Source organism: Poecilia reticulata, chromosome 4 (assembly GCF_904066995.2).
Source record: "Poecilia reticulata chromosome 4, P_reticulata-male-v2, whole genome shotgun sequence".
Lineage (NCBI taxonomy): Eukaryota > Metazoa > Chordata > Actinopteri > Cyprinodontiformes > Poeciliidae > Poecilia > Poecilia reticulata.
The window spans coordinates 30,290,487-30,394,971 of record NC_088833.1 but is presented as its reverse complement, the minus strand read 5'-3'; the positions used below and the strand labels follow the sequence as shown (position 1 = coordinate 30,394,971).

Genomic DNA, 104,485 nt, shown 5'->3' with positions numbered 1-104,485 from the left:
AATCTATCTCGATGTATGAAAATACAAGAAGAGAATGTTTTGAGATAATATAGTTCATGTTTTGTAGGGGTTTTTAAGGTGACTAAACTTGTTGGGTGTAAGAGAAAAAATTATCTTTGGCTTCAGAAAAGCCTTCAAAAACATTCAGAAAAACATAAAAAAGTTCAAGCAGATTAAACTTCAGACAGCTAAGCAGAACCTGATGAAAAAAGAGGCTTTACTCTGCCACAAACAAATCCCAGGAGTTTCAAACACAAGTCAGGAAAAGTTTTTCTGTTCATGCATTAAATTTTTATCTGCAATAAATATCCATGCTAACGTTTCTTTCACCTTTCTTTCATATTTCAAAGTCTGAAAGAGAGCAGAAAGCAATGATGGCATCTTTCAAGCGCTTCTTCGGTTACTTCCTGTTTCAAAAGGTCGCCACTGCAGATGCTTAAATTTTGCGTCAAGTCCTGAGATTTGCATCACTAACACACTTCCATCAATTACTGATTCCCTTTGCAAACATTAATTTGTGGTTCACATGAGCTTGAAACTAGTATCAAGTTCTACTATTTACCATATAAAACCAACAAACCTTTCCTTCTGCTGCTTTTCATCAGAGTAAGTGTAGCACTATTTAAAGTGTAAAAGAACTGGATGGAAGAAATCAGAAGACTAGAATTTGTCTACTGGAGCCGTTGTCAGTAATCAATAAAACGATACAAAAGAACTGCTTTCAATACCATGTATTTTGAAGGAAAAAATTAAAGTGAACAATACAAGACATACTTAGAACCCAAAATAAATACAAAAAAAATATATACAGTACTGCAGCAATCCTTCATTGATTTGTGCACAATTGGTCTCAACTTCCCCGCTGGTCAGTCCAAAGTCTGACCGACACACATTCAGAAGTCCATGGTTGGATTATCCAGATATTTAAGTTGACAATGTCCCAGTGCAAGTTCTTTCGGATAAAGAGAAGAATAATGGAGTGTGTGCCCGAGTTGTGAGATGGAGGGGGAACTGATACAGACCAGGATGAAGTGATTCTTGGGGCACTCCTGGCTACAGCCAGTTTACAGAAGCTCGCCATCTTTTACCCTAAAAAGGGATCACCTGGCCTGTATTAAAATAAACAGGACCAGTAAATTTCCAGCCTGATGGTTAACTAGACTTTTTTTTCAGTTATACATAGAGATAAATGCAATAGATCTAATCTGTCAGACCACATAAAGTAATATTTATCTCATTTTCTTAAACATGTTGAATTTAAGACATTAGATCATACAACAATTAGCATTGGCTACCACCAACATGCTAAAACAACATTGTGTCCACTACTCACCAATTCCATTAACAGTTGAGAGCATGACAGCTTCAGGGCTCCAAACTCACTGGATCTTTTCAGATCTACATGATTTTTATATTGTAAGGTTAAAAAAAAGTGCATAACAAACAAAGAGATAACTGATTGTTTGAAAACACCAACCTGTCGCTCCTTTGTCTCCAGCTCTCCCCTCACACCTGACTGGGGAAAGCTGGAGCCTAAATAATTACATCAGGTGTGTCAATTGGCTGCATGCACTGTGTGACTGACTGTCACTCTAACCAATGGGGCAGCAAGGCGGGACTAAGGGCAGTTTTTTCACCCCGGGTTACATAAGGCAGCACTGTCCTGGCTCATCTTTAGCTGGAAGAAAGAAGACAACTATGTTGTTTTTTTTTTACTTATTGTGTTGTTTTATTTTTTTTTATCCTGAAGGACATCAACTGTCAGGCTGTTGTCTTAAAAGAACAGTCAAAGAAAGGCTTGCTGTTAAAAGCCCTATAATGACCCTAAATGGGTTGACAGAATGTTCCTGCTGTGCTCTTACCAAAGTGAACAAATTCTGTTTAACTGAATTTTAAAAGGACATAATGAGGTTTTTTATGTCTGGCAAAAACCTCACCAGTCACTGGGCCTCCTGTTCACCAGTTAAATGCCTCTAAAGAATAAATATTCCAATGAATAAATGGAATAAGTAATCTGTAGAATATCATTGAGTACTTTTGCGCAACAGTAGTGAGTCATTTTTATCATCTTCGCTCACAGTTTGTGGGATTGTAGAGTGAAAACAATTTCCTGTTGACATAATTATTTAACAGGAAGACGACAGGACTGCAAAAGTGGTCAAATTGTCATAGAAGAAGTCTCAGGAATAGCACCCAGAAATGACTGGAAAGAAGCAATAATGTGCATAAATAGGAAACATCCTGACCAAAGATAAAATGTTTTGCTGACTTTTTAACCTTCCTATGGTGTTAGGGTCCCTACGGACCCGTTTTGAGTTTTAGCATGCATAAAAGTACTTCATACATTTGTTTTTTGCGTTGAAACTTTTTGACTTTGTCAGGGACTTCGATTTAAACAAAGTAAAATAAATTTATTTTTTTTTACTAAATTATAAAGTGCTCTGGTGAAAAAAATGACTTTTGTGGTGTTCGGGTCATTTGTGACCCGGTTAAAATTTTCGATTATAAAACAATAAAAAAATGCCAAAAATTAAATCATAAACACACAATCAACCAACAGCCTCTTCCTCCAACCACTTGAAGTTCATTTAGGGGCTTTTCTCTTTGACTTTTTGTGAGAACAAACAAAGGGAGACATTTCCAGGCTTGTCAAGCCATTTGAGTGTAGACGTGGTGACTTGCAGAGTACACATCTCCAATTCACAGGATGCAACAATGAGGAGAAGATTCACTGTAAATGAAGCTTTGGATCACATCTTTGCTGCAAATGAGGCAGAGGATACACAGGATTTTAGCGATGGAGATAAGTGACAAAAAGCCCATAATCATCCTGGACTACAACAAAAACAAAGGAGGAGTGGACAATCTGGACAAGCTGACTGCCACCTACACTTGCCAGCGAATGACCAGGAGATGGCCAATGGTTGTGTTTTACAACATCCTCAATGTGTCTGCATACAATGCATTTGTGTTGTGGACCCAAATTCACCAAGGGTGGAATTCAACCCAAAACACCAAGCGGAGAATGTTTCTTGAGGAGCTCGGGAATTCCCTTGTCAAGCCGCACATTGAGCAACGGGAACGGGTGCCCCGAGAGCCAGCTGCTGCAGACTTGGTCAGACAGCTGCAGTGGTCACCAAACACGCCATCCACATCCACAGCAACAAGAAGAGCATCAGCATCACCTTCCCCCTCAGCAGCCAGCCCTGCCTCAAGCACTCCATCCACAGCCACAATGCCAGTGAGACCACCTCGCTCAAAAAGAAAGAGGTGTCAGGTCTGCCCTAGCAATATGGACAGAAAAACCTACATAGTGTGCTTCACCTGCAACAAATATATCTGTAAAGAACACACTAAAAGTGTCACTTTTTGCAACACATGCATCTAAACACACACACACACACACACACACACACAGGCATGTTCTTTGCACAGAGTATTTATAGAACAAGTACTTGATTTCTTTTGATGTGATTTTCTCAATTGGTTGTTTATTTGACCTTGCAAATCTTTGTTTTATTGTAATTTGTTATTATTTATGACTGTTCTGTTTTTCATATTGTTAAATATTGTATTAAAGTTCTATTGTGTGGGGAAAAAAAAGACTTGTTTTTGCCCTTTTCTTGAAGTAAATATATATGGGTCCAAAATGACCCGAAACACCATAGATGTTGCTATATTTGATAATATTAAAATTAAAATCTTTTTTTTGTTGAACATTTAAGAAATGTGTTTTAATATCTCTCAGTTACACTCAGGTAACAGAACAACTGATTATTTTGTTGCCTTCTTCTCTTAAGGTTCATTTGACCACTTTTTAGACATTGAAAACGAGGGGTATTTTGTTAAAACAAAGGCCCAGGGGGCCACAAAAAAATATTAAAACCAATCTTTTCATGGATAAGGGAGCCCAACCAGCTAAACAAGAGTTAAGAAAAACATTGGATGATAAAAGATTGTTTTTAGGGCATTTTATGGCTGATTTAATACACGGGTCCAAAATGACCCGCTAACACTACAGATGGCAGGAGAAAGCTAACACCAAAGGAAGGTTAAGACATAAAAATGTAGCTATTGAAAAAGCTGTACAGAACTTCACTTTTCTGCTTTATCTGAATGTTTGTTCTTGCTTTTCTCATGATCATAAAGTTTAGAACAAAATACTTGAGTACTGGAGGCAAAAATGGTTCAACTCCAACTTTTCTGATTTTAAGTTTACGTTTTCATAAGCATCAGAGCAGCACAAATGTAATTCTTCTGTTGTCAAAGCTGACCCATGTGACCCTAAATTAGTTATATGTGTTAATGTGGTTCAAAGGAATCTTGATCTAAATGGTCATGTCTCATTTTATTTGACTTTTATGTAACTGAAGTGTAACAGAACTAAAGTGCTGTGATGCAGGAAGCAGAAGCCTTCAGGATCGCTTGTCAACAATGTGATTACTGTTCTGTTAATAACTTTATATAACGGCCACACTTGCATCCTCCTATGCATTACAAAATGTAAATAATTTTTCATATATATCAATCTATCTTCTTCACACATTAAATGTTTATTTGAAGATGTTGAACTACATTGGCAATATCATCCTTCATCCATTCATTTTCTTACACCCTTATCCCACTGGGGTCCTGAGGGGTGCTGGTGCCTATCTCCAGCTGTCAATGGGCGGGAGGCTGGATGGATCCTGGACGGGTTGCCAGTCCATGGCAACCCGTCATGTTACTGATTACGTATTTTCTTAATTTGGATGGAAATTGTAACATCATTCAATTTTCGTTGTCGATGGAGGAGGCTGACTGTAGAAAGGCGTGCCGCACTCTCCATGACCGTTTCATAAAAGCAACATGGAGGATGCGGGGAGTGTGTGGGAAAGCTGTGCCTGCATGCCACAGTGGCGTAACGTACTGAAGCAGGAGGCTTGTTCCCCAGGTGGTTTAAGCAGGTATGAAAGATGTTTGGAAATACAAACGGTCCGCAATGACATGATCACGCATGGACTGATTGGCTTTGGATGAAATATGGGACAGCCTTAGATGCTTCAATAAGACAGGTGTACCACAGTTTAAGAGATTAAACTGTGGTACACCGTTTACCACAGCAAAAACTGATTTTTGCTTCAAAAGGTCATTTTGAAGCAAAAATCAGTTTTGAATTAAATTGTATCCCCAAAAATTGGAGTTGAATTGTGAGATAGTAAAAGATTCCCATGCCTACTCAGAAGGGTGAAAGGCCTGCAACACATAGCACACAAGAGCAGCAAAGGACTTGGTTCATGAGGCCAAGTCCTCATGAACCAGCAGAAGTCCTGCTAATGCTTCTTGACTGAAAGGCATTTGAGGACATGTGTGGGATATTTCAGGCATTCTCTGCATTCATTTAAGTATACAGAGGACCACAGTTGACATTTTAAAAGTTAATCAGCTGCAAATTCCTGCAAAAGTTGAGGAATTTAGTTTTAATACCTGGAAATGTCAAAGATGGAAGCATTCCCACAGAACCCTGGACAATGATGTGTAGGAGATTACAAAACACAACAGTTTGACGATCATTCTTACATTCTGTTTTATCCCTTTTGCTGTCAGGAACAGTAACACATGCTTTGCTAATACATTTGTTGTTATCAGTGCAATATGAATATGAAGTTTGTGCATTGTGCTGCTCAGTGAAAAGGTTTTTTTTTACTTCTGAAAGTTGTGTGTCCGCACACCAGAGAGCTCAAACATTCTCCAGTCAGCGTACCAGGTTCAAAATTCCCCGTGAGGTTGCTCTGATAACCTCTGTCAAATCGCTCACAGATCTTTAATCCAGCTTCGGACCTGTTTAATACAGTGGCACTCTAACAGGATTGTGGATGTTAACCCATCGGGACAGGGTTTAGCAGCTCCTCCCTCCCCCAGGCGACGGGTGAGCGCACGCAGGGCTGTCAATGGGTGGAGCAGAGTGGGCAGTGATGCCTGGAAAGTGAGAGGATCCTCTGAGCTTAGTGCGGACGGACGCAGCGTGAGGACGACAGGGATGCTGATCCCAAAGGTGCTTTAGAACATCACAGAGGGTTGGATATCTTGCGTTTGCCCCCTGGAGTTTCTCTTTGTTTGTTTTACTTTCACTGTCTTACCTGGAGTTCAAAGTTTTGGAAGAACCACATTTATGGATTACTGAGAGGACAGGGGGCACGCAGCTCACGATGGCCGTGGCTTTAGACGCAGTGTGGGTGAGGGTCAAGAATGTCCTCAAACAGAACGGTCTCCTCATAATGTCCGTGTTGGCTGTGGTCATCGGGTGTCTTCTGGGGTTCTTCCTGAGAACACGCCGTCTCTCAGAGCAGGTCAGTCTGTCTCCTCCCCTTGACCCGCAGTGACGTCATCCAGAAACATCCTGTTCTCCACGCAGCACAGTATTATTCTGTTGACATATGTTTACATGCACTCTACTGTCCTGCTCTGAGCCTCAGCTTCCAGGTTACCCTTCTCTTCTCCTCTAACGGATGCAGCTCTGTTTTGAAGTGATGTTCAGCCCAGAATCATTCATACCTGTTGATAGATTTATATTTCAAATGATTTCTTTCAGCCCAGAAGTTTGTTTGATAGGGAATGAGACACACATCTGCCAATAACTGAAACAACTAAAAGTAACATCCGTTTAAAAATGGATTCATACATTTTATTTTTAAAGATATATACATATACACATCCATTTAATAAACTAGGATATTACTGAAAAGTCCACTTATTTCAGAAACTTTATTATTGAGTGAAAAACATTACATAGATGAATTACACACAGATAGATGTTTGAAAGCTGTTATTTCTGTTAATTATGATTTTCCACTTACAGGTAAGGAAAAAAACTACAATATTACATCAGACCAATAGAAAACCATATTTAAGACCGAAATTTGGCATAATGAAATGTATGTTTAATACTTACCTAAACATTATTTTTAAAAGACAAACAAGTCTAATCTAAACATATATCATACTTTATTAAATATGACTATATATTTCTAAATAATTAGTAGATTTATTTTTTCTTTTTGGCATTTCAGTAAAACCCTCTTACTTAAAATTGCTGATCAGTTTGTTTTTCTTTTGTGTGTTTCCATTGGTAATGAGCTCAAACTCATTAAGCCTGGAAGACCTCCCTACTATAACCCTAATCTTTAAGCTTAAAGTTTCTAAAATAAATGGGCTTTTCAATAACATTAATTTATTGAATGAGAGATGGAAAGTTACACGTAAGCTTTTTTTTATTATTATTTCAAGTGTACCTTGTTTGTTTTTTTGCAGTGTTCATTCAACTTAATACAAACACAGGTATGTGTCAATTCACAGTATATTAATTTGAATCATATTGGGGTTTTTAAAACCTCTGTAAAAAGATTGATTTTTCCAAAAACTAAAAAGAATATATCTCCATTTAACAGCTGGACCAAAAAACCGCACAGGCAGTTTATTCAATAATCTCAATGTCAGATATCATCAAAGATGATGTTAAATGTATTCTCTGCTTTCAACTTTCTTTGCTAAAGAGCAGAACTTTTATTTTAAAACTTCATGTCTAAGCCCGTCTGTAAGGAAGAATGTGAACACAATATGGTTTTAGAGAACCTATACCACCCTTTTTATCTACTCCAAGTCCAGCTTTGTTAGAAGATTAGATAATACCTCTAGTATATGAATGGATGTGGCATATTTAGCCTCCTCACTAACAGGATAATCTTCCAGCTGAAAACTGGGGTGAGTGAGTCCAGTTGTAAGGGGGATTTCTACCATGATAAAACAAATCCTGGCTCAGTCATCACATAGGGGTTCATACAAACAACAGTTTATAAACTGGTGAGCAGCCATCACATTTTCATTAGATGGTGATTTAAATTAAAGTCTTCTCCACTAAAAACCATGTTGGTCTATTGTACATGTTCTCTCATGTACAATAGAAACCACACATGATAGAAAATAAATGCCTTCTGCAAACCTGTAGAAATGTAATGTTTTTGTTGTTGTTAAGCTATAATACTGTGGGACCCATTTTATGCAATGTGGTGAGAACACTGCTGTATCAGGGACTTACACAACTGCATTTTATTTTTAGTATTTTGCTTTATGACAATAAAAACATAAAAAACAAAACAAATAACTTTGAATAGGTGAGATTCCACTGTACACATTTTGTACTTTTTTTGTATGCTTGGTCTGTGTTAACTAATTTCTCTTTTTAATTTTGTTGTTTAATTGTTGCTTCCTGTTTTGATCTATGAAGAACTATGTGTTGCATTCACTAGATAGTGTTAAGAGAATAAAATCATTAACTTCTGGCTCGTTATATTCTCTTGTGCTCCCGGATTCAAAGATTCCATGCGTGGAAACAAAAGCCACACAGAGATGACAGCGTCACAATAATCAGCGTTTATTCAAGACAGATGCATACTACCACCAGAAAAGCACATCACACAACATCAGAAAACTCAGAGCACAGACAACACATGAATTTATCTGAGAAAAGGAAAAAGACAAAAGATGGAAACAACAAACAGACAGCAAAGACGTCTTTGGAGAATTGCAAGCGCAAATCTGATTTTTTTACTCTGTGTGGAAAGTTTTATCTCATTTTCTTTAATTTATTCAAATAAGGCGTATCTTTGCTCATCCAACCAGGACCTGTCTCTGACCTTCTCTCTAAAGCTATTTGCTTCCATTATCTAAGGAGAGCTTCTCCAAACTCCTGCTGGTTTATGGCTTTCACAGATCAGTGTGAAAAGCTGGAACTTCCTATTGATTGTTTCCCAGACAGACAAAGGGCAGATCAGAGATATTGGCAAACAATATGTTTTAACTACAGGTAAAATAAAGGTCAATAGGCCAGAATAAGTTATACATTTTAAAACTATAATTAGGCTATTTCAATCAAAACATGTTAAGTTTTAAAACTAGCTCATTTTAAATTTATTTTTCTTAACGAACGATAGATAGATAGATAGATAGATAGATAGATAGATAGATAGATAGATAGATAGATAGATAGATAGATAGATAGATAGATAGATAGATAGATAGATAGATAGATAGATAGATAGATAGATAATTTCCTGTTAAGTATGAGAAGTAAGTAAAGACAGTCTGACAAAAGTCAATGGTGCAAAGTCCAAAACATCTAGGACTGAAAAACACTCACCATCTACCTGCTTCTTGACAAAAATAGTAAAACAGTCAGTAATATGGCAACAGCTCACTTTTAAGGACATCTAGACGTTGTGAAGACAACTTGTTGAAATTTAATGTAAGAATCAGAAAGAGGAAGCAAGAGGCATTGTAGTGGCTTCAAATGTTGCATGGTCATTGGTTCCAGACAAGCTGGTCTGATTACTTTACAAACGTCTGACATACTGGGACATACTGGGATTTTTCTCTCAGGTTTACAGAGAATGGTTCAAGAAAAGCATTAACATCCAATGAGGAGTGGCTGTGTGGACTAAAATACATTGTTGATGTGAACGGTCAGAGGAGAATGACCTACACTCAGGGGTGAAAGTAAGGGGGTACGGCAGAGTACTGCGACTAAACCTAAAAGATTTAGTGGGGGTACGCAGTACCTGCAAGAGAGGGGAGCGGCTGTCTGCTGTAAAAAATGAATGGGTTCACTGTGCAGCTGTGAGTTCACCCACTAATCAGCCGTGATCGATTAGTTTTTCAAGAACAATCTAAAACACGACTTAATCAATGAATACTGTTTTTCTCATTTTATATTGTTTCTGAACTGTTCGTGCTTTGCCAGAGCAGGGGGGCAATATGTCGATTGCGGAAGGTTTTGAGTCGATCTCAGCATTAGGTGACAAACTGAACGCAGCCAGGAGGCTGAGACCAGCACGTCCTCCTCTGACTCCTTATCAAAACATTCGTAACTTTATTAAAGAACAACAAAAAATCAATAAAACGTGTTCAAATTAATGACCCAACTACAATAATAATCTCAGTGATCATAGTTTCTACAAGGTGTTGCGCAATTCTGTGCGTTTCGATTCCATTACCAAAATAACGAGCAGAGCAGGAGTTTAAAATGAACCAATCAACCACAGCTGATCAGGGAGGCTTATTAATGATCGCAAAATAAATATCAAGCCTGCAAACCTAATACCGTATCGGACTGAATATTATGTTTTTTTAACCTCTTCTTGCGCAACTTCCTGCGCTTGTGGAGCGCAGGAAGTTGCCATGACAACGGCTGTGCTTAAATGACAGAGGAGAGTAAAAATGTGTGAGTGGTTTAGTGTTGATCACCTGTTCAGGTTGTTTTCCTTTGTCTTGGCGCATCACAGCCGCTGTAATTTCTGTACATTCAATAAATGACAAACTTGGACTAATAACCTCGTTCTTTGTGAGTATACGCCATTTACAACAAACATCAAACACGGTAAATGCGTTTTTATTAACCTTCCTATGGTGTTAGGGTCCCTACGGACCCGTTTTGAGTTTTAGCATGCATAAAAGTACTTCATACATTTGTTTTTTGCGTTGAAACTTTTTGACTTTGTCAGGGACTTCCATTTAAACAAAGTAAAATAATAATTATTTTTTTTACTAAATTATAAAGTGCTCTGGTGAAAAAAATGACTTTTGTGGTGTTCGGGTCATTTGTGACCCGGTTAAAATTTTCGATTATAAAACAATAAAAAAATGCCAAAAATTAAATCATAAACACACAATCAACCAACAGCCTCTTCCTCCAACCACTTGAAGTTCATTTAGGGGCTTTTCTCTTTGCCTTTTTGCGAGAACAAACAAAGGGAGACATGTCCAGGCTTGTCAAGCCATTTGAGTGTAGACATGGTGACTTGCAGAGTACACATCTCCAATTCACAGGATGCAACAATGAGGAGAAGATTCACTGTAAATGAAGCTTTGGATCACATATTTGCTGCAAATGAGGCAGAGGACACACAAGGATTTTAGCGATGGAGATAAGCAGGCCTCTGAGAACGAAGATGATGTGGAGTACCAATTGGAAGAAACAGACACAACTGATCAGTCTGAAGAGGAGGTCACTGGTGCTGAAGCTGCTCCTGCTGAATCATTCCAATCCAAACGTGGCAACATCCGTTGGAGCACAGTTCCTCCTGATGTGCATGGAAGGACAGCTGCTGCAAACATCATCAAAATGACCCCTGGGGTCACGAGGTTTGCTGTGACAAGAGTAAGTGACATCAAGACGTGCTTTGATCTTTTTTTGCCATTGTCACTAAAAAAAGTCATAATTGCTATGACAAACCTTGAGGGGAAAAAAGTCCATGGCAACACTTGGAAAGACATTGATGAGACGTACCTGGATGCCTACATTGGTGTTCTCCTCCTTGCTGGAGTTTACAGATCCAGTAATGAGGCAACTGAGAGTCTCTGGGATGCATCAACGGGCAGAAATATTTTCCGGGCAACAATGTCTCTTCGGACCTTTCAGATGATCTCAAGAGCCCTCAGATTTGACAATCGAGACACCAGAGCAAAATCTGACAAGCTTGATAATATTAAAATTAAAATCTTTTTTTTGTTGAACATTTAAGAAATGTGTTTTAATATCTCTCAGTTACACTCAGGTAACAGAACAACTGATTATTTTGTTGCCTTCTTCTCTTAAGGTTCATTTGACCACTTTTTAGACATTGAAAACGAGGGCTATTTTGTTAAAACAAAGGCCCAGGGGGCCACAAAAAAATATTAAAACCAATCTTTTCATGGATAAGGGAGCCCAACCAGCTAAACAAGAGTTAAGAAAACATTGGATTATAAAAAATTGTTTTTAGGGCATTTTATGGCTGATTTAATACACGGGTCCAAAATGACCCGCTAACACTACAGATGGCAGGAGAAAGCTAACACTAGAGGAAGGTTAAGTATTTAACAAACAAATGGCTTCTACCACGATAATTATGTGAAATTAAATTTATTGTCTAATATTAAAAAAATAGTTTGGTGCTGTCGGGCTCAGAGTCTGAGAGGCTTTTCCTTTATCAAACAAATTTTTTTGCCTCTTATTTAGTGGAAATATTGATGTTGATGAGATTTTCTCCAAAATAATAACCTTTTTCAACCTTTATAGCTCCACTGTTGAAAATGAGGCTCTAACATTCACAAATGACATTAAAATAAAATCCAGTCCAACATCTGGTTTGAGGTGATTCCTCTGGAACCTGTTGGAGGAAAAATATCCCAACTTCAGAAGATGAGCTTTAACCTAACAGAGCTCTGTGGTTCCTCCTGTCAGTATGAGAGTCAGGGTGAGGAGGCGCCATGTTAGGAAGAGAAGTGGAAGCTGCAGGATCTTCAGAACAAACAGGTCATGATACTAGGCTACTGATTGTCCCGCTGTCTGGACACAGAATCAATATAACCAGTTTAAAAGCTAAAATAAATGGTTATATGCCAGACATGGAAAACTGGGATGCAGTCCATGCCATGATGTTCAGGATTTAGGTCTCATGGCATCTCAAGGTGTCAACATTGCAGCCAGTGGGCTGAGAGAGGAAATACAGCTTTATTTTGTAGCAATTCAAGAGCTACCCAGCTTTATATATATATATATTTTTTTTTTTTTTTTTTTTTTTTTGTCATAGTACCCCCAAGAATTTAAAACTACTTTCACACCTGCCTATACTAAGATATTAATTAAACATGTGTTATAACTAAGATATGCGGAATACCAGCTCTGAACACATCCTGTCCAACCATGTAACTGATGGGCTACAGCAACAGAAGACTTGTGTATTTAATAAGGATAGTTTCAGGACTTCACAAATTTTGTGGATCAAACATGTTAAACTGCATAAACATAAACCCTATTTTTTGTTTGCAATGTAATGAAAACCGACACATTTTAAAGAAAATTTCTGATGTTTTAAAACGTCCTGATCAGCTGATTCTCTGTCCTGGTCCAGCCCGTCTGCTCCGTGTTTACAGAACGCCTCAGCGGCTAGTGAACGGTATAATCCATTCTGTCCATCCTCACACTTCTCTGTGTGTCTGTGAGGATCGCTTCAGGTTTTTAAATCAGAAAAGATCACAGAAAAACCCAAAGACAAGATTACAGACATACACTCAGGTTCCACCCATTTAGTACCATCGATGCATCACCTGTAACACATCCAGAGAGGAGCTCCATGAAGTAAAAGCATCACCCCTAAAGGCTAAAGCCTCCTGTTGTCAAATACTCCTAAAAATAGGCCATGTCTCCTTTACTCTCACAATAGGGGATTACAGTCCAATCAAACAAATGCTTTCTGTAACTGTACATCAAATAAAAGTGCCTGTCAGTGGGATTCATCCCAGGGGACACCAGAAGTACACACCTGTGTGTTTCCAGACAGCCTGTAGAAGCGCAGACTCTCCTCTATGAGGACATGGATCTACTCATCTGTTCAACTCTACATACTATGTTGTGGGGATAAGGGCTCCGTATGGGCCCCATACTCATGCCGCACAAGAAGTGCTGTCTTAGGTTTAGTGGTTAGGTTTAGGACTATGGGGTGAAGTGAGTTTAGGTCAGGGTTAGGCACGTACTGGTAATGGCTATAAATCAAAAAATGACTGGAAGTCAATGCAAAGTTTTTACTTGGATGCAAGTACAAGGATATGTGTGTGTGTGTGTGTGTGTGTGTGTGTGTGGGTGTGTGCGCGTGTGTGTGTGTGTGTATGAGAGAGAAAGAGACTTCTGTGAGCTGAGATAAGGCTTAAGAAATGTTTGAGGTGAATTAGAATATTGAGGATTAGCCCAAAGGACTGCAGCTAATTACTGTTTTGGTGGTCCACAAACCTATTAATATTTTTCCCACTTAGTCGATTCATTTTAACCATCTCTCTGCTCTCTGATGTCCCATCATCTGTTCTGAGCATATATTATATGTATGTTTTCACTCATGCAAGTGTGTGCAATCCTTTACATAATTTCACACAGTCTCGTGGTACAATGATGTGTGATTTCTTTCTCTGATTAGTTTTAATTGAAAGTTTTAAACACTTATGTCAAACCTAGATTATTTTTTGTATCACATACAATAGATTTCCGTTTTTGGCACACGCACGCACATGATTAACAGCACGCCTGGTCTCATCAGAGTTAAATGATGATGAGGATCCAGCCATGAAAGTCTGATCTATATACATGGAACAAAGAAACTGGTATAGAAACTATTTGTCACAGAATGCATTGCATTAACCCAAGAAGAAGAGGAAGAGTGTTACAGTGTGAATACATGGCATGGCCAACAAAACTGGCCTCCTTCCCTTTTCTGGAGCTGTAACAGACAACATCACATGGGAACCAGCCTCACTGGGAGCAGAGGACTGTTTCTTCCAAGAAGTACATATTCGGTACACTGTGACTGTATTCCGACCAAAGGAACAAGCCTTGACCCTGGCTTATTTATAATTCTGCAGAAGGAATCTATGAATTACAGGTTCCCCAAACAGAATCACTGCCTCTGATCTCGTCACTGAATCAACTGAGCCGACGCTTCGCCTGCTGTGAAAGTCCCCAAACCACCAGACCTGAAAGAAAAGGAACCACTTTTTCCTCAACCACCGACTCCCTTCCTTCACTCATTCACTACGCCTCACTGATCACTGGAGATCCTTCAGTTCAAAAGAACAATTAGAGCATCAGAGCAGAGGCTAATTAGATCCGAATAAAAGAATCAAGGTCATTTTATGAGTTATTTTATGTTTTAGTCTTGCATATTTTGGTGCTGTGAGTAATTGACAAAATATTTCTGAAGCACACTAAATTAGTTTGAAAGACTCATTTTCAACCTTATTCTGAAATAAGGTATTCTCAGGGTACGGTGTCCATGTGTGCTATGACCCAAAGGAGAAATCACTTTACAATATTTAGTTATTTATAACAAAGCGTTTGCTGTTTGCTGCTATCCTTCCTGTCTGACTGTAGCTGTTCAACATGCAAAGCAAAGAGATTAGTTTATGAAGCAGGAAAAAGCTCTTTGCGGAAGTTTTGTCTGCAAATGATTAAGTGGAAAGTTCAGTAACCAGATCTGGACATTTGAAAACAAAGCTTGAATTTTTCAAACATTTGATGTAAATGAGAGCTATTTAAACACATTTAAATGAAAATAATACAATTCCAGCAGCTCTACATGTAAGCAGCTGCTTTCAGAGTGCATTTATTTTAGTTTAATCCAGAAATGGTCATTTGAAGTCAAATTTTTCTAAACACTTTACAAGGACAATCATTTTCCCCTCACTGTCTGAAAGATATTTCAGAGCATCAGTGCCAAAATTGTCTACATCTCTCAGATGTGGAAAGATTTTCATTTTATGCTGTGGTTCACTCAGAGCCTTGCAAATCTTAGTTATTCTTTCATGTTTGTGTGTTTTTGGTTTAGTTTTGTAAGAAGAGGTTTTCCAGGAATTCTTCCAAAGAAGAATGTTCATCACTCAAAAAACAATGAAACAAAGAATAGATGTCTGAAACAAAAAAAAGTCTGATTTGAATCACGTTTTAATAAATTTGGCATGTTTTAGACGGGCAAGAAAGTAGAAGCTTATTTATATAGCAGCACAGATGCAACTCAAGATGCAGTATGGAAAATGACGTTGAAATAGAAAAACTTTAACTTTCATCTAAAGAGCTTATTTTGTTACTTAGAACATTTGCATCTATAGAAGTTCTTACTATTAAAATATAAGCTTTGACATTACAGGACTCCAGATCTTCAAATTACTGTAGATCAATTGACTGCATGTTTCTGCTGGTATTTCATCTGTGCAGATGAGCTCCAGGTCTCTGAGACTGGAAGGACTCTTTGCCATCACCTTAATCTTTACTTCCCTTCTCGAGAGCAAGAGAAAGTTTCCTCTTGCTCTCGATGAAGGCAAACACTTTTTTCCTCTGCTCCCTCCCTGCCCATGCCTGCCCTGCTTCCTCTGTTTTTGTCCTGTCTTTTTCTATATTTTTGCACATCATCCAAATCTACAATTTATGGATCTGGTCAACCGATCTTTCAATGCAATTGATCAAATTTTCGATGAGAAGTCTGGGCACAGGAGAGCCCTCTTGTCCTGTGGGGACACACCCGGTGGGATTCACCCTGGATTTATTCATGATAACAGGATTTCTGCTGTTTGGAACTTGTGGATTCCTGGCTTATCGACAAATTTGTAACGGACTTGACTGAGCTAGCGAACACTTAGACTGTTGGTGTGGACAGAGACGAGGACTCTAAAACTCACTAACAAAATGGAATCGATCTTGGAGAAGTTGCTAGTTTCGGCTTAGTGGAATGATCAAACTAATTTAGATGATTGGGAACTGAGATGTATCGGACAGACTTTAGGGAAGATTGAAATTTATAATCTTCCCGACCAAAGACATTCTGTTTCTGAATTGGCTATCCCCGTGTGGCCTTCGAAGGGCTGCATATCTCTAATCTCCTTGAAGATATGTAAACACAACGCTCTTTCCTCCTCACTCCCTCCTGTATCCATGGAGTTGCGAAGCTGAACGCTCCTAAGGACATTCCTAGATAAACAACATCTTATTGGACTCTGCCAGGGCACTGAGGACCGTTTCTTTGTGGCCCTTTGACGTCACGGCCTTCACTCGTGTCTTTGTTTTGCCCCTTTGTTTTGTCTGAATGTTGCCACCTGCCCTACTGTGTCCTTTCCTCTTTTTTGTTTTAGAAACGGTGGAGTACTCCCTATTTAACCCAGGAAAGGATTATTTTAATTTATTAGTAATATAAGAAATTGTGGAGTACGCACTATTTAGATCATTATACAACCCAGAAATGGAATCAGAATTAGAATAACTACGAACTTGGAATCCAGAAATACTTAACAGGATTCGTCACTGCTTAGTTTATATTACTTTCAATAGCTTATTTTATCAGAAACTGTAGAGTACTCACTATTTAGAAATGGAATTAGATACTTAGCAACCCTGAACAGGAGCACCTTGGTTACATACTTTAGAACAACATTAGATTAGTTTTCTTTCCTATGGTTTGTCATTTTGTTTGCATTTCCTTTTAACTCATGTAAAGCACTTTGAATAGCCTTGTTGCTGAAAATGTGCTATATAAATAAAACTACCTTACCTTCTCTGTGTAGTAAGCTTAGGGTTATTGTATTTGTAGGGAAAATAACTAAAATGTAAAAATCTAGGAGAGCACACAGAAAAAAAATAACTAAAAATGTCTCTAATACACGGAAATTAACGGCAGGTGTGGTTGGCAGAATTTAATTCTGTATTTTTGTGGTAAAATTCTGGCAACCACAGCTGCCGGTACTTTACCGTAAATGAGAGCCTTTTATTTTTTATACTGCACTTGTACATGTGTTCATCAACAGGATCAATCAGTCTAAAAGTGAACTTGGATTTGTTTTAGCTCATTACCTTGTTCACAAAAAGAAGAAGCCACTTTGTCTCTCAGGCTGAAGGTCATCCATTTAGTTGGGCATGCCAATGAAAACCTTTGTTACTGAATAGAAAGCCTCTTCATTGCTCTGAAAGCTGGAAGATGAAATGGTTTGTGTTGCGTTCTGAAACTTCAATACAGCGTTAAGAAAAACCGAGTTCAACTCCGGGGCATCTATGGGAGGGAAATCACCAGCTAGATGTTTTTAATCAGGCGTCCTATTCTGACTGATCAGAGGCCAGCAGTGTGACGATGTTCTGGAAAGATGGAACTTACTGATGTGTGTTCAAGCATGCTGTGAAGCAGGACAGATGTCTGAAATGACGGCACATTAGATCTCAGCATCCAAACAAACTGGTCCAACAGAAACTATGAAAACATGGCCTGTTATGAAGAAAAAAAAAACTCAAACTCTTGTTTAATGTTGACTGAGGTCAGAAAATATTGGAAAATCTGAAGATTGGGTCCCATTAACTTAGCATTATTAAGCCTCCTTGAATAAAACGCAAGAGCTTCTGTCTACGCAAACCTGTAACCTGAAATTGCACCATTGACATGTTAACATGAACAGAGTTTCCTAGATTTAACTTAAAATCAAAATATCACCTTCAAAAATGATTTTTGCAAGTTATTATTTTACGATTATTTTTGAACTTATCTGGTGTCAGTGGAGCTTACTAAATTGCTTAGTGCTGTAAGCTACCCTGTGAGGAGTATGGCTACCACATCTTTGTCAGCAATAAAATATCTTTGCTTCTCCTGTTTGGCCAGGATGTAATTCAGCAGAAGAAATTGAGCTCCATTGGAGAAATCCCAGATGGAGCACTGAAGGGAGATGAGAATTGAGTGGAACGGCATGGGAATGTTTTTTGAGGCGTTTATTGCCTCTTCTTGATAGTTTCTTAGGCTGCATTGTATTTCACTTGTGATACTCTTGTTCTAATATATTCTGTCAACAGTTCTTAAGTTTTTAGACAACTAAAAATGAAACATGTACCCCAAGTTTATCAATGGAGCAGTTGTGTCATCACACCACTGATTGTTTTATACCTGTGAAATAGAATCACTGCAGTCACTCTATTAAGCACAAAGTCTCTCAGCAAAAGAAGAATCGGAAGTTATTTTTTACATTTAAAACCAACAGTACACATTTAAGCTGCACCCCTGTCATTATATTTGCATTGTTTCCAATTTTGGCGTTTCAAAATGCTACCTTGGAACCATAGTTTCCAGCATCTGGTGGTTTTTAATATGGGTTGGATCAATGTTTAGGAAAACATCATAATTTAACACTGTCAAATGTAACATGGCACAGAGGGTGATTGACGGTGCCAAGACAATCCTGAGCTCCGATTGGTTGTTTCTAGTTTCAACTGGGTGTACGCAGAGGAGCTTAATTTTTTTCACAGATCAGTCTCATACCATAATGTCACAACAGTGACAATTTCAACAAATACTGTATGTCAAAAATATTTTTGTAAAAGTTACTCTACTGCAGCTTTAAATGGCAGTGAATGTCTGCATGTTCATTCACACATTTAAAGTGTATCTGTATCTTCTCCACAACGATGAGGTTTCTTTTCCCTGGTGTCACATTCTGAGCCTTCGGTTCGACTCGGCCTGTGAACTGTCTGCACATTTTTTGCAGTATCAATTTGTTAGGAAGAAAGCAGGGATAGAGAAATAGTGGAGCAGCATGCTTCTGTTGCCATGGTTATTACAGACTTTAGATGCAGGCTGATGTAATCGGATACCCGTTTTTTTGGCTGAAATTGGACTGATTTCTGACATTGATATGGGATTAGGAGACCCTTAGTTGTAAAATATATATGTGACCAGCAGGTGGAGATCTTTTTAAAAGTGACAAGATGCACCCGAACACAGATTTAGCAGTGCACAATATTTTATTTAACAATTTCTTTAAAACATTTTTCTTTAAAAACGAGGCTTCAGGCCCACTACCCAGTCCCTGGAACAAAAGGAGAAAAGGACAGACAAATTCAATTTGTCTGTCCATCCATGAAGCAACTTGGGTGTCTTCATGGATGGAGCAATGTCTATGGAGCGGCACATAAATCAGCTTGTTAGGAATTGTTTTTTCCAAATTCGGAACATTTCAAAACTTCGTAAAATGGTGACTTATGGTGAGCTTGAGATGATTATTCATGCATTTGTCTCATCTAGACTGGATTATTGTAACAGTCTGTTTACATGTCTTAATAAGAGGGAGTTAATGCGTCTGCAGGTAGTACAAAACTCTGCTGCACGCCTGCTCACCTGCACCCACAGGAGGGAACATATTACTCCCATCCTCAAAAGCTTGCACTGGCTGCCTGTAACTTACAGGATGCACTATAAAATCCTGGTATTGACTTTTAGAGCTCTTCATGGACAGACGCCAGACTACATTAAGAACCTCATACAGCCTTATGTTTCAACTAGGAGCCTCAGGTCGTCGAATCTGAACTTGTTGACGGTTCCTCGGACCTTTTTTAAGACTCGTGGAGACAGATCTTTTAAAGCTGTGGCGCCTCGCCTATGGAATGAGCTACCTTGCACCATTCGATCTCTACATTGCATAGACACTTTCAGGAAACAACTTAAGACCCACTTTTTTAATCTTGCTTTTTAGTGTACTACTGTGTTTTATTGTTTGTATGTTGTTTTTAATTTGTTTTATTTTTTATACTTTGTGCAGCACTTTGTGATCCTGGTCTGTGAAAAGTGCTATAGAAATAAAGCTCACTTACTTACTTACTAATTATTCCAAACAAAATGAACAAACATGCAAAAGAAATTGGCAAAACAAAAAACACGCAATGCAAAAGAAAATAAATCAAAAAGAAAACAAATTGGCACTTACACAACAAAACGATAAAAGAATATACTTCAAACAATGGAACAAATCGTTGTCATCAAGTTCCAAATGCCCTTCGATGGGGACAGAGGAGCAACGCCCCGCCCACACAGCCTGCCCAATCCGCAACCGGTCTAGTTGATAGCGGCCCAAACAAACAACGGGAAGACAAGACAAAGACAGCAGAGCGTCCAAAGTGCTGCAGCTCCAAACACAATCAGAAAATCAATTAACGGTGGATCCAGATAAAATAAATCAAAAGCTAAATAGCAAGTAGCTTACCCAGGGGTGGAAACACAGCCCAACCCGGGAGGAAGTGGGTCAGCAGGCGAGGACCAGACGGAAGCCGCACGCCACAGCAACCCCCAGCTGCAGCCGGCAACGCCATCAGAGCAACACTGCAGAAACGCACGACAGGTGTAGCACCCCAAAACCAATCATGATCTCAGCCACGGATAGCAAAACTGCCACTCACGATCGCAGACGAGTCGACCAAACCCACAAGCCGACATGTAGCCGCCGACCGTAGCAAGAGTGGGAGAAACAAAGATGCACGCGCCCAACTATAAAGGCATTCGCCCCGCCCACCAATCAACGGTGCCGAGTGCACAGAGTGGGGGAGGGTGGAACACCATCCCACCACATATACATAATGTCGGTAAATATTGGTTAACAGCAATATTAATATCATATATCGATATCTGCCCAAAATTGCTTATGGGTGCATGTATTATTTTTGTGGCTTTACACAAACATAACAGTAATAAACTGTGATCATAGTTGATATTCCAGCTGATTTTCTATGACCAGATGTTTTAATCCACAGCTGGAGCTTCCAGTAGGACATGAACTGTCAGTCTGTATTGCTGTTGCTGCTAACAAAGCTCTCCATTTTGCCACAATAAGATGCAGATATGGTCATAATCACTGTTTTATACTTTATAGTGGTGAAGCATTTTCTTTGTGTCACAAATCAAAGCCATTTCATGTAGCTTGAAGTCTGTGAGCACGCCTGGAGCAGGGAGACTGTGTCCATCATGGCTGATTTGCAGAATAAAGACAACTCACAGTTTTCTGGTTTATTTGGGCAGTAAGTGCCATGATGGGATGTGTACCATTCTCCTGCATCACTCTCAACTTCTTTGTTTCTCCCCCTTCAGTCATGTCAGCCATGTATCTGGTGTATGTATCTTCCTTGTATTTATTGTCTTTTGAAAAAATATTTTTGAGCTGCAAGCCTGACCTCTGACCTCTGTTATCTGTTATCTGGCATGTGGAACCTTTCGTTAACGGGCAGTGGAAATTCATCATGACCTTGTTCGTTTCTTTTTAAGGATTCCCAAAAGATTTCCACATAAGAGGAACGTTTTTTCTTTTTTCATTTCATCTGCTTTGAAATCCATGTTATGCACAAACTGCATCAGAGGGAGTTATTGGTGGCATCTGTTTTCCAGATGGATGAAGTTGTTTATATGTTTTCTGTTTGTTGAGACCTGTCTGTTAATTCTCAATCTCATCAGTTCAGTGTGACATGCAACACTGCGTCCCGCCAAACAGCAACACCGAGCACATGTATACGGTCATAAAGATTTGTGTTTGTGTCCACTGGACGCCTCAAGTAAGAGCAGACCTGTGAGGAGAAGTACTCCTGAGCATGCAGGGACCTTTACTGCCTCACTGTCCACACCTGCATTTTCTCCCATCAGTCTCCATAGCTTTAGTCTCACTTTGGTCGTTTCCACTAGAAGGTCATAACTTTCCTCTTCCTCATTAAAGGCTGAGTCACATTCTGTGTCTGGGTTTGTAGCAGATTCCACCCACACAATCTTTGAAACAGGACATTGTTGTTCTCTAGCAATGTTAAGTGCCACAGCATTTATTATGCCTGATGCGCCTCTTTGTGTTGGGTTTGGTTACTCGCTTGACTTTCTGCAGCTGTTGCATGACGGTAGATTGGATGCTTTTATGTGAAAATGTCAAAGGTGAGGCTCTGACTACAACCTCTTGAACTGTGACTCTTTTTAAATCAGCCATAACATATTCTATATTTAAAAATGTCCTTCTATCCTTCAGCTGCCTCGTTATACACAAAGTCCAGAATTTGTCATTTTGTTACAAAAGGCTTTGTTCTTGAGACACTTAATCATTTTCTGTCCTCTTGTCGCTGGTGATTCAGCAGCACAGAGAGGATGGATGGAGGTAATTAAGTTGGTCACTACTTGAGCTTCAAACAGGAGAAATTCTGCAAATTCACTAATCATTGGAAACTCTTTTTTTCTTGCATCATAGCCTTTGTAACCTGATATTTTTTTTCTGGCAGCTGTCTAGTCTGATAGTTTTTGTGTCCCTTTTGATTTTCTTCACAATCATTTTTTTTTTATTTTGACCTTTGACCTCATACCTGGTCTGGTTTCCTCCAGGTATTCTGATCAGCTGATTCATAATTTTTGAAGAAAGTTCCTTGGAGTAATTTCAGAGCCCTGCCACAGAAATGTTTTTGTACTTTTAATGGATTGTATCCCAGTTGAAATGCTCTCATGAAGGATATTTTCTAATGAGTGCATTGAAGTGGTTCTGACATAGAAAGCCTGTTTATTGTTATATCCTGCAAAGGTTCAGCCAATTCAGAAATATGGACTGGTTTGGATAAAGCTGATTGAAATGACCCACCAGGTTATGCTGTGCATCAGCCGTCTGTGTTTTCTCTCTGTTATAGTCTTAACGTCTGGCACAAGCTTTCCTCACTTTCCTTCCAACATGGAAACACTCTTGCTCAGATCTTTGAACTTTAAGTTGCTTGCCCTGATGCTCTCGTACAGCTTTTATTTTTCCTCATCTTTCTTCCTGTTCTAGTCAATCTTCGGTCTCCTTTGCCGCCACCTCTGCAGTGAAGTTGTCTTATTTTCATATGATGTGAGATGATGAAGAGCAATATGAAATGTGGGATCAGGCAACAGTAGACTCATGAAAAGAGAATGAAAAGGTTTAATCTAGAAACTCCAAGGCAACATTGTGCTTACCTTAATTTAACTTTAGGCCACATTTTGAAAGCGCAAGCAAAGTAAAACTCCATTAGCTAATGGCCTTCATGACTATAAAACTGAATATCAGTTTGTGAAGGAGTAAAGTATAGGTTACTGCCCTCTGCCGTGTGTTCCTGAAATACAAAAGAAATTATAAATGGGACAGATTTTTTAAAAGTTGCTAAAACATTGTTTAAAGATTTACAATTAAAATTTCTGGCAGCAATGTACTAAACTCAAAGGTTATTAGGAAATACAAGATAGGATTGGGATTCAATATTCACACTAAATATCATGTAAGCACAAGGTCAAGGCTTTGTGGACAGGAGGGAGGAGGTCTGCAACTGTTTGGAGCAAAGTCAATATAATCTGAGATAACATTCTGGGCAATATTGATGCCAGTATGACTGTTAAATTCCACCACAATAACGACTTTATCTGTACTTAACACTGAGCCAAATAAGAAATCTGAAAAATTAGAATCTATAAAATCAGAATAGAGGCTTTGTGGACTATATAACAGTTGAGAGTTTAGTCTTTATAACCAGGATAAAAAAAACAACAACAAAAAACTATGGGGTAGATATTTAAAAAAATTTAACAATGTAGTTGCTAGTATTAATGTATTACATCTTTTTAATAGACAGTTACTCTCCTCTTCTTCTTCCTCTTCCTCTTCCGTTATTTAGAAGAATGTGAAAGACATTTACTGATTGATGTTGATTTACACCAAGATAATTCATACGGCTTCTGTCAGTCAGGCTTCTGTGAGGAAAAACATCTGTCTGATTATAAGAAATTCTTTCATTACCAAAATCTTTGAAGAGATTCCATGTTTAGTAAAGCCTCATTTAGTTGTTTTGATCAGTTGAACAAGTGTCAATTTTTCTGATATTTTCACTATCTATACTTTTTACGTTGCTTTTTTAGTCTATTTAGTGGTCAGGACTCAGTGGAGTTGAGTCATAAATACTGTTTGATGATGGATTTCTACTTCACTTTATCCTGCCCAATAATTTTAACGTTTCAAGTCAGTTATTAGGATTCTTTAAAGGCAAATGAGGCAGAAAGAACACTGAGGGTTTACAACTAAAACTTCAAACTCCTTTTTTAAAAAAACAGGGTTTGTTTGGTTACCATTCCTTTGATGTGCTGTATCCTTCTAACCAGTGACTGCAGCAGCAGTTTGTTGAATGATGCTGACTGTTTCATTGCAATTCACACCTCATTGAAGTTGATAAGAAAGATGTCATGGGAATAACCCACTAAAGGACAACTGATATCTCAACCTTCTGCTAAATTAATGGGTTTTGTGGAAGGGAGATGTAACAGCTTACCTGTCTGGGGAGAAAAGACTTCAGGAGGAATGGATTTTCTTCTGCACAAAGAGACAAACTTGTCACCTTGGCCATCAGTTCAAACAGGAAAAAGGTATTTTATGTGTGGATAAAGAGTACCTTAACGCATGAGAAACCCCAACAGAAGCAAAGGGTATAAATTACTGAAATGTTTGGTTCACATCTAACTATGATTGCATTAACCATTAGAGAGAAAACAATCTACTTTCCTTTTTGCTTTCTAAAGCTCCAGTCACCTAGATTTAAAAAAAAAGTGCTAAACACAGAAACTTAATTATGAGGGATCAGCTGTAACCTTTAATCCTCAGCTCTCATGTATGCTGCAAACTGGTGAATATGAAAGATTTTTAACAGCAAGTGAGAAAGTTTCATATTCATATCACTGTAGGCTGAATGCTTTATAATGACTTACTTTGTCACTCCTCAGCGTAGGAATATATTCCTCTATGACTTCTTAAAAACAATAAAAGTTGCAGTCCAGTTGTTTTTCTCCTTAACCAGGTAAGATACCTGTAGCCTGCGACTGGTGTGTGTTTCTAGGACTGGTGTGTGTGTGTGTAGGATTGGTGTGTGTGTGGAGCGGTTCTTGATGTGCTGACTCCAGTCTCCAAAATTCTTGAGTGCATTGTGCTTGACATTCCTCTCACAGCGATTGTCCCTATTGCTGCTTCACATTTTCCTACTAACGTTTTTCTTTCCACTGAACATGTAATGACCCAGTTACATGAATCTATGTGAGCTCAAATTTAACTCTCTTTTTTATTTTTGCAATATTCACATTTTTAGAGCTGTGGGCCTAATTATAAATTCCACTTTCTGTGTTAATATTCTAAGGGTTCTGTTAGGTGTTAGCATTCCCTGGCAGGATGCCCGAAAGGCTAATCTCTTTGATGCTAGTAATTTTAGAAATGGGAAAACCATTCCATGAAATAATTGCATACAGTAAAAGTTATGGGGAAGAGGCTTTGCATATATTGCCAAGTTTAAAAATCCTTGAAATGAACAATGCCATATCTTAAAAAGCATTCCTTTCTCACACCACTATCAGCAGCAGAACTTCTGCAGCCAAACTGTTCTAAAATCAACTTTCCTCTATTTTAAAATGGGGTATTATGCCAAATCAACATTTTTTGTTTTATTTTGTGCTGTAATGTCATTAGTTGTTCCAAAATAGTACAGTTTAAGTACATTGATAAAAGTATATTTAGTATAAAATTTAATAGTATAAAATTTAGTATACTAAAGTATACTTTTTTTCACCTGGGAGGCAGAACCTGGTAAAATAAAAATCCACAAGAAGCACAAGAAAATGGCTTTAAGATACAGTAGCTGTCCACTGCAGTGACCACTGTGCATGAAAGGGATAGTTTTGTTCACTCAGTGTTCTCTTCTTGTTTTGAGATTGTCATTTTAATAAATTCTATGCAGAAACACATTTCTTCTCTCTCCCAAAGCTGATGGTAAATGATGCCATCCTCCTTTGGCCCTGGTTGGAACTTCTTGTTGTTTGTTCTTGATGCATCATTTGGACAGAACTTTTTTCTTGCATGGCGCTCAGCACCCGTTATATAGAAATACGTCATGTGAAGAACCTGTGGGTCTTTCCAAGAGGTCTGCAGCCATGTTATTGTGAAGTATGAAATGTCTTGTCCAGAACAAACTTTATTCAACATGACATCTCTAGTAAAAGAACAAATTTCTATGCTTTCATGGAGGTTATGTGTTGGCCTTTAGCCTTTATCTTTGGTATAGCTTGATTGTTTTGTGTTGCATCACTGTTGAGTATTCGTCACAGCCCATGTTTAACATTCCTCTCATGTCTCCATCTGCCTAACAGCTTCCAGTTCAGTAAATCATCATCACCTACAACATCAGGTTGTCAGGCTTTGGGTCCAACTTCACAACAAATTATGACCGAGTTGACATTTAACCTGTTGGCTGCTTATCACTTCTTTTCTCTCTCCTTGCTCAACCTGTTGGTTTGGATGAATAGTCATAATACAATTGAGTACTTTGTGAGATGTTCAAACCTTAACAGGTTTAGAACCAAATTATGCATTTTTATTTACGTCTTCCTCCCTGCTGTGTCTGCTGTTCTCACGTTTTTATGATGCTGTTTGTTCTCGGATGTTCTGAAGTTAAACGTTTTGATTATTCAAAAATTCAGCCAACAGTGTGATTTTGTGAGTGGCTCGTCTTTGTTAACATGATGTCACATTCATGCAACAAAATGCTTCCTGTTCCTGCTTTAACTGTTAATAGGTTCATAAAGCTGTGATTGGCTGGAGGCCCAACATTCTGCAACACAAGAGATGAAGTGAGTCAGGGGCCCCATCATGAATGTACTCATGGGCAACAAAATATAATGATAAAACTACACAATTATTTGCTAAAATATTATCTCTGCATTCAGTGAGAACTTTTAAAACTTTAACAGTATTGAACATCTTTTCACATGTATGTGATCTGAGAGAATACAGATAAAAACTGCTTTGGTTTAATTGAAACAATATTTAAACTTACTGTACTGTTTTCTTGGCAGCTCTGTTTATGCCTCTCTCGGGTCTACAGGGCCACATAAAAAGTTCTGGCCGTTAATGATCTTGAACAGAAAATGATCCCAACGCACTAATGCTGCATTGATGATTGATCACATCTCCAGAGATCAATAGCGTTTGCAAGTTGTCACATGAAAACCAGGGTTTCTTTGCATGATGTCCAGTCTCTGCAGCATGTTCTGTTTCATTAAACATCTGTTGCTGAGCTACAGCTGTAACATCAGGTTTAAAAAAAAACATACTAAGAAGCTTTTTCAAACCCCTGATCCATGGCCAAGTTTTTGACAGAGTGAAGAAATGAGATTAGTCTGCAGAGAGGCAGCAGCCCAGAGGACGAGACAAAACACATGAGCCCCATGTTTACTGGTTACAGATGAAATTTTCGCTAAGAGTTATGGATTGTGTTTAAGTGGAAATAAATCTACATACTCAAGTATCAGAGGACAAGAGTGGAAAAGCTCGGTCTGTCACGATGGTTGCTCTGGCATCTCCTGTCTGCAAAGCTGGAGCTTCCACATGACTTTAGTTCCATAACTTACATCCTTTTCACTTTCATGCTTCTTTCTGTTCAGGTGATTGATGCCCGATTGTGCAATGCAGGTAAATACTGCAAATCACTAGAGGCTTTTTTGTCATTCTTGTAATATTAAATTAGACAGACCTCATGAAATACAAAAGGTACTTTCAAAATAATTATTTAATTTATGATATTTTAAACAAACCTGGAATTAAGTGAATGCATAATTACTCCACTTGTTAAATCATCAATTCACTATGATGAATTACATTTATTTGCAACATTGGAATAAATTTCCCTTGCTGAACCCTGGGTTGATTACCACCAGAGCTTCAGAATAAACTCTTATGCTAACTAGCTAGGCTAAATGTCTAAAACTAAAGCTGGGCATTTTAGAAAACCATCATACAGTCAAGCAGAGGGTTGGCAGGGTGATGGTTGCTCAGCATGTGGTGCAGCTGAACGATCTCAAACCCTAATAGCAGAGTAGGTATGTTAGTCACTAGCGTCTCCAAAGCTGAGACAAGTGAGTAATCCTCTCATTCGCCAGCGCTGGCAGCTAAGTTACTGATGCCAGCCTCTCATTAATCAGATCAGCAGCCAAGAAGGCAGCTGACCAGCTGGGCTGGAAAACCTGACTCCGTGGATCAGGTCTGTTTGTCCAGAACATCCCACAGTGTCTCATTTGGATTGAGAACTTGAGAATTTGGAGGACAATGTAGCATCCAAATCTTTGTGTTCACTAAATCATCCCTGAACCATTGTTGCTTTGTAACAGGACACATTTATCTGCTTTAATGCTGCGTCTGTCTCCGTCCTGACTGGTCTGTTGCTATGTAGCCACAAACGCACCAAACTGTAATCCTCTTTGTATTCTGACACCTTTCTATCAGGACCAGCAGTTTGAGCTGCACTGGTTCATCTGAACACATGGAACAGCGTTTAGCATCCCATGTGGATCGGTAAGTCCCTCCAGCCCATGAGCCATCTGTGGTTCATCCCTGTTCCTTTCTTGGACCAATTTTGATTCTGGCTTAAGTCCTCCCCCTAATTTTTTTCACCAGCTTCTCACAAATTGACTTTGATGACAAAATTATCACTGCCCCAAATATATCGTATGCCATGATGATGAGATAGTGTGATTTGTCTGATTTGTGTGTATTGACAATGACAAACTAGGCTGAAATGCGCTGGTTTTATAAATATTGGCAATGGACTTCACCCCAGCATGATCGACTAATAACAAGCACAGTAATATACAGCCTGCTGTTCAACAGTTGTAAACATGAGGATCGGCATAGCAACAGTCTCCATGTGGCTGACAGCATGCTTTTGGTCATTAGAAAACTTTTCCTGCTTGAGCTCATTCGGTCATGACATTCTTGCAATGCTCTGCACAGATTAGCTGCTCATTTCTCCTCTCAGTATCTGGAGCATGATGGGGCAGCACCGCAGTTCTTGTCATGATCCATACGTTCCTACCAGCAGTGGGTGTCAGAGCGATGCTCCCATGTCTCCATGGGTAACAGGGAGTCTCACCTTTTAGAGCCCGTGTAAATCACCATGCATGAGAGTCAACTGAAGTGTCACTGCTACCACATTTCGAGAGGTCAAGGGTTAAAAGTGTTTCATCCAGGAGCCTCTCCCTCTGTTTACCCATCTTCTTTAAGTTGGTTTCATATTTAAAATCTGATTTTCCCTGATTTTGTATTTTAGCACATCCAGTGGAAACCTATACTAGTGTTTTGGAGGGTGGACAGATTGGAGCTGGTCTGTTCTGACCCACACAAAGAGTAGATGGGTTGCACTTAGTTAAAAAATATGGCTTACTTTTGGCTGCACTGTGAATGTAGCCTAAGACTCAAAAGTAAGCAAAGAGATCAAAACACACAAATAAACTAAGAAACTAAACGCCAAGGAATAAACTATTGCTTTATTAGTGACTAATAATAATTAATACAGACCAGCAACCTGAATATTACCTATTGAACAAAAATAAACAGCAAGGCAATGATCAATACCAAACAGGAATAAAAGCCCAAACATCTAAAGATCATAAAACAGAAATATTGCAATTCATTTGGAAACAAACAAAAATGTGGCCCCTGATTACTTTTAACTTGGAAGTTTGGGCCCATGAAACAAAGGCATGAAACTTAACATTAGGATTGAGAGCAAAAATAAACCAGTGATTAAAACTGAATTGACTTTATATGTATGGTTGGATTAAATTGACTTTTTTTCTATAGCGTCTTAATACCATATTTACTGTCAGTTGACACCATCTAAATTAGCGGTTCTCAACGTGGGCGGTACCGCCCCCCAGGGGGCGTTCAGAGGACCGGCAGTGGGCGCTGGCGGACATTTTTACAAAAGGGGGGCGCTGGGATGCCTTTGGGGGGCGTTTGGGCGAAGGTAAATTTTACACCTTAAATGCACAACAATACCAGTTTAGACTTTGAGCAACTTGGTAAAACTGTATTGTTGAAACATTAAATCATGCTTGGCTGCAACTGTATCGATGGCCGCTCTTCTATTCAGTATTTGTTAGCTTCTGTTAGCTTCTTGGCGCAGCTCCGTTCTCCTGCTACTGGTAGCTAAAATCACGATACCATCACTGTGTATCCCTCTGAAAAATGAACCCATTTAAATAAAGAAATCCCTCCATGGGAGATACCACGATAGAGAGCGTTCATTTTATAGCGTTAACACCGGTGCTGTAAATGGTCCGGTATGAAACTGGGGTGATAGAACAACACAGCACTTTTAAACTTCAATAATCAGAATGCAGAAATTGTTTCCGTTGTTTTAAAAGGTTTATGTCAGTCTGCCTTTTCCCCATCGATACGCTTCCTGACCGCCCTGCACCTTAGGGCTTAAAAAAAAAAGACGCGCACATTGCGCAAAACTCTGAAACAGGAGAAACGGGACATAAAACGGAGCGACGAACTAGATGTGAATTATGGCATAAAAACAGAGAATCTGACGCTGAACAGTGAAAGATAAACACATGATGTGAAACATATGACAATTAGGCGGCGCAGTAGGTGATGAGATTACTGATGATGAGCGTCAATAAACGATCAAATAAATCTAGCAACAGGAAAGAAACTTAAGTGGACATAGCAATAAACCAAGAGAGGATAATACTAATCAAAGGAAACTAAATGGAAATGAATGAACAAAATGCAAGAATAAACCAAGAAACTAAAGTAAATACAGAGGAATAAACTGGTATGGCAAGACATTTCGAGCAACAATTAATACAAAGGACTGTATGGCAAGAATAAACAGACACTATTTCCAGATAAAACAAGGTAAAATAATATTGTTGAAGTGCCATGGGTTTGTTGAGACCACATCTAATACTGAGAATAAATATAACTTACAGACCATAACAGCAAAGAACTGATCACTTATTTATGTTTTTAATTAGATTTGATATTATTTATTTCTTCAATATTATTTTTCATGTCAGTGTTAATGTCATGAGGCTGATGACTCCATGACACTTTCAATTTGACTCATTAGGATTTGATTAAGAACCAGATTTGTTCTTTGTAATTTCTGTCCAGTAAAACTATTAATCTATAAATCTATAGTCAGGTCTATATAAATATATAATCCATGTTTCTGTCTCATATTTGTATGGCATTAAAAGGAACTTTTGTTTTTCCACTGAAAGCTCTGGTTTGCACAATAAATGCCATGTGGGTAAAATTTTATGGATGATGCTCTGATGTCCCATTCTCCTGAAAGCAGCACAGAGCTGCACCACAGAAACCGACAAACACTGAAGAGAAGAGCTATGATTAATGTAGTTACAGTTCTATCCATGTTTTAATGTTACAGAGCTCAGTCGTTTTGCAAATAGTTCAAAGTTTAAACTGGCATGTTTTACATCTTCTATCAGGTCATTTTGTGGAATATTTAACAACTAGAAAATGGCCCAAAATAAGAATATTTCTTCAACTCTGATTGGCTGCTGTTACCAATTTTAACTTGAATGTTCATTCCATTTTTCGTAGACGCCTGTGAAAATAATTTCTATTCTCATGACTTTTTTGTTCTCTGGGAAATTATTTTTGATGATAAATACAGAAACAAGCATAAAAATCAAAACATCTACAATAGTGATAGTAATAAATGATGGTCAGTGCAAAGTAGCCTGCAGATTCTTTGGTGGGGGGCGGTGAGGGACCTGGATTGGAGTTTTGGATGTATGAACCAATTAAACATCGGGGAGGATTATGTGACAAAAGGTTGAGTATTAAGTCAGGGCTCATTTGGTTCTTAGTAGAGGTGTGCCGATCGATCGGCCAACGATCATAATCGGCCGATTTCCGTGAAAAAGTGTATGATCGGTGATTGCCGATCACGGTCTCTTGTGACCGGTCTCAGGTGTGTGATCACCTGATGCAGGTGATCACACAAACCGATCACCTGCATCTCATTTTGCAGCCTGCCTGTGCAGCTGGTCTCCTCTTTCCTTCACACTGCGCAAGCGCGCAGCAACAAATCCTAAGCGATGTGGAACTATAACGCACTGAGTGACTGGGGAAGTTTGCGTGTTGTGGCAGAAAATTGAAGCACGTGGGGTGAAGCACGTCAAAATGCATCAACACGACGAATCTAATATGGCATAAAACAATGCCATACTTGAGGAGTTTGGCTACATCGAGGCTCACTGCAGTAAAAAAGACATGGATGATCAGATAGCTGGTAAAGCAGCGCACAGCTACAAACACTCACCCGGATTAGCATGACGGTCAGAAAGCTAAACAAATAACCCGCAAAATTATTTGTCTTCGAGCTGCGATGTAAGACGCTGGTTCTGCTCTCGCTGTTGAACCGCTACGCGCTACAGGTAGTAATATTTCACAGACGGAGCGCCGCTTCTGCTCCACCTGGTAGTGACTCTCACACCGAACCTCTGCTTAAAGCTGCAGCATCTAGCTTAAAAAAATAAAACATTTTCCATACGTATTAAAACTTTCGCTCTCCTAACATGAGACAGATAATCTTTGAAAAAATAATCGACCTCCTCTGCCTCCTCCCTTTTCTGCATAATTACTCCGCTCAGTCAGAAACAGCCAATCAGAACTAGCAGTAATCAGTTAGCCGCCATGCTACCAGGAAGTTTTCATTCAGTAACTCAGGATTGTTTATTGTAATGGATCCTGTATTTGCCTTTGAATGTTAAGTTTTATACTTGAATTTTTTTGCCAATGTTGAGATGTTTTATTTTGATATGTTTTCAGTCTGTTAAAGATAGTATTTGCACAATTTGCACAATGCCTGTTTTTTTCTTGGAAAAGATTATTAAAAACATATTTTTGTCTAAATTAAGGTGAGTTCATGGTTCCTTTTTTCATATAATGTAACCGGTAGTGCTTTTGATTTAAAAAATAGTAATTATATGATCAGTATCGGTGATCGGCCCTCATGGGTGAACGGAATCGGTTTCGGCAGGAAAAAACCTGATCGGCACATCTCTAGTTCTATTAAACATGGTTTTTATTCATTAAAGACAAAATAATTTACTGTTGACTTTTTAAACTTTCTGGGATTGGCTGTGTCAGTCCTCAGGCCTTGTAAGATTTAAAAATACATATTTTATTACAAAAATTAACTGTGCTTAGCATCTTTCAATTGAATTGTCTAAACTCGAGGCACTTTAGAAACAAGTCATTTCAGCTCATTGCATGCACATTCTAACTGATCAAACAGTTCAGTTCATTTAGTTCAGCTCATTCTGTTCAGTTCTTTTTTCTACCTAAGGAAACTCAGCAGACTGCATCGAGTCACTGGCCATTCTCTCCTCCTGAGCTAAAAGGGACGACAGAAAATTGCTTGACTTTACATCAATCCCTCATGCTGAACATGCATGTGGCCATAGAGGAAAGTAAAATTCCCCTTGAGCAGGAAGAAACCTCCAGCAGAACCAGAGCCTGGTTCAGTATGACTTGGGGTTTGAGAAGACAAAGCAGAGACACAAAAAGAAACAGAAGAGGTGATAGGGATACTTTCTATGTACCTTATAATTGCAATTTGTTTGCATTGATTAGTTGATTAGTTAACCAATCTGTAACTGTTCTTTTATTCAACCAAAAGGTCATGTTTGACACTGTGGATCATATATTATCATACTGTATTTGAATCATTTCAATGCTCCAACAGAGTAGATTACCAGAATTAAACACATTCTAATTACAGTATTTTCAAAATGAACATTCTGGTTAAATTATAAAGTAAGAATAACAAAAAGACCTTTCTCATGTCTCTGAGTATCAGTTGATTCAGCTGACCTTCCGTATACTCTATAGATATTGGAAAATTTTATCAGACTATTTAGTTGATAGCAAATGATATTCTGGGAATGTTCATGTTCTTCTCTGAACAGAAACTCTTGAAACCTCAAATCACAACAGCAAACAGAAAGCTGTATTTGAGCAGAAAGCAGCCAGAATCTTAATCATTAAAAGACTGGAATGGACAGTGCTGGTTAGGGAGCAGGCAGTAAAACCTGCACAGGCCTTCATTTCAAAACTTTTGATGTAGTTGTTGAGGATGTTGCGTTTTTCCAGTTACTCTCAGAATATGTTTAAATTTTCTCTAATGTTCTGCACGTTTCCAGGCAGAACCTCTTAAAATTACAGAAAAGAGTGAGCAAGTCAGGTTTTTTTGCTGCATTGATTTTTCTAATACTGAACTCTATCTTGGAGTTAAAGCCAGTCAGGTGTTACAGTGATAACTGTCAATGAACAAAAAACAAATAATCATCTTATGTCAAATTCTAACTAATGTTAATGAAAATGAACCACTGTTGCAACATGGTGTTACATCTTAGGATCATTCAAGTTAGAAAGTTTTCATATCAGTAAATAAAGGAATTAATATCAGGGTTTCCCCCAGAAAACTTGCTAAGCCTGGTGGTCGGGGCGTCGAGGCGGTCCACCGTGTTTTTGTATTAAAATATGTTAAGTTGACAGGAAATGTTAAAGTATTACTGTGCAATTATTTGTTACGGGAAAAGATCACCAGTGAAATGCTATTTAAACCCACAACTGGTCTAAAAACAACAAATTTGCACTTCTGTTTAATCCAAATTAAGTCAGCGGCTCCATCAGGCCCAAAGGGTTTCAAGGGCCCCATAAACACTAATATTTTAAAACAGACCACAGATCCATAAATGTAACACTTGTTTATTGAGATTATCAATGCTGTTCAATGTTATTCAGTTCTTTAAGCATACATAAATTAAATGATTTTAAATTGTTTAACATTTAAATACAAGATTTTAAGGAGCTGGCAAGTTTACTTTGTACAACTTCAAATAAGAATATTCATAGTTAGATTGTTTTGTTACCATAGCAACAATCTGATGATGTGAGTTTAATCTTTGAATTTACAAATACAAATTAGTAAACTGCGATTATAACTTATTGCTTTTTAGGCTGACCAATTAAACTATTCCCTTCTCCTATATTTCACTAAATCTAACAGAAGCTGTTAGAAGTGCTGATATTTTTAGCAACAAAAGGGGCCCCTAAATCAAATTCTACTCAAGGCCTCATACAGCCTTGGACCGGCCCTGTAATCTGCTGCACTACGCAGAGATGCGCAACAAACGGAGATTTAATTCAACGCTGCTAATGTGGCTTTAGTACCTGTTCCATTTCGTGTCTGTTGAGTTTTTAAGAAGCGTCACAGAAACGGCTTTGATTGGTCAAGTTTATGGGACGAGTTTCTCAGATCTCCGTGTGGCCGCGCACATTAACTCTAAGTAGACAACGCATTTGATATGGTTTGATGCATCGTGTAACCGGAAAAATAATAATAAAATAATATAAAATCAGCATGATGCATTACAGACCTGAGGGCGCGAAAGCTCCTCACCGGGCTGAACCTGCATGATGAGGTTGGCGCTGCTCCTTATCCACAAACGCTCTGGCCAACCGGGACCATAAACTTTACAGGGAATACAGACACAGAGCCACCAGCTGGGCAGCGTGTTGAGATGTAAACGCCGCATATAATTGTTCGTTCACAAAGATAAATCATTCTGATCACACCACAACACGCACCTCTGAATTCGCTACAAGTTATTCCTGCAGTTCACATGGAGCAACGAGAGCTAACGAGGCGCGTTTTAAACTCTTACCTAGAGTTCTCCAAAGGATCATAATTCCTCACAGTAGGTTTATGCAAATATCCATACAGGTCAGCCTGTGTCCAGTTTGAGTAAAAGGAGGCGCGCGCGATCCCGCTGAGGTAAAGCAGCGGCAGCGCGCGAAGCAGAGCGCAGAGGCGCCAGCTGTGTAGTTGCGTGAAGCTGACACCCCACCCACGTCAAAAAATCCAGCAAATAGTCTGAATGGTTAGTGCTCCGTTTGTGCAGGTTTGTGCCGTTAAAATTTTCGTTTGTGCAGTTTTGGTTTCTGAGATATTAAACATTATTTTTTAGGTCATCTAGAGTTCACCATCCCCCCATATCGCTCCAAAACAAACCAAAATGGGCTAGTTCGTTAGTGCTCCGTTTGTGCAGGTTTGTGCCGTTAAAATTTTCCTTTGTGTAGCTTTTGTCTTTGATTTATTAAAAGTTATAATTTTGGCCGATGACGTCACCATCCCCCCATATGCTCCAAAACAAACCAAAGTGGGCTAGTTCGTTAGTGCTCCGTTTGTGCAGGTTTGTGCCGTTAAAATTTTCCTACAGTGTGGGTGGAGCCAATCCCAGTTGTGTGAGAACTATGTCAAAGTTCGCAAAACATGTGGAGCTTTTCAAAATCCTTGAAGCCCATACACATTTAATGTAAGAAATTGGATGAAATGAAAGTCGTTGCATTGAAAATATATTTACTAAATATTAAGTACATTACTTGGATGAACTTTGAAATAATGACACATTTCCGTTTTACTCTGCAAAAACTTTGCTCAAGCAACTAGCAAATTGGCCGTTATAGGCTCATGTAATTTTTTTACACGTTTGCTGCATAATCAGCAGACAGTACATCAACAATGTGAATATAATTCTTCAGACCACCTCCGAAATCAAAGCACAGTTGAACAGGTTATACACATTACGTTAGGGTCAGGCTGCATGTCCTTTATTAGCAGGATTCAATTATTGTGGAGAGAACGCTACGTTCGTGAAAAAACATTGCTATCTTAAAACATTTCTTGAAATGAGACACATTTTTTCTTGTTCTAAGTCTTTATTGAAGTTCAAAACAAAATGTACACATTGTACAACAGCTGAGAATCTGAAGAATTACAAGAAGTAGCCCATACTTAGGTTTGATTTGGAACATGATAGGGTGACGGTGACGTCATCGGCCAAAATTATAACTTTTAATATCTCAGAAACCAAAACTGCACAAAGGAAAATTTTAACGGCAAAACAAAATGTACACATTGTACAACAGCTGAGAATCTGAAGAATTACAAGAAGTAGCCCACACTTAGGTTTGATTTGGAACATGATAGGGTGACGGTGACGTCATCGGCCAAAATTATAACTTTTAATATCTCAGAAACCAAAACTGCACAAAGGAAAATTTTAACGGCACAAACCTGCACAAACGGAGCACTAACGAACTAGCCCACTTTGGTTTGTTTTGGAGCATATGGGGGGATGGTGAACTCTAGATGACCTAAAAAATAATGTTTAATATCTCAGAAACCAAAACTGCACAAACGAAAATTTTAACGGCACAAACCTGCACAAACGGAGCACTAACCATTCAGACTATTTGCTGGATTTTTTGACGTGGGTGGGGTGTCAGCTTCACACAGCTCTGCTGTGTGATTGGTCCCACGCGTTGTCGGTTTAAATTCATAAACTATAAACCTATCTTTTAGGAATAAATCTGCTCTGCTAGTGAAATGCTAAGAGCAAAAGAAACGCTTGCAGCCCGGCTTTAAAAAAAAAAATATATATTTTTTTGTTTATTTATTTATTTATTTATTTATTCCCCCCCCCCCGAAACGTAAATAAGCAACACTTAGCCTGGCGGCGGAGCTAGTAAAGCATGGCAGGCCGCCAGGCTTATAATACACTGGGGGAAACCCTGAATATGAAAAAAAAATTGAGCATAAAAAAATTAGCTGATTAAAATGCTTGAAATGTTTATACGTAACTAAATGGATGCTATAAAATTGCAATCATGATTTCTTAGATGAAATGCATTTCATCAAAAGAGGAGCACAACAAATCTGTGCTAGTTTAAAGGAGGTGAATGATAAAGATAAAGTTGTACTGGATATTTTTTTGTCAGATATAATATTTTAGCAACTGTAACAACTAACCTGTCAGTTAGTTATAATTTGCCCCACCTCTTAAATCTGCCTCTGTGATGGAAAACATCAGTTTTAATTGGGCTAGAAATCAAAACAGCTTGTAAGTTAACAAGTGATTCTTCTTTGGCAGTTCTTCTCAGACTGTAGAAGTATTTGTCTGCTCTGTTCATATCAGTTAGCTTTCTTCCAAGAAAACAGAGCCTTAAATGGGTCACAGTGGTGGGAGTACATCCTGTAACCAAAGGGTTGCTGGCTCAAATCCCAGCTTTCTCTGTCTCAGTCATTGTGTAAATGTGAAACTTGACCTGTTTTGCTGCTGATTATTTTAATTTTTCAAAAGATATTTTAAAGAAAAAAATTGTTTTTTGGATTTTTTTATTATCTAATCCACTTTCCTATTAACAAAAATGTGTGAAAAAAACCAAAACATTTTCTCCGCATCTCAGACATCTGTGTGAGTCTGTGGGGGTGGGCACCACAGGGCACATGTACGTTGTAAGCCTAAATCTTATTGGTCAGTTTACTTATCTGGCGGCTTGCATGAGCAGAGTTTGAAACCCTTCCAAGAGTTGTTGAGTGCATCCCGCCTGAACTTTTTGTTGTGTGCGATTCTGGCCTGGTTGCCATTTTCCAGCAGCGTTTATGTGGTTTTGCAAACTGAAGAGCTGATGGGTTACCCGGTTAGCCGACTGTTACATCTGCCGCTCTTCCTGAGCATTGCGCTGAAACTGCGGAAGGGTTAAACAGTTACATTTGGCATCTGATTATCATTTGATTTGATAAAGTACTTATCCAATACACACCATTTACCATAAAGAAAATTAAGGACCTTGTTTTTTGGGGGGGCTGTAACTGTCTTCAAAAAAGAGGGGGTCTCTGGGGCAAAAGGGATCAATAACAAAATCAAAAGATTCACTAATGTGTTGCTATGTCTGTAATGTGCACCAGTTTTTTTTAACTAAAAAAGGAAAATCAATGTCATCAGCCTCATTTTTGTTCGTTCCTCTGGTTGCAGAGGACTATTCAGAAGTTATTTTACCATGCTCTATTATTAATCATGACCTTTTCTTAAATGTCATTAGATTGCTTTTCTTATCCTTCCTTCATGGACTTCCTTAATGAACCTCTCCCTGCTGTGTCCTGTGCTCTTCTCCTGGCAGGAGGTGAAGTACTTCCAGTTTCCTGGTGAACTCCTCATGAGGATGCTGAAGATGCTCATTTTGCCGCTCGTCGTGTCCAGGTACCTGCACTCACAGCACCGCCAAACCTGTCCACAACTCTGCAGTGGCCAGAATCAATACGTCTGGGCTGCAACTTTTTCACATTGTGTCAAAAACCCCTTAGGCATTTTCTATGGATTTTATGTGGTAAACCATAACAATTTAACATACAATAACTCAAGTTGGATGGAAAGAGTCTGCAAATTGTTGTTTTCAAGTCTGGCCATATAAATCAATTTGGATAATGGTCTGATTGTGCAGAAAGGTAAAGTAAGGAAATCATCCCCGCAGCATAATGCTACCACCACCAAGCTTCACTATGGTTTCATCGTGGTTCAGATTTTGAGCTTATGTCCCATGTGACATTCTGTGTGAAGGCTAAAAAGTTCAGTTTTGTTCTAATCTGACCTGAGCACCTGTTCCTCTACAACAAACTGCAATAAGAATTTCATCTGACTTTTGTCTGTTTCCTTCCATTTGACATCAAGAATTAAGTAGTAGACCACACTGTAAAACATTTGAGCCGCATTTGTGTCTACTATCTTCTACTCTTTAAGTCAAATAAATTCAGCAAGTTTCAGATTTTGAACCTAAGTGTGTGAGTTTGTGAACTTACAGCAGTAAGTTGTGTTAACTTTTTATTAATTTTGTCAAACCTACAACAGTTGAATAAACCAGAGTTTTTAGGTTAGCTCAAAACAACTGAGAGAAGAAAAAGACAGCAGTGGAACCTATTTCCCAGAATGCTTAGCGGCATGTTTTTGTATCCTGAGATTGATCTGACTCTTGTGTGTTATGAAGGAAAATGTTCATTTTAATGCAACACTTGAGGATAAATGTCTTATTCACACTAAATAATTCATAGCAGAATTCATTGTGGTGTTTAATAAAATTCATTATCAGATCACAAAATTTCTTCATGCAATTTGAAACAAGAACTTTATAAAGTAAACTAAGTAGTTATTTTACTGTATTTTATTATGAGTAAAAATAATAGAGAAATGTGTTCTTTAACCAGGTGAGGACAGTTTTTTTTTCTTGCGTATTGTGAAATAATTATTTGGATTAAATTGCAGCATTAAGATTAGTGAGCTTAAAAAACAATGCTTAGATAATTTGTCTTGTTGTTAGATCAGCTTTATGAACAGTTTTCTTGTTGACTTAAATTGCATTTTCAAGGCAGCAGATGAACTTTCAATTTCAAGTTAAACCACCTTCAAATGTTTTACAGTGCACTATTAGTTATTGTTGATAGATCTCCTGTCCTGAGCTTTGTCTCTGTGTAGCTCCTTCAGTTTTACCTTGTGGTCGCTTCTTTAAGTAATCCTCCTCTTGCCTGGCATGTTAACTAGATGGCCATGGAGTCCAATAACGAGACCAGCTGCGTTAAAGCAGTTTTGTTTTTGTTTTTTTTATCTAAGGCGTCTCCAGTTATTCCTGGTTACAGATGCAGTTGTCTGTTTCTTTTTGATTTATTTAGCAGAATGTTTTATTATAATATGAAATGCTCCTGTTTAGTTGCATAACTTAATAATAATTTAATGTAGCTGCAATATTGTACATGTGGAAGCAAAGAAACTCTTAAATGTGTTCAAATACTTATTAATATATTGAAAAGATGGCATTGGGAATTCAACCCTGGAATGAATTGTTTGCATGAACTCCACTTTACAACAACAAGGCATGTAGGTCTTCATGTATTGCTTATGAATGTACATTTTCTGTTCACAAATAACATAATGCTTTATTATTTACAGAAGAATGTTACAAATGCATGTTATAAAAGTAGCAGCCTGTTGACTGAATACATAAGTTGCTGTTGTTCTGTGGTCTGATCCCAGTACAGGGACTAAAGGATTAAAGGAATAGACAGAGCAGCATTAATAATCAAGTTCCACTGAATCATGACAGGAAAAATAATGTAAACCAAGAACAACACTGGAACACACCTCTTTTGTTTCTTAGTGAAACACAACAATCGTCCTTCTTCTTTATATGATAATCGAAGCTGGAGTCGGAGCTCACAGTTTATAATTCCTTTCTGTTGATAGAAATGTGATTCATGCCTCAGTGCAAAAATACTTAATTACAACCTTGACTCTAAGGAAATCTAACTTTTTCATTCAGTAATAAAAGCTGGCGATGTGTGCCGTTATTATCATTACTATCACCAACGACGCTTCAAATGTTTCCCATTCAAGTTTTTTCAAAGCAACAACAGTAGGTCTGCATTTTACAGCGCCTAACAGTCAGATACTGATTCAGATGTTCATAAAGAGGATCGCTAAACAGAATCCAAGAAAAAGATCCACTGGAAATTCTACAAATTCTAATCACTTTAGTTCAGTCTTGAAAGAAACGTTGAAGTCTCACTCTGAGTCATTTGTTTAAGCAGCTCAGGTTGTGTACCCACACAGCAGGAATGTTGGAGCTAGGGGTGTAGTGATACAATTATTTCATGATACGATATACGATATTCTTGTCACGATACAATATGTATCACAATATTTGTTGAGCGATACGATTCAGTGCATTTTTACGATTTTCTGAAAGATTTTTGATTAGAGTGATTTTAGTGACTTTTTGTGTTCCATAGACTTGAATTTACTTAACTGAAAACTGATTAAAAGCACCAACTACACAATACCTGACTCTGATTGGACAGTCTAACAGTCTGCAGCTGGACAAAATGAATCAAAGATGCAGTGAGAGAATTAGTTTCTATCATTTAATACATGTGGATTTGACATAAAACTCAAAAGTTTAAATGGTAATCCAGAAGCAGAGTGGGGAGATTATCAGCCTCTGTAGACTCTCAATATGCAAATGATTGGACTTATGTTTTTTCTTTTGGACACTGTGGCTGCATTTTGGAGTAAAAATGCAGCCACAAATGCAGTCTTTTGGACTATGGGGAAAAAGGCTTTTCTACCTTGGCTCCCGGCTGTAAGCTGTTTACTACTAACTGCTAAAGTAGTGGCTCCGCCTCACCCCGTAGTGATCGACTCCCTGCAGCTATGCAGCGCCGCTATTCCCCTGCTTGGATCTCTGAGTAGCTGCCTCTCAGACTGCCAGGATCTCATAGTTCTCTCAGTCTCTGATACTCTTTGTCTGTTGCTGATAAGAATGATCGATCAGCCATTGTTATCATGGAAATCCTCACTGCGCCGCGGATTCCGGCTGGGGGGGTTTCCTCTTCGTCTTCCTGCTGAAAACACAGCGCAGCAGCACCCGCTTCGGATGTTACAGCCCATGTTCATTCTTCAGGTAATCCTTTATATACAGAACAGAAACCGCTAAGCTATAAACTAATTACGAAGTGAATGCTACCAGTCGAAATTTGCATTAATTTCGCGATCTCACTGCTATTGCAGCTGCTCCGTCGCGCCGCTACTCCGTTCCGCTTCTCTTTCACTTACTTGCGCAACTTTACTTTGTTTCTCAGCAACAAAATACAGCCCCTCGTTATTAATTTTAACATTTCCAAAAACACAGGAATCTAATGTTTCGTTTTGTACGTTTGGAAGCTCATTCCCTCTCACATAATCGGAAAAGCCGGGAAATGGCGGCGCTTTTGACATTTCTCTGACATTCGGAAAAATATGGTTTACTAATTTTAGCATAACTCCGGTTATACTTGGCCTATTAACACAATTTAAAAACTGGTGTGTAGTTTATAATGTGCACTTTAAGCTCACGTTGAAAGTGAGACTGAAGGAGGCGGAGTCTTGCTGCTATGCCGTAACAAACTAGACGTTAAAAAGAGCTATAAGGCTATGGACCTCTATGGTTTAACGGATCGATACTCTCGGATGAAAAATCGATACTTTCCGAGGGCAGAAAATATCGATATATATCGCCGAAACGATTTGTTTATACAGCCCTAATGTGCACCTGGTTGCACCAGACATAAAAAGTTAAAGAATCCATAACTCTTCTCTAAAATCACTGACTATAATCAAGTTGGCGGGGCTTGTCTCTCCAACCAGTGAATAAGACACAAACGTCTGGTCTGATTGGCTTATAGATGATGAGGGCTGGTTGAATTCTGAATATATCTTATGACAGTAAGCCATGATTTTAATGGCTTATTGTGTGAAGGCACTTATTCATGTGTGATTTTAATTTCATTCCTTATTCGTCTTGAGGAAGAGCCACAATTGCAAAACCGTGTTTTTTTTAACATCAGCAGAATATAGAAAAAGATTTGAGGATATTTTGTAATGGAAACAGCTGCTGTGACTGGAGCCAGATCTGAAAGAGAAATTCGGCAGAGATTTGAGAAAAAAAAAAAAAAGGTGGCGGAGGCTTTACCTGCTCTAGGTTATCCAATCAAAGTTGTAAAGCTAACAGGATAAGGTCGTGTGTCATGCAATGTTTCCAGTTGGATTGTTTGAATTGGAGGCAGAACTATGAGCAACTTCCTTGAGTGATATCATGGAAAAGTCTAGAGAAATCAGACAAGATACAGTGGGGAGAACAAGTATTTGATACACTGTTGATTTTTCAGGTTTTCCCACTTGCAAAGCTTGTAGATGACTGTAATTTTTATCATAGGTACTCTTCAACTGTGAATGATGGAATCTAAAACAAAAATCTAGAAAAATACAATGTATGATTTTTAAAAAATTAATTTCCATTTTATTGTGTGAAATAAGTATTTGATCATCTATCAACCAGCAAGAATTTTGGCTCTCACAGACATGTTAGTTCTTCTTTAAGAAGCCCTCCTTGGCTCCACTCATTACCTGTATTAACTGCACCTGTTTGAACTCGTTACCTGTATAAAAGACACCTGTCCACACAATCAATCAATCAGACTCCAGCATCTCCACAATGCCCAAGACCAGAGAGCCGTGTAAGGACATCAGGGATAAAATTGTAGACCTGCACAAGGCTGGGATGGGCTACAGGACAATAGGCAAGCAGCTTGGTGAGAAGGCAACAATTGGTGCAATTATTAGAAAATGGAAGAAATACAAAATAGCGGAAAATCTCCCTCGGTCTGGGGCGCCATGCAAGATCTCACCTCGTGGAGCATCATTGATCTTGAGGAAGGTGAGGAATGAGCCCAGTACTACACAGCAGGACCTGGTCAATGACCAGAATAGAGCTGGGACCACAGTCTCAAAGAAAACAATCAGTAACTCTCTACGCCGTCAAGGATTAAAATCCTGCAGTGCACGCAAGGTGCCCTTCCTCAAGCCAACGCTTGTCAAAGCCCGTCTGATGTTTGCAAATGACCATCTGAATGATCCAGAGGAGGAATGGGAGAAGGTCATGTGGTTTGATGAGACAAAAATATAACTTTTTGGTTTAAACTCCACTCGTCATGTTTGGAGGAAGAAGAATGATGAGTACAACCCCAAGAACACCATCCCAACCGTGAAGCATGGCGGTGGAAACATCATTCTTTGGGGATGCTTTTCTGCAAAGGGGACAGGACGACTGCACCATATTGTGGGAAGGATGGATGGGGCCATGTATCGTGAGATTTTGGCCAACAACCTCCTTCCCTCAGTAAGAGCACTGAAGATGGGTCATGGCTGGGTCTTCCAGCATGATAACGACCCCAAACACACAGCCAGGGCAACTAAAGAGTGGCTCCGTAGGAAAGATCTTAAGGTCCTGGAGTGGCCTAGCCAGTCTCCAGACCTGAATCCAATAGTAAAGTCCATGTGGCCCAGCGACGGCCCCGAAACCTGAAGGCTCTGGAGGAGATCTGTATGGAGGAGTGGGCCAAAATCCCTGCTGCAGTGTGTGCAAACCTGGTCAAGAACTACAGGGAACGTCTGATCTCTGTAATTGCAACCAAAGGTTTCTGTACCAAATATTAAGTTTCTTTTTTCTGGTGTATCAAATACTTATTTCACACAATAAAATGGAAATTAATTATTTAAAAATCATACATTGTATTTTTCTGGATTTTTGTTTTAGATTCCATCACTCACAGTTGAAGAGTACCTATGATAAAAATTACAGTCATCTACAAGCTTTGCAAGTGGGAAAACCTGAAAAATCAACAGTGTATCAAATACTTGTTCTCCCGACTGTATTTGGTAAAGAATTATGGACCTTCACATAATTAATAAATGTGTGGTTCAGCCTTCAATACCACTGAAGGTTCCACATACAGATGTTCAAACTGAAGCATAAAAAGCATAAACACTATTGGATGATCTGGTCCTCATAGTGTTAAGGATGAAAATGTGTTCTGAGTCACAGAGTGTGAAAATGTGAAATGTGTGAATCATCACCAAAACAAAAGCAATAGAACTTGTGAAGTTCTATTGCACAATGACGCTGATAGAAAACTTTACTTTTCCTAATCAGAGAACTAAACAACCTTAGCTGACCTCTTGTCCTCGCAAATCAGCCGATGTCCTCAGGGTTTCCTACTTCATGTTCAAGTCCAACACTGAACCCCGTTGACCAACATAAAAAAAACCTCATTCCAGCTCCGTCTGTCAGAATCATGACAGGAGAAATCTGAGAGATGGCCACCTCTCTCTGGTGCTGCGTTACATGACGATGTTTTGTCCGAAACATAAAGAACCTGATGCGGAAATCAGAAGACGACTTGCAAACACTTGCAACTCTGCAGATATTTTTAATCAGCCAGAAGTCATTTGTTCCCTATCACAAAAAGAAACAATCATTACAAAAACTTATCAGCATATGATTTTGATTTTTAATGACTTCTTAGTCAACAAGGACAGAATGACCTTACACATTCATCTTGAGGAAGGACTGACTTAATTGAAAATGTCACTTGTATTTTACAAAAATGATCCTGGGATAAGCAGCTGAAAAAGCCTTTACTGCCTGAATCAATCATTTAGAAGATGATTAAGTTCAGCTGTGGAGCAGTTTTTTTTTTATTTTTCAAAATTTTGTGGCTGTAGTTGCTTTTACAGGACAAAGGAAAAGGGTGAAGAGACAAGACGTTCAGCAGACATCAGGAATCAAACCTGAGACGGAGGTCTGATGCAGGGAGCCCACTCTCCACCTCCACACCACCTTCCAAACTCAGTTTGATTTAGTGAAATGTTATAATTTGTCACTGAAAATTATTGACCACGACAAAGTAGTTAATTATAAGCAGTGCCGCTTTCAGTATTAATTTATTTTGACATTTAAAATGCAACTTACATTTGCTCCATTTATGACAAAAAACAAAATCTTTATTAACAAGTCTACAGCAGGTTTCATAAAACACTCCAACACAAAGAACTTTGCACAACTGAAATCCACAAGTAAACAATTCATTTTTAAAATGTATTAGATAAATATAAATACAGCAGTAACATACTGTGACGTACACTGTGTTTGTGTGGGGAAAATAAAAAGACCAAATTGAGGATGAATTTCTGAAAACTAAATAAAAAAATACAAAATTCATAGAGGACTTAAAAGATAAAATGGTTCTGTTATTCAAAATGAAATGAATGATAAACTCTATTTATCAGTGAATACCTAAAGCCCTGTAAACCTTCAGAGTTTACAAAAGCTCAATTTGCTTGAAATCAGCAAGAAAAAATATGTATTTGAACAACAGCAAACAACATTTGATTACAGATTCTGTGTAACATGAACAAATAAAAAAAATCCAACTCTTCTTTCTTGCAGCTTGATGTCTGGACTGGCGGCTCTCGATGCCAAGTGCTCCAGCCGGCTCGGCCTGATCACCGTGTCGTATTATCTCTGGACCACGTTTGTGGCCGTGATCGTGGGGATCATGATGGTGTCCATCATCCACCCGGGCGGAGCGGCCCAGAAGGAGGACTCTGAGGACAGCGGGAAGCACATCATGAGTTCTGCCGACGCTCTGCTAGATCTAATCCGGTAAGACGCCAACAGTCTGAGCTCCAGAATGAGAGCAGAGACGCAGACCTGACAGCATCAGAACTGAAGAGGCGCTTTTTGCTCCGTTATTCCGACGGGGTGACGGGCCCTGATGGTGGTGTGTGATTGATTCACATCAGCAGGAGGAACACAAAGCAGGGAACAAGTAATGCTTGTCAGAGCAGAGGCAAATCAGTGTTCTCAAAGCAAAAATCATTAAGTACAAGCAGCATGCAGGCTGCTGCGGTGAGCTTCAGATTGATACTGACGGGAAAACTGCCTTCACTTCTTATCCGGAGGACGAAACCTACAGAATGAGTGTTTAAGGGGATGAAACGTGGGCACTGACTGAACGGGTCTGAGCACACATTTCTAGAGAGCTGGTGGATTCAGTCCTAAGGCAGCTACTGCAGATATGATGTCTACGGTTATTTATTGGGACAACTGTGGCTCAGTGGAAGAATTCAGAAAGTTGTCAGTTTGATTCATTTTTCCTTCACTGGCACCTATACAGATAACCTCTGAGCAAGGCACTTATCCACCAGTTACCTACCAATCTACACACAGCCACCTGAACAACGAACCAGGAAGAAGAACTGCTCTGCTCTCCTATCATTTGAACCAAAGAAATCTGAGAATTCAGTACATTGTGATAAATTTACAAAGTCTGAAAAACTGCTAGATTTTAATTCTTCCATAGCAGCACAGTAGAATAGAATAGAATAGAATAGAATAGAATAGAATAGAATAGAATAGAATAGAATAGAATAGAATAGAATAGACTTTATTGATCTCCAGGGGGAAATTGCTTATTTGTTGACAAACCACTCCATCTAAGGTATTAAATATCAATCATACAAATATAATAAGAGATATATGCTAAGAGTGATGAGGTGCATGCACATGCAAATATGTGATCTATAGATAGTCAATAAATGAGTGCAGAGAAAATTAAAATGAAGTTACTCAGACTTGTGCACTGTAAACCCCACTGACTACAGACAGAAATGATTGTGTGTCATTGCACTATATCCTTACAGTAATAATATTTTGATTTTATTTTTTTTGTTTGTTTGTTTTTCTAATATATATATTTAAGAAAAGCGACAAGTTAATGATGATTTGGGTAAAATCCCAGCTTGGACTCTTTCTGCATTGGCTTTGCGAGTCTTTTCTCTTTTCTGTGGATGTTCTGGTTCTATCAGATGTGCTTTTGTCCAACTCACTGCATAAAAGTAACTGCACAGCAAATCCAGGAGGCCCAGATTAACACTGTCAGATTTGATTTCAACACTTTTAAAGTGTCTATATGGGTCCACACCAGAAAGTGTTAATTTAACTCTTTTTGGAGTTAGTACCTTAACTCTTATAAAGTGTCAAATATCAAATCTGCTGGAGCTAATAATTTAACACTTACCAACACTAATTCAGTGTTAGATCTTAATATTAACTCTCACAGAGTACTTCTTTAACTTCTTAAGAGTTATTTGTAATTACTATTAAATAGGTACTTTATTGTTTTAAACTTTTAAAAATTCTTTAGAAAATAAATATTTAAGGGCTGCACAGTGGTGCAGCTGTTGCCTTGCAGCAAGAAGGTTCTGGGTTCGATTCCCGGCCCCAGTCTTTCTGCATGGAGTTTGCATGGTCTCCCTGTGCGTGCGTGGGTTTTCTCCGGGTACTCCGGTTTCCTCCCACAGTCCAAAAACATGACTGTCAGGTTAATTGGTCTCTCCAAATTGCCCCTAGGTCTGTGTGTGTGTGTGCATGGTTGTTTATCCTCTGCTGCCCTGCGACAGACTGGCGACCTGTCCAGGGTGACCCTGCCTCTCGTCGGAACTTTAGCTGGAGAGGCAGCAGCAACCCTCCCGACCCCACAAGGGACAAGGGTGTAAAGAAAATGGATGGATGGAAATAAATATTTAATAAAGAGGCAATGATTTTCTCAAATGCATTTATTTCAAAATGTGCATGTTTCACATGTCCCTTTCATTCACATATTGCTTATTAAAAGGTCTGACATATCAGCTGTGCAATACAAACTGCACAATATTAATACATTTCATGTATTAATATATAATACAGTTCATGTAATATAGAGTACATATTCTTTTAACAGGTAGATTGGCAGATATGTACATTACATAACAGACCAACCTGATATTCAGATCCATCATTTCTTATCCAGTTTATGTTTCTGTTGATAACAGACAGTTCCTCTCTGACTCCACCAAAGAGATGTCCACTCACTAACAGATTGTCTTCGGTTTGTTGTTCTGTTCGTGACGTTTGGCCGGAGACACCAACATGCTCCTCTACTGCATCGGATAGTCTTCAGTCTCTGAGTAGGACAGCCAGTGTCGGTCTCTGGATCATAACAAACAAAAAACATAACAATGAGAAATGGAACGAAGGAATACATTTTTACTACAACTCTAACAACAAGCCTCTATTACAGAAATGTAGAATTTCAGGGATATCAACACTTACATAATCATTTTTGGAGCTTGAATCTTCAAAGAATCCATGGAGGGATCGGGAGGGGGAGGTTAGGCTGACGACTGGTGATTCATCCTCAACCAAACTGGTTCTAATATATATAAAAAAGGCAATAAAAGGATTAAAACATGCTGCAAAATGTATAAGAAGACACAACAGTGGGAATAATGCTCTCAACGTGAAAAAGCCTTTTACTTTTTTCAAAGGATCGATCAGAAAGGTTGATAAATCTGACCAATATGCATGTAAACGTTCAACATCATGAAAAAACACACTCCAGATTATTATGGATTTGTTCAAATTAGCCAATAATTTGATTAAATGTTCACCGGCTTAATTTTTTCCAACGCTTATACTCCGCTAACATTCGGCATGCTAAGCTAAAAATGCTAACACCGAGCCATGTGGCCAACGTGACGTCTATCATACAGGTTGAGCTCAACTCAAAATAATAGTTATAAACCATCTCAGAAAAAAATGACTTATCAAGCGCAGTAAACACCTCAGACAGGTGGAAAGTAAATAGTCCTGAAATGACTTGGCTGCTGCCGCTTCTCTTCGGTGGGAATCTGTGATTCTGGGGCGGAGTCAGTGAATCAACTCCTTCAGTGTTAGAGCCGCTGGTGGAGTTCAGAGTTAAGAAGTCAAGAGTTATTGATTCCATTTTAACAGCTCTAGATTAGGAAACACTTTGTTTTAACACTGGATTTTAACTACTAATATACACCCCAGAGTTACATAAACAGAAAGTGACTCTATAAGTGTAAAATTAACTCTGCTTTTGCACAAAGTCTACTAACACCAAAACATTTAACACTTTTGAATTTGCTGTGTTTAATTTAGTGCAGCTCATAAGAAGCATTTCTTCTTTTTTGCCTCTGATGTACAAGTCTGTAGAAGTGTAGTGGCTAACCCAGATCCAAATGTGTTCTTAAACCATCTGTTTCATGGAGAAATCCTAAAATGCACAATAACTGTGGAAGGTGAAATCTATCAGGTCAGATGATCTCCAAACAGGCTATGTCCAATCTCAGGAAACTTCCACAGGGTTAAAAAACAAAAGTCTGGATGTTTATTCACTAATTAATGAATCGGCCTCACTGAGGCTCTGAGCTTTTAATGCATATTTCTCAGGTTTTGGTGGCAAATTTGACTCAACACAACATGGAAGTTTGAAACTAATAATGTTCAAGGTGCATCCGCTGAATGAGCCTCCAATCACAGACCAGTTAGCATTAGCTGCTGTTTAGTCACTGTTTCTCTGGCATGTTCAACACCTCGTCTTCTACATTCGTCATTCTTTGTCAGCCTGACAAGGACGACCAATATGTCAATATGCGCGGCCCAGTTCATGGATATGCTGTCATCTCCTCCGCTCCCTACTCACGATGTAAAACCATAACAAACCATGATAGTGTCCTTCAAACCAAAATCTTGAGTCTGTTAAAAACTTATGGTTCATTATGAAAAACAGGAAGTCCGCTGAGTTTTCAACCCCCTCAGCTGATTTTATCAGCCAAACTATTTCTACCTGTGGGAATTTCACCCAACACGGAGTAGAAACAAGGAAGATCAAGGCCATTGCTTCCTTCCCCCAGGAGAGTTAGCTATATGGATTTGATCATCTTACCAAAGGATCATGGGAGCCTCATTGACCACTCTAAATCCCTGCCAGTACTTGCTTGTGTTACTGCTTCAGTTGCCACATCAGAGATTGTCCCTAAATATCTTTTTTATTGTCTTACATTAATCTGCGTGAGCTCACTATCAATACAGCAGTAAAGATTAAGGACGGCTGTCTGAGGCATGTAAGGAGAAATCCATGAGGGCATTACTGTCCATCTGCAGTGTGCTTAAGAACACATGGATAAACCACAAGGCAGATGGAGCTGCATGTTGATGGAGCATGAGATCATATTTTGGGCTACTGTTGGCAGTAAAAACCAGTTTGTTTCTAATAAGATTCTTTTGAATTAACAGAAGAAATACTGGTCACTCACTATGCACGTAATTATGTTTGATGCACACATGATGACAATTACAAAAAAACTGCACTTTGTAGATAATACTGAAAATAAAACACTTATAACAACCTGTTTAAGAAAATTGATTAAAGACAAGAAATATTCACTACAGCGACAAAATTATTCACTTCTCTGCCTTCAAACTTGCACAACCCTAAGTGACATTCTTAATATTTAGGGTTGAATTTGATGTTGGCCTATCCATCCCTGAGGTTTAGAAGTTTATTCATGAGAATATCTGACAGATCTGTCAGATCAGACACTGATGCTGGACGAGAAGGCCTCCATTTGAAATGATCCAGAAGGTAATTTGTCAGAGTAAGGTCCAAACCCTGAGCAGGCTGTTCAGTCCTTATTGAACTTGGCTTTGCATCCTGGTGTTCAGTCATGATGAGACAGAAAGGGGCCATCCTTAAACTGTTCCCATGACGATGAGAGCAAGATGTCTCAGTATGTTGAAGCATTGAAGGTTCCTTTTCCCTGAAACTTCTAAAAAGCTCATAATCCTCCCTCTGAACCAAACTTTACTCTTGACACGGCACACTCAGTCATACCGTTCTCCTGCTCATCCATCTGCCTGCCAGACAGATGAAATGTCTCCACTGCTTTAAAGTATAGCTGACATAACTAACAGTTGACTGTGAAATATTTATGAAAACAGAAATTTAAATATATATATATATATATATATATATATATATATATATATATATATATATATATATATATATATATATATATATAAATATTGCTCAAAAAAATAAAGGGAACACTTAAACAACACAATATAACTCCAAGTAAATCAAACTTCTGTGAAATCAAACTGTCCACTTAGGAAGCAACACTGATTGACAACGGGGACCCTCATCGGGTCAATCAGTCAATCAGTGTAGCTTCCTAAGTGGACAGTTCAATTTTTTTCTTCAGTTTCCATTTTTTTAAAAAAAACCTTATGGCCCCAATTTAGCCCCGTATATGTCTGACTGTTTATCATTTATTAAACACATCTTATCTCCGCTCACAGAACCACAGTTGATTAGCAGGAGGAGATCATCTTCTAGCAGCTTGTATTTTATGAACATCCATGATTCTTAAATAAGCTTTTCAGAGGAACTAAATTATAAAATGCATAGTCAACGCTGCTGCTGACTCCATTCTGGAACTGGCATTGACTGCCATTTTGTTCAGACCTTGTAAGCTATCGAGACTCTTTTCACTGAACACAAATGAGGTTTTTCATTAAAACTAGATGTTTTCTTCATATTTTAAGCTCAGCTCAGTTTAGTCTGGGCTTAGAATGCCTTTCTCTGATGTTCTAAGCTAAAGTCATAGCTTCTAGTTCTTCAGCTGCAGCATGCAACTAAACACTAAAGGAAATGTTTATTCAAGAGTGATTTGGATTGCCTGACACCAGCTGAACATAATCTCCAAAAGTTTGGTGCACAAAATTGTTTGCCATAAATGTAAACCGTAAAAAAGATTAACGTAATAAAACAGACTTCACTACAGAACGAACCAAGTTGCTTTGTTTGGGTTTGTTTGTTTGTTTTTTACATCTGTCTGTTTTTTACATCTGTCTTTTTTTTTCGTTTGTTACAGAAATATGTTCCCATCAAATCTGGTCCAGGCCACTTTTCAGCAGGTAAGATACGACAGAGAGTTCTTTAAAGGTACAGGACAGGTACAAATGTTCCTCTGTCAATTGTAGTTTTTTTAATTAATTAATTTAATTATTTTTGTTTAAATAAATACATTAACAATAACCAACTAATGGAAAGCAAACTTCCTAAGTATGTGAGAAACTGGTAAAGTCAGTCTGAACATAATAATAAGAGAAGAGGTGAAATATAACAAATCAACCTGGAAAAACCAGCGGTTTGAAGATTTTAGGACTAAAAGGAACTAAAACTAGAATATGAAACGCTAATGGGTGACTTATTACAGGGATTTTAAATACTGATGGGGATAAAATATCAAATTTTTGCCTAAAACAACCAGGTTACATCCAATCATACATGCCTGACTCTAAAGGTCAAAAGGCAAGAGGCACATCATCAGTCCATTACAGTAACATCTTATGAAAACGTGTCCAGGCTGTCCATAGCTTTACCTAGCACCACTTTAGTAGTGAGGTCAAGGGTTGAAAAATATTTTATTCAATATTTATGTTTTTGTTATTTAATGAATGATTTCATCACTAGCTAACATTTTCTTACTTGCTTAATTTGTTTTAGTGTTCTGTTTTAGTAATCCTTTGCTAACTTAAGTATTGCATACATTATAGAAATACATTTATGTTTATTAGTTAGCAAATCTGGCAAAACTGGGTGTAACTTTATGTAACTACATGGCATCAAAGGGCTTCAAAAATAATCTTTAATATGTGCTGAATATAGATTATTGAATTTGCCAGCCTTCATAGGATGCACCTTACATTACTTTACCTTTAGACCTATGGTGGTTTGAAGTAAGTCTACTAAAATTCTAAAGAAGGGGCTAAAACTAAAGCTCTGCTTACAACCTCTGATGAAAAGCAATGTTTTTAATTCAGCTGGAATTCCAGTCGGAATGCTTCAGAGAATTTCCCAGAAATCCATTAGTATGTTCTGGTTCAAAAATTTTTTAACACAATTTATTCAACCTCATGAAAAGTGTCACTGTCTCCCCTGACAACAGTACCAAACACGGAGCCAGCTCATCGTGAAACCGAAGCCAACGGTGAGTCAGGCCCAGTCAGAGTCCACCACGCGGCGGCCGCTCATCTATGGCATCCAGGACGATAACGGCACTGACATCCGGAACTTTGCTCTTGACCTCACCCCTCCTCCGGACGTGCTGGTGCGCACTCGTGAAGGAACGAGTGATGGAATGAACGTCCTCGGGATCGTTATCTTCTCAGCCACCATGGGTACGTGTTCCAACTGTGTTTGAAATTTGGAACCATTTCAGAATGATATGCTTTTGACATCTCGTTGTCTTGACAGGCATCATGTTAGGAAGAATGGGCCCCAATGGAAGCGCCTTGGTCAACTTCTGCCAAAGTCTCAATGAAGCGGTTCTTAGAATTGTGGCCATTGTCATATGGTGAGGACCTTTAATGATACTTAAAGGTACCGTTAAGTACTTAATGGTACATTATACTTATATGTACTTACACATAAAAGCATAAGTTCTGTTGAACCTTGTTACATATTGTTATAACAAGCTACATATTGTTGAAGCTTGTTATATTTGTTGAAACTGTCGCTATGTTATGACATTTTATTACGAGACAGATAATCTGTGAAAAAATTGAGGTCCTCTGCCTTCTCCCAGTGCTCCCAGTTCTAACTAGAAACAGCCAATCAGAGCTAGGAGGCGGGTCTTAGCGCTGCCAGTTATGCATGTCATCAAAGCGTGCCATGAATGCTAAGACTAACTAGCAAGGCCACCAATGACGGCAGATTAACAATTTTCCTGTAATGGTAAGTTGTTTCTCCGCCATTAGCACATTTAGCAGCACATTCACTAGAGTTTTTGACAGCACTAAAACACTCCCCGTGGCTCTGATTGATTGTTTTTTTCATCTGAAACAGTGCATTTTCATAGATTGTCTGTCACAACAAGGTGAGTTTTAAAATGTATGTGAAAAAAAAATGTTTTAATAAAAGTTACATACTGCAGCTTTAAAGCTTCATGTTACATGGAGTACAGAGAAAATTGAACATTGAGATGTGGTACATTCTTTCAAAGTTTTGTTCAAATTTCAAAGAAAAAAATTAAATAGATCTAGTAAATAATTCATCAAGGACTTTGTTCATAATGGATCTTGACATGAACTGAATTCTATAGAGTCACCTTCGCAGACATCATAATAGAAACTAAAGAGCAACAACTGAGACCAATAAGAAGAAAAGGTAATATTTTCCTCAAATATATAGAATGGAAATATTCTATTGGTTTTCATTATCCATGAAATCATTGCATTATAAAACTTTGTATGTTGAATAGCTCCATAATATGCATTTATAAACTGGTGGTGCACAAAACAACTCTTATCGAGATTTCTTCAGTACATGGAGGACTTAATGAATCAGTGATACATTCATTAGTATTTCATCACACAGTGCAGAAAATGCAAACAAGTAAAACACAAGCTTGGAACAAGATAAAAAAAGGATGGATATTACTATATGGCCAAAAGATTGCTAACACAGAAGTTTACAAGTTGTTTCTGTGTCCTTGTTTTCCAAGGTCTACGGTGGCTTGCTATTGCGCAGTGTGTTGGGGTCTTGGCAGTGCGTTGTGGGATGGGCTGGTAAAGCTGCTGTGCATTGTGTTTCAGTGCTACACTCACTAAAAGCAGTGTGCAGCTGGAGGATTCAGCTCAGGGTCTACATATGACAAAAAAAAAAAAAATGTTATACACTCATCTGTTCTTTTAGTTGAACCTAAAAGCATTTCTTCCTATTATTGCTGAAAGAGGAAAAAGGAAAAGTGCATGTGGTTGAGCTTTTGCAAAAAAAAATTCCTTCATGTGCATCCTATCATGTTGCATGTTAGTGTCATAACCTTGATTGTTAAAATGAATGTGTTGACTTTGCACTGCGCTACCTAATGCACTGCTGAACCTAATGATAGTCACTCACTGCTTATTAAGCACATGTTGCCATTAGCATGTCGGTTTTCCTTAAAAACTGCTTTTAATTTTTTGTGGCATAAACTCAGCAAGAAGTCAGGAAGATTCCTCAGAAATTTTCATCCATACCAGCTGCGTTTCCAGTTCCCATTGTCACGACCAGTCTAGAGGTGGCTAGATCGCAACATAAAGGATCCATCTTCAGATCTCAATAACCGACACACACAAAGTTGAACAGTTGATAATTATTTATTTTAAAATCAATTTATTTTTTGATGAAGATGTTACAATTGGAGTATTTGGCTTCAGAGTGAGCTATAGCCGAAAACAACAAGCAAAAAGAAACTATCTAAATATTAACAAAAACTTACCTGATTGAAAGAAAATAAACCAAAGGACAAAAACTTACCTTCCTAACTAAGAAAAACATAAGAAAACTGAGGAAACATAAATGGCAGCTCACTCCTACACTCCAGAACCCTAACAGGTGAACAAAGGAAAGAGGAGATGAGTAGAGGATGGAACACAGGAAGTCCGCTTCAGCAGCTTTTATGTCCATCACCTCTGAGAAGCAGCCAATTGGATGTGTCCGTCGTCTTCTTGGAACCAATCAGGGATGGGCACCTGCACGCTCATGTTTGTAATTAACTTTACGACGTCAGTCGTAACACCATAAAATTGCACAAACTGAAAGTACAAAAGCAAATTTGCTTATTGGAAACAGCAATTTTTAAAAAAATTTGCTTTCCAATGAAATGTTTAGGTAGTTTTTCAGCTGTATCAAAATACATGCATTTCACAAAACTGCAAAGGAAACACTTTTCTAATCACACGAGTCACAAGATAAACAGCCGAATGTTACTACTGGCAGAAAAGATGAAGACGACAGGAAGCAGTAGGATGATGATGGTTTGGTTTAGTTTTTTTTTCAGACATAGAGCAGCTGGCTCCACCAGAGCTCTCACAGATTCACGCAGTTCATAAAACCTTGTGTGTTATTTGAACGTTTTGAATCTATAGCTCTTCTGTAAAATCGCCAGCTACAATTTCCCCAAAACACCGCAAGTAGGCGGGGCCGCTTGAATAAGATGTTTCCTCTGATTGGCTGATAGATGATGATTAATTTAAAAGCTACAATTCTTCCAGATTCTGATGATTGGTTTAAACTTCAGCATATCAACATCACCACATGTAGATTCCTAAATGCATTGAATTGCTACCATTATCAAATCAACATGTGTACCTAATAAAGTGCCATTAGAGTGTGTAAATGAGAAAAATAAGAAAATTACAAAATGGTCTTGGAAGCAACAAATGAGATGTCCCACCCACAGCAGTGGCATCACGGTTCAGCTGCAACATGAAGTAACAATGTACAAGTCATGAAGAAACAGCATTGAAAAAAGTTGGTCAAAACAACCAAAGTGTCTAAGTAATAAGAGTTAAAACATTATAATTATCTTCACACTAAAGGTTTCATTAATTTGTAGATCCAGACGCTTTCCTAAACAGTGTGTGGTTGTGGAGGCCATAAAATAGTCCTTATCCTGTGAGAAAGGGTCATAAATATTTACGTATTTTCACTTATTAGTGGTCCTAATGTTTGCACTCATAAATGAACTAGCCGGTGTACACTTCGTCCTGCCAGGTACTTTCCATTTGGCATCGTTTTCCTGGTGGCTGGTAAAATCCTGGAGATGAGTGATCCCTCTGCAATGGGGAAGAAGCTGGGTTTTTATGCCATCACCGTGGTGTTTGGTTTGGTGTTGCACGGCTTGTTCATCCTGCCTGCCATGTACTTCTTCATCACCAAAAAAAGCCCCATCGTTTACATCCGGGGAATCCTGCAAGCCTTGCTTATAGCCCTGGCCACTTCCTCCAGGTAAAGAAATAAGTAGCACAATTAGATACATATGTTCTACATTTGTTTCTAGTCGTCTTTTAAAAGGTTTTCTCTTGATCTTTTCTATAAAAGGATTTAATCTGATTTTGGATTTAAAATTTTCTAATGACATCTCTTTTCTATCTTCGACAGCTCTGCCACTTTGCCTATAACCTTCAAGTGCCTCTTAGAGAACAATCACATTGACCGACGCATCATCCGATTTGTGCTCCCAGTGGGCGCCACCATCAACATGGACGGCACTGCCCTTTATGAAGCTGTGGCGGCCATTTTCATTGCACAAGTTAATAATTATGAGCTGGATTTTGGCCAGATCATCACTATCAGGTCAGTGTATTATATTGAATATATACTTTGATTTGATTTACTTGGAGGCTCACTGGAATTATTTTCCTTCTCTCTGAAAATAATGTGACAGTCCTAAGAAATAGGTTGGACTCCTGAGGACTTTGAAAGCACAGTAATTATTTATTCAATGGAAACAAAAACTAATTTTTTTCAAATTTGCCAACATATTTCCTAATCAATACTGAACCACACAATTATACAGCTCTATAATTAAAATTAGTGCTAATTTACGCTGCAGTCCTTGCCAATGCCCCTGCTGCTGGTTCAGTCAGGAATGCCTTTACTGTTGTTGGGTTTTCAGTCGACGTTGAGTTCACTGCTGTCTTCCAGAAAATATCCTCCTCTACTTCTGTCTCAAGCTCCTACAACCACCATTTTATTTGGCTCCTGTTTCTGTCAATGACAATGGGGAGGTGAGGGGCCAGGGGGGTTGAGGATGGCCCACCTTTGTATCAAGTCCCTGCTTTCTCTTCTGACCCTTATGAAACAAAGTTTGCTGATCTCTGCAGCCTTTACGACAGCATTCTAAGGTCCGACATGGGTCACCACAGCCTCACTTTTGTGTCCAGAGGATCTAAAATCCATCTCTCTCGTTGTGTTCCATACTTTACTTTCGGTTTGAGTTCCATCTCAGGTTTCTGAGTCATTAAATTTAAGCTTGTTGTTTTATTTTAGTCAATTTGGTCTCTCTACTTTCTGTTCTCTGTCTAACCTACTTTGGGTATGGATTCAAATATACATGATACACCACTTTTTGAAGAGTACAGTAGAGTTTAGTACAGTAGCATAAAATTCATACAAATATCTATAATATAGAAAAGAAATATTAAGTGATGGAAACTAAAACACTCAAATTGCTACCATTACATTTACAAGATTTACATTTGCAAATAATCATCATTAGCTGCGTTTGAATGAAACAAATGTGTATATTCTACTAATGTCGAAAAAACACAATTTTTCTATAGTGTGGCTTCAAATAAATAGGGAATTAAATTAAATTTATGGCCAACTAGATGCCGCCCTGGGTGATTGCCCCTGTCGCGAAATCTGATACCGCCACTGATCAGAGGCATTGGAGACTCTGATTATAATATTCAGGCGTTGGCGCGACAAACCCCTCATAAATACGTGCGATTACGTATGCAGCATTTGGGGGAAATTGCAGTCAGTGATTTTACGGAAAAGTTATGGATTCAACATGACACGGATTCAGTGACACAAAGTTTTATGAATTGTGTGATGCTGTGAGATCTCTGGTGGAACCAGCTGTGCATTGTCCTGAAAAACAAACCATCGTCCTCCTACTGTTTCCTGTCATCTTCTTCATGGTTTTCTCCAGTAGTAACATCTTGTTGTTGATCACATCTTTTGTGTGATGCAAAGAAAAATTGTTTCCATTGCCATTTTTCCACAAAGGTTGAAAAACCACCTCATTCTAACCTGATGCACAAACTTTTTTATCTAAAAATGTTAGTTTTTTTGTTTGTTTTTTTTTTCAAAATTGCCATTGATCAAATTTATTTTCATACTTTCAATTTGCCCAGTCTGTGGCTAATGGAAATGCAGCCATTGTAAGATTGTGTGACTGTGTGTGCATGTGCGTGTACATGTGTGAGTGTGTGTGTGTGTGTGTGTGTGTGTGTGTGTGTGCGTGCGTGCGTGCGTGCGTGCGTGCGTGCGTGCGCGTGTGTGTGTGTGTGTGTGTGTGTGTGTGTGTGTGTGTGTGTGTGTGTGTGTGTGTGTGTGTGTGTGTGTGTGTGTGTCTGCGTTGGGTGTGAAACAAGAGCAACAAAGGATTAAAAGATTTCTAAAATTGCTGTCATTACTGTGTGGTCAGTCTGATCTTGTAACAAGATGGCTGCTGTGGCTGGAACATTGGCTTCTTGAAAGGTAGAACTCTGGAAAGTTCTCACCAACTGGAGCCAGGTCTTTGTTTCAGACAACCTCCCACCGCGCCGCCCTCCAGGGTAGTTGAGAGGAAGAGTCTGGAAGAAAAGACTTAGTAAAAACAGATGAGAAGGGGGAGTGAAACATTAGAGTCTGAGGTTTTATTTAAATAAGTAGTTTCACATTTCTAACCATATTTCAGAGTAAAAGACCTGTTCACCTTGAGCTACAGTATATGAACAGAGGGAGGTGGCCTGTCTGCTTGGCTTTTTCACAATACTCTCGTCATGAACCCCGAAAGGCAAACTGCCTCTGAGCTCCCCCTGATCACTCATTAATCACAAGTGAATACAGTGATATCCTCCACAGCTCTGAATGTACAGAATTATAGCTGGCAGTCAAGAGGGTTCATGCAGCGTTGGCATCCTGTTGTCATACCTAAAAGCTGCATGTATCTCCACTTTTCACAACAATCATGGCGAACAAACCAAATATAGCAATCCTGTTGTTATCCAAGTACAACTTCAAGTTTATATAATATAGCTCAAATTCTTAAAGGGATTTGCATTGTGTTATAATGCAATTCCTTCATCAAAAACATTTCTGAAGTGTTGCCTTGATTCTTTCATGTGTTTGAGAAATCCTATGATCTCCCATGGCAACCATTGAGCTGTGCAAAACACCTAAGTGGACCTAGCCCCGCCTTCAAGGTTCAGCTTCTACTCAAAGCTGCAGTTCCCAAGCTTCTAGCTCACAGAGCAGCCCTTACCTCCGACTCCCCTACTCAGCTCCCTCAGACTAGCCAGCAGCAGTTAGCAAACACCTGGTGAAACTGCACATCTGTTGAGCTCTTTATAGGAGCTTCTCAGTGAAACGCTGGTAAAAATGTAGTTAAAGGGTTAATAGAGGAGCCGTGTTGTGATGACTTCCTGAAGGCGGAGTTTCAGAAAGAGCAGGAGCTTTTAAAGAGGCAGAGACCCAATTTCAAGGCGTTAAATTAAGAAATCAAATTTGAAGCCATATTTTAAATATTGCATTTTTTTCTAACAACTGAAGTTAACATAGTTACATAATTGTGCTAAGAAATGGCACTATGTGCTTGGAAAATACATAGCTCTGCACCTGTAACCTTCTCATCAGAAGTCCTGTTTATGTTTGTAAATCGTGATGTTTGCTGGTCACACACATCCCAGTCACACAAACCATGAATCATCGCTACATCACTCCTCCCACCCCTGCAGAAGTCAGCTGATTCAGAATTCACTTTTGAAAACATAGGTAATAGAAGTGGGATGACTTTAACCCCCCTCATCATATCAGTCTTTCACAACACACACACACGCACACACACACAAAATATGGAAACAGCAAAAGAGCAACTCAGTCCTACCTTAAAGTGTGACAGGGCCACATATGACTCATTTTACACTTTATATATGGACTTTATTTCTTAAAACTTTGTCACTGATGGTTGGATGTCATGGGACTTCTTCAGAAATGTGAGGACTTTTGATTGTTACCACGTTGAAGCTGTGTTGCTCTTAACAAAAAGCCCCCTTGGTCACTTCCACCAGACCCTCTATCCCTTTGGGTTAAGCCCTGCTCCCAGCTGTTCCCAAGCTTCAAAGTTCTTATAGTTCTGTAACCAATCAACCGTGATCGGGTCCCTCTTATTATTTGGTTGGTACGGAGTATGTCCGATGTTTCAAAGTCATTATAAGGTGGTTTATAGAAAGTACCACCCCCGAGTTTCAAATTTGATTAAAACTCATATGAGATCAAACAATGTAGTTCAGCGATTATCACACAGAAGGATCTGACCAGTTCTTTGACCTTGAGCATAAACCATATCATGAGCAGTGGAATGAATGTCTGTTTTATCTCTGCACGCTGCCTCGTCTCGGGCTTTATTGACTATTTCAACTTGCAAGCATTTTTCTTTCCAAGGTGAAGGTACCCATCCAAACAATCAAGGCCCACATATGCTAATATAAGATATGCTTTGTAGTCGTCATAGCGATCTCCATTTCTCTTTTCTTCTATGGTTGATGCTCACACTATCACTACCAATGTTAGCGCCTTCCCCATTTTACTCCACAACTACATTTTATGGTTACACACCTGCAGTTCATTTGTCAGAATGTGACAAATGAACATTCAGTACAATGTTATCTGCTAAATCACCATTCTACTTCAGCCAAATTTAACTTATAATCAGGGATCATTTTAAATTTGAAACATCACAACAGTATGAAAGTTTTTTTTTTGCATTTTAATGAAAAACGTCCTCTAATTTCCTCAGTTTTTACTCCAAGGTCATGGGGGACGTCTTGCTGTGGTCTTTAAAGAAAATTACAATTGTAATCAGATGGAGGATTGATCTTTCACTTCTGAATGCCAGGTCTTCAAAGTAGGCATGAAAAATATATTCTACTGTATTGTAATTTATTGACCCCCTGCTCCGGTTGAGCCTTACATTCTGAATGTGTAGAGACATTTTAACACTAATTATCAAGTGGAAGGTTTTAATTGTTTATGATTTCAACTTTCACATTGATTACCTCCTCCTGTGATGAAGCTGCAGACTCTTTCAACTTAAAACAAGATGGTGGCTACTAATATAACGAAGCATTCATTTGATCTTCTCTTCTCTTTAGGACTAATCATCGACCATTTATATATTTGAAGAGATTTTTGTGAGTGACCATAGTTGTGTTTTCTTAAGGCTTATTCTAATATTCATTCTGCAGCAGTTTATTTTTGCTTTATTCAACTGAAAAGGAATAGTCCCCCGATATCTGGTGTTTTTAAGAGAGCTGTGATCAAACTCACAGCTTCTGGGAAGTTCACACGTTGAGCCTTAAGGCCTTTGAATCCAATATTTAAAATAACTCCAGAACTGTTCTCAAATCCAGTATTGTCAAGCAAAACAAATTGGTAAAATAAATGATATTGCTTCTCCTAAATACCTGTACCTTTTACTGAGATTTTACATTGTAGATTGCATCCCCTTATTTAACACACTTCTTAGTTTGGTGGAGATTTCTGAATGGAGGGGTTTGTCTCTTCGGTCACCATATCATGTCAGACTCTACTGGGTAATTATGTGGTGCACCTCAAGAACCTTTTTGCTATATGTCATATATTTGCTATATTGTATTTTTACTCACTTGGAGAGATCATTAGCATATTTTATAGTATTTCCTATTACATTTATTCAAATGAAGGACGACAGTGATTGAAACTGTCAGAATTACAGTGTCTTAAAGAAATACACTTTTTGAAAATTAACACACTTCAACTGAACTCTGAGACTAAATATATGATAATTGTGCCCAGAGAACACCATTCATTAATTAGAGAACACAGATTAACTCTTCTTTGTTCTTTTTTATCATTATTTTTACTTGGTCAAGACTCTGTCTCCTTACTCACATTCACTTTACATACTAAAAATGTATTCATTTTGTCACTGGGACAGTCTTGGTGAAGATGACTAAATATTTGCAGTTACTTTGTCTGTTTAAATACCCACACTTTGAACAACCCAGCTGTGAATAATATAAATTTGTATTTTTAGCTTGAGATGACTTTTGTTGTGAATTGACAGAACATAAACACTAATTTCAGTCCTTCATTGGAACAATGCTAACCTTCCAAATCTCTACCAGCATCACAGCGACGGCAGCAAGCATCGGCGCAGCAGGGATACCACAAGCTGGACTGGTCACCATGGTAATTGTGTTGACATCTGTTGGATTGCCCACTGATGACATCACCCTCATCATTGCAGTGGACTGGGCACTGTAGGTCATGCTTCTTTTTACTAATGTTCTCTAAAAACTCATCGGGCTGAGCATACCGGCTTCATTTTTGCTGCGTGGTCGCTGCATTTCTGATTCGACTTCCCTTTCTCTCCTTTACAGGGACAGATTCCGAACGATGGTAAATGTAATGGGGGATGCTTTGGCCACAGGCATCATGGCACACATCTGCAGGAAAGATTTCATCAAGGAGGGTGATGGGGTTGGTTCTAATTTATTGGTTGCTTAGACTTTGTTTAAAACCTTTCATTGAAAAAAACAAATCCATTCTGTATTGGATTTTTAAACATGGTTCAACATCATATTTTTAAATTTGCAAAACATAATTCTTTGTCAAACATTTATCAACAAACAATGATTCAGTCAAAGTCTGGTCATTTGTAATCACATTTCTATTGAGTATTGATGGCTGAATTTGCTTTTAAAGTTTCAGCTTAAAACTTTACTTTTTTCAGTTGGATTTTCATTTTTACTGTGTTAAATTCTCTGGAGGTGTTTAATCAAAACAAAAAGAAACAAAGACTGTTGGGGTTTTTTTTTTGCCTTTTGTAAGTACTTTTTTTAAATGTCCTGTCCACAGGTACCTCTGGTCTGTGAGGCTAAACTCCCAGTGAATCCCCCACCCACAATGAACTGCCACAACAACAATGGGAACGTTCGACCGCCTTCCTCAGGAGTCAAACACAAGCTCCTTCCTCCTGATGTTGCTCGACTAATGCAGCTTGAGGAAGGTGTTCAGCAGATTTCAGACAAAAAGAAACCTCCAATTCCTCCAAGATATCTGAAGAAGAGCAAAGAACACTGCACCATTGACATGAATGGCCTTGAGACCAATGTATAGCCACTGAGTGCAATTTCATTTGATATAAGTGTATTTGGACAGATGGATGCCCAGAAGCAAAGGGAACTTGTAACAGCATCAATATTGTATTTTATATCCTGCAGTACCAAAATCCATCTCTCTACCTATCTAGCTATGCAGCTAGCTAGCAATCTGTCTGTCTAACCAGCTAGCTAGCTTGTTGTATACTGCAGCACTGGTCATGCCAAAAGAAATGACAAAAAGTTGTTCTTTTATTTAAAGGTCAGAATTTGTGAGCAATAGACACTGGCCAGTGTCACACCTTGGAAAACATGGAAAAATCGGCTGGAAAGTTTTTATGTGGAAGAAGGGTCTGGTCCATATGGTTTAGTGGAGAATAAATTAACATAAGTTTTTCATACAAATTACATGTGTGTTGTGAATGGAGTTTGTTTTCCAGCTGTGCTATTTCTTTTTTTTTCTCAATTCTGTCTCTGTCGGGTTTTAAAAACTTCTTATTTGCATTTCTTCATTGCCAGGAAAAGGACTGCAAAACCATTTCTCTCCATTGCCACTATGTTTAAGCATTGTTCTTCTGATCCAGGACTGGCTTTCATGCTCACACAAGAAGTCACTCTTTGTTCCTTCCAATTTGCACGCTTCCTAAGTGACGAGATGGTTCCACTCACACAGTGAAAACATGTTTACAACAATACAATGACATGTAAAGAAAATTACAATGATTGGTTGGAGCACATTGTGAGGTAACTTGTCTCTGTCCCAGAGTCAGATATTGACTGATGCAATTGTATATTCAGTAAAGATAGTTCAGTCACTTGTCTGAAAAATGCACCAAGAGAAGGATTCTGTAGAGTCTGTGTGTGTGCTCATATGTGTGTATGATGACCAGTGTTATCAGGCTGGAACTGCAGTGAATAATGTTGAGTGTCAGAAATACTCTGACATTACTCTCACTTTTCATGAAAGGCCCATTTGAAATGGTACTGACATCTTGGCACTAGAATCTAAAACTGGGTTCTCAAAAGACAACTTTTCCTTTATAACAAACTTTTAATTTTCTGTGGCACTTTAATGCTCAACTCCTTGACCAGTTTTTTTCTTGAGCGTTTGTCAGATAGTCTGCTTCTTTCTATTGCACGAAAAACTCTGACTTTCATGAATGCTTTACAGAACCACATTCATGCAAAAGAGCGTACACTCGAGCTTGGTGATGAAAAGGTAAACTTAAATGGTTTTGCCTTATGGTCCTTGACTGATAAGGACGGGAACTGAAGTGATTTTATTTTTTTATGTTTCAACTAATATGTGAAGAAAAAAGACATTTGTATATGACAAATTTAATGGCTTTTGGCTAAACTTGATCAAATCAAAAGACTTGGGACTTTATTTGGATTTGAGCTTTTTGACATTTCAATGAACTATTAATGTTGAACATTTCCAGCCAGCTTTCACAATTACCCAGCCTCCCTGTAACAATACAACATCCAATGAAGTTGCTGAAGATAAGCATAAAGAAATTTGGAGAAAGAAATGTTTCCAGAAATGATGGGTGGTGAAAAAGAAACAATGTCAAGTGTGCAAGGCTGAACAGAAAGCACACCATAGCAATCAAGGTTTGGGACTAACATAAATTGAATGTTATCTTAACAAAGTCTTTTTTTTCTTCTTTTGCTTGCTACTTAAATCATAGAGACAAAAAAGTCATTTTGTTTACAGGAGTTGAAGTGTTGGCTGATCTCATTGGTTAATCTGAAAAAAAAAAACACATTTTAGTCTAAAAATGATACTTTCACTTGTTTTGTCTTATGAACAGTCTAAATCTCAAAACTGTTAATACACATTAGACTTTTTACAACACAAATAAACTCCTAACTCTTGTCTACATATATTTTTTGTGTGTGTTTATTTGAGTTGCTGCATGTGTTTCTCCAATATTAAAGATTGATTATGTCCACAGCCAATGCTGTTTCAGAAAGGAAAAAAGAAAAAGACAACCAGTGGATCACCCTTTTCCTTTTGATCAGTGGAAAAGGGTGATCAAAAGAGTTTTTCACCACTCTCTGCTAGAGTGGTGAAAAAAATGCTCTGTGTTTAACTGACTGGGATTCATATTTTCAGCTGCTATGTCCGAACATGAATGTTTTATAGAAATCGGGGCAGAATGTGCACACTGGGCCTCTACAGCAGGGTTGTGCATATGGCTAATGGCTAATAACCAATTCACATAAAAACCAGAAACACTTGCAAGAAAGTCAGACCTACGTGTGCCATAACACACACTGGTTTCACTCCACTGCATCATCTGTCTTTTTTTCATATACACAAAAGTTTCTGAAGGCCAAGAACCAGCGTAGAAATTAACATTCAAACACATGGAACACAGATTATGCAAGAAGGACAGAGATGGAAAAAACACAACCTTGCTCTGGTTGTTCTAAGTCAATCAAGTGATCAGTGGTACAAATGCAAAGTATAGTCAGTGGTTTGTAAGAAATAACAGATATTTTATTTGGTTCACAATTCATAGAAAAAATAAAGATAAAAGTGGTCACAACTTTATAAGACAAATATTTTAATGTAAAAGCAGGAAAGGCTAAAATTGAGGACTTGGCTGGCCTGTTGATAAGCAGCTACAGACTCGCCTTGCAGGAGAATGAGATCCTGCCCATCTCATTTTCACTCCATATAGTCCATTGCTGTCCCAGTAAATAGTCTCGAAATGTATCTGTCATTGCCCACTTTTCATGGAACAGTAATTGACCATGTTCCTCTCTGTGGTTCTTAGTCCATGGCGGCCAAAGGCAAAGGGGCGGAGCTCCAGGGCAACTGCAACTGGCCTGGAGAAATTAGCATAAGCTAGAACAGGTGTGCCAACCAGCCTGGCTTGTATCTCTTCAAAGCCTTGTTCACAATCATCTGACCAATGGTTACCTAACTGCCTTTGCCACTGACAACCCCAAATCTTCTGCATCTCAACAGCTATTAGCTGTTGGCTGCCAATTTTACAAAACCTTCAATAAATCGTCTATAGTAGCTGACAAACCCCAGAAAGGACTGCAGCTCTGGGACACTGGTTTTTGTGGAGTACCTCAAGGATCCATTTTGAGTTCTTTTTTGTTTTCTTTAAACACTCTGTCATCCTTTTAGAAAGTATAACATTTTTTCCCATCAGTTTGATAATGATATCCAAATATATTTCCCTTTCAATTGGCATATTTGTGACCCACTGCAGTCTCTGTTAAATAGTCTACTGGATGTTAAAGAATGGTTAACTCAAAACTATCTGACCCTGAATGACAACAAAACCAAAGTTATTGTGTTTGATGATAGCACCTTCCGATTCAAACTGATTTCCTTGTCTCCCTTAGCAGTCCATCGCTCCTCCACTGTCAGGAGTCTCTGAGTGTTTTTAGGTAGTTCCTTGAAATTTCAGAAAGTGTCCACAGTAGTCAGGATTTTCTTGTATCACCAAATTACCCAAGATAAATCTTACATTCTACAAAAATCACTGACTGTTGTTTTTCCTGGATAAGCAATTTCACTGAGTTAGAAATGAATGCATCTACCGTTCAGTCGCTGTTGACAGTGTCCATATATTGGAGATTATTGGGGTTATTACAGGGAATGCTTGAAAAGATTGCCTTGAAACAGCAGAAAATTACTCTCCTACATGAAAGATTTCAGTTACTTTGAGCGACTGGATCACACATAAGGTCGAACTGCTTTCAGGTTTTCAGTCTTATGACCAACAGTAGATTTCACAGTTTCAGTTTTCCTCATCCAGTCATCTGACTCCTGTGATGTTAACATTCCTCTGTGCTTTCTTTTGGCTATACACAACCACCTCTACCCCCAATATGGAGCACCGTGGCACTTGGTGCATATTGAGACCAAATGATTGTTCGTCAAACAACTTTCAGTTTGTAGGACAAGCTGCAGCGATGTTATCCAGAAGATTCTGCTGACTCTAAGGAAACAGACAGCAATTTTTTTCATCGTTTTCAATGATTTATTGCTTTTTTGAATGACTGTAATACTCTATGTGACGATACAAGGCTACAATATGTGCAAGTGACTGTGTTCATAGCAACATGATGAAGGTTATATGTTAAGCATTTTAATTTGATAGGAAATATTTGATATCTTGGTGGAAAACAGGCTGGGGCATAAAAGAAGAGGTACGTTTTCCTGAGCTATATTGATAAGGGTTTTTTTTCTTTTGATTGAAGTATTTCATCCAAAAATACAGCATGATACTGAAAATAATAAGAACATGCATAGCTCATTATTTATTTCTACACAGAAGTAAGTCATTGGCTGCATTTAGTGTAACATTAAAGAGGTTCTGGCTTTAGATCAGTGCTGAAATCGAAATGTTTTACAGGTTATGTATGAGGCATAAGTCTGATCATTTATCATTTTAATTGTGGGTGCAATTAAAATGATAAATGTGACTAACTTTGATTGGTTAGGATTACACAGCACTACATTACAACTAAACTCATGGTCACAGCTTAGTTTGAGCATATAAAGATGCCGAAACATATCCAGTATGTCCATTTACGTTTTTGCCATTTCTCGTTGGAAAAAGGAGACATTTTATCCAGATAAATTTATTTTATACTGCAATGTAATAAAATATTGACTGGGACATACGATCAGCTGAAGAATAATTCTTTTAAAGGCAGCCACCACTGTCACCCAGGAGAGTATGTGCATAGTTTTGATTGTTTTCTTTCAATAACAACCACAGAAAATGTGCAGATGGAGAAGAAATCTGAAGATCCCCACTCCATAGCAGTGCATGATTGACTGATAATAATTCATGATGACATGCAGGAAGCCATGCTGTTTTGAAATGGTGTTGAAAGTATTTTTGGACTCAGATTTTTCAGTTCTATGTGGCCTTTTGTTTTTCACTAAGATAAGGTTTGATAAGCTAACCTTATCTTAATTAGTAATTTATTTGACTATTTCTTTAGAAAATTAGATACTGTTCAGTTTTCAATTTTTTGTTTGAGACGGTCTGTAGAGAATTGTTGACATTAATTTGGATGAAAACTGTTTAAATGCTTAGAATGTTAAAAAGAAATCATTAGTAAATAAATCATCTTTACTTGTTGAGCAAAACCATTTTCTTCAGAAGTGCAGGAGGGGTTCTCCATGTCTGTTTTTGAAGGTTATTTTATGCCTAGGTGTAGTTTAATCTAGCATTTGGTGTCATTTTTTCCTCTTTTACCAAACCCATATCAAATCAGGACTTCAAAGCAGAGTGTGTGTATCCTTAGAGCCCTGATGCACTGGGTCTTGCAAATCAAATGTTCTGGTTTACAAGTATAAAAATTGAACCCAGGGACATACTGAGAACATTTGTTATACTTTATGATCACACAACTTTTGACTGGGAGAAAGTCCACCAGTCTTTCAAAGATCACATCTATAAGTCCATTTGAGGTCGGCAGTACAATAAAAGGCTGCTGCTCAAGCACAAAAATCTTACTCTGCAGTTGTTTTTTTATTACTACTCTGGCTTAAAATAACTTAAAACGTTTGGACTTTTGTTACATTGCTGAATAATAACATCAAAACAAATCTTGTTAGGCTTGTGTTGGTCTGTAATTAGCTATGTAAAATATCCAGGAATAACATAGAATTATGTCCCTGATTTCCAGTGATGGGAAGTAACGAAGTACAAGTACTTCGCTACAAGTACTTCGCTACAAGTACTTCGCTAGAAGTACTTTGTTACTGTACTTAAGTACAATTTTTGTGTATCTGTACTTTACTTAAGTAGATTTAATAATGGATACTTTCTACTTTTACTCCATCCACTACATTTTACAGTAAGTATCTGTACTTTCTACTTCAGTACATTTCTACAACAGTGTCGCGTTACTCGTTAAATCCAAGTTGCGTTGCTCTTTTTGTCCGTTAAAATGTGAAGTTCAGGGACTTAAGGTGGCGCCGTAAAATCCAAGCAATAACGTGACTTACGTTTCTGTTGTCACCATCGCCTCCCCCTTTACTCGCACGCGGAGCTCCAGACATGCGCAGTGGTTTCCTCTGAGCGGGAGAAGATGTTTGTCTAATGTCAGTAATATAATAGCGCTGCATAAATCATAGATATGTCGACATGTAAAATAAGCAGTGCTTCGTTTTTAGACGGTGGGGACTTCGTCCAACTTTTAGCGTCACTTCGAAGGAAAGCTTAAAGAAAGGTAAGCTATGTGGACGTGATGCTAGCAAAGCTAGCTGTACAGACTGAGGCACACATGTTGCATCTGCGATGAAAAAAAGTTGTCACTCATGCGCTGAATTATTGTGTGGAGGTGTTGACTGAGGTGTCGCAAATATGGGACAACGCTGTGACCAAAGTCTGCATTGATATGACATTCAAGAACGATCCAATTCTTCTGGACGGATCTTTACTGATTAAATGTATTTCAGCTCTAAGAATATAATATCTAGGTGTTTTATGGGAATGTGGATCTTTCAGATCAATTTGAGAAGCAATTTTGATAGGTAAAACAAAATTCTTTTGCGTCACGTAGCGCGGGGTGCTGGTCTTGACTTGGTCTTGGGTAGGTGCTCTTGACTACAACTCTGCTACGTGGCTCCTTGGTTGCATGTCCTCCCCCACCCACCTTCTTTCCATCCCCTTTCAGTTGGATGTCTTTCAAAATAAATGCCACTAGTGGCAAAAAAAGTGAAGTTCATGCTGTTAGGACAGGAGACAAGATGTTTCCATCCCTGAAATTATGATGCATAGAATCACATGTCTAAATCTAAACTATGTTACAGAGAGTAAACATGCTTTATCTGGGGCATTGTTCATTAAAATTGCACATTTCTAATGTAATAAAATTAAATACGATCGGTTCACTTAATGATATTGTATTAGGGATTAGGTAATGCATTCAGCAAGTACTTTTACTTTTAATAGTTAAGTATTTTTAAAAGCTAGCACTTTGTTACTTTTACTTAAGTACAAATGTTAATGTGGTAGTTTTGCTTTTACTTGAGTACATTTTTTGAGTACTTTCTCCACCACTGCTGTTTTCTATGTTTGATTCAATTGTTTCTGTGGTTTTAATAACAAAATGAGTGCTTTGGTTGCTATATTTGCTTTAACAAATCCAAGTAGATTGCATTGGTAATATTGCTGACAGAGCAGCCATTTTCAAATGACATAAAAATGAAGAGGAAAACAGGAAGTGACTGTCATTTTTCATGTTTCTTCCCAGGTTGGTGTTCAGATGCATATATGAGAGATTCCCTCTTAAAGATTGCATATGAACAATCAAAAGCAAATTTTAAAGTTCGGTTTAAACAAAATGAACTTCCATCCGGTATCCTGCACCAGAAATATGTGGCTCTGCATCTCAGCATGGTTTAAAGATGGAGATATAAAAAAAAGAAAAGAAAAACATTCACAGGTTCCGTCCCGTTTTAAAAACCTGTTCTGTTGTCTGAAACATGCAGTCCAGTGCTCTATGTTTCCTGCTCCATCATCTCTCCACCTTCTTTCTCATCTTTTTTTGAGGACAGCTCTGTGTTTCCCGTCCCAAAGTCCAGCACCTGCAAGTTGACGAGGTGGGCGAAGGAGCTCTCGTCTACAGAGTCCACAGACAGCCGGTTAAACCTTGGAACAAAAAACAGGAGGGACGATTTAGTTTGTAAAATTATCACTTCCTCTGCTGAAGCCGAAGGCCTCAGGATTCACTTAGCAGACGAACTTAAATTTACAGATCTGTCTGGTGATGCTGGTCCAGAACAAAATTAGTTTTAGTTGTTCTGCACTATTTACTCACCGAAGTGTTGACTTGAGTTACCTCCAAGTATTTTTAAGGAATGTATGAGATCAATTCCATTTACTTGCATGTTTAATCATCCATCACCAAGTAATTTCTGCGCTATTACAACATTTATTTCCATTTCCCTCCTGCTGCAAACACTCCAGTTGGTACAGAACATGTGTTTAATACTGCAAGTGGAGGGAAGCAAGGGGAGAGAACTGGAGCAGCAGCTGATATGACAATAATGGCAAACCTGCATCCCGGAAGGGGTCGAAGCTCGTAAGCGTAGCTATAAAGCAACAAGGTTAAGGTCACACTGAAACCAAACCAGAACAAATACCTTGAAAGCACATGCTCAAAACCTCTTAACTCTTGTCTGACCGCTGCTTTCAGCTGCAGGGCTTGTGGCGGTAAGCCCACAGTACGTAGAATAAACCAAAGTGGAACATTTGCTGAATGCACTCAAGTTAGTGGAGTTGGAGAGATTAGATCCCGTGTTGCGGTACTCTACAAAATGAAGCTAAGTCTGTATGCGCAACAGATAGTGCTTTCTTTTGATTTGCGACAGAGCGGTGCACACAGAAGGTCGTCCATGTGAGGAAAAATCTCATTTCATTAACACTAAAACCAAAAACAGCTCCAGAAAGGAAACTGGTTCCAACTGTAAACGCTGAATTGTGTAGATCTTACAAATAAATGTTGAATTATTTGTAAGTTGACAAATAACTTATTTTATCCAGATAGTGGATTGGATTCATTATCTGCTCTATCTCAGTTTATAATTCAGAAAGCACCAATGACCTGCCAGCGGAAACACATCCATGAGTTTAGATCAAAAGTGAACAAATAGACCAGAGGATGAGAACGTTAGTGCAGATATTGTGTCTTTCATTACTTTTTGATGCATGCAGATGCGGCCATGTTTCAGGTTCAACACATACAACACTCAATGGATTTGAGTGAGAAAGGTTAAGGATGTTTGTTCGCCTCTTACCGAAGGAAGATGCCTTTAATGTTTGGAGTGCCTTCAAACGCTGAAGCAGGAACACTGGAGATCCGGTTGCTTTGCAGGTAAAGATACTCCAGAGACTCAGGAAGGTCTGATGGGATGTGTGTTAGCTGGTTACCAGAAAGGTCTAGTGTCTAAAATAATAGTAATAATAATAATAATATATACATCATCAAAAAGGAACATAGCAAAAGAAATTAATGTTACTCATATACCACTATCACATGTAACCCATTCGTATGGATGGATGGATGGATGGATGGATGGATGGATGGATGGATGGATGGATGGATGGATGGATGGATGGATGGATCAAAAAATATATATTTTTTGCATTTTGTCACACTTGAAGTATGTAACTTTTATAAAAAATATTTTTAGCATATTTTGTACACCTGTCAGTATGCTGTGACAGTATATCATAAGACAAAATGATCTGTGAAAAAAAAATCACCCTTGTCCCTGTGGTCCTACTAACTGTAGTCAAAAACAACCAATCAGAGCCAGGAAGAAGGTATTAGCATTGTGAATTAAGCTTGTGTATACGCTCCTCAGTGAGCTAATGATGGACAAGCAACTTAATGTTACTGAAAAACAGTTTATCTGCCATCATCTGTGGCTATGCTATCTATCCTAGCATTCACGGCAGGCTCTGGTGAGGGCAACTAGCTGTAGCGTAGCAGAAAACAAGGGACAGGGTGTGAGTAGTGCGTACACGAGCATGATTCTGATTGCTAGGTTTTGAAGTGGTGTATCTCTGAAGGTGTATCTGACCACAGGAAGGAGGCAAAGGAGCTCAATTTTTTTCACTGATTTTTTTTCAGAGTCTCATTTAAAACAAATTACGTAAATAAAAATAATCTACTGCAGGTTTTAACCTTCTATGTTAAGGTAATAGACTAGGGTTACAACACTTGTTACTAAGCATAATCTGACCAGTATCTCTACAGGTCACTCACTGTGAGTGCACTGAGCTCCATCCAGGCTCCTTGGTAGGCTGAGTTGAGTTTTAGTTTGTTGTCACTCAGGATCAACTTCTGCAGCTTCTGCATTCCTGCCAGGGCTCCATATGGTATAGCACTGAGCTGGTTGTTCTTGATCTCCAGAACCTTCAGACTGTGCGGAAGGCCCAGGGGCATGGCATGAAGGGCATTTCCAGACAGGTCCAGAGTTTCCAGTATGCGCAGCTTTCTGAAGGCATCACGGTGAATCTTGGTGTTGGTCAGTTTGTTGTAGCTCAGATTGAGCTCAGTCAGGGTATACAGCAAGGACAGGTCATTGCGGCCAATTTCAGAAACAAAGTTGTGGAGCAGCATGAGAGTCTTGGCTCGCCGAGGTAAGCCTCTGGGAACTCGTTCCAGCAAGTTATTATACAAATGAAGAGTGTGCAGCTTCTTCAAGCCCTAGGAGAAATATGTAATTCAAATGAATGAAGAGCACTGCTGCGATGCAGTGCATTTGAAGATATGCACTGCCATTACACATTTGTGAGTAGCATCTAATATATTATCAACTATTCCTTAAAGTACCTGGAAGGCCATTGGGTGTATAGAGCGGGAGCGCAGCTTGTTATTGTGTAGAAGCAGGTATTCAATGTTCCGCACAGAGATGAGAGCGTCTCCAGGAATGCTGTGGATGGCGTTCTTCTCCAGGTGCAGCAGCACCAGGTTGCGAGGCAAACCCTTAGGAACAACGCTCAGGTTGTTATTGGACAAGTCAAGATACTCGAGGCTACTCAGCTGGCTGCGGAAACAGAAGAGGAGGGAAATCATGTTTTCGATTCTGCACTCTGTAATTTAATACTTTATGTTTTTTGTGACTTCTAGGTGCTTCACAGCTGCAGAGCAAATTCCAAGGTTTGCATTTAAAGATGCTTGAAATAAGTTTCCTGCACATTTGGAGTTGAAAATAGTAATAAAAATACATTTTGTCCAAGTAGGATTAAGGGATGATGTATACCAGGAGACTTCAGTTACCCCTGCAGCATTAGCTAAATGTACTGGCAGTTAGCCAACTATCGTTCAGACCACCAAGTGGTAAGTTTTCTGAAGTGGAATACATCGATTCCATTGTGTTTATAGTGACAGTGGAAGAAACATTAAGAAACTGCACAGTTTGTTAAATCCTTGTTCCATAGAGCGAAGATAAAAGTTGACCAAAATGTTAATTATCTGCAGCTGGTGGTAATAATTTTACAAGCACATTGATTCATTTTGGATCAGGTAAAGTCTTTTGCCCAGCAGTGCTGTTCATTTAGGAAGATCTGAGATCTGATGATCACGTTACCAAACCATTCACAGTACAGACTCCCTTTTAGAATGCTGTGGACTTGTTAGTTGTGTACATTTTGAGGTATAATCTATTTGTGTGATGTGAGACACTTTTGTGTTCTTTATTTTAGTTATGAAAATACAAAGTGAAATATTTGAATTGCTTTGTTTTGTGACTAAAATGTTAAGCGCACCTGAAAGTCTCGTTGTCCATCCCATCATTGGTGAGGAGGTTGTTCTGGAGATAAAGCTCTCGAAGGTTTTGCAAATCCTCAAAGGCCCCTGTTGGGATTTTCTCCAGCCTGTTACTCTGTAGCATAAAAGAAATATTTTTTGATTAATAAAATGATATGCTCTCCACAACCTTTGGCAGAAAGTGGCTGGATTGGGGCAAATTAACTAAAACTCTATTGGCGTGAAGTCAGTCATGATCCTGCCAGGCTCAAGTACTCAGCAAGAAAAGTTTCTCCAGTTCACATCATTACTGTGTCTCACCATGACGACCCCACCAGATCATGCAGGAACATGCAAGAAGATTTCCCTCCACATGAAGTAGCTTTAGCATCAGGCCAGCAGGGCTAGTCCTGCTTCAAACATTTAACAAAAGTCCACTTGTTCACACAGACATAAAATCTTTATTGTACCTTTTTTTAGGTAAAATGTCTCAAAGGGTTCAAAACACTTGAACTTACAACAAATAAAACAGTAATAATAACAACACATAAGCGAAATATGAAAGAAAATCATTAGAATTTATCAAAGCTTTTTCTTTGTGTTCCAAACATTTCAGGTTCTTTTTAAATAAAAAGTATTCCAGGAAACATCTGCTGCATATTTACATGCATTTTTCCCTAATTCCGTTCTGGCTTGTTTAACAGATGTTTCTAAAACACAGTCAGAGCAAATGATTACTAGCTGGTGTTTACATAAAAGCCCAAGCACAGATTAACTCTGGATCTAAAAAGTCTACAGGACCATCAGGACCAAGATAAAACTGCCAGATTTTTAGGATGTGAATAAAAACCAGACTAAAATATGTCATCGTGCGTTTTTTTATTCTGACGTATTAATCATGTTAAATATTCACTGATGGGAAACACCTGGTGGCTTCATCAGGAAAGATATTCAAGATTTTAAGAGAAGAGGAAGAAATGTGATCTGTTAACACACAACAAGGAAATGAGCAGAAAAGTAACAAGAAAAAGAAGAGTGCAAGAAGAAGAAGAACAATAAAAGGAGACAGCGTAGAGGCAGGAAACAAGAAGTGGCTCCAGACACGGCTTCAGGATTTGGTTCGACTGAGATGCAGTCCTGGGTTTTTATGTGTCTTGTTCTGCATTTTATTTACTGTGTTGGTCATAGAATGTTCTTGTCCAGCTGCTTTAGAGAAACATGAACCCCAGCTGGCTCATACTAAGAAACTTCTACATATATTAATAGACAGAAGCCGTTTTCTTACTGGCTGATATTTAATCTGTCTATGAGCATCAATTAAGATTACCATAATTATTCTTATTTGCAAATGTTCTAAATAACTAGAAATCTAATTTTCTTAGTTGTTTTTATGTTCCTTAGGTTTCCCACTACAAGCGTCTCACAACAATGTTCGAATTTTGACCCATTTCTTCTGGTTTAGTTTATTCAGGTTTGTAAGCTTGCTCTTTTAGTTCTGCAAACTTCTATGGAACAAATAGAAGTTTTTGATGGTCAGTTCAAAACATTATCATTAAACTGTGCAAGATACTTTACACAACAACAGTGAGAGACATATTGTAACTGAGGTGTATAGGCTTTTAATATAGATTGTATCCATACGAGCCAGTTGGACATCATGTGGAGGTCAAGGCTGCCATGTAGCTAGGACAACAGTGACACATACAGTTCCCATTGTAAAGAATAATATGCTAAACACAAACCTAGACATATTCCAACATATTTATGCCCAAACCATGTGCATTTATGAGCAAATTACCACCATGCAAAAAGTTGTTTAAATCAAATATGGAATATAATATGATAATGATTAAATTCAATATTCCATTCCCTTGAAGAGTTTTGATTTCCAATGTTTAAACTACTTGTTGCCCTTTTAGAAAATGTAGCTGTTAAATTGTCTGCATCTACCAGCTAATTCTGTGCTAAATGAACAAAAACAAAACACGAAACGCAAACCTGAGAAATTCTAAATAATGCATTACTACTAATACAGATAATAACAGGTAATTGTATCATCTGCATAGTTTTGGATTCATGGTCAATGCTGCTGCCACCCTCTGTCATGTAAGACCCAACATTTCTGCCAATAAACCATGTTCACCCACTGCTCTCTTAATTAAAGGCCTCACCAGAGACCATCCATGCTCAGCCTGACTGCAGTACATCTATCTTCAGCCAGAGAAAAGTCACCCTAAGATTAAAAGCATGTATTAACTGAAATGTGCTCTGGTGTGTTATTGTAATCGCTTGTGTCCAACTATCATTGTTTTTGCTGCATGTGTGAGACCTTCAGATGAAGTCGGAGAAGACTGGATGGCAGATTGCTGGGAACGACCCTCAGGAAGTTGCTGGATATGGTGAGGATCTCCAGCGTGTCAGAGGCATTAAACATGTTATCGGGAAGTCCTTCATCTGTCAGCTTGTTGTTATGGAGATACACAGACCTATGGAGTCATGACACACACACACACGCACACACACACCCACGCACACGCACACATGATATGTTCTACTAACTGTACTTGAAATAAAAAGAGGTATAATCACACATAAGACCTCAGTACCTTACATCAGTACCTTAGTTTTGGTTTATGACCAAATGTGTATGGGTAGATCCTGGAGAGCTGATTAGCAGCAAAATCAGCGCTGACCAAAGATGGCGGCAGGACTCTTGGTGCAGAGGAGAGCTACAAGCACATCAGAGATTGAATGAAACATTGTGATTTCTTTTTTATTTTTCTTTATGTGGTTTACATGTATTGTCACCACTGGCCATTCGCTACGTTTTCTGACCCGCCTGTGTGGTTTATTTTTGTTTAGTTTTTTTGCTTGCTAGATACAATATAATCAGTACCAGATAAAGGATTAATTTTCGAATACTGAATAAGAAATGCTTCTAAATGCCTTATTCTGGCTAAGCTGTTGGAGACAAAGAACTGTAAATTATTTGTTGTTAGATCTCCCTTCCAAAAGCACAAGAGGCCACTTGTAATAGTAGAGGGAGTGAAAGAGGCCGTCTCACTTTCAATGTAGAGAGCGATTTTAGGAATCTACAAACAGAACTGCAACAAACAAGACTTGAACAGGGAGAAGAAAAAAAGTAAGAAAAGAGGTGCTTCAAACATTTGCATACTTAAAATATAAGGTTAATCCATACATTGAGGTGAAAATTCTTCCAGTCCCATCCAGAGTGCATTTACTTTCCAAGAAGTCATCCTGAATCAAATTCTGATTGATGATGGCAATCAGACATGCAGTTTCTGAAAACAAGTGTTGCATATTATATAATATGTCAACCCTTCTATTGGTCCTTTCAAATTTCTAGCATGCATCATAATCTCCTAGTTTCATTTCTGCCATTTTATTGAAGCTCCAACTACTTATGCATTCTGCACCTTCCCTAATGTCTTACATCTGAAGCCAAAAGTCTCTTTCCACATCTCCTTTTCTATTTTTCTGATCTAAATCACAGCCCAGATTACCCAGAAGCCTCTGAGCTCTGAGGCCTCTCATCAAATTATATCAACAATCAAAATGTTGTTGCCCCTAAGCGATTAATTACCCAGATGATGTATGCCTCAAAGCACGTGACATGTAAAATGGTTTCATTTAGCAGGTTTTCCAAGCAAAAGAAACTCCAGTTTTGTCTAAATGTTCTAATTTTTTGCATAGAAAGTTAGATTACTACATACTATCTATAAAACAGAAATTTCTGAAAAATGCACATCCTTCTCTCCTGTCCCCAGCCAGACAGGAAACCTGCCCTTCTCTGACCCACAGCTTTCCTGTAAAACCTGAGATATTATATCTTCTACCTCAGTCACTGCCTCTTCTGTTTCCACAAGTTTGTCTTCAACCAAATCAGGAGCTGCTGCTCCCTTTGCCTCTCCCTCCCACTTTTCTGTATCTAGAAGTCAGGTGGAGACACTGAACCGGAGCAAGGCTGCAAGTAATGAAGGTCCTGGATGAAATTCATGGATGGACCATTTCCTACCACACTTTTTCCTTCCACTCAACTTTCTATGAAAATGCTTGGATACAGCACTTTCTGAACAATCATAATAATTTGTACTAACCTCTTGTGGCTTCCCTTCCTTGCCTTCCTTGTGAAAAGTGTCCATGTCTGTCTTCTGGACATCTGTCCAGTGAGCAGTTTAACTCATGATTGTGGAGCCAACTGACCCAGAGTGAGAGACCATTTAGAGGCTCAGGAAACCTTTGCAGGTGTTTTCCTTCCACTCAGTTTTTTATATAAATTGCTTGGATAAAGTTTCCAATATTTAACTTTTTGGAAGATATAAAACATTTTTGAGAAAAAAAAAGTGAATCTTGGCTTAACTCTATTTGTAACCTGTAATTATCAAAATTCCAATAATTAAAGGCTTAAAATATCTCACTCTATGTGTAGTAAATCTATATAACAAACAAGTTTTTCTCTCTGTCATTATAGTTGAAAACAAAAGATGTATCTCTTCAGTAATATAAGGCTCTCAAATGCTAAAATCTGTCAAATGAATATAGAAAGCAAAGAAGCATTTTTGAGATTACACATTCATTTAGAGCTTTCTCCTTAATAACATGGTTTATGTATTAAAGTAACATGGGATGTCTTTGAGGCTTAGTGAGCACTTAAAAATCCTCTATTCTTCCTGCATTCTGTTTTCCTGTTTGTCCCTTTGGACACACAAATCTGCCCATCATTTCTCTCTCACTCGCCTTGTCCAGAAAGGTCAGTAGCATTTTTATCTTTGACCAGCTAAAACACAGTATGTAAGCTATTACTGTCTGTCACAACAAAATAGACAAGATGTTTTGAGGGCAAATAAACCATCGTGCCATTGTCCAGTATGGCAATTCTGGACATTTTAGATTCTTACGTATGACTCACTTTGTTGTTAGCCAGGTACAAATAAGCCAGCTCTTCAAGCATTTCAAAACCTTCATCTTCAAGGCCTGAAAAATAGACAAAAATGTGAATTAATATAGATATGCCTGCCACAAATTCATTGCATTGTCCCAAAGGGGCGGTAGTATGTATTTTCCAGGCACATGCTGCCATTTTATAGCACAATCAAGTAACTGCATCATCTTCAGCTGTTATAAAAAAAACATATCCAACATGACTTAAAAAAAATTTGACTTTGTAATTTATCACTTTGAAATTGGGACACAGAGATAAAGACCTGGAGATCAAAGCTGCTTTATACTTAATCTTGCCTATGAAATCATAATGTCACATGCATACAAGTTTTTCGGTCAAACCTAGATGTTTCAAATTACACAATTCCAAAATCAGATAAAGCTAAATAGAATATGTAGTGTTCAAGATGATTTCCTTCATTAGAGGAGCAATCCTATCCAAACCACCCTGACTATACATGAAGATGTAATTTTTAAATAACTGATTAACTGTGATTAACCACATTTGTTTAGTTCTGTTTCCCTTGCCACGCCTTCCTGTCAGTGGAATTAATGTATCCCTTAAAAAGAACATGCCTAACAACATGAAGTAGGCTACAAGATTTGAAAAAACAACAAATAAAATTCTATTTAAAAGAAAAAATCAATATCCGATGAGAAACAAAGTCCCTGATGTCTATCTGACTGGGATGGGTTACAACCCCGTTGGTACAGCGTTCAGACTCCAGTGAACCACAGTGAGAACCATTCCAGGATTGTCTGGCAGACCAAAGTTACTCCAACATCTCAAAAGAACTTTTAAAGCATAACAGACTTTGCTCACAGGTTAATGGTCATCACTGAACAATAAGAAAGAGAGTGTGTTAAAATGGCCTCTCAGGAGAGGGTTCCAACCCACTGCTGACCAAAAACAAACACAAAACCACATTTCAAAGATACCGGAGACTTTAGGGAAACCATTCTGTGGAATCGTCAAACAACAGTGAAATATTTGTAATGTGTGCATTGTGTAACATCTAGAGCAAACCTAACACAACATTATAGAAAAAGGACATTGTACTGAGAGTCAACCATGACAGCTGTAATAGGATGGTCTGTGGCTGCTTTCATTCGTTTTGACATTCTGACATTTTCTCTCTATGAGAAAACTCTGAAAGAGAATATTCCTCTCTTGATTCAAGCACACTTGGGTTTTACAGCAGGGCAGTGATTCGAAGCACACCAACAAGTCCAGATCTGAGCTTTTTAAATGTTACCAAATTAGATCATTTGGAGTGGCAAAGTCAAAAGTCTGGACTTAAATCTAATCAACTTGATGTGGCATGACCATAAACACACCATCCATGCTTAAAACCCTTCACTGCAGCTGAATTAATACAGTTATCCGAGAAGACTGAGTCGATGTCGACACAGTGAGCTGAAAGACTCAGCGTCATGTTATAGCCAAGGCTTGATGGCACTTTGTGCTCTTTAGTGTGGCACAGTGAACTATCTGCTGTGGATTGAGTGTTAGAAATTGTATTACATCCTCTCACATTACATTATTGACCTAAATTATGTTATGTCTTTATTCACAAAACTTTCTACAAAAGTTTATTCTTTTGTTGAATAAACTTATCCCTGAAGGTTATTCTTAAGGGATGTAGTTTGTAAAGTCTGACTGACTCCTCAATGTTTAGGTGAATCTTCTGTCCTTGGCTATAAAACTCATTGACTCTGTCTGGCAGAACTTTTTTCTTCGCCCTGAACAACAACTCTTGAGGGACGGAGCTCTCATATCTTTTACAACCAATATTTCATATGGTGTTCTACAATGATAAAAACCAGTAATAGGCCAGCAAGTCCTATTACATTTTAATATTTTCATTATTCACACATAAATATGTCTTTGATTGTCTTTACTTGTATTTTATTTCTACTTTTGACCATTACATGTGTTTCTAATGCATCTCAGATCTGCCTTATAAAATTCAAAGGTTCTATTAGTTTATTTGGTAACACTTTACTTGAAGGGGGGTGAATAAGACTGTCACAACACTTTCATAAACATGACATAACACATGTCATATACATGAATAAGCCTTCGTGAATATTTATGACTGTTGTAAAGCATCATTTGGTAAATTATAACACTTTTTATACAAAGTTGACATTATTCAAAATGTCTTTGTTATGACAACTTGACATTAACCAAAAAAATCATTACTGTTTAAACTTTACCTTTAATAACATAAAGTTACCTAATTTTTAAAGTGCAATCAGTAATACTTTTATAACAAATTTATATCAGTAATGATTTCTTGGTTAATGTCAAGTTGTCATTACAAAGACATTTTGAATAATGTCAACTTTGAATTAAAAGTGTCATTATTTACCAAATGACGCTTTATGACAATAGTCATAAATATTCATGAAGGCTTATTCATGTTCACGACAGGTGTTTATGACACTGTCATGTCAGTCTTATTCACCCCCCTCAAATAAAGTGTTACCGCTTATTTTATGGATTATTTTTAGTTCAGCACTTTCATCACTTTTATTTTTTAAGTAAATAAAAAATAAAAAAAACTTGTGTTTGACTGAGGTAAAACACAACAGTTTGACCTCAGTCACATGAAATAAGTCCAGATTTTGCTATAATTTATAAAAATAAATTCTTGGGAATTGGTTTGGCTCGATGAATCCTGGTGGAGGACTCTTTCTATGGAACTTAAACATTTTCCCCTGAATGCATGAGTCCTTTCCAGATATTCTTTCACCCACAGTCCACAAAACAATTGTTAGGGTCATTAAAGACAATAATATACCATCCATCCATCCATCCATTTTCTTTCACCCTTGTCCCTCAGTGGGGTCGGGAGGGTTGCTGGTGCCCATCTCCAGCTAACGTTCCAGGCGAGAGGCAGGGTACACCCTGGACAGGTCGCCAGTCTGTCGCAGGGCAACACAGAGACACACAACCATGCACACACACTCTCACACCTAGGGACAATTTAGAGAGACCAATTAACCTGACAGTCATGTTTTTGGACTGTGGGAGGAAACCGGAGTACCCGGAGAAAACCCACGCATGCACAGGGAGAACATGCAAACTCCATGCAGAAAGACCGGGCTGCACAGTGGCGCAGTTGGTAGAGCTGTTGCCTTGCAGCAAGAAGGTTCTGGGTTCGTTTCCCGACAATAATATACCTTAAGTGAAAATACAATTGTGTGTTCTGTCTCTCACTCTACAAAAGTGTGCAAAACTTTGTCTATATTCACCTAAAACACACTTTTGCAATTGTAGTGTCTCCATTAAGTAAGAAATGAAAATAAAATCACACATGAATAAGCTTGTTCATGCAATAAGTCATTAAAAATCATGGCTGCACAGATTGTAAACAGCTACATGAGATTTAATTAAGCCATGGTGCTGGCCCTCATCCTATATCAGCCAATCAGTGGAGAAGTTGGCGTCTTATTCAGGCATCGGAGCAACAAGCCTCGCCTACTTGGGAGCAGCTACATATGTAGCATTTTGGGGAAATTGTTGTTGTGGGTTTTACAGAAGAAGGATTCAACATGTTTGAATGACACAGAACTTTTTATGAACTGTGCGATGCTGTGAAAGCTCACACAGGGCTCCCAGTGAACACAGAGATCCTGCAGAGTGTTGAGACTTGGTTACTGTGTTTACCCTCTGTGGTGAGCCAGTGTGTTTTTGCTTTTTGTCTCACACAAAAAAGTCAAAAACAAAAAAACAAAAACTGATCGTCCTGCTGCTTCCTTTGTCATTTTCAGCACAACTAACATCCGGCTGTTGGTCATATGTGACTTGTGTTGAGTGAAAAGTGTTTCCTTTGCAGTTTTGTGAAATAAATCTATTTTTATATGGCTGAAAAAACACCTCATCTTAGCGCAAAAAAACTTTTTTGAAAAACGTCTTTTTTTTGTTTTTTTTTTTAAATTGGCATGTTTCCATTTAGCAAATTTATTTTTGGAATTTCAATTTGTGCAATTTTAAGTTCATAGAAATGCAATTTGTCTCACCATGTAACCAACTATCTGTTTGGTTATAGCATGGCCTGTCTCATGCTGGCTCAGCAGATTGGCTCCCTGCCTGCAGAGTTGAAGTAATTCAAATAACTAAATTGAAGTTATCTGGGTTAACACACTCCTAGGTAAGCTTAATGTTGAATATTAATCTTAGTAGCCAATTTTTGGGGTTAGAAATCTTAATGAATGGCTGGGTTAAACCTATGACCCAATTTCTACATCTGATCCAGGACCAGGCATATAAAATAACCCCAACCATGACATTTTTCACACTGCAGTCTTAATAGCATATTTTTTAAGGAAGAAATGTGCAGCTTTAAGAATTTGCCTTCTAACTTTCTGTATTGCCAGCTACTCAATACTCCATGTCATTTAAACAACACTTCAGAAACCTTTCTGTCAAAAAATAAAAATTGATTCTTTCGTCTCCATCCATTGCCATCTATTTCTTGTATGCTGTTTGCTGGAATTAAACACACATTGGGACAGACCGCTGAACCAGGCAACAAGTGAAATAGCAGCAATTCCTCTGCTACTGACAGGTGCATATTGAAGATATTGACTTCAATCAGCCAATCTACAAAAAAGCTGCACTGATAAAACTTTCCACTCTGTCTCTAAAACGCCCTTGGAACGATGTCTGCAGTTTACCTCCCCAGTGAACACAGAGTTCCTGCATAGTGTTGAGACTTGGTTACTGTGTTTACCCTCTGTGGTGAGCCAGTTGTTTTGGAGGTTGAGAGTCTCGAGCTGATGCAGATGGGAAATGTGCTCCACTGTTATTTCCTTGATTTTGTTGTTCTGCCATCAGGGAAAAAAATATGCAACATTTACAAAGACTGAAGTTCAGCACTTTGTGTTCTGAGCAATAATTTCAGATTATGAATAGGTAGGTGTACTGCTGAAATTGATGAGCAATGTGTGTGCGTGCGTGTATGAGCGTGTGCGTGTGTGTCTACTTGTTTAGCTGTATTTATGGATCTTTTAAAGACAGATAAGCCTTATCGGGACCAAACATTGTATTAGGACCAAACGTTGGTCCTAATACAATGGACCCCTTTGTTTACATTTAGCAACAGGGTTTAGAAGTAAGGTGTGAATTAGGTTAAGGTTAGGATTATGGTCATGGGAAATTGTCTGGATTAGGCATAAATATACTTATTAAAATAAATGGAAGTCAACACAAAGTCCTAGTAAGGGTAGAAATACAAACTTGTGTGTGGTCTTGTATTTGATGCAAAGCAATGGCCACTTTCCTAACTCTGCCATGTTGTGGGGACCAACTGCTCGGGGCCCAAAGCCCAGACCCTAAGAGAAGAAGTTCTGTTCTTCAGTTGGATGTTAGGTTTAGGACTAATTTGAGTTTAGTTTAGCATCAGGGATATGCTTGTGCTGGTAGTGATTAGGTTTAGGGTAAGGGTCTGGGTTTAGCTATAGGAATGAATAGCAGTCAATGCAAAGCCCCAATCCCTGGGTAAAAATACACATTTGTGTGTGTGCGTGTGAACCAGGTTTTTATGTCCTTGTGGGAACATATTTCTGTCTACATTGTGGGGTTGTGGTGACCATTGCTTCTTGCAGGGACAAATCCTGGTCCCCATAAGAGGAAATTTTGTTTATGGGTTAGGGGTTAGATATGGTAGGGTTAGGTTTAAGAGTTGGGCAAGGGTTAGGCTGTAAAAAATGAATGGAAGTCAATGTAAAGTCCCCACAAAACACAAAAACACAACTGTGTGTGTGTGTGCGTGTGCGTGTGTGTGTGTGTGTGTGTGTGTGTGCGTGCGTGTGTGTGCGTGTGTGTGTGTGTGCGTGTGTGGGGGTGTGTGTGCGTGTGTGTGTGTGTGTGTGGGACCTGTAGAGAAAGTCGGCGGATCTTATTAGGCAGTTCTTCGGGGAACTCTATCAGGTCAACTCCTGCACAGTCCACTGTTCCGTCTGTTGTGCAGCTGCATTCTGAAGGGCATTCAGTTGTTACCAGTATTGCAGTGTCAGTTTCCTTTACTGCCTCATCCTCTTCTTCTTCCTCAGGTTCCACTGGGGTCTGGCAACGTACCAGCATCCACGCCAAGAGCATCACACTGAAGGCCTGCAGGATGGAATGCTTTGGAAAGTCCATGTCTACTGTTGATCTGTCCTGATACACAAGCAAATACACAGCAACACTTATCTCCACTTTTCAATGAAAAAGCAACAATCAGTCTTCTGTTTTTCTGTTTTGTTTCAGCTCATTAAAGAAACTGAAATATCAGACAAAGATAACATGAGTAAATACAATAGCAGTCCCAAATGGTTTAATCTTCAATGGAAAATAGCTTTGATGAATACGAACTTTGGACTGCGTTTTCCCTCGCCCGAACGCGGGTCACCGGGGCCCCACTCTGGAGCCAGGCCTGGAGGTGGGGCACGATGGCGAGCGCCTGGTGGCCGGGCTTTTACCCACTGAGCCTGGCCGGGCTCAGCCCGAAGAGGAGACGTGGGTCCCCCTTCCGATGGGCTCACCACCTGTCCGAGGGGCCAAAGGGGTGCATTGTGCTATGGGCGGCAGCCAAGGGAGGGGACCCTGGCGGTCTGATCCTCGGCTGCAGAAGCTGGCTCTTGGGACGTGGAACGTCACCTCTCTGGTGGGGAAGGAGCCGGAGCTAGTGTGCGAGACTGAGAGGTTCCGGCTAGAAATAGTCGGCCTCACCTCGACACATGGCTCTGGTTCTGGAACCAGTCTCCTTGAGAGGGGCTGGACGTACTTCCACTCTGGAGTTGCCGACGGTGAGAGGCGCCGGGCTGGAGTGGGCATACTTGTTGCCCCCCATTTGGGCGCCTGTACATTGGGGTTCACCCCGGTGAACGAGAGGGTAGCCTCCCTCCGCCTACGGGTGGGGGGACGAGTTCTGACTGTTGTTTGTGCTTACGGGCCGAACGGCAGTTCAGATTACCCACCCTTCTTGGAGCCCTTAGAGGGGGTACTGGAGAGTCCCCCTCCTGGGGACTCCCTTGTTCTACTGGGAGACTTCAACGCTCACGTGGGCAATGACAGTGAGACCTGGAGAGGCGTGGTTGGGAGGAACGGCCCCCCCGATCTGAACCCAAGCGGTGTTCTGTTGTTGGACTTCTGTGCTCGTCACGGATTGTCCATCACGAACACCAGGTTCAGGCATAAGGGCGTCCATATGTGCACTTGGCACCAGGACGCCCTAGGCCGCAGTTCGATGATTGACTTTGTCATCATCTCATCGGATTTGCGGCCGTATGTCTTGGACACTTGGATGAAGAGAGGTGCGGAGCTGTCCACTGACCACTACCTGGTGACGAGTTGGCTCCGGTGGTGGGGGAGGAAGCCGGTCAGACCTGGCAGGCCCAAACGTGTAGTGAGGGTCTGCTGGGAATGTCTGGCGGAGTCCCCTGTGAAACGGAGCTTCAACTCTCATCTCCGGCAGAACTTCGAACACGTTCCGGGGGAGGTGGGGGACATTGAGTCTGAGTGGACCATGTTCCGTACCTCCATTGCCGAGGCGGCCTATCGGAGCTGCGGCCGCAAGGTTGTTGGTGCCTGTCGCGGCGGCAACCCTCGAACCCGTTGGTGGACACCTTCGGTGAGGGATGCTGTCAAGCTGAAGAAGGAGTCCTACCGGGCATTTTTGGCCTGTGGGACTCCAGAAGCAGCTGATAGGTACCGGCGGGCGAAACGGCATGCGGCTCGGGTTGTCGCTGAGGCAAAAACTCTGGCGTGGGAGGAGTTTGGAGAGGCCATGGAGACAGACTTCCGTACGGCTTCGAGGCGATTCTGGTCCACCATCCGGCGTCTCAGGAGGGGGAAGCAGTGCAGCACCAACACTGTTTATAGTGGGGATGGTGCGCTGCTGACCTCAACTCGGGACGTTGTGGGCCGGTGGGCGGAATACTTCGAAGACCTCCTCAATCCCACCAACATGCCTTCTGTTGAGGAAGCTGAGCATGGGGACTCTGGGCTGGGCTCTCCAATCTCTGGGGACGAGGTCGCCGAGGTGGTCAAAAAGCTCCTCGGTGGCAGGGCCCCGGGGGTGGATGAGATCCGCCCGGAGTTCCTTAAGGCTCTGGATGTTGCGGGGTTGTGTTGGCTAACGTGACTCTGCAATATCGCATGGGCATCGGGGGCAGTTCCCCTGGACTGGCAGACTGGGGTGGTGGTCCCCCTGTTTAAAAAGGGGGACCGGAGGGTGTGCTCCAATTACAGGGGGATCACACTCTTAAGCCTCCCTGGTAAGGTCTATTCAGGGGTCCTGGAGAGGAGGGTCCGTCGGATAGTCGAACCTCGGATTCAGGAAGAGCAGTGTGGTTTTCGTCCTGGTCGTGGAACACTGGACCAGCTCTACACCCTCAGCGGGGTCCTGGAGGGTGCATGGGAGTTCGCCCAACCAGTCTACATGTGTTTTGTGGACTTGGAGAAGGCGTTCGACCGTGTCCCTCGGGGGGCACTGTGGGGGGTACTCCGGGAGTATGGGGTACCGGGCCCTTTGATACGGGCTGTCAGGTCCCTGTATGACCGGTGTCAGAGTCTGGTCCGCATTGCCGGCAGTAAGTCGGGCTCGTTTCCGGTGAGAGTTGGACTCCGCCAAGGCTGCCCTTTGTCACCGATTCTGTTCATTACTTTTATGGACAGAATTTCTAGGCGCAGCCGAGGTGTTGAGGGGATCCGTTTTGGTGGCCTTAGGATCGCATCTCTGCTTTTTGCGGATGATGTGGTCCTGTTGGCTTCATCGGAACGTGATCTGCAGCTCTCACTGGAGCGGTTCACAGCCGAGTGTGAAGCGGCCGGGATGAGGCTCAGCGGCCGAAATGGGTTTCCTCCGCAGGGTGGCTGGGCTCTCCCTTAGAGATAGGGTGAGAAGCTCAGTAGAGCTACTCTGAGTCTCAGTAGAGACTCCGAGTAGAGCAGCTGCTCCTCCACGTCGAGAGGAGCCAGTTGAGGTGGCTCGGGCATCTGGTAAGGATGCCTCCTGGACGCCTCCCTGGTGAGGTGTTCCGGGCACGTCCCACCGGGAGGAGGCCTCGGGGAAGACCCAGGACACGCTGGAGGGATTACGTCTCTCGGCTGGCCTGGGAACGCCTTGGGATTCCCCCGGAGGAGCTGGAAGAAGTGAAGCTGCTGCCCCCGCGACCCGACCCCGGATAAGCGGAAGAAAATGGATGGATGGATGGATGGATGGATGGATGGATGGATGGATGGATGGATGGATGGATGGATGGATGGATGGATGGATGGATGGATGGATGGATGGATGGATGGATGGATGGATGGATGGATGGATGGATGGATGGATGGATGAATGGATGGATGGATGGATGGATGGATGGAAGGAAAATAGCTATCCAAACCTACCAGACTATGTGAGATTGTAATTGACCCCCTCTGTTTGTGCCACTTTTGGCAGCAGCAACTGCCACCAGGCATTCGCAAAAACTGACAATTATTATGTTTTTATCACTCTGGAGGAAATTTGACACACTCTGCTAACTCAGCAACATTGGAAGGAAGATCAGAAGGTTTTTGAGTGTTACCAGCCTGTTTACTATCATGCCACAGGATATCAAACTGTTTTTAATCTGAACTTTGGCTTCATCACTTCACTTTTTTTTCGTCTTTCGTAGTTGGACTTGCCTGTGTGGTTTGAATTGTTTCCCTGCTGCATATTCCATGAAGCAAAGCAGTATAAGCACTTCAGTGGGTTATTGAGTTTAAGGTCACAAACTGGACATTCATCTTCAGAATTTTCTCACAAGTTTCTATCATGACACATTCCAAAATGTTTAATTCCTATCTTATTACTCAGCAGGATATTGTTTTCCTAATGTCAGAAATCTTCAAGATGGTTGATAAATGTTATTATGGCCTTTGTGTTTTCTTTTTGATCAGTAGGGTTTTCCTTGGAATTCCCTCAGGAATCATTCAAGCAATATTAAGTTCAACAATTCTCCTTGGAGCTGGGGCTTTCAAATGGATGCTCCAGCAAGAAATCCAAATTGTTCATCTTTGGGTTTGTAGGTACCGACTACAGAAATGAAAGTCTTCCAAGCACTGAAAGGTCTGCATTTCTTAACAATCTGTCAAGCTAGCCAATCCATTCTTGTGTTTGAAATGATGTTATTATTAGTCAAGGAAAAGTCAGCTGTACTTGAGATGGCTAAAAAACAAGAAACTTTTTGATTGGGATATTTCATTCCTCAAAAGAATCAAGTGAAGATTTTTCAGGAAGTGCTCAAAGCTGCAAGAGCCCTCAAAAATTATGTAGCTCTTGACTTTGATCCTCAGTATGTCTGTCTGCTCTGAGATCTCCTTCATTCAAGAATGGATGAAGGAGATCCTGCAGCCCAAACCAGGGCTGCAGGAACAGAAGAGTGCTGTTTCTTATTTGTAGCACTGGGAGAGAAATCAAATGTCTCTGTTCTTGGTCTTCCATAGACCATAACCCTTGTGTGTGCGAGGACTGAGGCAAATGTAGAGGACTATGGAAAATGATACAAGTTTTACGTGTGTGGGGTCAGTTGGACCTCATTTTTACATACAAGGGTTAAAGGCTCTGACGTGCTTCATCCATAGCTTCAAAATGTAAACGCATGATGAAAATAGCATCTTTCTGCAGGGCGCAGTCTTCCTCTCATTCTCACAGAGCTCAGTGCAATGTTTTGTATAATTGGTCAGAATTTTGTATTTATGCAGAAATGAGCTCGGACGGGAGTGTTGATATTTCTTTTCAACTTGTCTGTTTCCACTATATGGTTTTTGAATCCACAGCTGACGTTAATACTTTTGAGGAGCATTTATCAAACGCAGTGATAGTAGGTATTTTGTCGCTACAAAACACCTACTATAATGACAAAAACTCCTGGATGAAAATTCCGAGGTAGTTGTCCAGAGAGGAACCAGTCTGCAGAACGGTGTAGCTGTTTAGTGGAGGATGCAGGGACAGAGTGGAGAAGCCAGTGTGGCATATACTGAAGGTCAAATGGTGTTCAAAGGTGATCTGTGCCGTGTGTGAAAAAGTGTGTGCGAATACTAACATCCAGCAACTACATGACCAAGTGTCAACTGTTGGCTTGAGGTAAACCTACTTCATGTTATCAGGCAGGTTTCTATTTAAACAATTCCTTGATTCTATAGCATTAGTTGTTCTGGTCAAGCTGAACTCAGTTTCCAAAAGAAATGCAGTTATTCACAGCTGACTCTTCACTTAGCAAGCACTCTGCATACTTTTCACATAGTGCTCATAGTGTTCATTTGGATGGATTTTAAAAGACAAAATCATCATTTGAAAGGGTTTTTTGTATTTACTCAGGTTTTCTTTGTCTGATAGTAAGATCTGATTACCTGAAGCACTCGAGTGTGACATCACAGGAAAAACTGAAGAAATTTATAATGAAGCAAATTCTCACAGATACAGCCTGGATATAAACCAGGTTGATTTAAAATATTTCACCTCAAATCTGGATATCAATCACTAACATAAAAATAATAAAAATATCACATTTCCACCAGTAGCAGAAGGTCAACTCCCAAACGTAAAGTCTAATTTAAAGAAACAAAAGCATGACATGTTAGGACTTTTGCTCTGTTTTTTCTAAATGCACCAGTGATTTGCTGAGATTTAAAGTCTTAAGCAAGGTGTGTGCAAACCTCTTCAGCAACATATTGCTGTTATTTATTCTTTCTTGAGCAATTTCAAGAAAATAAAAAAACACAGCTTCATTATGTCCTCTGATTCTGACAGAGATACTACTGTTACGCACTCAGAGCAGCTCTCAAGGTAAGCTTCTAAAAGCTGTCCATCAAAGGAACCTTTTCAGCCTGTCGCAGGGCAAGAACTAATAGAAACAGCTTAAAAAACATGGTCTGGACTAGACTCAGCACAGTGAGCACTTAGTGAACACAGACGACTTCATAAAAACGTCATAGCAACCAAGGGTCATAGAGAAGTTTAAAGTCATCTCTAAAAGAACACCAATATCCTGCTAAAAGTTGTCATTTATGGGCTTAAAGAACAAATGCTCAGTACTTTTATGGCTTTGGTCTGTTTTCATGCAGTTTCTGAGCAGAGCAGAGGTTATAAAGAGGCTCCGCTCATATTTAGCTGACTGGATTGTCTTAACACATACCAGAAGGCAGAACTGTCATGCATAAATGAATTACCTTGACTCTGGAAACTCAGTGCAAGCTCTGTCCAACATAACAGCCAACCGCAAATCATGCAGCAGAGTTACTACGCTACTTTACCCCTAAAAGCTGTCCTAAAAGTGGAACAGTATTTGCTGAAAAGAACCGAAGCGTGATATCTGGTCCAAGCTGAGGCTGTCCCATAGCAGGCGAGGAGTCACAGATCTGCGGTAGAACCCCCTCCAGATGTGAAGTGAGAGAGGGAAGGTTTAAGGGAGAGAAGAAGGAAGGAAGATGTGAAAAGGAAGGGAGTTTGGAGGAGGGTCAGCCAAAAACACAAATTCTTTTTTGTTTTTGCTCTTTTAAATAGGCAAAAGAAACCGTGGAATTTGGGTTTTAAAAAATATCTTCACCAAAATGTTCTCAGATTTCTTCTTCTTCAAAAAAAAAAAAAAGGTACTCAAAAGCAGTCAAATTTCTCAGGGTCATAAATCATTATTGCACCAATTGCCCCAAAAAAATTGCTTAAATTATTTAAGGAGGAAATTTAAAAGGTTAACCATCCAGACAAAATACTAAAGTAAAAGAGCAGCAAGTCTTAATGTTACATTTATTTAAGCACATCAAAAAACAGTTAAAACAAATACTCGACAGAATAAACACAGAAAGGGAAGTAAAGTGTGTAGCAAAACACATTAAAAGAAATAAAAATTAAACTTAGACTCATTGAAACAAAACTCCATACAAAAAATTGGGAAATTTTTATTATGATTATTTGCAGAAATCAGAATTGAAACAATTCTGTTTCAAGACGATAGATGGATGTGGGTAGTGGGCGTGGTGCAGGCGGATGCTGTTTCAGGTTCTTTGGGTTTCCAGACGTTAATGAAGGAGATCTCAGGATGTAACAGCAGGCATGGAGTGAGGAGCAAAATCAAGAGCTACATCATTCTTTTTGAGTTTTATGCAAAAATATTTATTGCACTTTCATTTTTTCAGCAAACTAAACTCATGACTGTGGAGAGAAACTAAAAATAAACTAAGTAAAAGTATTTATCTGAAAGGTGTGGCTTTTATTCATGTTCAGCCCTGTTGAGTCGTTGAGTTTTGCTGCAGCTGTAGCTGTCGGTCTTCTCCGTTTCTCCCTCTTCTGCCTTTGCGCATCGAGACTGAAATGTTTGCCCATTTTCTTTCCAACATAGCTCAGTCTAAATGAGATTGGAGTAAAAGAGTCTGGGGATCTTGATTTCCATGTCTTGTCACAACAAAGTCAGCGACTCGGTGCAATCTGCTGTGTTTCAAACTAATTTAAAAAAATTAACTGAACCTAATGCACAGTTTGATAACCAGGATCAATTGAAGTTTATGCCTGACTGAATTTAAATGACATGTTTCTCAATTACCTCAAGACAAAACGTGTTGCTGATTGGTGCTTTTGAATTGAATTTAATTGAATTGAATCTGGAAGAATCAAACATTCTTGGATCCAGACCATTCCATTTCTAACTCTGGTTTTATGTTTGCAGTAGTTTTCTTGCTGCAAGGCAATCTTTCTCTCAAGCCTCAAATCTTTTGGAGCTTTTTACAGTTTTTCCTCCAGGATTCACCACGCTGTCCTCTCTGACCTGCCTGCTGTTCCTTGGTTTCCATTAGTTCCCCAATGTCCTCTAACAAACCTGATACCTTCACAGAACAAATGGATTTATCCTGAGATTAAATTACATACAGGGGGATTTTGTTTCCTAATTAGGTGACTTCTAAGTAACTTTATTAAATTATTATATCACTGGGGGCTTAAAGAAACACGCATTAAACTTTGGAGATGTTGAAAACCGTAAATCTTTTTCATTCTAGTGTATGTGAAAAACTTTGTTCCAGAAATGACCACTAAAAATACTGATGTCAAGGAAGCTGAATACTTCAATACATTAAATTTCTTTTTGAGTTTTCTTGTAGATAAAAAAAAAAACTAAACTACTGGTACGTTGAAGGAAATCTTGTCCTTTGCAGAGTGCTTTTGTAAGCATATATGAAGCAAACTGAAAGTACGCTTTGTTCAAATGGAAAAAGATTGAAGGACCAGCCTACATCAGCTTTTTGAGTTCAGAAACAAAAATCCTTTTCAGAACTGTTAGACTGAGAGTTGGTATGGAAGGAAAAACTCAGCAAAGTTGGCTGTACCATAAACAAAGGTGATTTATTAGGCCTCCTTCAGAACAGCATAATTCACTCACAAGACAAAAGTCTCTCAGCTTTCAGTTTTTCAAGGCTCAGTCAGCAGTCTCTTTATATAATGTTGTCACCGTCTTCTCAATTAACTGCCCAGCCAATCAAACTCAGGCAAACATGGCTCCTTCTCTATAAGAGCTGGGTTTGAGGCGGGCCTCCTCCCTAGTAGGTTTCAAGATGGCTGCTACAAGGACACACCCAAAAGGTAACAAACATTTCACAAACAAAAGGATCACATACTTACATTCTAGAACTTAAACGTTACAGAAAATCTTATTGCTTCTTGACAAGAACCATAATCATAAAGTTCATTAAATGCAAAGAAACCCCAAAGAAATGCCTCCAAAACTCTTAAATATCTATGCTTACCATTTGTGCTTTTAAAGATTACAGACAAAATGTAGAGGCAGTTGCAGGGCAGGTGAGAGATTTAAAATCCTGTTATCACAGTGAAGTGCCTGGATCAGGAAGAAGAGAGGAAGGAAGAGGTGGGGGGCAGATTTACAGAGGCTGGAGAGTGGAAAGATGATTGGTCCAGATAATACCCTGCTAAGGGACAGAGGGGTCAAAGAGAAAGGTCAACGGCCTTTTAAACTGATTGTTTAACTCAACTCCCAAGAGTGAGAGAACATCTGAGGAATGAAAAACTTAAACAAATCAAAAAGGGATGGCTGATGTTTCACATAGTTTATTTAAAACATTCCAACATGTAATCCTACTGTTCATTATTATTAATAATTATACAATTATTAATAATAATTGTATATTATTAATGTACAATAATATATTGTATATTAATACAATATAATATACAATTATATTGTATATTATGCAATATAATTGTATATTATATTGTATAGAAACCAGAAAAGCCCAATATTTCATTCTTGTTACCACTGTGGTTCATTTCTTGTCAATGTTTTTCTTCACAATAAGCAGAATCAAATGTTTGAAAAGAAAAGATATTGGTTGGTTTTTGTTTTTTGACATGTTGTTGCAAATACAAACAAGGAAATGACACTTTAAACCAGAGTTTGATGAGTGAGCCAACATCGTATGAAATCCAATGGATTTACACTGGCATGTCCTGCAAGGTTATGTATGATGGCAGAGCAGAGAATGGTTTTAGCAACACAGTGTATTTAACAGTTAGTAGAACCAATAAAGTCCTCTGCTTCTGAACAAATATAAACTAAGTGGTCAACATTTTTTCTTATTGTATATTTGCAATACATTATGGAATTAAAATCCACAACACTTCTTCTAGTGTTCTAGTTCTTTTTGTTTGTTTCTTTTTTGCAGTATCAAAATTCGTTTATTTCCTAAAATTGCAATGGAAACACTTTCTCTACATCACACGAGTTACATGATCAACAACTGGATGTTATCACTGGCACCAACCACAATGAAGAAGACGACAGGAAGTAGTTGGAGGATCGTGTTTCTTAATAACTTATCACTTGAACAAACTTATTCTCATGTGATTTTAATTGTTTCTCATTTACTGGAAACGTTGAAATTGCAATATTGTGGGGTGTTTTTTTCTTTTTACATTAGTGGAATAGTGACAAAGTTTTGAGCACATTTGTGAAGGGAGCACAGCTGGAGGAGATGCAAGGAGCTGCTGTGCTGAAGGTCGGCAAATTTAACCACCAGGGCTTCACCATTCAAAGCAACCAGCAGTGCACAAGAGAGACAAAGAGCACTGGGGTGGCAGCAAATAGACAAGAGGAGCTGGAGACTGAAGATGATGAAGATGTGTCATTTTATCTGGTTTCAAACTTTGGTGTTCACACCATAGGAAATCAGTGTATTTCCTATGGTGTGAAATACACTGATTGGTGCTGGATTTCAGCACAAGAGCTGAAATCCAGCAGTGAGAAAGTCATCTCGCTTGTTATTGCTCTGGGAAGTCGACCCTGAGTTAAAACAACAGGCCAGGCCTTCTGCAAATTCTTTTCTGTTTATTTAGGAAATGACTTTCAACACCCCACTCCTCATCACCTCAAGCTGTTACATTATGCCAGTGGAGGAGAATGCGGTGCCTTGCACCGTTCTCTGACACAATGTAAAGATCTGTTTGTCCTTGATGCAACTAAAGAGACTGTGTAGCGCAACATTTTCCCCCCAAAAAATGTCTTAATGACTAAATGACAGATAAAATAATAATTTTGTTCAAACCATCGTGCCCAAAACATCCCTGTTCACATAAAGCCCCCCACCCCTCACCACCCAATCCCAGGGTAAACCTTAAGAGCCCCCTGGGTTAGACAACAGGATTTTAGTTTTGTTATAAAAACACTAAAGTTGACTCCAGGAAAGCAATTTTTATACTGACCACCACAAAACATCAAAATTTATTGTATGGTCAACATAGCCCTGGCCAGTCTCTCAAAGCGCTTCATGACTATCGGGGTGAAGGCCACCAGACAGTCGACATTCAGGTTTGTCAATGTGGATGTTTTGGGGATGGGGATGACTGTGGCGGTCTTCAAGTCTGAAGAAAAGAGGTGTTTAAAATGTCCGTCAGCCTCTCAGCACCAGCCCAGAGACGTTGTCAAGGTCAGCAACTTAGCAGGGATTGATCCTCTGCAGGGTCCTGCTCACCTCTGCTGGGGTCACCGTGTCTCTTCTCCTGGTTGAGACCTAGATCCGGTACTGTTTGGTTCCTCAAATCAGACAGAATTTCCTGAAAGCATCTGGCAGGGCGAGCTCTCTGGGGCATTGAGCATCCTTGATGTTGTCCTCTGGGATGGACATTGTACAAACATAATTGAAACAGATGGAGCATGCTTGAGTCAGAGTGATTACCAGTTGGATGAAGAGGTTGAAAAGGTTATTGCTTAAAGGTTGAGTGCCTTCGTTTGATGAAATATACTCTGGGTTTTTTTTCTGTTTTTCTTAGGTGAAACCGTTAATTAACCATATCTACTCAGTGGCCGTCAGCCTTGTACTCTCCATGATCTCTGTCTCTTTTAATTCACTGAAACAGTGAAACAGACAGTAAAATATCATCTGTCTTGTGAAAGATAGATAGATAGATAGATAGATAGATAGATAGATAGATAGATAGATAGATAGATAGATAAAGTTGTTTGTGTTAGCAACCACTGCACCTATCCAAACACAATGCCTTCTGTTTGCTGTTTTACTATGCGCTCTAATGTTTTTGTACATGCCAGAAATTAGACCAAAGCAGCATATCTGTTCACTGACTCACCTCCAGCCTGCAGCTCATAGACGTAAGACAGCAAAATGCTCATCTTTGATTTTGTAACTTGGTATCAGATTTCTATTAAGGGGAGCAGTAGTGGCAGTAACTGATTTTACAGATAAAGTTGTTTTTGTAATTATTCCAGCGCTCTCAGGCAGGTCCAGGATGTGCTTCCCTGATGGACTAAATCCTGCTCCTCTGGAGATTATCACACCTTTCTGAGAAAGATAGTCTTTCTCCTCTCATTTCTCTGAGACCCGACTAAGAACCGTAATACAAGTTAATAACCATCTTGTTCTCTGCCAGTTTTGCATTAAAGGAGCATGTTCACAAGTCCATGTTGATTAACAAGACTCTAGAAGACCACACAAACCGTTTCGCCTTATTTTTTTAAGCACATCATTAAATAAAATTTGAAGTCAGCTATGCTGTAGCATGTTCAAATTACTCTCTGATTTGTCTTTTTAATCAGAACTAATAAAGAGTTTTGTGACCCGTCAGACAATACCTGTGATCAAAGGCTTAGTGGCTAGTAAGAGAGATAAAATTAATTTTTGTTTAGCTAATTAAAAAAAAAAAGTTACAAACAAGCCTCAATTAGAATCAATATCAAACCTTGAAATAGAATTTTAAAAGGCACAAAAGGATGAAATGGCTTAAAAGAAAAGATCGACATATTCATTAGTTGCTGAAATTACCATTCATCAGCAACTAATGAATGGTAATTTATGTGTAGATTAGAGACGTGTTATAAAATACTTAGACCCAGTGAACATTCAAATTACTTGATAATCCCAATCAATGAGTCTTTATAGTATGGAAAGCTGTGGCCAAGCAAATAGCAGATTAACAAAGTAATGTTTTTGTTTTTAAATCTTGGTAATACAGCATATCTGGAGTTGAATGTATGATGAGTAGTGACTCACCTCTCACTGTAAAGGTGTGTTTCTTATTTGATGCTGATCCACAGATTAACATCAACCGAGTTAAAATGGCGTTTTGATGGATGCAGAGTGGAACCGGAGAGCAGAAAAGAAGGAAGAGGTTCAGTCAGACAGATTTAAAGAGACAGTATTATGTAAAATCAACTTTATTGAGCTTTACATCACGCTATAATGTTATTCTCTCATCAAAAACAAACCTGGCGTGTTGCCTTGACTCTTTCATTCATGTTTGAGGAATCATTTAATCTCCTGTGGCAACCATCCAGCTGAGCAAAACACCTTAGAGGATCAAGTGCCGCCTTCAAGGAGTTTCCAAAATTCTGAGCTTCCGCCTCACAGAGCAGCTTTCCCCAATGACTTCTCTACTCAGTTCCTTCAGACTAGCCAGCAGCATTTAGCAAACATCTGGTGAAACTGTGCATCTCCTGAGCTCATTATAGGAGCTACCTCTCAGTCAAACACTGGTAAAAACGTTGTTCAAGGGTTAATAGAGAATCCGTGATAACTTCCTGAAGGCAGAGCTACAGAAAGAGCAGGAGTTTTTAAAGAGATAGAGACCCAATTTTAAGGTGTAAAATTATGAAGTAAAATTTTATTTATGTAGCATTTTTATAACAACTGAAGTTAACATAGTTTCTTGATTGTACTATAAAATCACACTATGTGTGTGGAAAATACATAATACAGACACAGATTTGTCGCAATTCTGACCCCTACCAGAGATTGTTCATTCACAGCATGACCAATCACAATGACTCTTTGAATAAACTTGATTGATAGGAATAAGGACACTTAATCTCTCTTTTGGATAAATAAAGTGAATGACAGGAAACTGACAAGAACATTATGGTCAACAACAGGATATCTGCATTCCATCACAGTCCAACGCAGTGTTTCCATGTTCCATGTGCAGCAGTGGACACATCTACACCTGAAATACATACCACCCCAACATTTAAAGGATGTCTAGTAGTAAGACCACCTTTTTGACTGAGCTCATCTCCAGCTATTTAAGAACATGCGCTGCTGAGACACACATGTTGATACACCTGTAGGTTTTCACTGACCTTGGCAAACCTCTTTGTCTTTTGGTATAAACTAAATAAGAGAGTCCGGCACTGAACAAGAGGAAGCAAACCAGCACTCACAGTTCAGCCAGACTCTACTTCCCACGACGCACCTGCTTACTCTGTGGCCGTGACTCTGACCTGAAGAAATAGTTTCCTGCTCAGTAGGAGCAATGCATCCCTGCGGTGATTCAGCTCCTGCACTGGGACACAATTATCTGCCACAAGATGCTTCTACAGATATATTTTTAAATCTGTTTTTGGAGGGGACAGGTGCAGCGATGGGATTGACGAAAGCTCCATGGAAACAGCTCCCCTGGCTGTGCGGCAGAGTGGGGAAAATAAACCCTGCAAAAATATGTTGGCTAATAACTGTCCTCTTTGGGGTTTATAATGTTTCCTTTACAAACACATTCTTGGAGGAGCATAGGAATCCTTGTTTCTGGGGACACATTAAAAGGAGCATCAACATTTGCACCTCTTTGCTCAGAAGAGCGTGGTTCCCTCAAGTCGAAGATCAAACACAGCAGATGGGGAGAATGCAGATGGTACCTCTGGTGTGTGTGAAGAGGAGAAAGCCTGGCTGCAAATGATAAAACTTCACACTGAGCGGGTCTGACTGTGTGTGCGTGTGTGTGTGTGTGTGTGTGTGTATGCGCGTGTGTATGTGTCCATGGTGGCACATGATGCCTGACGCTCTGTGCAGAATGACATCAAGCAGCCAGAGTGGCAGCGACAAGCAATCTGTTGGAAGGTCTGTTATTGTGAGGAAGCCGTCTGTACATCTGGAACAGTGGAAAGTTACCGAACACACCAAGCAGCAAACAGAGCCTCTCCAAGGGAAAAAAACAGACTGCCAAATACTACGATGACTAATAAAGAGAGCATGGACATGAATGTGTTTTTCTGCAGCTTTGGAAAGGGAGTCTGGGACAGAAACCCAGGTCTGACTTCTTCTCAGGCTAAAACCAGCACTTCATCCATCCGTCCGTCCGTCCGTCCGTCCGTCCATGAGGTGGACAGGGCTGGTGCCTGTCTGCAGCAGTCATTGGAAGAGAGGCAGGACACTTTATATATTTCACTTTACAGATGCATACAGGCAGTATTTACAGAGGCAGTGTTTAATATGTCATAATGGACGACACAGACAAAAACAATTGTAATGTGGAAGTAAATAATGTGAAGCTTTAACTTTTTTTGTTTCTTTTAATGAAAATCAAAAACGTTTTGCATTATATTCAGCTCCCTTCAGTCTGATACCCCAGAATAAAATAGTGTTCTTTTTAAAAATTAAATTAAATATTTATTATTTCAAACAAGTGAAATGTCAGATAAAAATGTAAAGAAAATAATTAAGAATAAAACAAAAAAATATCACAAACATTAAAAAAAAAAATTATGTGAACCTATATATTTACTGCTGCTGTTGCACTCAAATTTCCTCCTCTGGGACAATAAATGCTATTTCTATTCTATTCTATTCTATTCTATCCATTTCTTTACACCCTTGTCCCTCAGTGAGGTCGGGAGGTGCTGGTGCCTCTCCAGCTAATGTTCCGGGCGAGAGGCGGGGTCACCCTGGACAGGTCGCCAGTCTGTCGCAGGGCTATTCTATTCTAATGAAAGCTAAATATTCGGTTTCATTCAAAAAATAAAGGCCAAAAATTAAGATACAAATATAGATTCTCTGTGGGGTTTGTGTTGGGTCAGTTTGGTAACTAAAGCATCAATTGATACTTTTCCTCCTTGGCTGAAGTGTAACAAATCCTCTTTGTTCACACAAAGAATGTTGTAGCCCTGAAAATCTTTAGTACGTTTTGCTTTACAATCCATAGGTTGAGGTTGTTTTTTCTACCAGACTTTTTTCTTCCACTCAACTTTTTTTTTTTCTTTATCAAAATGATTGGTTACAGCAATCTGTAAACAGCCAGCCTGTTTAGCAATAACTGTTTGTGGCTTAGCCTCTTAGTATCTGTTAGACAACTGTAATTGTATACACCAGAACAAACCTGTTTTAAAATTAGTTTAATTTAGAATTAAATTACTGGGGGGAAAAAATATGAATATTTCAGTTACATTTTATTGTTAAATATATGGTGCATAAAAAATTTCAAACTGAAAAATAAGAATGAAGTCCATATTGCCTCATGCTGCCCTTGATGCCAGAAAATCTTTTGATACAAAGTGTTGCATCAGTTTTTCCTTGACAAAACTCTGTGTTTACAAAAGCTGAGGAAGAGTTTTACATTTCATCTAGGTCACCTTTTCCTCACATGGCTCTGTTTTTATTACTGGCAAATGTTGCGTCGGACAGATGTGGCCCAAATGTCAGAAGCTGCCTTTGACCCGGGTCACAACAAGTGTTTAAAAAGCGAGAGGACACCCAAAGGAGATTTTGGTGTTTTTCTTCTGAAGCAGCATTTAGGCAAGTTGTTCTTGGCCTGACTGCAACATCATTCAACAATAAACTTCAGCCATATTTGTGTTGACAGTTATTTGCTAACTCAGTGTGAACTGAAGAGATCAGTTGTCATTTTTCCAACTGTCTCTATGCAAGAAAGAAACTATTTCCAACATGTGGACAAGATAAATGACCAACTGGAGAAGTTTTATGCTCAGAACTATCTGGCCTTAATGACAAGAAAGTGTGTGTTTGGAAGAGCTGAATGTGTTGAACTACCACATGCTGAAAAACTTTTAAGAACTTTACCTTTTTAAAATTGCTGCAAAATTTGACATATTACTTGAGTCAACACAACTCAGCCAATCTAGAAAGTACCTGCTGGAAGTACTGGGTCACCCTCTGTCACAGGAAATCAATACATCTTTGTTATGACTTAATAAGCCACTCCCCAGAGATTCTGTGTCATTTTCACAGAACATCATACAGATAGCTACGTCATAAATGTGTAAAGGAGCGTCATGGTAGATCTTTCCTCCCAGCAGCTGTCAAACTGTAGAACCATCACTGCTCACAGCAAACTGTGTATTTACATTTCTGTGCAGTTTTACTCATTCTAACCTCTATTTCTAACCTACATTTCTGCTGGTATTTGCACATTGCAGTTGATTTTTATTTTTCACATATTGTAAATACTTTGGCTTTTAATGCACAATGCACTTGCATATTATGTGCATGAAAAAAGAAAAATGGTCCTACTAAGTTGCACATTTGGATTAGAGTATGCCATTTCTGATAATTGCACTATTTATCTTCTTCTTACAGTACATTACCCTTAATGTTGTTCGTGTATTTTTAATTATTTTTTTTTTATCTTGGTTTGGACCTACTTACATCAATGCTGCTGCTTCACCTCAATTTTTCCAGTGTGGGACAATGAGGGGTATTTCTATTCTATTCAAATCACTTCGAAGCCAATATGGAAGTGTGTCTTATTGACTAAAATATATCCACATGTGCCTTTACTGAACTCAAACCATGTAAAGAAAAAAGTCAAAGTAAGAATTATCTTTGCTAATCTGGTTTAGTTAAACACATTCTGATTTCAGGACAACTGACAAAAAAGATATTTTATGAAATGCATGTCTCTGTTTGGATTTTTTTCAAACATACTAATTCTGGCAAAGTAACTTTATTGGAGGTTTAACTGTCTGTTAAAGTTTTACGAACCCT

The 104,485-nt window shown here is 39.1% G+C and overlaps 2 protein-coding genes and 1 long non-coding RNA gene across 4 annotated transcripts; 1 reads left to right on the top strand and 2 right to left on the bottom strand.

The window, feature by feature from the left end:
* The first annotated feature begins 5,795 nt into the window (after positions 1-5,795).
* On the top strand, positions 5,796-66,917 carry slc1a7b (solute carrier family 1 member 7b). Its single transcript, XM_008407803.2, has 11 exons — positions 5,796-6,329; positions 39,196-39,275; positions 46,885-47,100; positions 53,223-53,265; positions 54,300-54,531; positions 54,608-54,707; positions 57,890-58,123; positions 58,277-58,471; positions 64,054-64,188; positions 64,309-64,408; positions 64,787-66,917. The coding sequence occupies exons 1-11, from the start codon at positions 6,189-6,191 to the stop codon at positions 65,045-65,047; spliced, it is 1,737 nt and encodes a 578-aa protein (XP_008406025.1). The 5' UTR covers positions 5,796-6,188; the 3' UTR covers positions 65,048-66,917.
* Positions 25,959-27,391, bottom strand: LOC103464009 (uncharacterized). The gene is made up of 3 exons (XR_533571.3): positions 27,182-27,391; positions 26,760-26,956; positions 25,959-26,631 (listed from the first exon to the last, which is right to left on the bottom strand). It is a non-coding gene; the product is annotated as an uncharacterized LOC103464009 (long non-coding RNA).
* Positions 66,918-72,243: 5,326 nt separating the features above from the next.
* Positions 72,244-93,770, bottom strand: podn (podocan). Of its 2 annotated transcripts, none has more exons than XM_008407802.3 (11): positions 93,434-93,770; positions 87,128-87,409; positions 85,983-86,076; positions 81,209-81,273; positions 78,898-79,007; positions 78,608-78,764; positions 76,299-76,414; positions 75,364-75,577; positions 74,794-75,237; positions 73,820-73,925; positions 72,244-72,671 (listed from the first exon to the last, which is right to left on the bottom strand). In XM_008407802.3, exons 2-11 carry the CDS (start codon positions 87,389-87,391, stop codon positions 72,643-72,645), a joined length of 1,599 nt encoding a protein of 532 aa, XP_008406024.1. In that variant the 5' UTR covers positions 87,392-87,409; positions 93,434-93,770; the 3' UTR covers positions 72,244-72,642. The 2 variants fall into 2 exon arrangements, with proteins under 2 accessions (XP_008406024.1, XP_008406023.1); XM_008407801.3 differs by having other exon boundaries at positions 73,820-73,968; positions 93,434-93,757.
* Between the last annotated feature and the right edge of the window lie 10,715 nt (positions 93,771-104,485).

Excerpts from the sequence above, each read along its gene's own strand:
- slc1a7b (XM_008407803.2), top strand. The coding sequence starts at position 6,189 with ATGGCCGTGGCTTTAGACGCAGTGTGGGTGAGGGTCAAGAATGTCCTC. Across the intron at positions 53,266-54,299 it reads TCCAGGCCACTTTTCAGCAG|TACCAAACACGGAGCCAGCT; the intron begins GTAAGATACGAC and ends CCCTGACAACAG. Across the intron at positions 54,708-57,889 it reads ATTGTGGCCATTGTCATATG|GTACTTTCCATTTGGCATCG; the intron begins GTGAGGACCTTT and ends TCGTCCTGCCAG.
- podn (XM_008407801.3), bottom strand. The coding sequence starts at position 87,391 with ATGGACTTTCCAAAGCATTCCATCCTGCAGGCCTTCAGTGTGATGCTC. Across the intron at positions 86,077-87,127 it reads TCCGCCGACTTTCTCTACAG|AACAACAAAATCAAGGAAAT; the intron begins GTCCCACACACA and ends CCCTGATGGCAG. Across the intron at positions 75,578-76,298 it reads ATGGACAACGAGACTTTCAG|CCAGCTGAGTAGCCTCGAGT; the intron begins GTGCGCTTAACA and ends CTGTTTCCGCAG.